This window comes from Mastigoproctus giganteus, chromosome 7 (genome assembly GCF_048544385.1).
Source record: "Mastigoproctus giganteus isolate SK-2022 chromosome 7, ASM4854438v1, whole genome shotgun sequence".
Taxonomy (NCBI): domain Eukaryota; kingdom Metazoa; phylum Arthropoda; class Arachnida; order Uropygi; family Thelyphonidae; genus Mastigoproctus; species Mastigoproctus giganteus.
In genome coordinates, this window is record NC_143581.1 from 232,960,305 (window position 1) to 233,071,635 (window position 111,331).

The 111,331-nt window shown below is 40.1% G+C and overlaps 1 protein-coding gene across 1 annotated transcript; it reads right to left on the reverse strand.

Annotated features, from left to right (window-relative positions):
• Positions 1 to 2,074: 2,074 nt before the first annotated feature.
• Positions 2,075 to 106,968, reverse strand: LOC150083774 (synaptotagmin-15-like). The gene is made up of 8 exons (XM_090378213.1): positions 106,657 to 106,968; positions 33,745 to 33,901; positions 16,816 to 17,055; positions 16,530 to 16,654; positions 12,059 to 12,195; positions 10,284 to 10,445; positions 6,564 to 6,681; positions 2,075 to 5,118 (listed from the first exon to the last, which is right to left on the reverse strand). The coding sequence occupies exons 1-8, from the start codon at positions 106,712 to 106,714 to the stop codon at positions 4,787 to 4,789; spliced, it is 1,329 nt and encodes a 442-aa protein (XP_090234339.1). The 5' UTR covers positions 106,715 to 106,968; the 3' UTR covers positions 2,075 to 4,786.
• Positions 106,969 to 111,331: the final 4,363 nt, after the last annotated feature.

The following is a 111,331-nucleotide window of genomic DNA, read 5'->3' on the forward strand; positions in this document are numbered from 1 at the left end:
CCATGTAAAAAGGACACAAAAATTCCTCGCGTTATTGACCAGATTTGAACTCAGGTCTTTTTCACCCAGTGTGGGGAGAACAGTGATTATACCAACTTTTCTACCCACCAGGATCCTTGGAGAAGTGTCTAAATACTTTTGGTGGGGAAATATATATTTCGCTGCTTTGGCAATTCATTCGAAATCACCCTACGACCGATGTATTGGCCATCTCTACTCTGTTGGGGTTTTACTGAAGTACTCGGCAAATATTGGACTCGTGTAAATATGCGAAAATTCAGGTTTTGTGGGATGTTTGTGAATAGAGCAAAAGAAAAACGTAGACCTCAACAAAACACCGGACAGTCGTTCTAAATAGTTTTATTTGATTTCAGATAAATACACATAATTAGTAGCAATGCTATGAGTCTTTCACATGGCTTGAAGTAATTAATTTTCTTGAAATGCTACAACCGTGTTCACTATGACGCATTCACTCACTGCTACAATTATAATAATAACAACTTATTAATTACCCACCATACATATTGGAAGTGTGAAATATTCGTGGTAGCTACTACCTAAATAAATAACCTACAGTGAAAATTAAATCTAAATTATATAAGTGAAATACAGCTTCCCAATCACCATGGCAATTCCGGGTGCTTTCCAATGCGAATGCTCTAAAAGAGTGTACATTTTACAAACACAAACAGAAATATTTTCAATTCTTTTTTTGGTTTGAAAGATACAAGTCGAAAAACTGTTTTTTATGTTACGTATTTAAACAGGTTCAATATGAATAACTTTGGTAATGATGCAACTTTTTATTAAACAAAGGTAAGTCGTTCTATTGAAAAATTTACCAACCAGCAGGCGCTCTTGATCCATTACACTATTGACAGCCCTGCCAGTGCCCTAGAAGATTACGGCTGAACGGAAATGAAGTGCATTTAAAAATTTTTTTTGGGTAGATAATGAGCATAAAGGATACAGTTGTAATATTTTATCCCGGAATATTGAAAGAAACATGTTTTAAAAAAATCGAAGGCGGGATAACTTGATCTGCATTACAAAGTGGACCAGCTTTGCTATCTATTACCTCCTGAAGTTTAATCACGGTACAGAATTCTTGCCATGCTAAATGAAGCAATTAATCTGTCTGCCCATCAAATGCCATAAATAAATTTAAATGTTTTCTGTATCTGTTACTCCTATCTACATACCAAAAAGAATGAATAAGTGACTGGATCTAATCATTTGGAGGGGGCGCGCGCGCGCGAGAGAGAGAGAGAGAGAGAGAGAGAGAACAGATAAGATAGGCCAAATTCTAGTAACCTATAGCTTATCGACCGACTTTATTAGTACACATGCAAGAGATTGTCAATAGCCCTTAATTACTACAAAATCCTGCAAAGTAACTTGCACGTGAAGAGTACTTTTGTAATAAGGGCACATCAGATTCTCATTCGTACTTTGTCAGAATCTCGAATTCCACTCAAACACTGTGTTGTACATATACTAAGTGGCCACTTCATTAGGTACACTAGCCCTTTACAAGAACTGGAGCAGTCCTTCGCTAACAGCATCGTGTTTACAGCATCAAGTGGGCAGATATGTAGAGATGCTGTATGTGTACTGTTCAGCGCACAAATGGGCAAGACGAAAGTTTAAGCGATTTTGATCATGACATGGTAGTCAGCGCCAAAAGCACCGGTAGTAGAATCTCTGAACTGCAACCCTGCTGGGGTTTTCACATACGTGTGTCTCGAGATTGGTCCAATAACCAAATAACATTTAGCGAAAACAGAGTGAATTGTTCGGAAACACCTCGCTGATGCCAACGGAGAGGTCAGCGGAAGCTGGTGTGCATAACATGGTAACAGAAAGGCTATACTCAATCAGATAATAACCCAGATCAGCAGTGGCAACCAAAGAGGTATTTCAGGATGCTGAACATGAGCATCCTGAGGTATTTCAGGATGCTCATGTTGAAGTATCGCACCGAACAACCGAAACGAGTTCCATTCGTATCAGCAAAAAAAAAAAAAAAAATAGAAAAAAAAAAAGAAAAAAAAAAGAAAAAAAAGGTAGCGTTACAATTTTTGAATTCAATCCTCGTGTTGGAGGATTGGAAGAACTTTGCTTGGCACGAGTCCCAGTTCCTGCTGTTTCCCGCGGATGTAAAGCCTAGAATACAGCAAGGGCAGCATCAGTTCATTAATCTATCCTGACAAGGATGCAGGCTGGTAGGTGGTGGCGGTGTAATCGTGTGGGAAGCTTTTTGTGGTACAAATCATCGAACCTCCATGACAGCAGCGTAGCAACATTTGGGTACCAGAGGTTGTCTGGAAATGGTTTTCGACCAGGCGCATCCTTTCATGGCTGCTGTGTACCCATTTCCGATTAGGTTCTTACTACAGGATAAAGCAGAACAAAATTGTGAATTGTACAAGATTGGTTCCAGGAACGTGAATTCAGCCTATTGCGGTGGCCTCCCTAATAACCACGGTTGCTCATCCAATTGATAAACCGTGAAATGAGTTCTTCGGAGTCGAGATTCGCAGCCAAACAATTCGTAACTTTGGAAAACAATTGAGTCAACGTGAACAAGCATCCTAACAGTACGGACCAGCTTTCGACACCTCTTTGAATCCACGCTGTTCTGGGGACTAAAGGGGACTTACAAGCAATAAAGTGGCATTTTGATCATCGTAAGCATAGTACTTTATTTACATAGCGTGTTTTAATATTCTAGAAATCATTTAAGCTTCCTGTTTTACCTGTGGCATATCTGCCAATATATTTTATCTGCGATAAACTACAAACTCCTACATCTCTAGGGTTCATTTTAATTCATTTGAAAAATAAATTTCAAATTGGCTGGCAGATATATTTATAGCACCTGATTTTGATTTACGTACCCTTAAATTCCATAAGATTTTTGGCGATTGTAGTATACGAAGTATACCTTAAAACTGTTCACGTTTAAAATACGTCTTGCTCTTATCGTGAAAAAAACGAACTTGCAATAGAAGTTTGTGATTAAAAAAGAAACAATTTTAATAGTGTAAACGTCACCGGTATCGAACTTGAAAGCATATGAATAAATAATAAGAGAATACCAATTTGGCTTCTTTAGGCCATTTGGCTTATTCAGGTCATTACTAATTACAGAGAAATTTTTGGTCATTATTCTTTGCCTTTGTACCTTCTGAAGAGAAAATCCAGAAGTTGGGGCCTATATAAAGACTAGTTAATACATGATCTCATGCATTTGACCTAAATGCCTAACTTAATGCATTTATCCGGATTTCTTATTTGCTTGCAACTTTAATTGTGCTCAGTAGAGCGGAAGAGAATAAAAGTTATCGGCTGTACCCAAAGAACTGAATTTCTTCTTTTTTTTATATCCAGTTGTACACAGTTAAGAACATCTTACAAGTCCTATTGTCTGAATGTACACTATTTGTATATTATCTAAAAAGGCAACGACCAAAATCTTAACTTTGTATATCTGTCAACACTGATAAAGATTTTTTAAGACACATTTGGTGAACTTCACCGTGTTATGTTATGCAATTGGTATTTTAGCTCTGCTTTGTTTCTGGTGTGAAATAATCACCACAGCAGATGGCCAAGTCTCAATCGATCATTACTGGCTTAAACTCCTTTATACTGACCGAAGCAATAGGTGGTACCAGAAAGCAATGTAAGGTTTAAGACAGAAATAACGTTATTTCTGATCTAGGTTGCTTCACAATAAATTTAAACAATTTATTTAGCAGCTGTATTATCCATTTAACCAAATATACAACTCAACAGATGGAATGTTCAAAAATGTAGTGGCAGCACGATAGTTAACAAAAAAAAAAGGGGGGGCTTCAATGCAAACTCAACAAAAAACTTTTGTGTTTTGTTACCGCGCAATTTCAGTCTTTCTCAAGAACAGGGTTTTCACCGCAAACATGGCTCAGAGGACACCTGCAGCACGCACTTAATAGTCCTCCACAGTCGTTGTTGTAATAGGGTTTATGAGCATCATCGACTAAGGAGATTTTGCGACGTGTATACTGTCTGTAAATTGCGTGTGTTCTGTGGTCGATTTTCTGCTTGCTGGACGAAAAACCAGAGTTTCCGGGAGAAAAAGCCAGGCTATCCTCACTGACTTTGTGAAAAATGCCCATGAAAATTCCTCACGTCATCGACGGGACTAATCCTCCAAAGAATGAACTCAATATAACTGCCATACACAGTACATTTAAGAAGTAGCGGGATTATAGGAGTATGGTAAAAGAGGACGAATGAAGATATTATATTTCTGTTATAGACTAACATCGAAATGAGATCAGATTCGTTTCTGTGCATTATTATGTCATACATTTATATGATTAGCTTTATTTCAATTTAAAATTAATCTAAAAATGAAATCACTCCTAAAAGTGACTGCATCTGGTGGTGACCTTGAGTTCATTATTGCAGCAGTATGACTATACTTGTCCGTCCAGAGAAAGAACTTTTCCATTCACAACATTCATTAAACTCCACTGTCTTGTCCTCTCCTTTTAAGTCACGTCATCTAATTCCGGCTCAAAAATGCATGCCCACAGCAGTGCTACCACTACATTTTTGAACAGTCCATCTGTTGAGTCATCCCGGTAGATTTAATTAAACATCTTACCATCACTAAAACTATGATAAATCAGAGATTTGAAGCTAATAATCGCCCATTGAGAACCAGCAGTTACGAGATTGCTTTTCAGATATTTAATTACATCTATCCACTACACTATTATTAAAGTATGTCTTAGCTAGACTGTATAGGTTCGAGGCTATGCCATCTGGTCACTAGACTCCTTGGATTCGATAACATTTCTTGCCAGTGGAGGAGTTGGTCGCCTCGGGAGTACATGAAAGGACCGATGACCACACGTCCGTAGGGTTCGTCCTTCACCAGAGGGGTAGGACCTGCTATAATAATCGTGAACATCAAACTGCACGAGTCAAAATATCGTCCTGAAACGGCGAAGTTAAAATTCTCATCGAACACGACATCTGTGGTACTGGAATGCTGATTGCGGGTTCGTTTCGTTTTCATCAATTTCCTTCCGTGGTAAAGCTGCACTTTGGTGTACAGTTCTGGTGGGAACATAGGAAGAAGAAGAGAATTAATATCAATTTGTCTGCAGGCAATAATAAGTAATCAAAATATAAATAAACTCTCTCGCTAATTAACTACTATATTTTTATACTTTTCTATATGATGAATTTCATCGTAGAGTTTAAAATTAAAAAAAAATGGACAATTGTCCTTTCTTCGAAAGGATATTTAGCTAAATGGAAAACTGAATAACATATAAAGAACATAAAAGGAAAAAAAAAACTAAAAAAAAGACGAACCAAGAAATCCTTTCTATACTGATGCCAATCAGTAATATAAATTAATCTGGGACGGTCATGCTCCAGAATACATTTTGAACCGTTCTTGATGTGTTAATATTCGAAATTTCCGAGTGACCCCGGACTTCTCTAAATGATTGGCAAGCGATGATTCCATTACTTTATCATTGAGGAGATTACGTTTGCACAGTTACAGTTTGATAGGTGGCACATGTTGTGCACTAATTAAAGCAATTCTTGGGGTGTGTCACAAACAAACAACCTAGAATTTCATTCACATTTTTAATTGATGCCACCTGGTACAATTTGCAAAAGTAATCCTGAGACATCTCAACGATTACTGCTTCCAGAGGCAGAGTTACCAATGTTCAACCTACTCACAAACTTGGACAACGCGGCCAGATCGTTGTGATGTACCTAGATATTAAGTATGAGTTTGATAGGCTTTCTGTTCACGCACTCGTCCAAATGCTGGAAAATAACTCCCAGATGACTGCTCCATTCCTAGACATCATTAGAGAATTTCTTATAGAGAAATCCATGGGGCTTATGACGGAGCCCCCTGCTTCACTTTAAACAGGTGTACCTCAAGGGGGGGGGGGGGTTTCTGCATTCTTTATGCGATTGCACCAGATAAGGACTTCTCTGTGCAAGTGACCTGAAGACGTTTGTCATCAGAGTATGTTCAAAGTGCATCAACGGCTTGCAAGAATATTTCAATACAGAAGTTAGCCATTTATCTGAAAACCATTCAAGTCCGCATAAATATCATTCACTAAAAAAAAGGCCAATATTAATTATCCTCCTAGTGTCTCTCAGTGGTCCTCTCTACAAATATACCGCATTTGTATACCGCAATGATTTAGACCTCAACAGAGTCCCAAGTATGATTTTTCCTTGGCATGGAACATTGATTCTAGTAAAGCCTTTAACCATTTCGGGAGCATCCTTCACATCTCAAAGAAACACACACTCTAAACAATAAAAAGGGGGGGGGGGTCTCCCAATCCATCTATTAAAGCGAAAGAATCAAAAACAACACAGAAGGTCTACTTTTATTTGTGATCTTTGTACAAAACAGTGAAAGTGCATCAAACTGAATCCCGTTTGAACACATTGAAATTCTGTTTAATGGAATTTCGTAAATTTTTACTACACACTTAACGCAGAAGGTTATTACTCACCAGCCTCTTCACTATCAATCCCTCGGATTCCCCTGGCACTACACACGATGACTTTTATTCGACTGTTGAAGGGGTTACACGAAAGTGAGATTTGCAGATCACCCAGAGCCATTGATTGCTGAAAAAAAGACAAGCCGTAGTTAATCGCTTAAGGTGATATTAAGCATACCACCAAGTGCCAGAAATGGCAAATTTTAATGTTTTCTTCAGCAATACGCTATCATTTATAATAGTAGAACAGAAACGGTGAGGAACTGTTTCATCGACGGGTGGTATTCTTTATTCGTTGGAAATTCAAATTATAAAAACGTTCGGTTGTTTAGAATTTGAGCATAAAGAAACAAAGGCAATGAGGCGTCAGTCGACCGAATCTGTAAATTGTATATTCTGTGGTCATGTGGGACGAAAACTGTTTAATCGTAGCCAGAGAATAATTTGGCCATGAGATGAAAATATCTACAGAAGTTCCTTCCGTTCCCACAGAACTCAAATCAGCCCTAAAACAGCAGTGACACTATCGGTGAGAGCCAATGCACGGGCCCTTCTCTTTGGAATTACGGTGCGGTACAAAAAGAATGTAATAGCCCCGGATTTGATGCACGGCTGGTTGGTACATGCAGAAAAGGCACATTCGTCTTATGCCGAGAGCAGTCCTTATGCACTCTGGCGTGTTGACAGAATGAATTGATCCGTGCTCGGTCTTAATCCCGCATTAATTAAAGCCGTAGGTTGCCCGGAGCAACCATCGTAGAAACTAGCGTTGGATTTCATAACTCGTTTTAACTAGTAAAGAGTGTTTGCAATAAAGATGTGTCTGTCCCAAAGAGGATGACAAGTTGATGGGCGCGAAGGGGTTATTAGAAAGGTGGAGAAGTGTCGGGGGGTGTTCTAATTGTGGTGCATAAATCATACCGCCGTACCAATTAGTTTCGTCATTAATGGAGAAGTGGGTGAGCTCGGCGATCGAAGTGCATCGCCAAACACCTTCGTGCCGTCATTACCTCATTATAAATAGTTCGGACATGGAGTAATTACGAACGAACAGCGATCGACCGTCCCTGCATGAATAATCAAAGTAAATTTGAGCCACGCATGAAGCAATGTCACAACACACTCGATCCTAATAGGTGCGAACAAATCCTGCTTCATTAAACTCTTTGTTCGCCAGATGTTCGGTTTCCTAACAAAGACACAAAATCCCTCGATCGCAGACGCTTGAAACAGCCCCAGAATAAAATCACATTAAAAGCAGTTTTGTTGTTGTTGTAGTAGTAGCAGCCATCTCATGGCTGCTACTAATAGGAACATCAGTGACTAAGGCCATATGCTGTCTGTAAATTGCGTGTGTTCTGAGGTCGATTTTCTGTTTACTGGACAAAAAACTAGACTTTCCGGCAGAAAAAAAACCATGATACCTTCTCCTGAGATCGACTAACTCAGCCATCTCGTGAAAAAGGCCCCATAAAAATTCCTCACTCATCGACGAGACATGAACTCAGGTCTTTTCCACCTGGTGTGGGGAGGCCGCCGATTCTACCAACTGTGCTACGAGGGCGGAGTTTTGTCTCAATGATCATGTGCAGGATGATCATTGAGACAAAACTGCCATTGCGTTGAGATCAATGACCGAGAAGGGAAAGTTAAACTCAAGAAACATCGTGGATTTAAGAACGGTTTCGTTCCTTTTGAATGCAGAGCGTGTATCAGGTATGGATTTCGCAATCTCGGAGAATGGATGGTTCTTTCATTGGAAATCACTCCAGCATTCTCTGATAAGGGTGCAACAACGTCTGATGTCTTAAATGATCTAAATATTGTTGTTTCCAATGGTAATAGCATCTTCCAGCAGAACCAGACAACAAACCAGAAATGTGCAGAGTGATTATCGCAAATTCGACCTTTTACCTTCCTCCTTGGCCTTCCCTTCCAACGGGTTGCTTTCTCGATCAGAAGAAAGGCCGGTGTCCCCTGATGCTTCACAACTAAGCTGGGCATTCGCATGGCTGGATGTTCAGTAAGCCATTTCGCTGATCGAAAATGAACATATTTCTTCAAACTATTTAACTAAATACCAAACTAAGTTTCGTTGATGCCATAACCAATCTTTGTATGGAATCATTTTCATACTTTATTTGGAATATGTTATCATTTTTGTAGAATCCTCTCACACTTCACTTCAAAACTGATCGCAACTGAATTTCCTTTTCCCCTATTCACTGATGGTACTTTATTCATAAATGATGGTACTTAATTGAATAAACTAACTGCCCTTTTACAATTAACGCCTTTTTCTATGCATTGTAAGTAGCCTTGACATTAAACGTAGGATTGCTACTGAATGGACTTATGTGTAAGAAGGATACTATCGTTAACGCGAAAGTTATTTCAGTAAATTCAATCGTTGAATGAACGTCTGACAGACGTGTTTTTTTTTTTTTTTTTTTTTTTGCCAAAGCAACTAACCTTATCAGATATCAATACGTTGTCAGTAAATTGGTTGTAGTTCAAGAAAGTTTATTATCTCTCTATACATTAAAAAAGTTTTCCTCCTAGTGATATTTATTCGAGTCAACGGGAGAAGACGGTGGGGCAATTCATCACTACAAATGCGCAGGTAAATAATTACATTGTTGGTGTCCATTGAAAGACAACTGTCTCCATAATGTTCACTAACCTCCTGCACGTGCTGCACTGTATGATTCATGACCACCCCGGGCATCATTCGATGTTCCATTATAATGTCAGCTGATGAAGGAACCCGATATAGTTTGTATATTTGTAAATATTTGTATAGTTTGTAAAGATTTTAAATATATTAAATACATGTATTTGTATAGTTTGTAAATATTTTGTTGTTGTTGGGAGCATTAGCAACTAAGGCCATATTGCTCCGGGGATATGCGTTGGTCATTCCCTGACCTTTCCACATCCTCCGTATTTGGTGGTCACGGGCTCGAACCCCGGTCTAATCAAGAAGCGTGTGCTGCTCCTGCCCACCTGGCTACGGAGGCGACTTAAATATTTTAGTTAAATATTTTAGTCCTGCTCTTTCGGATGCAACAATATTCCTTATGCATTATGGAACCCGAAGGAAAAGGCGTTGTTTTTAAGTGACCTATGTAAACGCAGGTAAATAATTACACGGTGACATTTATTCGACCTTGAGAATGCCACGTAGTGGGGTGGGGTGGGGTAGCCAATGGGAGAAGGGGGGGTCACGTGGTACAAGTGGGTGGGGCAATTACGCCACTACAAATGCACAGGTATATAATTACGTAGGTAATTTCCTGATTAGATATCGATCAGAGCGTTTCGACAGGCTTTTACGTAGAAAGATTTAACTTACTCCGTCATACCTCTACATTTTACGTAGAAAAGCGTGCGTGGGGTTTGGCAAGCACAGCGAGCAGGAGGCGAAGCCCCCTAGTTATTATTATTATCAATTTATTTTTCCATTGGGCCGACATCCCTGGGACAGCTATTGGCTAGAAGGGTTTATAGTCCATGGGGCGTTTACCCTGAAAGGCTGAATAAAAAATTTTCACATACATGTGTAATTATGATTTTATATCAGATCTTAGGTTGACATTTAGAATAATGAGAAGATGTAGTCCAAAGGAATCAAAATTAAATGTAGTTTACTTTTTAGATTTTTAAGTTCTTAAATTTTAATTTTTAAAGAGTGTGCCCTACAAGGGTGCAGTGACTAGACTTTCTTACCTGTGAAGTGTTCTCTAAATCTCGACATACGACTTCGCCATTGCACACTTCGGTTCGTGCTAACGGGACCATCACGTGACCCAGACAGTGGCGCACTCTGCGTTTGTCCACGTCGTACACGGAGAGGCGGAGGGTTCTTTTCGAAAGCTCTTCGGGCGATATCTGCGGAGAAAACGTTGATTCTCAATTACTCGAATGATGAAGAAGGGAAGCCGTTTGAGAAATCAAAATTGGTCAATCTTTTTAAACGTGCCAATTACTAATCATTTCCGATTAGCTATTTATGTCTATAAATAGCTTAAGGAAAGCAACTTTCTCCAGTGTTGTTATCACTATTACTTGATACCATGTAGCGAGGTTATTCTTTCTTCAAAATTCTATTGTAACCCTGAAAAAATGTGGACAGTTGGAGATTAGTGACGAAGCATCATGAAACAAATTCCACTGGTCTGAAGAACTGTTTCGAGGATTTTGGAGAGGTTCCTTGAATTAAGTAATAGTGAATGGTAGGTTACAGGATTATAATTAAAGCAGTAACGAAGTTAATTCTATGTTGTTCCACCCACTGAATTCTTTGTGCAGATAATGAGTCCTCACAGGAAGCAGAGGTGGTAGTAAAGATTTCAGTTGATGCCTCTGCAACGTCAATAGGACAGGAAAGGTCTTTTCCTTGTTGGGGACGTCTATTACTCAGTGATTAGCATGCGCAGCTACAAATAAGGAGGTTTCGCCCATCGTGAGTGCGGCGCCTAAAATTCGGCTGCCCTTAATAATTCAATATACGTAATCACGACGAATTTCTAAACTTCGCTTATTCTCTGGATAGATTTGTTGGCATTTTCCACTTAGTACGGATCTTTCTCCAGATTGTTCTAGAGCCGGCGTTTTCTTCGGATGGTGAAATTATATCTAATCCAAGCATCCTGTTTCGCATTCCTACGAATTCGTCGAGCTTTGGGTTGGTTACAATTAATAGGATTCACCATTGTGGTAATTTCAGCGTAAAAGGTTTCCATCATCCGTTATATGGTTGCTTGGTAATGTTTGATTTTGGTACTTAATTGGCAGCCCCAAGTATCTGTTCTATTCCAAGCTCAGTGGCATCAAGACATAGTAGCGTCAAGGATTAAGTAATTACATTAGAAAATTGTTCCCATTGGCTTTATGGAAAGTCCAGGTGATTCCGATTGCAATGATATTTACCGCCCTTCTGTATTTGCAAAGTATGGGAAAGTGGTCACTGTTCTGAAGGTCAGTAGCACTGTCCATTCAGTTCTAGGATGAATGGGATGAACATATGGGTGTTTGCGCGTTCAATACTGATTGCTGATAGTTGTCAAGATCAGTTTGATCATCCGCCTGTATGATCTCTGTTCGGAGAGTCACTTTCACATCAGCGACTCTGGACTTGTGCGTTATGTCTGTACGTGTGTGTTCACCTTGTACAGATATAACGCGATTTGGGTGTTATGCGAGCTGAAAAAAAGTGGAACTAATGGGGGAACTCTGCACCATCCACCTGAAATCGGCTAACTGCAGCACCAACTGAAGAGAACTTCAGAAATTCGTCAGTCACAGACGGGAGTCGAATCTAGACTTTGGCCTAAAGGAGTAACAAGCGGCGATACCACTTTACTGTCACGCAGGACCGTTATTTCGTGTTCATATCTCGATGACAGCTAAGTGAATGAGTATAGTAGTTTGTAGAGGTGAGGACAGAGGTGAGAGGCAACAGCACTATAACTTGGCAAGATTTTGTGTGAGCCAACACGTACCTGAGAGAAGACGAAATTTTCCTGGAACTTTGGTGCGAGAGTTCGCTTCCGGACTTTAGACTGCTGGAAATTCTCTTCATCGGGAAGGAGATAAAGTTTTACGAAAGGATCGCGAGGACTGTTGCAGAAGCCACGACCTGCAGAGAAGAAAAGTGGAGAACAATTAAATAAAATTAAATTAAAACATTCTTTGTTTTGTTAAGTTTATCTTTTTATCCAAATGGAATTACATAAGTCGTGTCGCAAGGTTAACAGGAAGGAATGCGTGTCTGAGATCTTTTTGTCTCAATAATTAACAAAAATATTCGGTATGGTGTATATTTCTGAGCATAAGTTGATTTGTGCTTTATCCTGTATTCCTCATATTAATCGACCTCTTCCCAGGTTTTTCGCAATCATTTTTCCCACCTTGCTTAGTAACATATTACAATAAAATCACATTAAGAACCACGGGGAAGTAACGAAAACCAGTGGGGTATATATTCTTGCACCACTGGCTGAAGAGGCCGATCATTTAACACAAACAACACAACCCAATACTAAAGTACATTCACCACGCCACTAATCGCTTTGCTGAGTGCAGTATCTTCACATACATATAGCACGGTTTCCAAAGTTTGGCTTGGGATTGCCTTCACACAAGACAAAGATCCGCATAGAACGAATTGCGATACAATACGGCGCAAAAACCTGAGCCTCATCGCCCTATATAGTCAGCCGAATATTGACAAAATTTTCCCTTAACCCTTCAGAAGTCGCGTGACCTTTCGTGACATTTTTACTCGCATGGATGACCATTGAGTTCCTAGAGTTCAAAATTCATTTTTAACCATGCGGATTTTTTTTTGTCCCTTTGTAATTTCGTAATAGGTGTTCTTATTGATATATTCAGAGACATTATAAACTAGTTTTAAGTTTCTGGAAGAAAAGGATGGCCACAAATAATTATCTAATGTTCAACTTGATAGAATATTTGTATTGAGCATCGATGGTGAGTATTCTATCAATGATGATAGAAATATAGAATATTTGTATTTATTATGATTATATTATGCTTCACTCTCAGCACTAAAATGATCTACTATAATTCTTTTAGAACACATCTTGACAAAATCTGCTTACACACATTTTAACACGATTAATCATGTGGGGTTAATTTGTTTACAAATTCTCAGAAAACCACCGGTTGTCACACAGAAAGAGAACTGCATTACTGAGAGCTGCACAACTACACGTGCATTTACCATTTACTGGCACCAATTTAAAGTTTAATGGATGACTACTGTCATCCACGCAATTATTTAAGGGTTAAGTAGTCAAGCCAAATTCCTTATTAATCCGTGTGACCAATAGCGAATTAAAGAAGGAATGATCAATTGTCAGAATGGATGGATGGATCGACAAAAGGAATTTTGTCCATCCATTAAAGTTCTTTAAGGTAAAATAAAAGAAACAAAATAAATACCCACTGTTTTGAACATTTTTCTAATAATTTTTCCTTCCCAAAAAACTCTCGTGGTCTCTAACTCTCGCGCGATTGCCCAGCTTACCATAGACTCCAACCAATGATCAACACGTCTGATATTAAAGCTCTTTCGTATATTCCACATCATACGGTAATACATTTTTTGACAATATGGAGAATTCAACATTTTCGCCTGGGTGGATTAATGCCCCTGTAGGGTGGGATATTTGCTAAAGGAGGATCATCTAGCTACGACCTCAGAGGCCAGCCAAACTTATCAACTAATCAACTTGATATTGGTGCACTTGATATTAATGGTTCAACTGTTGGGATCCTGCTCAGGTAGCTAACAAACTAAATGAATATTTTGCATCTACATTCACACATGAGGAGTTATTCAGGGAGGGGAATGCCAGAGGTGTATTCAACTCTGGCAGTAAGCTAGATAATCTTGTAATAACAGAGAGTAAAGTGAAGGAGAAATTGTTGAAGATAAACATAAGAAAGGCGCCTGGGGTGGGTGGAATCTCTCCAGTTATATTAAAGGAGGCGTCAAAGGAAGTAAGCAAACCCTTAGCCATAATTATGAGAGCATCCTTGTACTCGGGGGAGGTACCCACGGACTGAAGATATGCAAATGTGACCCCAATCCACAAAGGAGGATCAAAGAGAGGAAATTACAGACCTGTTAGTTTAACTTCTGTTCCAGGAACATTAATGGAGACACTGGTTAAAGAAGCACTGCAGGATCATCTAGACAAGACTTCAGTTATACCTCGGACACAGCATGGGTTTGTTAAGGGTAAGTCTTGCCTGACCAATTTGATTGGATACTATGATGTAGTCACAGAGGAACTGAACGCAAAGAATAACTTTGCTGTTTTGTGAACTCCTCTGATCGTTTGGTCGTCCCGGAGTATAAACAGAAAATTAATTTTTATTTTTTATATTTGGATCTTAGAAAGGCCTTTGATACTGGAAGACTGCTGCACAAATTGGAGCAGTGTGGCACTGGAGGCAAATTGCTGCTATGGATAAAGAAATGGTTGAGTGGGAGAAAACAGAGAGTGGTAATCAATGGACTAATGTTATTAGCGGAGTCCCTCAGGGTTCAGTGTTGGGTCCGTTGTTGTTTTCTGTATTTATAAATGATATTGATGATGGTATATCAGGTTTAATGCTCAAGTTTGCAGATGATACGGAAGTTGGCAGGGTTGCTAAGGACATTACTGACACTATGCTGCTGCAACAGGATCTGGAAAGATTGAGTAGATGGGGTGAGAGGTGGAAAATAAAGTTTAACATTGACAAATGTAAAGTGCTGCATATGGGAAGCAGTGACCCACTGACAGTGGTAGAGAATGAAAAGGACCTGGGGGTAATTGTGCAGGCAGATATGAAGTGGCTCATGGTGTCTTGTCAATGATATACAGGAATGTTTCTAGCAGGGATAAGGAGGTGATTATCCCCTTGTATAAGGCAATGGTCAGGCCAAACCTTGAGTACTGTATACAGGTCTGGAGGCTTCGTTTTAAGAAGTATGTAGAGCTGTTGGAACGAGTACAGAGAAGGGCAAAAAGATTAGTGAATGGAACAAGGGGTCGCTCTTACAAAGAAAGGCTTACGTTTTTCAGATTACAGTGTCTGGAGACAAGCCACCTGGGAGATGATCTGATTGAGGTGTATAAAGCCTTGAATGGTTTGAGCATGCTCAATGCTGATGGTATTCTTCCTCTTGCTCAGAATAATTGCCTAAGAGGGCATAAATTCAAATTGAGGAAAGACGGTTGTAGGATAGATGTGCAGAAGTTTGCCTTTAGCCAGCTGGTGGTTGAATGCTGGGACAAACTTCCATCTGTCGTTGTAGAAGTTGACAGCTTAAATAGATTCAAGGCAGAACTTGACAAACATTTGGCGCGAGTGGATGGGTGAAATAAGGGATTTTTTTGGCTGATGATATATAAGCTTGATTTCTTGCATCATGTGCCTTTGCTAATGCTAACTATTGAAGACCGTCTAGAACTTGGGAGACTCTTCCCAGCAAACTTCAAATGCTCGACAGTATCTCTTGCATGTCTCTCAAAATAGAATTCACTAAATTTTTGATTCCATGAGCTTCCTTTGCATCTAATTCTAATTAAAAGCCAATAAAACTCACAGAATCCAAATATTTCATGGAAGATCCAAATGTGTTCGGCTCGTAATACATCTCGTGGGAAACAGTATTGAATCAACGCACTTGCAGTCCTCCCTTCTGACTGTTATTGAACTGGCTGACGAATTTTTTACAACTTATATCAGCTTAGCAAAAAAAAAAGAAGAAAAGCCAGATAATGAGCTCGCTTATCTTGTCTTTAATATATGGTGGAAATATCTGCTTAGAAGCAAGTCTCGTGTGACAACTGAGATATGCTGGAAACAGCGAGTTGCCTCTTTGTACTTCAGACAAGGGGGTTCATAGCAACGATTTCTTTCCTTGAAGTTCGGTAGGCACGAAAATGTTTATCTTGGCAGACAACGGCCAGAAAACCATTAAAAATTTCGGTTTTCAATTAACCAAAAAATAAGAAATATATATTCGACCAGCAGAACACGAGTAGTCTGAAAAAACAACACAAACGCACATCATTGCCACGATGTACTTCGTGCTGTGATAAACCCGCATGTCATCAGCTATCTAAATTCAAATACACAGAGTGGTTGCTATGACAACGGCATTCATATGGTATCAATAAATTTATGGCGGCAACGGAACCACTTTTACTAGTGTTTTAAGCTCTTCTGTTAGCCTGCATTAGTTTCACCGTGGGAAGATGCCACCCGCGTGTTGTTAGGCGCTTTCTTTAACGTGACGTCAATCCAATGCGATTGGTTCTCCTTGAAGAACATGCAGCTGTTCGCCTCAAGGAATTTCGTGTGTTCCAAGCGAAAGTGTAAAGTTCAATGTGTATTTTTATTATTGTGTGTGTAGGGGGGTGGAGTGGTTAGTTTCATTTCGGTACTTACCTGGCAGGTATTTTGCTTTCACCAGAACCACTTCCAGCTTTTCTTCTTCAGGGTGGTAGAGGACGGAGAACCACAATCTTCCGTTGCTACAAGGCAGGGTAGTAGGTTCCTCGTCGTCTGATCCCCTATTAAAATACACACACGATAATGTAATTTGGCACTGACTTGGAAATTTATTCGAACCTCACAAAAGCACTTCCAGCAGGACATGCAAGTTGGATATACCAACAAGGAGATACAAAGTAATACGCTTATTTATACAGAATTTTGTACTTTCAATTCTTACCGGTAGAGATCCGGCTGGAAGGCTCCTAATGCAGTTGATTGACTACGTGTGGAGCTGATGGTATTCCAACGGCTCAAAGTGGGTCGAGGTTGCACGCATTCCGGGGTAATAGTCACTAATGAAGAGTTGTCCACGGAGGTCGAGTGAAGTAGGGGAGGCTTTGAAGTCCGAGTTTGCAGAAACGGGGGATCGTTTAATTCATCCGATCCGGATCCTGATGATGTATGGCTCGAAGAGGGACTGAAACGATAAAGATTATTACAAAGATGAATTTCGGATTGGCATTATTTTGAACCTACTCTCGTGTAACAAGTAATCTTTCCAATTTTTCAAAACATTTGAGCGATTTCCACTTCACTAGCAATCCTGTTATGCAGGATTGATGTAGAGGCGGAGACACAGCCTCTGATGGATCATATAAAACGGAAATAAAATTTCCCCAGATATATTTTACTATTTATTCGATATAATAGGCGTTTAAATAAGATTTGAATACGATTATAATTTACAATAAAAAAAAACTATTTTTAGGCCACCCGAATAATTAAATTCACCTGCCGTGCATTATGTTCGTAAATTGCGTCTGTTCTATAGTCGATTTGCCTGTTTTGCTGGACGAAAAACCCGAGTTGCTGGAGGGAAACCTTGCTATCTACGCCTGAGACCGATGAACTCAGTCACGGAGTGAAAAAAAAAAAAAACCATTAAAGTTCCTCGCGTCATCGACGAGATTCGAACCCAGACCTTTTCCACCCGGTGGGGGAGGAGGGTGAAGATACCACTGTGCTACCGCGCAGATAATTTACAATCAAATAATATTAGTAAATGATTATGAGAACTACTTTGCATCGCACTGATACCCCTTATATTTGTTGAACTCAGGCAGGGCCGCCGTAGCCGAGTGGTCTGCATGAGGGTGCATAATGTACCTGCTTTGACTGATTGGGTTTCAAACCTATGAAGCCAATTACGGTGCTCTTTCTTGTATTCTCTTTGTCTTGTTGTTATTGTCAGATTTTAGGAGCATCGGCGACTAGGGAACTGTTGCTCCGTGTATACTGTCTGTAAATTGCTTGTGATCTGGGATCAATTTTCCGTTTGCTGGACGGAAAACCAGAGTTTCCGGGGAAAAAATAAAACCATGCTAACCTCACGTGAGACCGAACTAACTCAGCCACGTTGTGAGAAAGGCCCATTAAAATTCCTCCCGTCATCGACGGGACTCAAACTCAGGTCTTTTCCAACCGATGTGGGGAGAACGGCGATCCTACCAACTGTGTTACCCACGAAGGCCTCTCTGTCTTGTGAACGCCTCTGACCGTGTGGTCGTCTCGGAGTATAAACAGAAAATTTATATATTTGCTTCAGAAAACACTACACATAACTCTTATTGTTCATCATGCTCGAGATGAGTGAGTGTATGTTTCTTGTGGCGTAAAAGTGGCTGTTCGTTATTTAGAACGCAAAGTTGACATCAAATTTGCATTCTAATTAATGCAAAATTGATGGTTCCTCGCAAGTAGCACTGTTGGTATAATCACGGTCCTCCCCCACACTGGGTGGAAAAGACTTGACTTCGAATCCTGTCAATGACGCGAGGAAATTTTTATGGATATTTTTCAACCCCTGGCTGTGTTAGTCTCAAGCGAGGGTAGAATGGTTTTACCTTCCGGAAACTCGGGTCCAGAAAACAGCAAATAGATCACAGAACACACTCAGTTTATATACATCTATGTAGTTCAATGTGGCCTAATTTTCTGATGCGCCTAAAACAGTATAACGGCAAAACTGATATCAAATTCTGTGCGAAGTTTAACAAAGCTGATGTGGGGCACGCTTGACATGTAACTGAAAGTTGAGGATGAAGCAAATGAAAAGAAGTTTTTGACTAGCACAAAAGTTGCCGAGTAAAACTTTAGCCTCAAGGAACAGATTGTCTCTATCACATGGAATACCCACTTTGTAAAGTCAGACCCAAACTAACGGTCCCAGAGATTTTAGGTTATTCGTCCCTTTAAACGTTGCTTCAAGCAAAAAACCACCGAGCCCTACACATCTCATCTCAAGGCCTTCTACAATAACATAATAGAAGCCCTACTTACGATCCAGGCAGCGATAAAGCTGAACTAGATGGGATTTTTCTAGACATCAATGCCGCATGTGAGACGCATGTTTTTAGCACATCACAGTCACTTTTCTTCTTCTCGTCACACAGCTCCTTGAAGAGCTGTTGTGGCCACCAACAACTTCCTCCAACTGCATCGGTCGTGTGCGCTACGAGCGGCATCGCGAAGTGTCATGCCCAGAAGTTCACTGATCCCATCCTTCCACCTAGTCAGGTCTTCGTCTGCACCTCTTCCCCTCAATTTTTCCTTCCATTATATTCTTCAACAGAAAGTTTTCCCTTCTTGCTATATGACCAAAAACTAGAGTTTTCTTTTGTTGATGCTATGAAGAAGAATTTTAGGCCTGCCAATTTTATTTAATACCCACTCATTTATTCTTCGATCCAAGTAAGAAATACGCAGTGTTCTCCTGTAACACCACATTTCGAATGCCTCAATTTTCTTCCTGTCAACTCTTTTCAGATTCCATCCTTCACATCCATAAGTGGCAACTAGAAAAATTAACGAATCAATGATTCTCAGTTTCGTCTTTAGGAGCAGATTTTGATCTCTCCATAATTTTGTCAGATCAGTGACCAACGTTTTAGCAATTGCCTGTCGTCTCTTTACATTGTTTGAGCAGTCACTATTTTTATTTATTCTTGACCCTAAGTAATCAAATTCATCAACTTCTTCGATATCTTGCGCATTAACCTTCACTTTACTGAAACCCAGATTATCACCATAATTTTAGTTTTACACACATTCAGAAACAATCCTTTTTTTTCTTACTTGCTTCACATATTCTCCTCAGAGTTTCTTTAAGATTATCCTTAGAATTGCAAATTAGCACAGTATCATCTGCATAATGAAGGTTGTTTTATCTTCAGTCTTCCAATTTTGATGCCAGTCTCTAAATCTTCCAAAGCTTCACGCATGATATCTTCGGCATAAATATTAAAAAGGTGAGGTGACAAAATACATCCCTGCCTGACACCGTTACCTATTGTGAAAAAGTCCGTGCTTCCCATGCTGGTTCTCACAGTTCCTTCCTGTTCCTGGTAAAGTAGCTTAATCAATTGAATTAAGGGAATTGGGAAAACCATATTAGTCATCGTTTCCCATAGTTTCTCATGTTGAACACAGTTGTATTTTATAGATTATGCTTTTGCATAATTTATAAAACACAAAACGACTGGAACATTAAATTCTTTGCATTTTTCAATAATCAGTTGTAGACTTAAGATCTGATCTCTGGTTCCTCTGCCCCTTCTTAAACCTGCTTGCTCTTCTGATATTTCTTCTTCAAGTTTTCTTGACATTCTGTTTAATATGACTTTAAGAAAAATCTTGCTAGCGTGAGAACTTAGGCTAATAGTTCTGTAGTTTGAGCAAATTTTCAGATCTCCGTTTATTGGTAAGGGAATGAAAATTGATTTCTTCCAATCTGATGGCCACCGTCCCGTTTCCCAAATTTTTACAATCATTTATAATGAAAAAACTCTGCGCCCTTCACACCTGTAGCCTTAATCAATTCCGTTGGGATTTCATCAATTCCAGGTGACTTGCCATACGTCAGTTCTCTGATGGCTTTTTCGACTTCTTCCTTAAGTGGAACTGGTTCATGATCACACTCATGAGAAGGGAGTGGCAGATCATTAGTGTCAGCAGGTGCTCGGAAGAGCTGCTCACAGTATTCTTTCCACCTTCCTTTTTGTTCTCCTCTCACTTTTGCATCACAGGAAATATCCTAAAGTTGATTGTTAATATTAGCCATATGGTGCAAGGAAGCCTGAGGCTTATGCAACACTAGCCAAAAAATTTTTCTGAGTTACCCTGAGAGAGAGAGAGAGAGAGAGAGAGAGAGAGAGAGAGAGAGAGAGAGAGAGAGAGAGAGAGAGAGAGAGAGAGAAGGGAATCACCAAGAAAGAAAAGCATATGATATCCAGCTCAGGACCCTGGGTGTGCCAAGCCCATACTCACCAGATGTGAGCCCCTGGAGTGATTGTTGCAACAGGAATCACATTGTTACTTGATGTTTACAAAAAGGTGCATAAAAATGAGTGGTTCTGTCTGCCATCCTATTTAGGGGTGACAGAAAAATTACTATTTGGACAACGTCGTTCGACTTGCTGAAACTGAGGGGCCCAGATCTGTTTGGGATCCTTTTCAATCTATGGCCTGAGTGCGCTGCATTCCTTAAGGGTCGGCCCTCTTCCTGACTTAGGTGGACAACATCCGATCTGACAACCTGGAGCAGAGCTGCCAAATGTCATCTAATGTAACATCACTCAAAACACACTTCCAGTTCGGTTCTCGGCCCCTGAAATCCGCCATAAAAAAGTTTCTAAGTCTTAGAAGGTTAGAGAGGTAAAAAAAAAAAAAAAAAAGAGGATTGGCCTGGTATACTTTAGGGAGAACAGACACGGACATTGCGAACAGAAGAAATTAGAAGATTGGAAAGTTTTGAGGTGTGGGTATGGAGGATGGAAGAGATAAGACAAACGAGGTTTTCAGAAGGTTGGGTGAAATAGATGTGCGGTGGAAATTGAATTGGACGTGTGATGCGAGGTGAGGGACTAATGAAGGATTTGATGGAGGTTAAAAATTGAGGGGAAGAAGCATAAGGGAAAATTAATTGAAACTATGACAGATGGATTGAGAGAGAGGTTGATTGATGGAGAGAGAGAGAGTGGAAGAGGAGGGTCGAGGACAAATAGTTGTTGTAGTAGTGGGGTTTTAGGAGCACCAGCGACTAAGGCCATATTGCTCCTTGTATACTGTCTGTAAATTGCGTGTGTTCTGTGAAAAATTTTTTGTTGGATGAAAATCTGAGTTCTCGAGAGAAAAATCATGCTACCCTCGCCTGAGACCGACTAAATTAGCCACATTGTGAAAAAAAGTCCATAAAAATTCCTTTCGTCATCGGCGGCACTCGAAATCCAGTATTTTACACCTTGTAGGAAGGACAGCAATTCTGCCAACTGTGTGCAGGATAGACAAGACCTAGAGAAGTTAAGTGTATGCTTGAACTTACTTTGGGAAAGCACTGATAATGAATAAGATGCTACAATCAATTTTCACACCCAGCAAAAAGAGAATCTCACTTCACTTCTGCATCAATGGTTTCCTGCAATCTTCGGATCAATAAAAATTTTTCTTCAGAGAACTTGTCGAGATCAAGTGCTGCTTTCCTAACAAATTCGCCATACAGGCGAGTTTGTTAGGAAAGCAGCACTGATCTAGATCGTCCTAGATCAAGCAGGTCTAGACGACCTAGTTCTTGGATGAACTAGGTTGTCTAGCCGGCTTGAACAGGCAGTCGATAGTCAGCTTGGATATATCTTTCCTATCGTTAGTATCCCGACAATATCGGCGATTCTGGGGACATGCGTCCAGTTATGAGTTTTGCTAATGTATGGATGTTCCGAGCTGCAACTTATCTCCAAGGTATCAGTCTAAAGCAGAGTTCTAGAATTGGTGTTTTGTTTGTCAGTTATTCTGTATGGCCATTTAAGGAACTAAAACTGTAAACCAAGGGAATTTGTCGAAGTGGGTTTTGGAAGCTGTAAACCAGATGACAGAGGCATATAACAGTATTGGAAAAAGGCAGTGTTGCATATCGAATAATCATTTGAGAGTCATGTATTCCTGCGAGTTTGTGGTGTACCATCCACATAGCTGCGTAAGTTCACGTGATGTTCAGATGCTGATAGAATGAGTTTTATGCATGACCACTTTCCCTAAACCGCGAAAGAGATTTCTATTCCGTTTTTTGATCTCTTGTTTTTGAAGGTCATTTCGGCTAACTAGAGTGATTAAGTTCTAGACTACTGACGCTAATTATCTTTCCAGTTGTTGTATTTTCTGATTGGCCAGTTGGTTACTTAGAATTTTATGTCATCAACATAAGAGAGAAATTTCCAAAGAAAAGTTCAAGGGCTCCAGCGAAGAACAATTGGAGATAACGCCACCCTGAAGTACTTCTCTGGCGATCAGGCACATGTATTGCAAGTTTTGATGAGTAACCAGCAGATGTATAAGTTTAAAAGTGGCTTTCCTAACTCGTAGTGTATTGCTTGTAATATTAAAATAATTTTCCAAGATACTATATACATTATATTAATGCAGCAATGACATTGTCATAGGCAGTTTGGCTTTGACAGGGAAGAACAGCATGTCCAGTTGCTTTCGATCGCTCAGGACTGTATTTTTCTGTTTGTTAAGCAGGTTGGTACTGGTAGACCTATCTCTAATTACAGTATAGAGGTCTGTGGTTGAAGTAATGTTCTGTTAACACTGGTTCAATAGTCTTCTCAGAAGGTTTCCGGTTTTTTTTTTTTTTTTTTTTTTGAGGTTTATAGAAACGTAAAATAGGGGGAAAGACTGATGGACCTTTCCGTATCTGGAATGTGTACTGAACGAAGGAATAAGTAAGGATAACTAAAGGATTTAAAGCCAGGGAGCGACTTTGTAAAAATTAATGGTAGAGAGTGAGATAGTGAAATGTGTAAGCCCCCTTTGAACTGAAGGCGCTGGTTAGTTAGGGAATAGTAATTCTGAATCATTATTAGAGAAGTTTAGGGACTATGAGAAAGCTATGTCACCCTAGAAATAAACTGTATAAGAATAGTTTATAGAGATGTATAGATTCTAAAGTACCAATCAATAAGTATAAGTGATTGAGAGAGAGACTGGGTCACTTAAATCATAACCTAGAAATTGTAAGGAATTAGGGCCATATATGCATACAAGTGAAATTGATAGTATTCAGAGGTGTAGTGAATTTGATTTGAGAGGCTGTGTTCCAGAACCATAAGTCTGCATAGTAGATCTAAAGGGCCTTATGTATAAGTAATATAAATCACGTGTGCAAGGAAGCTAGATGAAGGATGAACCATCTGTGGCGATAATTTTATTCCAGGACAGGAATGTTGTTGTTATTTGGTTTTTAGGAGCATTAGCAAATAAGGCCATATTGCTACGGAGATATGCGGTGGTCATTCCCTGACCTTTCCGCATCCTCCGTATTTAGTGGTCACGGGCTCGAACCCCGGTCTAATCAAGAAGCGTGTGCTGCTCCTGCCCACCTAGCTACGGAGGAGCCGACAGGAATGTACTCGTGTAGAAGGTATAGAACGAACTGTAAGTAAATTGTATATGTTCAATGTTATAATATAGGAATAATTTTTTGAAATGGAAATTAAATCTTTGTTTTACTTTTAATTACCATGTCTATGAAGTCCTTTTACTCAGAGAGAACAACACAGCCCGAAAACACTCTGCTGATACCACCTTGGCTGAGAAACAAGAAAGTAAAAACTCAGAAACTGGAAACTTCTGATTTAAGTACGTAGTCAGGTTGCTTGCTGACTGATCTTATCTTTGAATTTAAGAGAAAAAAAATTTGGATTAGAAGTAAGTTCCCACAATTGGCGATAGCCAACAAGGATCATCCCCACAATTTGTCCGTTAACTGTATTCAGAATAATTTGATACAGCCTGTTAAGTCAATTCCAGAACAGGAACTCCGCAAAAACGTTTGTAAGAATGCCAGCAACGTTGGAATATAAGATCTATAAGTTCAAGTATGTTTATTTTTAAAAAATATTAGCCTTATTGCTTCCTAGTTACACCTCTAACACATTAATGTAAATTGGATATATTAGATTTATTTTTGGCATTTGATCACCGTCTTCCAAAAGTTATAGAACAGTGAAGTGACTCAGCTGTCTCCACCCACCCATACGAGCTGAACCACTTTTTACAGATGTTCCGCCTTTGAAATGGATGCGCTCCAAGAGATGTATTGGTAACACTCTGGAGACGCAGCGAGATGTGCTGCAGTCTATGGGGGGTTGCGTGCCCAGCATGCACGTGCATCTTTCTCCTTTGAAATCTTTTACTTATAAACTACCGAATAATATTTACAACGAGTTCCACTCGCCACAATTGCGGTTATTTCGAAGGAATGAAATTTGGCTTTTTTTACCAAATTACGGCTTCACGATGAATTTCTTGCTCAGCATCGGCGGATTTTGGTACGTGGGCGGAAACACACAAATGCGTGCTGCAAATACTTTAATAACATTTCGCAGCATGAATTACGGACTGCGGGAATAAACAGTTGGCGTTGCATTTGGCTCCTGTTGCTACGCCACAACAGCGGTAATCATTCGTGTCGCCGGCGATTGGTTGTCGTGGCAACTTATTTGTGAGCACGAATTTTCCCTGTCCCCACGGAATCCATTTCCGCTCGCTCTCTCAGCTTTCTTAGATTAAATTTGCCCGCCCCTTAATGTACTGTTCATTCGGCTAGCGGGAGGATAATCTTTTCCACGACAGGTCGGACGGATGGAAGAAACATCTGCAACACACGGACCATCGAGATGAAGAATGCACGACAACTCCAACGAAACTCATTTGCGTTTCACTGGAACACATTCGAGGCAGGTGTAAAAGTATCTGTCTATTGAGCAACTACAATTATTTCCTCCTTGAAGCCACTTTTTTTTTTCTTCTTCATTTTTAACACGAATTCCAAGCAGTAGGCATGTGTGATTTATCCGTATCCTCGATAAATCTCCATTTAAATTGGCCTTTAAAAATTCCTTCCGTCTCCGACATGATTCAAATCTACACTTCTCCAAACGAGTTTCGAGTTCACTATACCGTCACGTAATATTTCATCAACAGTAGGTGGATAAAATCTTGTAATATCTATCTTATAAATTCCTTTGAATTTCCCATGTTGCCATTCCGGAGATAAACAGAGGTATAACAATATCTGATAAAACAGGCAGACTGGAAAATCGAAACTTATAAATGGGGTTTCATGTTCTAATATGTAACTTCCCCTAAATTTGCTATCAACGTAGAAATTGACGCAAAGATGCTTAAGGCAATTATCATTCTTGTCAAAAGCCTTTAAATCTGACTCATTAATCCTAATTTCACATTAAAATGAAGGAAAGTGTGGCAAAGGCTCTAGGACCACGAGTATTCCTTTGTCCAATAAGGACTTCGTGCCTTGCTAGCCTTTTGCATATGACACAGCCAGGTCGGTCCTAGACTGACTGACTATTGCTACTCGGCGAACCATGAAATCGGCGCCCCCCCCCCAGTGGCAGATGTAGGCTGTGATTTTTTGAAAAGTGAAAAACATTTGCTAGCTAGTAGTAGTAGTGGCATGTGATGCAAGAAAGCTTACAACAGCGCTTGCCCCACACGTACAAATTTAAAACACCAAAATTCATGCCCGATCCATTAGGAAATATTATTACCTCCAGCGCTTATCCCTTATAGCCCCTCTAAGTTGCGTATAATGTACCATCTGTGCCGAAAAGAAAAGAAGAATTATTACTTTAATGTTTTTTTTTTTTTTATTATTATTATTTTATTTTATTTATTTATTTATTTATTTTTTTATTTATTTATTTATTTTTTTTTATTATTATTTTTATTTTATTTTATTTTATTTTATTTTTTAGGTCCTAGCCACTGAAATCTCAGGAAAATAGGTGGTAGGACCTGCCAGAGCAAACTATAAGGGAACACACCTGGCTGGCCTCCACGTGGCGGAGTACGTAAACGACAGGTCCCATCTGGGGCCTGGCGGCTAACAAGCCAGAGGAACAAGGGGCACAACATATTACACAATACATGATCCACACACTTTTAAACCTCTGGCCTTGACAGCGTACTGTCCTCGATACAAAGAACATACGCGGAGATGGGGTAAATCCCTGGTGCCGTTAGACCCAAAAAATACTCTGTACTCTGTACTCTGATGCAAGAAAGCAAGTGTATGAGCTTAAGCAGCATCAACCAAAAAAAAAAAAAAAATCACACCATTCCCTCCAAATGCCTGTCCAGTTCCTCCTTAAATTTATTCAACCTATCAACTTCCACAACGACAGATGGAAGTTTGTTCCAGCAATTAACCACCCGCTGGCTAAAGGCAAATTTCCGCACATCTATTCTACATCTGTCCTTTTTTAATTTGAATTTATGCCCCCTTAGGTTCGTAATCTGAACAAGTGGAAGGGTCCCATCAGAATTCAGTGTGCTCAACCCATTCAAGGCAATCACTCAGATGGCTGCAGCTGAGTGATTGCTTATCAAAGTTACAGAGAACATCATCTTTACCCCAGGTCATGAATTAAAAATAATTTGCTAAATTATTATTTATCTCTGCAATAAATAAAATACTTTATTTACATACATCGTATGCAAAAGTAGAACAGCCACGCCAATGGCAATTAACATACGCTCCATTATCGCACGAGAAACAAGGACTCAGGATAATCTGATTGCTGATCGAACAACGTAGGTAAATTGATTTTACAAAGTAGCCAGTTACGTCCTTCATATTTAACCTTGCATAAAAGGAAGTTTGAGGTTTTAAAAGGTCTTCTTTAAGTGAAAGGAAAAATCGTTTATCCTACATTGGAGTGCTGCACACCGTATGACAAGTCACCATTTACAATCTACCTCTTATCGAGGTTAAAAGCATTTTGATTATTCAATGTTACGTCGACGGACGGCAATCTGAGAGCAGTGCTTTTGTCAGTCCTACACTTCATTCCAGCAAATACTGCCTATTCCAGCGTATTTCATGGCTGTTGTTGTTGTGATAACATAGCCCACAAGGCCGCCCGATTTCTTTCCAGGGCAATGGCAAAGAGAAGCTGGTTTGCTTCTCTTTGCGACTGCCCCAAGAAACTGAACTGCAAACTTCCGTTTTGTAGGGCCCTCGTGGGTAGCAGAGTTGGTAAGATAGCCGTCCTCTCCACACCACGTGGAAAAAACCTGAGTTCGTGTCCCGTTGATGATGTGAGGAATTTTTATGTGTCTTTTTCACGATGTGCTCGAGTTAGTCGAACTCAGGCGAGGATAGCATGGTTTTCTCTCCCAGAAACTCGGGTTTTTCGTACAGCAAAAAAAAATCAACCTTAGAACACATTCAATTTACAGACATTATATACGGAGCAAAAAGGTCTTAGTTGCTAATGCTTCTACAACAAAATAAAACCCGTTTTGTAGGGCAGTTCAAAAGAGTCCGTTCCGTTCTGGCAATTCCGTTTTGTAGGGTAATTTTCTGCCCGTGGGGAAAAAAAAAACATGAAACTGTTTTAGACAAAATACACCGACTGTAGTGATATAATTCAAGCCAATAATGAACTGCTTATTAAATCTATGCTATTTTATTAAATTTATGCTGTTTTAAAACAAAAAACAAAATTATTAAAGTGTAAACTTAATTCTAAAATGGAAAAAAAAAAACTGCACAAAGTAATTTAATATGACGTCGCGTCATTTTCCATCAATACCACTTATAGTTATTAGTCGTTTTTATGTGACATTTTACACCCATTTGGAAAAATAAATTAAAACTATAAAATACAGGGTATATAACCCTGTATACCCTGGGTATAACCATAAAGCCCTTTTTTCACTGTTAAAAAAATTAAACTGGAAAACAATAGAGTGCATCGAAAAAAAGTGTTTTGCGTTGTAATAAATGCAAAATACTGTAATCAGTATGCGGAATTTTTTTTTTTAAATAATAAAAAATATAGTTCAAAATTTTACCACTGGAGGCGAGCAAAGTGACGCGAAGTTAAATTTTTCACCAATCTTCATTGACGATCAAATCTCCACGTGTCCGCCATTATTTTTTAATAAGCAATGAAGACTGGGCTTTGTGTTCGTCAAAATTTCCAAAAATTTCCAATGGAATATTCACGACCTCTTGACTAATTACATCCTTCAAATCTGAAAGAGTCGAAGGGAAATCTCTATATAGACAGTGTTTCAGATATCTCCCACATTCAAAAGTCTGCCAGAGTTAGGTCAGACGATCTTACAGGCCACAGATGTCGAAAATGGTGACTGATAATTCGCTTTTTTGTGAAACGTTTCTCTTAGGAGCTTTGACAATAGTCAATATAGGGCGAAGCACCATTCTGAATAAAAATTAAACTCCCATATAAACCACGTTCATTAATCTTTGAGATAACTTTATCAAGATCAAGATCATCTGGTCCTTGAGGCTGTCACAGACATTCTCTCAGATATGCCAGACAAGCTGTTCTTGCTACCTGTGAGTCTAAAACGCTGATGGAACTGATATTCGGGTGACACTCAAGTCAAAGTGGACCCAATTTCGGCGAAGTCCGGACGGTCTATGACAGCCAAATCCTCTGCTTGCACCTTCACGATGGTGGGACTGTTAGTAATCCTGGGTATAACCTTCATGCACAAGTACATGGTGGGTGACCACCCAGGTGTGAACCAACGTAAGCAGGGGTCGAGGCGTGGCGCCCACACCACATGGAGGAACGCCGCCCCTCTATGTTACCAGGCAGTACTAGGTGGTAGATGACTCTCATCAACCGGTGAAATACCACCACTTTGCTTATTGGAGGCTTGAAGTGGTGGAACCCATGTTTAGTCTCTAGAGCTAAGTTCCGGCCAACCCTTCCCTATCTCTTCCATCATGCAGTATGATTGATGATTTTGGAGGTTATGATGAATGTCGTGGCGAGATCCAATATTCCTTACATTTCGAGGGTACAGCTCTAAAACGGTGTTCGCAGGCCGGCCGCTAGTTATTACACCGGACTGAACCTATTGGTAACTCTCTAGGAAGCTTCCGGATCAGCTAGTGTATAATCTTGCTACCTCTACTCTGCCAGATAGTGACTGGAGGGAGTCCGAGTAGTGTGTATGCGGGGAGCATTGTCGAGGCCTGGGTATATTCTTACCTTTGTCTGGGTATATTCTTACCACATGTACGCCATATCCAAAAATTTCATTACTTCATACAGCATGTCCCACCCACTTTTTCTTACTATTGAATACACCATGAATTGTCAAAATAATAGAGCAAGCTTATCTGCGAAAAGATCTAAACCTCCCAAGGACTTCCTAATTCATTTCACAAATATACGTGGTCTCAATTCTAATCTCAACGATGTCCATCTTGCAGTCTTCCAAACCCCATGTACTTTTTCTGACTGAATCTCAGTTATCAGTTGATTCAACTACTGCTCATCTCAGATGTCCAAATTATTTGCTGTATGATTCCTTTCGCCACAAAGGTGGTACTTGTGCATATGTCCGTTCTGATATTCCCTGTCAGAGACTTGGCAATTTGGAATCTCCTCTCTTTGATCTTCTCTGGCTTAAAATCTCTCTACCTCATTGTGTAAAATTCATCTGTTGTCTCTACCGTTCTCCCAACTCCACTAATCACTTGGAGCTCTTTGACTTCCTCTCTTTGCAACTTGACTTTCTCCAGTCCAACTTTCCTAACAGTGAGGTAATTTTCCTTGGTGATTTTAACGTTCACAACTCCAGCTGGCTTCCGTTTTCTAGTCACACCGACCCAGCAGGTCGAGATGCTGAGGCTTTTGCAATTACTAATGACCTAGCACAGATTGTTCATTTACCTACAAGAATACCGGACAATCCTAATCATACAGCCAATACGCTTGATCCTTTTCTCACAAACAACCCTTCTAAGTACAAGGTTGAAGTGAGAGGTCCTTTAGGCACTTCAGATCACAACTTGGTGATTGCCTCTTCTCCAATGGAACCTTTATCTCATGGCTATTCCCAACCTCGTATTGTTTGGCATTACAAGAATGCAAAATGGGATGACCTGCGAGACTTCTTTTCTTCTTTTCCTTGGTCTGATTACTGTTTCAAAACTTCTGATGTCAACGTTTGCTCAGATCGTGTCAGTGAAATTATTCTTGCAGGAATGGAATCCTTTATCCCACACTCCACTTTAAAATCTCGTCCTTTATCTAAACCTTGGTTTTCCAATAAATGTGCTAAGGCTGTCCAAGAGAAGAACGTTGCATATCGTAATTGGCTTGTTTCTAATTCTTCAGTTTCATTTTCTGCCTACACCAAAGCTCGCAACAATTGTAAAGCAGTTATTAATCAGTCCAAACTAGAGTTTGAACAGGCTAAGAGTAGAAAACTTGCTTCTTGCCCTAATGGTAGCCGAGCATTCTGGTCTCTTGCCAAAGCTATTGGCCGCAACTTTTGCCCATCTCTGCTCCCACCTCTGTCCAAACCAGATGGTTCTGTTGTCACTTCAGCCAAGGATAAAGCTGACCTGCTAGCATCCCATTTTTCTTTGAGCTCATGTATTAATGATCTTGGTAAAACACCTCCCACCATTCCTAACACGCTCCATTCAATGCCTCCTGTGGTCTTCCGTCAAAAGGATATCAGAAGGATTTTGATGAATCTTGATGCTAAGAAAGCTCCAGGTCCTGATGGTATTTCTCCACTTGTTCTCAAAACCTGTGCTCCTGAACTTACTCCTATTCTTTGCCGCCTTTTTTCACTTTCTTATTCCAAAGGTGTTTTTCCTTCTGCTTGGAAATTTGCTCATATCCAGCCAGTTCCTAAAAAGGGTGACAAATCCCTCCCATCCAATTATCGTCCCATTGCAATTACTTCTACTCTTTCTAAAGTAATGGAGAAATCAATTAACCGCCAACTCTTAAACTACCTAGTAACTTTCCGTCTGATCAACGATCGCCAGTATGGATTCCGTCAGTGTCGATCCACTGGTGATATTCTGGCTTATGTTACCCATTTATGGACTAATTCAATGGAAAGGTTCGGTGAAACACAAGTAGTTGCTCTTGACATCTCAAAGGCTTTTGATCGTGTTTGGCATAAAGGTCTTCTAAACAAGCTTCCATCTTATGGTTTGCCAACTGTTTTTAGTAATTGGTTATCCAGTTTTCTCTCTGATCGCTCACTGAGGGTGATGGTAGATGGCTCTCTGTCTTCTAACTTCTCCACTAATGCCGGTGTCCCCCAAGGTTCAGTTCTTTCCCCCACTCTTTTCCTCTTGTATATCAATGACCTTCTTCCATTGACTGGAAATCCTATCCATAGATTTGCCGATGATAGCACATTGCATTCAACTTTCCATTTTGAGAAACCTTGTCCAGCTCAATCAGCTTTAAGTTCTCGAAAATCTGCTGCCAATTCCTTAAATGCCGATCTTCAGGTAATTCTCCAGTGGGGCAAAGACAACTTAGTTGATTTCAACCCTTCTAAAACTCAATCTTGTCTTATATCTCGCAAAAAGGATTCTTCTGCTCCTATGCTTTTCTTTAGTGACACTCCGATTTCTAGGCAAAATGATATATCTCTTTTGGGGATTACCCTGACTTCTAATCTCTCTTGGCACAAGCACATTACAAATATTGCTTCCTCTGCATCTAAAAAACTTGGTTTTCTCTTTCGCTCTCGGCGTTACTTTTCTCCCAAACAGCTGCTCACTCTGTATAAATCGCAAATCCGCCCTGCCATGGAATATTGTTCCCACATCTGGGGTGGTGCCCCCAAAACCTCTCTCAGGCTTCTTGATTCCATTCAGAAGAGGGCAGTTCGGTTAATTAATGATTCATCTCTAACAGAGTCTCTCCACTCGCTGTCTCATAGACGCACTGTTTCTGCTGCATGCCTCTTCTACAGATACTTCCATGGGCACTGTTCTTCTGAATTGGCTTCTATAATTCCCGCTCTCTCTTTCAAAACAGTCCGAACACGTGCCGCCACCAGCCAACATCCATTTACTGTCCAACTTCAAACCCACAGAACCAACTTTTCATCTTCCTCATTTATTCATTCAACTGCCGTTTTCTGGAACAACCTTCCTTCATACGTATTTCCTGAAAATTACAATCTACAGAAGTTCAAGTCCAATATCAACAAATATCTTCTTTCGTCTTCTCAACCTCCAACCCAAGCACGGTACTAAGTACTATAGGTTTAATACCTCTCGTGTTTGGGGTTCTCATAAAAAAAAAAAAAAAAAAAGATATCATATATTTAATTGTGCCTATTCAAAATGTTCTCCATTATTAATGATTTCAAATAAAAAGGGACTAATATTAAATAGCTGTGGCATAAATTCAGACAGTATTTTAACAGTTAATGAACGATTCCTTAGCAAGCATATGTGGGGGTTTTTGTAGCCTAAATTGTACAATTTTTGCCTTTCTGATTTCTGAAGGTGAAAATGCTTCATCCGTCTCCAGGATGTTAAATAACCATTCTGATCCTACACGACCTTACATTTTCCACTGGGCGCAATCATTAGTCTCCAGTTAATAATTTTTAAAAAAAGTAAGAAAGGATTTCATAACCATCCTGTATATAGAATTACTACAATCGTTGATTTTAAAGATTTTAAAGATTTGTTTCTACATTTATTTATACCATGAACAGGCCGCCCGGTCAAACGGGAGTGAACATTTGAATTTGGGTTTACAAGGGTTTCAGTGCGCCGTGGTTCACGCCTTCTAATACAACGACATTCTTGTATTCTCAATATCTTGTGCACTGCTTTGACTCTATGTGGAAGTCCCGGAATATAAATGGACAATTCTTTATTTATTACTCAGCGGTTACGTCCGCAAATAAAATTTTCGCTGGAACTTTTTTTATGATTTTCATATCAACAAATCTGTAGTCCGCACAAGAGTTCCACTCCAGGCAGCCACCTGTCTGACTCACTCCACGCCACGGCCCTACTGCTGTGTCTTTAATAAATCCTAACTGTTTCACTCACTGAAATCCCCGCGAATAAAAGAAAAGCAAACCCTTCTCGCATCGGAGCGAGCTGGATCGATTTATTTTCTGACAACGCATTTCAACGGACTCTAACCACATTTGGAAAACTCTCCGGCGAAATGAGTTTATTTTAAAATCTTTTAATGTCTGCCCGATTTACTACGCGCGCGCAGCAACAACCCGCCAGCTCATCTTCTCCAGGACTTACATTTGGTACTGACAGACATCTGGTGCAGACAGGTAGCTCGAGGAGGTTTCTTTCACACGCTTCTTCCGACGCCGGAGGTAAATAAGGAATGCTATGAGAGCAATAAATCCGACAGCGCCACCTACAGTACAGCCCACGATGGTCCAAAATATTTCTCCTGAAAAGAAAGAAAAGAAGATTAATAGAAAGCAGTAATGGCACAAAGAAAGAAGAATAAATTAAAGTCAACATGTTAGTCAGATTAAAGAAAGCATCTAAAGAGTGTGTGGATTCGAATCCATTTCTGCAATGTAGTTGGTAAGTGTTCTATTCTGAAGAAAGTCTGAAAACAATCTCACTTCTAAACGAAGAGCTTTTTAAGTTGGACAGGATTGGGAATGTTTTGATGTCTGATGAAAATATCCATTTCGACATAATTTATATATTTATTGCTCCTGATGAAAGTAGCTCTGTTCCAAAACAAAATAAGATTTTAAAAAAATAATAATAACAGTTAATAAAATACACTTCGAGTTTAAGTTAATTTATCTATTTTCATTGTTAAAATATTTTAACTGATGTAAACGAAACTTAAAATACTCACCGCGTCTGTGTTGCATTCTGACAGAACCAGAAATGGCTTGGATAATCGTCGTTTTGGGTATTCCAAATTGGGATAAGTGACAAATGAGAACCCGTGAAAATGAGAATAAATTCGAGTAAAAGAGTGCTACAGACTGAAATTTCCACGTTATATAATCCACGTTAGTCACGGTGATTTAAACAACGCAAGGGAATGTCACACGGCATTTTGCATGAAGCGATCAGGATAATAAAACTTTCTATATGAAGTGTACGTTATGCAGCAACTTCTACCACCAGAATGTGGTAAACGAATCCATTACTGTGGATGGTTACTAGAAAAAGTGGATGAAAACCCTCAGACGTTAGCTGGACTTTCTTCTCCAATGAGTCCCATTTTCATCAAACTGGGCATGCAAACTCTCGGAATAGTAGTCGAAGCTGTACGGAAAATCTCCATACAATACAGTACAGTACAGTACATGGCTTTGCCACACCCCATGAAAATACGTGCAATGACGTGAAGCAAGATTGTTGGGCCAAACTTTTTTACAGACCACTTTTAGCAGTATATTGATATAGTCCATGAATTGCTGGAGGTAACTGTTAAAGCATGGGGTTTCAGCAAGACATCGCGCCGTCACACTTTACGTGTAACTATGACAGAACTGTTTCTCTTGTCTGGAGATCGCATAATTTTTAAAGGAAGACGGCCATCATGGCAGATTTTTCAATTTCTTTTATTATACTTCTTTTTGTGGAGCAATGTCAAAGGAATGCCTCAATGCACTATGAACTTCATTTGGACTTCATTTAAAAAAAATTGTGAAATATTAGGTAACATCAGAGAATAAAAAAAAATGTTACTTATAAATTTCATGTTTCTAGCACTCTTTTGCTCGAAGTGTTGCGCATTTTGCTGGTTTCTTATTTAAAATGATCACTCTCTATTTTTATTGAAATCTTTAAAAAAAAAAAAAAAAAAAAAGATGGCTGTCACTCAAATGATGACTTCCACCCAATCTCTTATTTCCACGATTCAAGCAAAACTTATTATTATTAAAATCAATTTCTTCATATTAATAAAAGAGGCCACGAAGCGCCCTCAAGACTGGAGGGTACAATGGTTACATTCTACATTGATTTACATTAACTGAAATACTGTTATTTACGTTAATTATTGTGGTACGTCGCGATTCCAAGATATTATTCGAAATATTTTTACAGAAACAAGTCGTAAACAAATCACAGGAACGCGAAAAAAAGAATCTTCAAATCCGAACGAATAGCGCATCATTAAATTACAAAGGAAAAGAAGCGAAGGTGGGTGGGTGGTATTGCCGCATGCAGCATACAACTTCTTAAGAAGATTACTCAGTACGTCTGATTACCACGCGTGATTCAATTACAAGTTTTTATTTTTGAGCGCAAACTAAACCCACGGTTTTTCAGGAACACTTTATAACGAAGTGATTTGAAGCTGAACGTGAACCTTTTTTTCCTCCTTGGGGATTCAATTTTTATTGCTTAAAGGTTTGAAATCACTCAATTTGAAATGGCTAGGAGGAAGGAGAGGGCCTCGTTAAATTCATTCTGGCGTGGATCTTTTGACCTCGAGGCGTACTAGATGGCACTGTTAGCAGCTGGAAAAATGTTGCGCGTGGTATGTGAGATGTCTGGAGACTTGAAGCGCCCAACTGAAAGTTAAAAACTGAATTCGTTCATGTCCTAAAAGTCGAGAGGAGAGGCCAAAAGATGCTTTATCAGTACGGAAAGGTCACGGTCAATGGCAATCTAGCAGGGACAGAAATCGGTGTTTGCTATCGCAGACAGAAAATCAAATCAACTCCTGAGCAGCGGAAGAAGAGCTCCTTCTCACACCGAAATGATTCGCGCACGGCCAAATACAATTATGGAAACAGCCACCAGGCGACACCACAAGTTTCTGCTGAAACCAACACAAAAGGGCCGAACGCAATTACACTGAGATAATCTTGGCAGAATTGAAGCAGAAATCGAAGTGGAAAACAGAAAAAGGGAAGGGGGGAATCTGCAGTGCCGTGTAACCGCCTCTTCGATTTTAACGGTCCAGAAACAACAAAAACACACTTACACTATTGTTCACTGCGTCTGACATTTCTTTCAGCAGATGATTCGCACTGCAAGAGCACGCATTTCTTAAGACGCTACACAGTGGAAAAGGAAAAACAAGCTGGAAAGAAAAAAAGAGTTGAGGAGAGGTAGAAGTGCAAGTAAGCTGCTTGTGTAAGCTTAATTTGAAACCAGTGAGCTTGCACAAGTTTACTAGTTCCAAAGATTGATAGAGTTGTGATTTACATCCCACATGAAATATCAGAGTGAAAGTACTCGACACCATTTTTTCCAGATGTACAGGGCATGAATAATTTCAGCTGTCCGGCGTTAACAACCCTTACAAGTCAAGTTCAACCATATTCTGGAGAGTGTCCTTCGAAACAAAGTTGTGAATACAGAGAAATCACCGCTCTCTGAGATCATCAGCGATGCAGAAATCGGCTAAAACGTATCGCATTCCCAAATCTTGTGTAGAGCAGAGCGGGGATCATCTTCGACGGCAAGCGGTCCTCTTTAAAATCTGCGAACCACTGATTCGAAACAAAAAGTTTGATGTAAATTCGCTGCTCAGAAAAACCACTCATTTTAAAATGCGACTACATTAAACACCTTCTAGTCAACAAGAATTAATAAGAGTGCAGATAAACGGGTGATTCGTGCACTTGTCAAGCTGAGTCGCCGAACAAGCAGCGAGAACTCACTCGACGACGATGCAATTTCAGGATACAAAGTCAGTTCGAAATTATTAACCTTGACTCTGTAGGTCAATGCTAATTATACTAAGTTATTGCGGAGTACCTTCCTTCGGATCTATTTGTCATTATCGTGGCCTCTGCTGTCGACATAAAAACAAATATCTTCAGACTTACTTGGTATCCAGCTAAATTTAAATGAAGATCCTAAAAAGAGTAATCCAGATGCTTTAACGAGCTAATTAGCATCTGGCAGACCAGATGGGACACCACCCCACTTGGAGGTGCGACAAGAAAATTCCTACTTGACTTTCTTGCTCTCTAAATCGGTTAAAACCTGGTGCTCCTTAACTATGGAAACTTCGTTTCTGGTAATTGGACATGGCTCTCTCCCAATCAAAAACTTTATCAGTTTGGCTAGCATAACACAGATGTAATCTACAACAATCTTAGGGTGAAGTCTCTCTCTCTCTCTCTCTCTCTCTCTCTCTCTCTCTCTCTTTCTCTCTCTCTCTCTCTCTCTCTTTCTCTCTCTCTCTCTCTCTCTCTCTCTCTCTCAGGGCGGGAGGAGGTCCTTCTGCAGAATAAGAACCATCTTTCAGCTCTTCCGAACTTTGCCTCCGAGGTATTTGCTCGCAGAAAGATAATCAAGGCGGAGTAGCGAACCAAATACACCTGTGTGAGTGGGAAAACAGTTTGCTTCTCTGCTATCCTGGATAACAAAACATGTACAGTACTTTCAGAGATTTCTGCGCAGTGCTGGACACCAAAATTAATATATATATATATTTTTTAATATGTTTTTATTTTATTTTCCCTTCTAACCAACACTACTGGCTTTTATTTTTTTCTCTTATTTTACTATATTTTATTCTTTTCTTTCATAACCAGCACCACTGGTTGGTTTTCTCTCTCTCTCTCTCTCTCTCTCTCTCTCTCTCTCTCTCTCTCTCTCTCTCTCTCTCTCTCTTTTCGTCTGCTTTCTTTTCTTCTGGAATGGGCCCCAGAGGATCCTGGCCCACCTTTTGGCAACACTAGGTGGGTCAGAGTCTCTTTTGAGACAGTACGTGCTGTACTAGAATTGGCCCACCTTCTCGTGCTGTTGACGAGTACCCAGAATCATCTGTCCAGGTGACTGATGATTCTGGACAGGCAAGAGCAGTGGTGTATTCGGGCCGGAACGCACCAGAACAACGTTCCGGTACTTTTTTCTAAATGTCATAATAGAAAATCATTAAATTTATACACCTAATATTATGGAACAATGGCATAATCAAAGGGAAGGGAGAAATATGTATATTTCACCCATTGCTACAAAAAATATATATTAATAGTAATCTTTAAAATTAATAGATTTCTTTAAAAATTTATTTAAAAACAAAAATATAAATTTCGAAAGTGAAAGTGTATTCATGTCTAACGGCACCAGGGGTTTCCCCCATCTCTGCGTTGCTTTCATTGTGGGTGTACCAGTTCACTGGGAAATGCCAGAGATTTAAAAGTGTGTGGGGTTTGTATCTGTGCGATGTTGTGTACCGTTGTTCATATCTCTCTCTCATTTTTTATTTTATGTTTTTTATTTTTTTATTTATTTATTTATTATTTTTTTTTTTTTCGGCTTCTTTCTTCTGTTTCCTGCCATCCGTTCTTTTACTCCCCCCCCCCCTATTTTTCTCTTACAGAATGATTTTTTTTTTTTTTTTTTTTTTTGTGGGGTGGTGGTTTTCGTCCACCCGCCACCCCACTCCTCTCTCTGGTGAGGCACTGGGCATGCCACACTGTCATCAGGGGCCATCTTCCCTTTTGGCCCCTTTCTTCTGTTTCCTACCCTCCAGTCTTCTGCCTTCCTCCCTTACTTTTCTCTTGCACAACGTTTTTTTTTTTTTTTTTTTTATTTAGTTTATATATATATATATATGTGTGCGTGTGTGTGTATATACATATATTTATATATACACACACACACGCATTCCCCACAGGTCTAAATCTAAAAACATCAAAATTACTGCCCGACCTATTTGGCCCTAGAACAAGTTATCAGCGAACAACCCTACGCTCTGTTAAAATTACAACCGTTGCTCAAGAAACAGCGATCATCTCATTCTCAAATCTGGTCCTAGCCACTGAAATCCCAGGAAAGTAGGTGGCAGGACCCGCCAGAGTACTCTAGCTACAGTGGCACACCCGGTCAGCCTCCCCGTGGCATGGTGTGGTAACGTCGGGTCCCACTAGGGGCTCGGCGGCTAATAGACCGGAACAAAGGGCACAACACAATATACAGCACATGACCCTCACACACTTCAAATCTCTGGCCCCGATACAATGTACACCCGCGGAGATGGGAGAAATCCCAGGAGCCGTTAGACACTAACATATCTTATACCTTATACCTTATACTGTTGTTCATCTGGTCGTTTACCCCGCTGGACCCCTGCTGAGGCCCAACGTTTCCCCACTTTCGCCCCGTGGAGGCAGACCAGGAACCCAGTAGACTCATTTACTCTGGCAGGTCCTGCCGCGTAATTTCCTGAGATTTCGGCGGCAAGGACCTAAAAAAAAAAAAAAAATTTAATTAATCGATTGCACAAGGGTGGTGTCGATTGAATTTGAAAAAGCCAAAATATGGGCGAAAGGTAATTTTGATATGCTTGAATTTAGGTGTGTGGGGTTTTCGCTAGCGTACAGATGGAGAGGGAAGGGAGACTGAAAACTGGACGGGAGAAAGGCAGAAGTATGGGGCCAATAGAGAAGGTGGCCGCTTCCCTATTGGCCCTATACTTTTGCTAATATAAATTTCGAAATGAAACTTGAACGTTTCCTTACTAAAGTACAATGAGTTAGATAAAGAGATCCAACGAATGAGATATACTGTGATCGTGCGAACGCTGCATTTTGATTCGCCATGAGCTGAACGCTAGAACTGGTTGAATGCTAGAATCTGACTTCAAACCGTGAGTTTGAAGCGTGATTTAGTTACTGTACAGTCGATGTGGCCTTATCATATAGTATTCTGGAGAAGAGCGTTCTCCAGAATACTATAACCTACTATAAACCTACACCAACATATTTTTGGCCCTTTTGCAGTTGACTCTGTTCTTCACAGAGGCACGAGGTGGAGTTTAACAGACGTTCTGGGTGCCGCCCTATACATATACACGTGTCCACATACTAAGTGCGGATTGCTCTGAGAGGCATCAGTAAAATGAATGAGGACAAAATTTTCAAGATTATAAATGATGCTAGAACTAGGGGACATAAATTCAAGTTACAGGGGAAATGTTTAGATTGGACTGCAGGAAGTTTTATTTTAGCCAGCGAGTTATAAATTACTGGAATAAGTTGCCGTCATGAGTGGTAGAGGCCGACAGTTTGGGGAAATTCAAAGGTCATCTGGATAGTACTTTCGGGTAAGGGAAGCGCATAGTATGATAGGTTTAATTTCCATTTTTTATTTTTTATTTTTTTATTTATTAATTATTATTATTTAGTTTTTATTTATTTATTTTTATTTATTTTTTATTTATTTATTTATTTATTTTTATTTATTTATTTATTTATTTATTTATTATTATTATTATTTTATTTATTTATTTATTTATTTTTTATTTATTTATTTATTTATTATTATTATTATTTTATTTATTTATTTATTTTTGGCTGGTGCAGCATAAGCCATAGGCTTTCTTGCACAATGCGGCCGTTACTAATACTAATACTAAGTTGTTGATGCCTTTAAGACCTAACAACAACACAACAACAATACTCAGAGAACTTATTCTGACCGTATCGTAACACCCAAGTCCCTTTCCTCCACTATCGGCTTCAACTATGACAATGGGTGGATATGGTGCCTTCTTTCTACCAGCTGTAATATTTTTCCTAGAATTTAAATTAAATTTAAAATCTAGTTTTGCACACGCCACTACGAATGTTTTCGCCTACTCTTTTACAAAATTTTTCCATTGCGAATTAATTCCAAGTTGGTATTACTTTGGTGCTTCTTAATCTTTCTCCGCTAATTAATTAATTCATTATTTATTTATCATTGCTATACAACAAGTGTTTAGGCTGAAATTCCCAGGCCCGCCTGTGAATTTCAGCCTAAACACTTGTTGAAAAATATTTTTCAGGAAAGCCAAATAATACCAAGAAGCACAGTTTTCTGCATCTGCCACAATAAAAGGTAAAACAAAACAGAATAATCATATTATTCCCGTTCCCATAAAGAACCATTCAATCCCGCTTAGAACTTAGCTAGGCTCACTGCCTCTGCCACATTGGGAGCCCATTTATTCCACACATTTGACAATTCGCTGCCTTAAGTGCTTTCATGAGAAATTAAAAATGAACATTCGCAGGCTTAATTAACTGAATTAACCACGAAATGAACAAACTGCCTGTAACTGAGTATCACATCACATTAGTTTCTCAGGTCATGTGATAATTGGATCCAACGACAAGAGCAGCTGGTCTTTGTTCCTTTCTTGCTTCTCTCTCTGGTGGTGCCATCTTTCGGTATGTTGTAGTAACCACTTCATATTAGAGTATCTTTAGCCCAGTGAACGCGAAGGCACTGAATATACTTGCCAACAGAAATTTCGTTTATATGGTGGGGTGGCAAAAGTGCCTTATACCAGGGCCAATAAATAAATTTATAACTTAGCCCTGGTCATCACTTAGGATTCTTAATTTTCTTCATCTGTAACTTAAATTATGAGTGCATTTTTCCGTGTTTGATATTGTTCGGATAATCGAGGCTGGACTTTACATTTTCTTCGTACACTAATAAATTCGGCACGGAAAGTTATAAATATAACAGTAAAATTAAAGATTGGTAGGAGAGGGAAGGCTACACTTTAATATTCGTCACTCATTCACTATTAATAAATTTCGAGTTCTCTCTCTTTCGGAAATGAGAACTCGAAGAACCGAAAAAAAAGAGCCGCTACTCAGAGAAATTCGGAGTACTTTATCTTTATTACAAACACTAAGCAGTAGAGCGCGACCCCAGAAAGATAGAAGGGGGATGCGCGCGTGTTGTGTAAGAAATATCAGCATCTGCCACTTGGAAGAACAAATAAGACAAAACTGGGGCAAGGAATGCACGAAGAGCATCCTTCAGATGTTCGAGCGAACTTACCTCGAGTTGCTAGGCAACTCTAATTCGCTACCGGATTGGTCCGACACTCCCCATTAAAGTGGGGATCGCACCACGGTGTGAGGCGAGCAGGTAATACAACTCTTCATCCATCTCGCCTAGCCCGTAAATGGCAGGGGTGAGCCCAGAGAGGCCTGGTTTAAAATTAATCGCTTTAAGGTTTTGTTTCGAAAGCGAGCAAGCGCTGATGATGAATTCCGCTGGCGTATTCGGTGGTATTTGGGGAAATTAGCGTCGATGACAATTCTCGCCGACTTAAATGAACACGAAATTTCCGACACATCGGCGGCAGCCGCTTATATTTGTCGGTTGGCGAACTGATGTGCTATTAAAGCGGTTGCCTGTACCAAAGTTCGTTTTTCATCGGATATCGGTCCTCGGCACCTTACTGAGTTATAAGGAAAAGGAAAGTCTACTTCTTGAAAGAAAGGTTAATTCATAAATTAAACATTCTCCGAAACATTATTGCACGTAGTTATGAGCAAACCTTTTTGTTAAGAAATATTTCGATCTCATATTGAGAAGCACGAGTTGCCTCCGCACTGCATTAGCACGTCAAAGAGAAAGAACTGTTCTCAAAGGAGTAACATTATTATTTTATTATTTAATATAAAAATCCCAAACACGAAAAGTATTAGAACGCAGTACCGTGCACGGATTGAAGCTTAAGAAGGCAGAAAATAGTTCTTAACATTAAACTTGAGTTTCTGCAGATTATATGAAGATTAAAGGATAAATGAAGAAGAAAAGTTGGTTATGGTTCTATGAGTTTGGAGTGGATGATGGCCGGTTATGGCACGTGTTCGGACTTGTTTGGGGGAGGGGAGAATTATAGCAACCAGTTCAGAAGAACAGTGCCCACGGAAGCATCTATACAAAAGGCATGCGGCAGAAACAGAACGTCTATGAGACAGAGTGGAAAGACTTTGTAAAAGACGGGTCCATAAATTAACATACCTGCTCTCTTTTTAATGGCGTCTAGAATCCTGCGAGAAGTTATGGGAGCGCTGCCACAGATGTGGGACATTACTTGGTAGTAAGGGCGGATTTGAGATTTCTGAGTGACTTTAGAGAGAGCTGTTTAGAAGAGAAGTAACGTCGAGAGCGAAAGAGAAAAAGCCAATTTTTTTAAGTAGAGGAAGCAATATTTATGAAGCTTTTGGCCAAGCACTTCACACAAAGAGAGAGAGAGAGAGAGAGATTAAAGGTCTCAATGGAAATTCCTAATAGAGACACATGGGATCTTGCCTTAGATTACTAGTGTTACCGATGATGAGCACAGGAAAAAAAATGGCCATTTTGCAAGTATAAGATAGGACTGAGTTTTAGAAGGATTCAAATCAACTAAATTATCTTTTCCCCCACTGGAGAATTACCTGGAGATCAGCATTTAAGTAGTGGTAGTGCATATTTGAGAAGTGGAAGCAGTTTGTGCATGGCAAGGTTTCTGAAATTGAAAGGTGAGAAGTAATGAGCTATCGTGAGCAAAGAACCATGGACAGGATGTACGGTCAAAGATGGCCATTAAAATACAAGAGGAAAAGAGTAGGAGAAAGAACTGAATCTTGGGGAACCTGAAATAGTGGAGAAGTTAGAAGACAGAAAGCTGTCTACCATCACTTTCAGTGAGCAGCCAGAGAGAAAACTGGATACCCAATTACAAAAAACAGTTGCCAAATCACAAGATGGAAACTTATTTAGAAAATCAGGCTATAAAGACGATCAAAAGCCCTTGAAATATCCGCCAAACGTTTCCATTGAATTTGTCCATAGAGGGCTAATGTAAGCTAATATATTACCAGTGGATCGACATTGACGATCACTGATCAGATGGACCGTTTCTAGATAGTTTAGGAGTTGGCGGTTAATGGTTTTCTCCATTACTTTAGATAGTACATTGGGTAAAGAACCCTGCCTAACACAATGAATTGGGTAGGGATTGTAATCACTCGGTTAGGGATAATAAATGCCCTGAGTATCTTAAAGCTATTTAATTGACAGACCGAAGAACCAGACATGAATAATACAACGGTAATTTATTCAACAAGTGTTAACCTGCAATACGGCGAAATAAAAATTCTTCAAATTAATGGGCAGAGATCTCGTGCCGCGGCGGACGAGATTAAGAAAGCTGCTGATGATCTGGGGTTTGATATTGTATGCTTGCAGGGTTCAGATTATAAAGTTATAGGGTATCCAATTTCGGCAAGGATTATTGCCTCAAGTGACGATCGACCCAAGGCCGCCCATAATTATCTTTAACAGTGAACTAGTAATAACAACTGTCCCAAGTGAATCTTCTGCTACCACAGTTTGTATCCTGGTTTCCTCCAGGGGACCAGTCGTTTTATCTGGTTTCCCATTATTTTATTCCCTCGGAAGATATTCAGCCAGCCTTACACAGATTTGACAGGGTATGTAGCAGACTGTCAGCTAACAACTTACTAATTACAGCTGATTTCAACGCTGTCTACACTTTGGAACAGCGGTTTTTCTGATGCTCGAGGCGAGCAGTTTCAAGTGCTGTTGATCTGATCTTGGATCATAATCTCTGTGATCATACGATGTTTCTGGTTTACAGTGCGAGTTGATCTTCCGCTCCTGGATACCCAAATGCAGGCTTGCATTTGTGGATGGACTATAAGAGGAGATAATGTTAATCTAAGTGTTAAATGTTAATGTTAATCTAAGTGTTAAATGTTAATCTAAGTGTTAATGTTTTCTAAGTGTTATTGTTAATGTTAATGTTTTCTAAGTGTTATTGTTAATGTTAATGTTTTCTAAGTGTTATTGTTAATGTTAATGTTTTCTAAGTGTTATTGTTAATGTTAATGTCATTCAAAGTGTATGTATGTATGTATTTACTATTTACATCTAAATAATTGTATAATGTTGCTTTTGTTTCAACAAGTATACATTGTTCCTAGGTGGAATTTTTTTATTATTATTATTTATTTATTTATTTATTTACTTTTTTATTTTTTATTTTCTTTTATTATTATTTTTTTTTTTTTTTCGCTGGCCTCCAAGTTTGGGCAGCCTTGCGGGCGGGATTGTTGGCACCTACCAGTATAGCACTACTTTCAGTAGGTGTTGGCTTTGTGCATTACAGCACACACACACACCGAGAATGGTTGATCCAGGTGTTGGTTAGTCCCTGGTGGCGAAATGGCCTGACATAACTCTTTTTTCAGGCCTGTTTTGCAGGGGTTCTGAGCTTTTACAGGAGTAACAGGTGGGGATGGGCTTATGTCAAGGAGCCACCCTTCATATCAGGACACACACACACACACACACACACACACACACACACACACACACACACACACACACACACACACACACACACACACACACACACACACACACACAAGCAAATGTACAGAAAGACTACAGCATATATAAGAGTATGTTTATAAAATCTGTATATAAAACTTGTATATAAATTGATTGATATGTATCTTGAGAATGTATATACAGTTGTGTGTTAATAAATAAAAAAAATGACCCATTCGTCTGGCCATTACAATTTGGCTTTTGTCAAACTCGCTTAAGTCCACTGCCTTTCCAATCTGAAGAATAAGAGTAACACTGGTTAACAGAGCTCAGTATCAGGTGTTTTTTATACCGTGTTCCGACCCGCGCACGCGCTGTAGTTCACCTGAAGTGCTTCGATTTGAATAACGACTCGCTGGTCATAATGTTTTGGCTCATCGGTGTAATTAAAACGACGCCAATTCGTAACTACTTAAGTAGTTAGCTACGTACAGAAATGATTCTATTGCTAACTTGTACATAAGTTAACAACTTTCGTAACCTGAGGCTCTAGCCCTATATTACGTTGTAATGATATTAGAAGATTTTAAAAAGTAATCCAACCAAGGAAAACAAGAATAGAAATCTTCAAGTTTATCAATTTCATATTCTTTTAACGGCAAATAACACGAGGTTTAGAATGACCACGAGAGAAAGGCTCCATTGGAGAAAAATGTATGGTTTTAGGCACATCAGCAACATAGGACATATTGCACCGTATATAACATGTCTGAAAACTGGATGTGCTCTAGAGTTGGTTTGCTGTTTCTTGACAAAAAAACACGAGTTTCACTGACAAAAAAACATGCTACCCTCGCCCGAAACTGACTAACTCAGCTACGTTGTGAAAAAGACCCAGAAAAATTCCTCATATCACTGACGGGTCTTTTCCGCCTGTTGCAACAGGACGGTGATTATACCAACCTGCACTACTCACGAGGTTGCTAGAGAAGAGATCATCACCAAGACTGTGTATTAGGAAGGGTTGTTCGTGAGAAAAAGATAGTGTTGGATATGTGGTTAGGATTGTCTTTTATTCTGGTAGGCAAATGAACAATGTGTGTGTGTGAGGTAATTAGTAATTCCAAAAGCTTCAGCATCTTGATCATCTCGGTCCACCTGAATAGAAGACTGAAGCCAGCTGGAACTGTGAACGTTAAAATCGCAGGAGAAGTATCGCTATTTTATTTGAAATGTGTGTTCTTCTTGGTATATATACACCCATAAAACTCTTCTTGGTATCGAACCTGTCAGAATTTGTTCTGCAGTTATATTATGAATATTCGCTCTAAATTATTGGACTTATTTCCTAAATATTCACTGGACTTGTAGCGTAGGAACTATCTAGAACACAAGGTGAGTTGTTTATCGACTCCTCCATGCCAATCTGAAAGGTGCTCCTAACAACGAGGACCATTACGCTTCGGTTACTATCAGTTGCGAAGAGAACTAGAACAGGCCAAGGAGTAACCACCGTGCTGGCTATCTTTTTTTTTTTTTTTTTTTTTTTAATTAATAAAAAAAGGCTGATGTCTGTCCACCCACAGGGATTAGCGCATGTAATAGTCAATCCTCCCCAACCCCTCGACACCACTGGTTCCTATATCTCATACTGATCATTGAAAAGACAAAAATCTTCGAGGGATTCGGTTAATTTGTGTAACAGATGAGACCTCTTCAGAAGGTGTTGAGTGTTCCACTAAAAATAAAGTGGGCAAAGCCAGTCCTTTGAGGGAACATAAGAATGCTAACAGGATCGTTCTTTCTGAACAGCCGAGAAGCGAAGTATCTTCTTGCCTATTGGTAAGGATTCCCTCACCATCCTATACTAGCTTCAAGGCAAAGACAGCACTTTTAGGATTAGACCTCTAATCCCAAGTGCACTCGGATCGCGAACCAAGTCACGATTAAAGGAGTCCAATACTTTCGCCGTGTCTGAGTAGTTGACGTCAGTTTGTTGAGACTTACACAATGCGAGTTTGCGCCTTCATAAAACTACCGCTAGAGGAATTCGATAGAAACTTCGTGTCGACAGTAAGTTAAAATATTCAAATAATGGAGTTGGAACCAAGAGCGTGGGGAAAAAAATATTCTGCAGTGGGTGTTTCACCCACTCAGAGGTTGTTTGTGGAAGGATGACAGAGGGTTGCAAAAACGGCAAGAACCAAGTGCTTGGAGGGGAGATAGAGAGAGAGGCTTACTCCTACGTGCCAAACAGCTCTTGAAGACAGCAAGAGAGGTTTACACTTCTTTGGGCGAGTATTTGTTGAAGAAACGTCTTCGCTAGTTATGCTTTAACATTTCGCCAGTGGCGGCTGTCAAGTTCCATTTTCATGAACTCTCTTTCATGCCCTTTAAAAGCGGCCCAAATACTTCGCCGTCATCTCCGCAATGCGAACCTTCTTTTCACTGTCAGCCAGGTTTTAGTCCATGTTACTGGATACTCGCCATCAGCGCCGTTCGAGGGCAGAATGTATCCCCCGCACATTGAGGATTTGGACGAGCAGAGAGCAGCAGTATTTAAAGCTTAATCCAAACTGGAGAACTCAAAAAAAAAAAAAATATTTTTATGCTTTGCGTACATCGAGATCCTTGCGTGTTGACGTAAAAAAACACAATGAAGCATATTTAATGAATTACACGTATTTCTGATAAATTTTTGAAATGTTTTTAAATCTATTCCACAAACATGGGTGCAACACATTTAGAAACAGAAGACAATTTTAAACCGAAAGCTATAGCGAAAGAGATTGATAAGAAGGTTTCTGTCTGAAAGGTGCAAGGAAGGCATACCTGTATCAACAAGGAATTCGAGGAAGCCATACCTGTATCAACAAGGAATTCGAGGAAGCCATACCTGTATCAACAAGACTAACTCAGCCACGTTGTGAAAATGGCCCATAAAAATTCTTCACATCATCGACAGGACTCCAATCAGGTCTTTTCCACCCGATACGCGGAGGAAAGCGATTCTATCAACTGTGCTGCCTAGTGATCCGCCAGGCGGTGCATCCCTTATTCAGGCCACCGAACAGAATTGTCACGTGCATATTGCTTTTTGTGCATATTGCTTTTTGTACATATTCACGTGCATATTGCATACTGCGATAGTTACGTATATCAACGGATAAATATTAGAGCCATTTTAGCAATCAAAAACTATCAGTGCCATGCTGAACAAATCACGTTTTTCCTATGTAATCTTCGAAGATAAACAAAAAATAAGATACTGTCACCATTCATGTTACAGAAATTTAAGTCCTATGAGAATAATGCTACTTGTGCCTTTGTATGTAAAAGAACGTAAAACGTGAAAGTTGTATATTCAATAGCATACTGCCCAGCCATTAACAACAGGACACCCCTCCATGGATGGGAAAACAGGTCCTATGCATGCAACACGTCACAGAACTTGCTATAAATATGCACACTGGGCTTCGAACAGACAATACAAAAGTGGGAATGGAAGATGACACGTTCAACAGAATTAACTCAACAGTTCAACAGAATTGATCACCTCAACAAATGATAGACGCCGATTAACATGGTGTAAGGAGCGCGAATCCTGGACTGTAGATCAGTGGAAAACAGTCATATGGATAGAAGAGTCGAGGTTCGCACTCTACCAGACTGAATATCCTGTTAACCATTAGAAAGACACAATATGGCCCTGGCAGCCTATGTGTCGTTAAATCCCAACACAACAACAAATATCAGTCTAATGGCCAGGCCGTTCCTGGGCGTAGCGAATCCAGGGAAACAGTTCCTTCCTGATTGTATCCTACCAACAGTTTGGTGGAGGCAGTGCCATGGCATGGGGCTCCTTTCATGGTTTGGCTTTGGCGCATTAGTTATTATCGACAAAACAGTGAATGCTGTGCAATAGCAGGACATCCTGGACAATTATGCAATTCCAACATTATGGCAATACTTCGAGGAAGGCCATACCTGTATCAACAAGACAAATTTACAAATTCGTCGTAACAGAGTGGCTTGAGGACATGGGTGTGGAAAAGTTGGATTGGCCAGCCCAGAATACTGATCTGAACACTATCGAGCATCTTTGGGATGTATTGGATCGTTAAGTACGTGCTCGTCGAGATTGCCCAAAGAACAAGTCGGAACTGGTGGCTGCGTTAAAGGCCGAGTGGAGGAACATATCACCTGACATTTATAAAAAGCTGGTTGAGAGTATGCCACGAAGATTGAAGGCCGTCATAAAAGCAAAAGGTTTCAGCAGAAAATATTAAAATGAAACAATAAAATCTTTTTTTTGTCTGAAGGCAAGTGTCCGTATATTAATGGTAGGGCAGTATATATGAGGTAAAAAAAAAAAACAAACTATTACATTAGGGTCACCAGGTAATTTCTTACATATACCCATGTGCATCGTGTCTGTAAATTGCGTGTGTTCTCTAGTCGAATTTCCTGTTTTGCTGGACGAAAAAAAAACACAATTTCTGGGTAAAAAAAACCCTTGCTATCTACGCCTGAGACCGACAACTAACTCAGCCACAGTGTGAAAAAAGCCCATTAAAGTTCCTGTCGTCATCGACGGGATTCGAACCCGGGCCTTTTCCACCCAGTGTGAGGAGGACGGTGATGATACCAACCATAGTACTACCAGTGTAGACAGTATGCGAGGTCAGAGAGTTTTGGCCAATGTTAATTTTATAGGACTGAAGTGTTCAGAATTATTGGACTGAAGTGCACTTCTGCACACTTCAGTCAAATAGTGTCCTTTCACACAGTGGCCAAGTTAGTTGTTGTGGAAGGTGGGGGGCTTTGCATGGTTTGAACTCCTGATACCTGGATGAAAAACACGAGAAAGACTGGATTTTCACCCAGAAAAATTAGAATAAAAAACGTAAAAACAATATCTACACTGAAGTTGCAAGCCTTTCTTGACGATTTTAGGGCAAAAACCAACAACAGGAGCTAGAGCAGCTGAAGGTGTTCATCACCCGAAAGCTAGGAGAAGGGGCTGTTCCATCTGTTGGTTATGGTAACAGTAAGCAATTTATTAAGGTTCTTCGTGTTATCAAAGGTAGTATTTATGTGGGTATAACCAGGAGGTTAGCTGGGTTTTCCTTCACACTAACGTTTAAAAGTCCGCGGCGTCATCAACTCGCTTATTAACTTTGGGGGGGGGGGATCACATGGGCTATCTTTATTTCCAGAAAGAAGCAGTGCGGGACAGCGTTAAAGATCAGAGCAGAAATGAAGCTTGATAGCATTTTTTGTAGATAGCTCTCGGAAGCATGTCCTTGTCTGGAGATTTTATGGACACTGAGGCATGCCCTGACGTTGCTAAAGCCCTCACTGGAGTCTTTCCACAGTTCTTCGCAAGCAGTCACAGGCGGGCTAATACACCGAACAGTTTCCACCGCTCAGCTGATCACACGAGCGCCTGAAGAAAATGTAAACAACTTGTTGCTCCCTCGAGTAAACAGCGACGATTCTTTCTGTCAACTCGGGATTGTGTTCCTCTTCAGAGGGAATTAACCGCTCCTCAATCACCACAGAATACTGCTTTGTTCAGTCCAACGGAAGTCCGCTACTTCGGTGTCAGGTACTGTACAGGGTCGCTAGAGTGAAAGCGATTGCATAGCCCTTGCTGGAGCAGGAAATCGTTGTCTGAGGGGCGGCGAAAGTCAAGCATCCGTGATATCAGCTGTCGGCAGTTCGCGAACATGCCTCCCACATCCGATGCTTTGAGGATTGTTTTGAATCGCCACTCAAAAGTTACAAGTGTGTCACGTAGCATCCAAATAATACAACTAACAGAGCTGCGTTCCATCAAAATCTACGATGCACGTGGCATGACGCAAACGGCCTTTTCTGTGACGTCCGCACTTCTTTTAACCAGGTCGTGGGAATCTGAACCGTTTCAGGGAAGAGGCAGCTAATTCCGTTGCTATGGTAACTGAAGTAGCATTTAGCGACGCCCACTCGAGAACACGTTCCTCCGAGAGCGTGAGCCTCCTCGTGGAAGACAAACTCCCAAGAATTCGGGCACCGGAAGATTTTTTCCCGTCTGCTTCTTGCTTCACGTCAACACAAACTACACTGGAACGTAAACCGTAATTCGTGTCGAAGTTGTCGATCACTATTTGTCTATCTGTTTATTTGCCCGAAATAAAATGGGCGTTTGCAAAAACGCTAGCGACATAGCGATTTCCTGAATGGCGATTTTAAGTACAAATCGTGTGAGAACAGAACCATCAGCTGGAGTCATTAAAAGTGGAATCTTGTAAACTGTAAAATGTTCCCAATGTAAAGACTACACTCTTTACATTAGGAACAAAATTACAACCTTGGGGCATTGTCAGATGAAACTCTCTCATTAAAGAAACATGTGGATGTCCTGCAGACAATGACGGTTAGGTACTAATCAGAAACTGAGGTTATTGTAGGGTTTTAGGAGCATCAGCGACTAAGGCCATATTGTTCCGTATAAGTCTGTAAATTACGTGTTCTCTGATCGATTTTCTGTTTTGCTGTACAAAAAACCGGAGTTTCCGGGAACAAAAACCAGCTCCCCTCTTCTGAGACCGACTAACTCAGCCACGTTGTGAAAAACGGCCCATAAAAATTCTTCACATCATCGACGGGACTCGAACTCAGGTCTTTTCCACCCGATATGGGGAGGACGGCGATTCTATCAACTGTGCTACTTAGTGATCCGCCAGGCGGTGCATTCCTTATTCGGGCCTCCGAACAGAACAGTCACGTGCATATTGCTTTTTTTTTTTTTTTTATTTATTATTATTTTTTTTCTCTTTTGGTGGCCGCAAAAGCTTGGAGCTTCCTTGAACCAAACAGCCAATACTAATAATTAATCATAAAAGTGATACCGCTCAGCCTTTAGGTAATGCTCATATTCGTCTCTTTTTTTTTTTTTTTTTTGCCTACAAAAATTTAGCACTAGCCCTGTGTACAGGGCCAGTACTAAATTTCAGAATACCCGGATACAGAATTAATGTTAGGAAAGAGGTAACAAGAAAGAATTCTCCTTGCCTTGTTTCAGGGGACGCATTCTGTTCCTGAATTCTGTGCCCTTTCCGGATCCGGGACGAAGTGCATTATACGAACTTCACTCCCGTAAGGACCGACCCTGAGCATATACTTCTACGGTGGGAGACAAAAAAAAAACTGCATCATCTTAAGAAATGTAACATTTGTAGTGAAACGTATAAGATATTTGATTACAGTCATTTTGTTTGTCGCAAAACAACAGTATTGCGTCAGATAACGCTTCTATTGCATCACACAATAACTGCAAGGTATTAACATCAGCCGTTTCTATAAATACGGCGTTGGAATACACGCTCATTAGTATCCTGTTTTCGGAGGTGTAAGCATGGCTCCATATGTTCAGTTGACACCAAGAAAAAAAAAGTGTAGCTGTTGCTCTGTCCCAGGAAGGGTTTTCTACGCGTGCTAATCACTGATAAAAATAGGCTGCCACCAGTCAACAGTATCCCGGGTGCTGAAATTAAAGCATGAAACCGGTGAAGTGAAAAGAAGACCTGGATCAGGCCGTAAGAGAGTCACTACGCCTTCCCAAGATCGATATTTGAAAAGGTTATGTCTTCATAATCGCCATGCTAGTGCTCCTGATCTAAAACTGGACTTTGAGATGGCCTTTGGTGTCGAAACAAGTGCACGAATTATCCAAAGATGGCTTTCGGAATGTGGTCTGCATACCTATCGGCCCAAGAAGAAGCATTTGTTGACCCAACAAATGAGAAAAAAAAACGACTGTCTTGGGCTAAAACGCATGTTTCATGGACAAAAGAGCAATGGGACACCGTCATCTTTTCTGACGAATCAAAATTCGACCTGCATAGCTCGGATGGGAAGCGATGGCTCATACCATCCTGACTGCATAACACCGACTGTAAAGTTCTCCGCCGGTCAGATGGTCTGGGGATGCAAAACAAGCAAAGGGGTGGTGCGAATTAAGTTTATTAACGGAACGGTGAATGCAGAAACTTACACTGCTAACTTGGAGGAGGGCCTGAAACTTGTTATTATGGATAGCCACACAGCAAAATTGGTTAAGTTTTTTGCAATTCAGATTTAATGATGAGTTTTCCTCTTGTCTCACAAGGCTTAAAACATACTTGCACCAATGTGTTCCCTCTTTTTTCTCCCTTAAGGTGCAGTTATACCTCAGAAATGCTGACATTAGTGTTGGACTGGCCCAACAAATACTGTAATGCAGCCACCAGTGCAGATTTAAACCCTATTGAAAATTGCTGGTACATAATGTCGTCTAAAATTGCTCAGAAGAAGCCAAGAAGTAAGATTCAGCTGCAGGAGAGCATTGTAAAGGCGTGGTACCACCAAATTGGGCAACCGTATATCCAGAAATTGATCAACTCTGTGCCAGATCGCTGCAAGGCTGTAACTGCAGCTCGAGGAGGGACAACAAAATATTGAGGACTTATTTTGCTGATTTACAGTACATAATACTATTACGTTAACTTTTCATTTCAGTTAGTATACGTAAATGCAATAAAATGTATGTTTGGTTGTCATCATTGCCATTTGCATGATTTCTCATATTTCCATTAATTACGCATTTTACCCTTTGGGAAGATATTTATGGCCATTAGGTATATCAGGTGGAGTCTTTTTATTGGATTTCATTCACAGACACTGAGTGATCACTGAATTATGACCACCTACCTAATACTTCGTAGGTCCTCTTGCCCTCAAGTACAGCAGCTATCCGACGTGGCAGTGATTCAACAAGATGTCGGAAGTGTTCGGGTGGTAGGCCAACCAAGATGTGTGTAATGCGGCTAGCAATGGAGGTGACTGGTGTATCCAGATACCTGATATGCCTTTCCATAGTGTCCCACAAGTGCTCTATGGGATTGATATCGGGGGAGTTCCGAGGCCAATCGATATGCTGGAAGTCAGAACTCTGTTCCTCAAACCATTCCTGCACAAATGCCAATGGCTCTTGTCAGCGCATTGTCATCTTGGAAGACACCATCGCCATTCGGGAAAAAAGTGTAACGTAAAGGGGTGTACACAGTCAGCAAGCAGTTGACGATAGCGGAGACCATTGATACGTTGTTCCACATGCACCAGGGGTTCAAGTTCTTGCCAGTGAAACATGCCCCACACCATACAACCGCCTCCAGCGGTCTGCACTTTTGACACTATGTATGATGGATCAATAGCCTCATGTTGTTGACGCCAATCCGTACACGACCATCCACGGTGTGGAGTAAATAACGTGACTCATCCGACCAGCACACCTTCTTCAGTCTAACGTCCAACTTGCATGCTCTTTGTACCAGGCGTCTTTTACGCCGATGAACCTTGGTTAGGAGGGATGCCGAAGGGGTCATCTGCTGGTATAGCCCATACGTGCGAGCGTGCGACGCATGGTCATGCCAGATATTGTTCTGGGTTGGCCCATGTTGTATTGGGTTGTCAACTCTTCAACAGTGCTGCGCCTGGTCGCGTCGTCGGACCCGGCGCTTACCTCTGACCTTTGCAGTTCTGCCGTCGGGTCGTTATTTGACCATTTTGACGCTAGTCCTGCTACACTTTAACTACGGCGGCTCTCGAACACTCCACCAATTCAGCAGATTGGAAAATCGAGGCACCAGCTCGTCGAGCACCCACAATCTGTCCTTTATAAAAGTTCGATAAATCCTTCCTTTTATCCATCACGCTCGGAATTTTACTACCTACTGAACCATTAACACCTTATCTATGCTACGTAGGTCGACTAACTCCGCACTCTCGTACCTCACGTGGTAAACAGGTCGCATTCAGTTTTCATAGGGGTGGTCATAATTCAGTGATCACTCAGTGTATATATGCCATCAAACAAATGCATTTCGAACATTTCTGCAATCCACAATGCAGCGCCAAATACATTTGCAAAATTCAAAAGTGATGTACACGCTCAGCATTGGTCGTTCAATTAAAATTCAAATTATTATATTAGGCCACCCGTAATTTCTTACATCTACCCATATATTTGTCTGTAAATTGCGTGATTCTCTAGTCGATTTGCCTGTTTTCTGGACGAAAAAAACTTTGCTATCTACGCTTGAGACCGACTAACTGAGCCACGGAGTGAAAAAAACCCATTGAAGTTACTCGCGTTATCATCGACGGGATTCGAACCCGGGACTTTAGGGTGTGGGGAGAACGGTGATGATACCACTGTGTTACCCGCGCAAACAGGGTTAGTCGTCCTAAAAATAATAATTTTTGTATCTTTATAAACTGATTTACAACAATCTTTTATTTCGCTTTATGTACAGCAAACGCGGCGAAGAAGGAACTTTGTTGACGTTGCCCACCCAAGTTAGGACCGGTGAAGGCTTTCCATCTCCCCAACCGAAGTGAAATGCTGAAAATTGAATGACTGCACAGCATCAGAGTTTATTTACGAAACCAAAATAGACAGGTGAAGGACGGCAAGCTGCAATTATTGGTCGGAAAAGCGCGCCAGAAAATCATAAAGCAAGCGCTATTTAAGGGGTAGTCGGTAAAGGAGCTCAGCTGGGCAGCACTAATAGGAAGAGGGAACCAGAAAATTCGGTTTGTGAAGCAGGTCAAGCGAATCAATTTGTAGGCCCAATTTTAGCATAAAATGCACGCGCTGATCGAAAGGAAAGCCCCAAGAGAGAAATGAGGAAGTTTGTCGTTGACACGCCATTTGGTTCCTCAAGCACACGAAGATAACGTACATTTGTACTCGTTTTGTGGTTCATCTTTTTTAATTTTTTAAACTGAAACAGCAAAAAATAAATAAAATAAGAAACCCATACACCGCAAAGACCATAAGAGTACGAGTCCACTGTACACTACACGCAACAGAAATACAATACAAAAATCGCTTGGATTGGAAAAGGGGAGTGGGGCCTTCTTCGCCAGTGATCGAGTCCCTGTGGTACGCAAACTGTCGTACACGTCAGCGGCAGTTGACAGCTGGCGTAATAATTTTCCGACCTTTTCAGAGGGGAAAGCGCAGGTCTCGCTAAATGAGACGAAGCCGAAGAGGCTTTGCACATCAGGGAAGAGGGAGCTCCGTAGGGAATCGTGCAACAAACGATCGAGGCCTTCTGTGGTCGCTGTCAGCTATCTTTGAAAGAGTGCGGTTTGCTGGGAGTGTTCGAAGGTAATTTTTCATTTGTATGTCACGAGAATCCTGATGTTTCCTCCTTTCCCTGTTCCCCAGCGTCGGCTCTGTACATGTCACAACGATGATCGATCTGTCAGACTCCACGAATGGTTGTAATTAACTCGCGGAACGATGTCTTTTTCTCCCAAACGGGTCGTAGTTTGCTACTGTGTCGCCGCGTAGTTTAGGGTAAAGGTCATCATGTTGTTCACTGCGACGATGAATTAATTTCAGAAAACATACACCCGCACACAGCAGTTTCGGTCGACATCCGCACACCTGTGGGAAACTGGGTGTCCTCTTCCACCTTTCATGGATGATGTGAAAGTGCATAACGATGTGCCCTTGCCAGGACCGTGCAGGGGGGTGTGAATTTCCATCAATGATGATAAGAGCAAACGGAAAGAGGATGGGGGGTGATAGGATTGTAGGATTTTTTTGACTGGCGCCTTAGGTCATATTGCATCTCTCTCTATTACGTTTGTATATTTCGTTGTTGTTATTCGGTTTTTAGGAGCATTAGCAACTAAGGCCATATTGCTCCGGGATATGCGGTGGTCATTCCCTGACCTTTCTGCATCCTCCGTATTTGGTGGTGACGGGCTCGAACCCCGGTCTAATCAAGAAGCGTGTGCTACGCACTGCTGCTCCTTCCCACCTGGCTACGGAGGCGCCCGTATATTTCGTGTGTTGTGGGGTCGATTTGCTGTTTGCTGGACGAAAAACCCGAGCTTCCGGGAGAAAAAACCGCGCACACCTCTCCTGAGTCAAACTTAGTCAGCCAGGTTGTAAAAAAGGCCAATAAAAATTCCACGTGGCATCGGGGGGGGGGGGATTCCAACTGAGGTCGTTTCCACCAGGTGTGGGAGGATGGCGATTCTACCAACTGTGCGACTTACGAGGGCAGCAAACAATAATTTCATAATTTCAATGGAAAATTGGAATTGAGTAATTTGATTACTCAATGGAAATCGAAATAGTTTCATTACTCCATGGAAATGACAGGCCTTTCACCAAGTTTTAATGGGAATTAATTAGAAACATGTAGCGCTTCCGTATTCGATCGATTAACGTATCTCTCAAAAGAACTTCTACTCAGATAAAGGCGGCCTGTCGTGGCATTGCGATTACCACTGTAACGAAACACGCTGATCTTGGCATTACATTTGATTCCAAATTAAATAACATGAGTAGTTTTCGAGCACGACCATCCCATCCCGAGGGGTACAAGTGAGTGAGCATATTCCTAAAGATAATGATAATCCCTAATAAAATGCACGACATTAGCCTTACTCTGACAATTAATGTTTTCTGGATCATCTTTGGCCTCAGTAACTGAGAAAGGTGCCTGGAGGATAACCCCATCATCATCACCACCACCTCAATTCCTCTGATCTAAAACATCCAGATCAATCCCAAACCGATTGGAAAAGACCTGAGTTCCAATCCCCGTAAATGAAGCAAGGAATTTTTACGTGTCCAATCTCCAAATAAAAGCTAATGCTGCTGTTTCCAAAATCAAAATATTTTCACAAACACCACTACAGATAGAGAAAACGGGAGATGAGGGAGACAGGGCTGACAGAATTCATAGTATTAGTTTTTTTTTTTTTTTTTTTAATTATTCTTTCTCCTGTGATTATTCAAATCCGCTATCTTTGGAATCAAGCCTTTGCTGGTCCAAAATATTTGGACAACAGCGTGACCTTCCATTTGCAGAGAAAGGCAAAAACAATAACACACTTTCAAATAATCACCCGATTTCTGGGTGATAAAGATTTTGTATCCAGCCAAGGTACAATTATTGTGCTAATGCTGTTATATATTTTCAATTTCTTCTTGTGATTCTTCGTCCCACACAACTTGATATCAAAAAAATGTCATTTAAAGAGTTGCCAAAAAAACAATCTCACCCATCCATGTACAGGGTTATTAAAATTAAAGTATCCCTATGTAGAGGGCACTGGAGCGAGTTCTAAAGCTCGTACTGAAGAGAATTTTGGACAACAGGTACAAAAAAGAATGCGCTCGTCATTTATTGGGAAAAAAAATTAGTTACAAATTTGTCACCGTATGGCGCGGAACAATCTTAGTTACGATTATGCAAATAACGTAAGTTATTTGCATAATCCAAATTATGCAAATAACGTAAGTTATTTTCAAATAACGCAAATAACGCGATTATGCAAATAACGTAAGTTATTTGCATAATCCAAAGTTATTGCCACAGAGCTATTACTCAGCTCTACTGTACTGTATAAAAGTAAAGCAGTCTCTTCAAAATCATACAGTAGATGTTTGCCTGCACTACAGCAGCAATACCAACAACGTTGCAGGAAAAGGCGCTATTAGTGAAGCTGTAACATCAGAACAGCAACAATGCAGCTGCGGCTATCAGAGAATTCAGGCGTCAGAAGCGCATAAGGCCCAAGTGGACCTATGACCGTTTGTGCTGTCCGCAAAATGATTGCGAAATTTGAAGCGTCAGGACATCTTGGTGTTCAACCAGGTAGAGGTCGAAAACGAGCGGACTCCTCTCGTGTTGAAGATGTGGCTATGGCTGTCATGGATTTACCAAGTCAATCTACATGTGGTAGCGCGTTTCTAGAGAAGTGGACATACCGTATTCCACTGTAAGGCTAGTAATGCGTCAGGTGTTGCGGTACTATCCTTACAAGATGCACATGCTACAGCAGCTATGCTGTAGAATGTGAAGTGCGCATTTTTTTTTAACATGCGCAATTCACTTTCTGGCGCGAATGCAGTGGATATAACATGGACCATCACTCCAAAGGATGTTCCATGGAACATCCTTTGGAGTGATGAAGCCCACTTCTGCCTAACTAGACAAATAAATATGCACAACTGTCAAATTTAGGCAACAGAAAACCCTCGAGTTATCCAAGAGTCCGTTGCATTCTCCAAAAGTGACAGTGTGGTGTGGATTTACGGCCACATTCATGATTGGGCCACATTGTTTTGAACAGTTAACACCGACTGGACCCCGCACCTGTTCCGTTACTGGACAGCGATATTATGAAATGTTGGCAAAGTTCGCAATACCAGAGCTGTAACAACGTGTGTGCCTTCAGGATACCATATTCATGCAAGATGGTGCGCCACTCCACATACACCATTGTGTCCAAAGATTGCTAAGGCAACACTTTACAGACGAACGGGTCATCAGCCGTTGTTTCCAGACATCTTGGCCACCCTGATCACCGGACCTCACCCCATGCGACTTCTGGTTGTGGGGTTTTTTGAAGAACCTGGTGTATCGGGAAGGATGTCAAACTCTGGCAGATCTGAAGGACAGCATTAGACATTGTGCTGCGCCTCCGTAGCCAGGTGGGAAGGAGCAGCAGTGCGTAGCACACGCTTCTTGATTAGACCGGGGTTCGAGCCCGTCACCCAATACGGAGAATGCGGAAAGGTCAGGGAATGACCACCGCATATCCCGGAGCAATATGGCCTTAGTTGCTAATGTTCCTAAAAATCAAATAACAAATAAACATTATGTGCTGGCTATTCCAGTTAACTTGTTACTTTCTGCTGTAGAAAATGCTGTTCTTCAAATGGACTGTTGTTAACCAAAATGGAGGACACATTGAATAACTGTAGCGCTATTCAAGTGATTTGTATTGGCACAGCGCCATATGTTGACAAATTTTGTAACTATTTTTTTTTTTTTCAATAAATGCGTCCCGCTTTATTTATTGTACCTGTTGTCCAAAGTTCTCTTCAATACGAGCCTTAGAACTCGCTCCAGAGCACTCTACATAAGGATACTTTAATTTTAACAACCCTGTATATTATGGTCATAAATTGTGTGTTTTCTCTAGTCGGTTTGCCTATTTTGTTGGATGAAAAACTCTTGTTCTGCGAGAAAAACCTTGCTGTCCTCGTTAACCGACTAACTCAGCCAAGGAATTAGAAAAACCAATAAACGTTCTTCGAGTTATTGAAGGGATTAGAACCCGGGTCTTTTCCACTCGGTGTAGAGTGGACGGTGATTATAAGTACTGTACTACCGCGCGATGACCTACAACATGGTACTGGGGGAAAAACGGGGCAGAATGTAGAACTTAAGCTTGATAAAATAAAGAAGTCAAAAATTCTGAAATAATTTATGCTGGCATAATTAATGATCTTTTTCACACAAACAACCCTTCTAAGTACACGGTCGAAGTGAGGTCCTTTAGGCACTTCAGATCACAACTTGGTGATTGCCTCTTCTCCAATGGAGCCTTTATCTTATGGCTATTCACAACCTCGTGTTGTTTGGCATTACAAGAATGCAAAATGGGATGACCTGCGAGACTTCTTTTCCTTGGTCGGATTACTGTTTCAAACCTTCTGATGTCAACCTTTCCTCAGATCGTGTCATTGAAATTATTCTTGCAGGAATGGAATCCTTTATCCCACACTCCACTTTAAAATCTCGTCTTTTATCTAAACCTTGTTTCTCCAATAAATGTGTTAAGGCTGTTCAAGAGAATAATGTTGCATATCGTAATTGGCTTGTTTCTAATTTTTCTGTTTCATTTTCTGCCTACAAGCCCTACACCAAAACTCGCAACAATTGTAAAGCAGTTGTTCAAGCATGTTCAAACTCTAGTTCAAACTAGAGTTTGAACATGCTAAGAGTAGAAAACTTGCTTCTTGCCCTAATGGTAGCCGAACATTCTGGTCCCTTGCCAAAGCTATTGGCTGCAACTTTTGCCCATCTCTGCTCCCACCTCTGTCCAAACCAGATGGTTCGGTTGTCACTTCAGCCAAGGATAAAGCCGACCTGCTAGCATCCCATTTTTCTTCCAACTCATGTATTAATGATCTTGGTAAAACACCTCCCACCATTCCCAACACGCTCCATTCAATGCCTCCTGTGGTCTTCCGCCAAAAGGATGTCAGAAGGATTTTTGACGAATCTTGATAAGAAAGCTCCCGGTCCCGATGGTATTTCTCCACTTGTTCTCAAAACCTGTGCTGCTGAACGTACTCCTATTCTTTGCCGCCTTTTTTCACTTTCTTATTCCAAAAGGTGTTTTTCCTTCTGCTTGGAAATTTGCTCATATCCAGCCAGTTCCTAAAAAGGGTGACAAATCCCTCCATCCAATTATCGTCCCATTGCAATTACTTCTACTCTTTCTAAAGTAATGGAGAAATCAATTAACCGCCAACTCTTAAACTACCTAGAAATCTTCCGTCTGATCAACGATCGCCAGTATGGATTCCGTCAGTGTCGATCCACAGGTGATATTCTGGCTTATATTACCCGTTTATGGACTAATTCAATGGAAAGGTACGGTGAAACACAAGTAGTTGCTCTTGACATCTCAAAGGCTTTCGATCGTGTTTGGCATAAAGGTCTTCTAAACAAGAGTCTTCCATCTTATGGTTTGCGAACTGTTTTTAGTAATTGGTTATCCAGTTTTCTCTCTAATCGCTCACAGAGGGTGATGGTAGATAGCTCTCTGTCTAACTTCTCCACTAATGCCGGTGTCCCCCAAGGTTCAGTTCTTTCCCCCACTCCTTTCCTCTTGTATATTAATGACCTTCTTCCATTGACTGGAAATCCTATCCATAGTTTTGCCAATGATAGTACATTGCATTCTACTTTCCATTTTGAGAAACCTTGCCCTGCTCAATCAGCTTCAACTTCTCGAAAATCTGCTACCAACCCTTGATTTCAACCTTTCTACAACTCAGTCTTGTCTTATATCTCGCAAAAAGGATTATTCTGCTACTATGCTTATCTTTAGTGACACTCCGATTTCTAGGCAAAATGATATCTCTTTTGGGGATTACCTTGACTTCTAATCTCTCTTGGCACAAGCACATTACAAATATTGCTTCCTCTGCATCTAAAACACTTGGTTTTCTCTTTCGCTCTCGGCGTTACGTTTCTTCCAAACAGCTGCTCACTCTGTATAAATCGCAAATCCGCCTTGCCATGGAATATTGTTCCCACATCTCGGGTGGTGCCCACAAACCTCTCTCAGGCTTCTTTATTCCATTCAGAAGAGGGCAGTTAGGTTAATTAATGACTCATCTCTAACAGAGTCTCTCCACTCGCTGTCTCATAGACGTATTGTTTCTGCTGCATGCCTCTTCTACAGATACATCCATGGGCACTGTTCTTCTGAATTGGCTTCTATAATTCCTGCTCTCTCTTTCAAAACAGTCCGAACACGTGCCGCCACTAGCCAACATCCATTTACTGTCCAACTTCAAACTCACAGAACCAACTTTTCATCTTCCTCGTTTATTCATTCAACTGCCGTTTTCTGGAACAACCTTTCCTTCATACGTGTTTCCTGAAAATTACAGTCTACAGAAGTTCAAGTCCAATGTCAACAAATATCTTCTTTCGTGTTCTCAACTTCCAACCCAAGCACGGTACTAAGTACTACAGGTTCTGATACCTATCGTGTTTGGCATTTACATAAAAAACAAAACAAAAACTTCTTCCTATTGTCTGTGCGGCACCGTCACCGTCACCGTCCTTCCCACACTTGGTGGAAAAGGCCCGGATTCGAATCGCGTCAATGACGCGACGACCTTTTATGGGCTTTTTTCACTCCGTGGCTGAGTTATTTGGTCTCAAACGTAGGTAGCAAGCTTTTCTCCTCCTGAAACTCTGCTTTTTCGTCCAGCAAAACAGGCAAATCGTCCAGAGAACACTCACAATTCACTTGCATAATACACTTGGTTAGTTCAATTACTATTCCTGGTGATACAGTACTTGTTAAATTTAATTTTTCCTACTAACAACCCACACTAATCAAATATCGGCCTGTTGTACTGTACCTGTTGTCCAAATTTCTGTTCAGTACGAGCCTTAGAACTCGCTCCGGAGCCCTCTACATTGGGATTTTTTAATTTTACCAACCCTGTATATTATGTTCATAAATTGTGTGTTTGTTGTCTCTGGTCGTGGTGCTGTGGTGCCGTTCTTCACAGAGTCACGAGGAGGATTTGAACATAGTGACATAGTGACATAGTGTTTTTTGACAAGCGGCACCGGTGCTTTCGCACAACTCCGCATTTGAATCTCTTGTGAAGTAAGACAGTACAGTACTGTCAAGGCCAGATATCATATGTTAGTGTATGTTCATGTTTGCTTAGTGCGGGTTATGTTGTTCATCTGGCCGCTTAGCCTAGGGTCTGTGGAACACCACAGACTGCTAGTTACCGTCACTGGCACTGGGAGCCGGACCAGGTATGTGGAAAGAGAATTCTGGCTGGCCGACCCTGGGGTTAGCCTGAGCTTCCCAGGGAGGGCCGAGAAAAAAAATAATAATAATAAAATAAAATAAAAAGAATAATAATAAAATAAAATAAAAAGAATAATAATAAAATAAAATAAAAAGAATAATAATAAAATAAAATAAAAATAAAAATAATAAATAATAAATAATATAAAAAAATAAAAATAATAATAATAATAATAAAAAATTAATAAAAAAAAAAAATAATAATTAAAAAATATATATATAATAATAAAAAAAATAAAAAATAAAAAAAATATATAAATAAAATAAAATAAATAAATAAAATAAAATAAATAAAAATAAAAAAAATAAATAAAAAAATAATTTTTTTTTTTTTTTTTTTTTGAAATAGGAGAAGGGGTGAGAGATTGAGGAGAAGAAAGAAGGTAAGCAGAAGAGAGAGGGTGAGGTAGGGTGGGCTCCCCCCCTGGGGGGAGCCCACCACATTTCTTCTAGGGGCTAGCCGCCTTTTACATATAACACATGCCCAAATTTTCCTACTAGGTGGAGCTGAACTAACATTTAGGTGTCGCCGTAATAAGACAACATATGTCCATACAATTCTTCCTACTACTATAATAGCTGCACTGGGAAATACCTGAAAGTTGCGTTTCCTCGTCATCAATCGACCACGTCCTCAGGAGTGGTAGCAATAAGGCAATGAATGAGAGACAAAAAATGGCAAACTGCAATATTTACAGACGTGTAGTCAAGTGGGAAATCAAATAAAAGGGATAAATGAAGATTAATCTTTTATTTGCCATCCTAATTTCTCTCATTTATTACTTGGAGAGAGAAAAACGTGTGTGAGACACGAGAACTGCGAGCTACGGACGCCAGAATTTATTTTTTAAACTTCCTAAATTTCTTTTTAGAAGCGAGAGCGGATAATGTATGTAGATGATACGGGATTACAAGCATGCAACGGCGAAATCAATCCGACACTGAACAAATAAAGAGTTCCATCTCATATTTATTCAAGCAGTTCATTTTGAGTAGACCACCGATACATCTTCACCGAGGGCTGAAATTATGCGTCGTTCAGAATAACAGAAAATGCGGCTGTCTGTAGTCGCTTGTTTGTTTTTGCCGTGCATCGAGGCCAACCAACTAACAAAAAATCAGCAGGCCCACGAGTACTGGCGATACTGATCAAGAGAAAAGGAGAATGTTTACATTGACTTGATGTTACAGTACGGAACAATAATTACAATAAAATAAGATGAAATTTTGCTCGTTTCGACTGTACCTTCACAGTTATTATTCATTAATTTTTCCTAGGCTAGGTTCATGGGAAGCTTATATAAACGGAAAATTTAGATAATCGGAAATTCTTATTCCCTGTGCTGGATAACAAAACTCTTAATGTACTTCGCTTGTATTTTGGAGAGTGTTTCGTCAAACACTTTTATTTCATATTTCTGTTCATTTAATAGATAAAAAAAAAAAAAAAAAAAAAAAAATCCTGTCATATTAAAATCACCCGGGAATTATCTCATCCATCTACGAGTATTATGTCCATAAATTTCGTGTATCCTCTGGTCAGTTTGCCTGTTCTGCTTGACGAAGAACCAGAGTTTCCAGGAGAAAACCTGCTGTCAAAGACCCTGCTGTCAAAGCCTGACACCGAATAATCCAGGTAATTCTCCACTGGGGCAAAGACAACTTAGTTGATTTCAATCCTAAAACTCAGTCTTGTCTTATATCTCGCAAAAAGGGTTATTCTGCTCCTATGCTTATCTTTGGTGACACTCCGATTTCTGGGCAAAATGACATCTCTTTTGGGGATTACCCTGACTCCTAATCTCTCTTCGCACAAGCACATTACAAATATTGCTTCCTCCGCATCTAAAAAACTTGGTTTTCTCTTTCGCTCTCGGCATTACTTTTCTTCCAAACAGCTGTTCACTCTGTACAAATCGCAAATCCGCCCTACAATGGAATATTGTTCCCACATCTGGGGTGGTGCCCCCAAAACCTCTCTCAGGCTTCTAGATCCCATTCAGAAGAGGGCAGTTAGGTTAATTAATGACTCATCTCTAACGAGTCTCTCCACTCGCTGTCTCATAGACGTACTGTTTCTGCTGCATGCCTCTTCTACAGATACTTCCACAGGCACTGTTCTTCTGAATTGGCTTCTATATTTCCCGCTCTCTCTTTTTCAAAACAGTCCGAACACGTACCGCCACCAGCCAACATCCATTTACTGTCCAACTTCAAACTCACAGAACTAACTTTTCATCTTCCTCGTTTATTCATTCAACTGCCGTTTTCTGGAACAACCTTCCTTCATACGTATTTCTTGAAAATTACAGACTACAGAAGTCCAATGTCAACAAATATCTTCTTTCGTCTTCTCAACCTCCAACCCAAGCACGGTACTAAGTACACTAGGTTCTAATACCTCTCGTGTTTGGGGTTTTCATAAAAAAAAAATCCAGCCATAGCGAAAAAAAAAAAAAGGAAAAAAAAAGAAAACTATAAACGTTCCTCGTGTTGACGGGTTTTCAAACCGAACGTTTTCCATCTGGTGTGGGGAGGACAACGATTATACCAACTGTGCTTCTCGGGAAGACGTTTAGTAGGGTAAATACTATTTTGTTTCTGTGTATCACTGAGCAACGGCGTATACTATTGGTTCGGTACCACTTACTTTAGGTTACATGACTTAGCAGCGTTACTCATACGTACTGTTTATAGTTGAACGCGGCACACTTTAACCGGCCAGAAAATTCTAGTATACTCATTTTAGAAAAATGAAATAAATGTCGTGGCCTAAACGCATAGCGCAAAATTGAGGTTCAATACAATGCCGATAATATTTTCATATGCTATATGCAATGTCGATTGCTAATGCAGACAAATGCTTGTAAATTAATTTATGGATTGTCACCACCGAAATAGTCCCCTTGAAACTATTTCAAGGGGTCTACTTGAAAAAATATCCAGAGATCCCAATTCCCTGTATCTTTGAAATACTGTATAACGTTTCTAGAATCTCGGAGAAAATGTTGCTGTAGGCCAGCAACTGACGCACATTCATGCTGGAGTGAGGAAATGCATTCGAAATTCAAAAGAAAGTTGTTTGTTGATCGTATTTTTTAACATCGATGGGACTGAGCGTTGAGAGCTTTCCCCCAGGAGCCAAACTGTCAATCAGCATTCCTATGAAGTGACCCGGAAAATGGGTTGCAAAAATATCTGAAAAACAGAAAAACAAAAATTATTCAACTGACTCAGTGGTTTTCAACGGGGTGCCGCGGCACACTGGTTGCCGCAACAACATTCTTGGGGTGCCATGTAATTTGGGTTTAAGTTACTTAAAGTTATAATTATTATTATTTTTTTAAATTTATATAATTATTTCATTATAAAAAGGGTACGGTACAATATCCATTGTACCGCGTCTTTTTAATTTTGTGGTGATCTATAATTGATCTTTATTTAAATAAATTTTCTGTTTATACTTCGGCACGAGAACCAAGTCAGTAGAGTTTACAATAAATCATTAATACAAATATTTATCGTATTTAGTAGTCACGGGCTTGAACCTCTATATAAAGAAAAAAATTATTATATAGGTATATATTAAAAGGTCGAAAACCACTGTGTTATGTATTTCTTTTGGCCTAAGGGTGCCGTGAAAAAAATTCACTAAGGGCGCCGTGAACTGAGAAAGTTTGGGAACCTCTGAACTGATTCATCACTTGATTTAAGTTTTTTGGAACCACTCTTATCCGTTGCACTATATCTTCTCCGACAATGATGAGAACTTTTATGAGCTTTTTTTCGTGGTCTCAGGCGTAGACAGCAAGGTTTTTTTCTTCCCCAAGCTCTGTTTTATCGTTTACTAAAACAGGGAACACATGCAATTTATGAACATAATATACATGAGCATAAAGTTACTTCTTGACAGTTTTTTTTTTTTTTTTTTGTATCTTCTCTGAAGTCTTCGCAGTAGCACAGTGGTATAATCATTGCCTTCCCCACAACGGGTATAAAAAGTTTGGGTTAGAATCCCATGAATGAAACGAGGAACTGATGGGCTTTTTTCACTTCGTGGCTGAGTTATTCGATCCCAGGCGATGAATGCAAGGTTTTAATCATCGGAAACTCGGGGGTAAAAACCCGATATATTCTATATATCGTTATTTGAGAGTGATGATCTGGGCAATATACAGAGTGTGTGTGTGTGTGTATATATATATATATAAAGTTTACCTAACTAAGCGTACCGCCAGAAAAAAATTTAAAGTGCTGTTTTGCATATGGATTTTTTCAGAAGGAAACTAAACTTATAGAGTACTAACTTCTAACATTTACTAGCACACTTCTCAAATATTTATTTATTTATTATCATAAAACAGAGGAATTAAATTTTAATCCTTGTTTTTTATGATAAGTAAAACTTCGGTTATGCTTAAAATTCAAATAACATCAATTGAAAATATATTATTACCAAATAAAAGATACCAGTAATTACTGTTAACCAATAAAAGGATAAAATACTTCGGGAAAAAAAAAAAAAAAAAAAAAAGGAATTAACAGTACCTGTATGTACGATTCTTGAATTTTACACAGTACCTATATGTATAATTCTTGAAGTATTATTAGCAGTATCATTCGCTAGAATGCGCTGCTTTAAAAAACATCTTCATGGATAAAAAAAACACTTTCAGTATAGATTCCTCCTTAATGGAGGTTTCAGTTATAAAAGGCAAAAATAAAGTCCCAATTTAACGTTCAGTGATTACTTATTTAATCAGAAAATTCTCATACAAATAAAGCTTTTTTTTATTTATATATATATATATATATATATATATATATATATATATATATATATATATATATATATATATATATATATATATATAAACTGCCTATGTCTGATCACATATAACCGAAGTAATAAAAGCATCCATAAATCTTTTGTCCAGTAAATTACTGTCAGCGTGCCATTTGCGCAAACGCATAATTTAATTTCATATTTAAAATTTAACTCCTAAATTAAATAATTTACCTTTGTAGATAAGAAAGGCTCGTAGGGTGGATGGGATCTATCCAGTTATATTAAAGGAGGCGGCAAAGGAACTAAGCAAATCCTAACTCCTAATTATGAGAGCTTCCTTGGACTCAGGGGAAGTCCCCACGGGCTGGAGATGAGCAAATATATGGAAGATCTCGCTACTGTGACTAATTAAGAAGCAGCAGAAAAACACTACTGACCCGCGCTCTCACCGTCTAATTGCGCTACTTGCAAACGTTGGCAAAATACTGGAGTGGCTTATGGCGCTCAGGACCACAGCTCTCTTTCAAGCACAGAATCTCCTCTCCCCCTGCCAGTATGGTTTCACTCCAGGACGATCCTGTGAGGAGGCTCTCTTCGATCTAGTTCTGCACATAGAAAACTCGGAAGCAAAATTTGAACTTGCCATCTTCACTGACTTCGAGAGCGCGTTTGACACTGTCTGGTGGGGCAGTGCTCTGGCACGCCTCCGGACAGCCTCCTGTTCCAGTCATCTCTATAAACTTTTTCAAAGCTACTTTTCAGATAAAACAGTAATTCTAAAGTCAAAATACCATTATCTCTCCAGGCTAATCACCCGGGGGTGGGTGCCCTCAGGGTTCAGTCCTGGGACTCTCGTGTGGAACATGATCCTACAAGACTGGCTTTCCCGCTCCTTTGCCAATACCAAAATTGTTGCTTTTGCGGACGATCTCACGATAGCAGTGTCCGGCCGCTCTCGCAAAGCCATAGAAGACAATGCTAATCGGGTCCTTGACGACCTCTCTTCCTGGGCTGCACTAAATAAACTACGGATAAATCCAAGCAAGACTAAAATGATGCTCTTTAAAAATAAGCTGAACCTCAGACGGCCTCCGCAAGTTAGTCTCTGGGGTACAACTTCCCATTGTCACACAGACAACTGTGCTAGGCGTGGTTCTAGATCATAAATTAAGCTTTCACCCCCACCTCATCCATCTCAGCTCCAAGGTGAAAAAATTTTCAGGCTCAATCATCAGAATCACCATGAACGAATGTGGCCTATCCAAGCGGTCGCTTCAGCTGTACTATAAAGCCGTCTTCCTTCCGATCGTGACGTATGCTGCAGGTGTTTGGTTCCACCGAGCTAGATTGGTAAATATGATAGGCAAATTAGGCTCTATACAACGGACAATGCTTCTGGCTCCCCATAGGGTATGCAAGACAATATCCACTGCTGCTATCCAGGTCTTAGCTGGGACCCTTCCACTGGACCTGTACGTAACCTTCCGTGGCCTGACCTTTAGAATCAACAAGAAAATTCCAAACAAGATCTTGGTTATTGAGCTAAACCTGAACACTGACCCTAAGGCAGACAAAACACGCTGTTATAATGAGATGATAAACATCTGGCAGACAAGATGGGACACTTCCACCAAGGGAGCAGTTACAAGGAGATTCCTGCCGGATGTGACTTTCCCCTCCTCTAAGTCAGCACAGAAGTGGCTCTCTCTAATTCTTGAGACATCATTCTTAGTCACTGCGCATGGCTCATTGAACGAGAAGCTCTTCCAACTAGGCCTAATACAGATAGACGTTTGCTACTGCGGGGCCAAGAATTGGTTCTACCTTCTCTTCGAGTGAGCTCTCTACGAGGACCTGAGGCAAGACCTAGCAAATACCATCCTTCTCACGGAAAACCAACTGGACATTCTGTTACAGACACCACAGAACCTTGCTGTCTTCCAGAACTTCTGGACGCAAGTATTCAAGCGCAGGAAAGCGTCCTACAGACGTCCTAAGCGTCCTAATCTAAAATTTTAATTATCTATATTTGTTTTTATTTTATTAATTATTTTATTTATTTAAATTTTATTTTTAATTTATTTAATTTATTATTTTTTCTCATTTTCTCTTTGCGCTCTGCCCTAGCGTACTTTTTTTTTACCTCGTTCCTCCCCCCACTCTCCACTAGTGTAGCTTCTCTCTCTCTTTTTTTTTTTTTTATTACACCACGGGATTTTTCCCCCTCTCTTCCTCTGGAATGGGCCCCCAGAGGAACCTGGCCCACCTTTTGACAACATCAGGTGAGTCAGAGTCTCTTTTGAGACGGTACGTGTTTTACTGGGAGTGGCCCACCTTCCCGTGGTGTGGAAGAGTACCCAGAATCATCTGTCCAGGTGACTGATGCTCTGGGTAGCCAAGAGGCCAGAACAGAACAACAGAACATACACATAATACACACAAACTTACGTCGCACACACATATATGGCCCATTTTTAGTGATACTGTCCTTCACAGAGATACGAGGCTGAGTTGAACCGTCTCGTATCTCGTTCTAGGAGCCGCCCTTTACAAAAACACATGTCCACACAAATGTATCCCCAATTCACAAAGGGGGATCTAAGAGTGACACGAGTAGTTACAGACCAGTTAGTTTAACTTCTGTTCCGGGTAAAATAATGGAGTCACTGGTTAAGGAAGTGATGCAGGATCATCTAGACAAGACTGCAGCAATAATTCAGACACAGCATGGGTTTATTAAGGGGAAGTCTCGTCTGACAAATTTTATTGGATACTATGATGTGTATCCAATAAAATTTTATTGGATACAAAGGAACTGGATGCAAAAAATAATTTTGATATCATACACTTGGATTTCAGGAAAGCTTTTGACACTGTTGAGCATAGAAGACTACTGTACAAATTTGAGCAGAATGGTATTAACGGTAAGTTGCTACAATGGATAAAATGGTGGTTGAGTGGGAGAAGACAGAGTGGTAATCAATAGACGCCGCTCTACTTGGACTAATGTTATTTGTGGAGTCCCACGGGGTTCGGTGTTGGGCCCACTGTTGTTTTATATATTTATCAATGATATTGATGAAGGTATATCAGGCTTAGTGTCGAAGTTTTCAGATAACACAAAGGTTGACAGAGTTGTTAATGACAGTAATGGCAGTGTGCTACTGCAGCAGGATCTAGAAAATTTGGGCAGATGGGCTGAGAACTGGCAACTGAAGTTTAACATTGACGAATGCAATGAACTGCATATGGGTAGAAGTAACCCCAGAGGAACGTACCAACTGTGTGGTACTACACTTAGGGTGATAGAAAATGAAAAAGACCAGGGAGTAATTGTGCAGTGAGATATGAAGTTTTCTGAGAAGTGCAGACAGCCTGCCAGAGCAGATAATGGGGTCTTGTCAACAATATAAGAAATTTTGCTAGCAGGGAAAAGGATGTGATTATCCCCTTGTATAAGGCAATGGTCAGGCACGCCTTGAGTACTGCATACTGGTCTGGAGGCCACATTTTAAGAAGGATGTAGAGTTGCTAGAACGAGTACAAAGAAGTGCAACAAGATTGGGGAGGGGAATGAAGGGGTCCTCTTACATGAGAGGCTTAAGTTCTGCAAATTTCAGCGGCTGGAGAGGTGTATGATGCCTTGAATGGGTTGAGCACGCTGAATTCTGATGGGATTTTTCCTTTTGCTCAGATTACGAACCTAAGGGAGCATAAATTCAAATTGAGGAACCAATTTGAATTTATGCTGTAGAACAGATGTGTGGAAATTTGTCTTTAGCCAGAGGGTGGTTAATTGCTGGAACAAACTTTCATCTGTCGTTGTGGAAGTTGATAGCTTAAATAAATTCATGGAGGAACTGGACAAACTATTAGAGGGAATGGTTGTGTGAATTTTTTTTTTTTTTTTTGGCTGATGCTACATAAGCTCATACACTTGCTTTCGTGCATCACATGCCTCTATTACTATTACTAGATGCAAACCAAGAAGAAATCTCGTGAATAATATATTCAAGAACGGTTTTGATAATGTGTGATAGATATTTTTAGCTACTTTTTGAGAGATTGTTCTAGAATACTAGATGAGATTGTAAACAGGACGTTTCGGAAGTTTCGAAAGAAGCCAACAACATGCTGAAACGTACCCACAGCTAATTTTAGAGTTGTTTTAGGGCGGTGCTCTTTATCAAACAAGCTAAATACTGTATATTAACTGTCACCCTAATAATATGCAAACGACCAAAATATTAGTGGATATGCGCCCTTAAAGGGGGATCTTAATGGCATTAGATTAGTCTGCAAATATGTGCAATAAACAAGATACAGGACACGGCTGGACTTGTAATATGGTCAGATTGTTTTCGGCCAGCGTGAACTAACGAAAACGTCTGCACTTTCGACAGTATATCGGAACACCTAACTAACCCCTTAAAGACGTGCGTTCAGGGGTATGTTCACTGAAATTTTCGCTCCTTTTGACAATCATTATACTGTAGGTCCGTAAACCTCAGTACCTCACTAAGAAATACCAAGCACGTGTGACGAAACTATATATATGGGTTGATGAGGGAAAACAACTTGGATTGCTCCTCTCGTCCACTCATCAATACGTTGCAAACTCCAGAAAGGATAAGAGAGGAGGTGGTGTTGCCATCTTCTACAAGACCTCTTTCACCCATATACATGTCTACAGCAGTAAAACATCAAACTATCAAAAGGATCCAAATCTGCCTTGTGTATCTCCTACCAGGACACACAACATCAACCAAAGAGGATCTTATCTCATGGATATCTGCTCATCTATGCTTCAATATCCAAACAACCATTTTAGGAGATTTCAACCTGCCTCCGCCAAGGTACAAGGATGCAAGGCAAGAAATGGAAGATACCATGCGGACCTGGGGCTCATCCCACTGAATACACCACCGACCAGAGGAAATCAAATTCTGGACAGCGTCTACCACAATTTTGAACAAATACAAATCATACGCTATAACTCCAGATTCGTGTCGGACCACCTACCAATAGTGTTTGAAATTGCACAGGCACCTGCAACCTCAGTAGCTGCGACCAAACCAGCAGACCCGGTACATACAGTAACTACGTTTTCAACCAACCTAGTCAAGCCAAATGTTATCCTCACTGAACTCAAAGCATTTGATTGGAATAATCTCTGCTTCAAACCAGTGGAAGGGGCAATTAATGCCATTTCTAATGAATTGAGACACATTGCTCTCATTGGTGCGTCGAATACAATTAAAATCTCCTCAAACACTAAGTGGGGTTCAACTCCGAAACGAAAGAGGCTTTTAATCTAAAACAAAAAGCCTACAGAACCTGGAAAAAGTCTGACTCCATGCTAGACCACATCGCTTACAACAAACAAAGAGCGAATTTCCTGCTCGTTCGGAAAAAGGAAAATCGTATATATATCCAGAGAAGACTTAAGCATTCCAAGCGTATCGTGTCCACACGTGGTCGTCAGGTGGAAATGGATGAAGAAACGATAAAACTGTGGATACAGTCAACCTTCCACTCTGACCTGGAAAAACATCTGCCCCTCTTTGTAGCAACCATCACAAATAATGCCAGGACCGAGCTTGGCACGTTAAGGTATAAAGGGAAATAATTGTGAAAGCAATAAACAGCCTTTCCAATAAATCTACAGTTGGTCCTGACGGATTTCCACTCTTTATTCTAAAAATATGCAGTTTCTATGTGATTGACCTGCTACATCACCTCTTCAACCGCATCCTCGAGACTGGTATCACACCAACAATATGGAATGTCTACCAGGCTTTACCAGTTCCAAAAACTAATAAACCAAAAGATCTCAGAGACTATAGAGCAATATCTATTTCCTGTGGACTACTAAAAGTGTTTGAAAAAGCGATACAGTCCACCTTAGTCGATCACTGCTTCAGTGATCACTGCTCATCTCCCTGTTTAGCTCCTCAGATGGCTAAACAGGGAGATTGGCTACCCTCTCACCATCTCTAGGAGTGTGCTCTATACAAACCTGGACATGAAACCCTGGAAAACCATAGTCAAAGAGAGGAATCTACACACACCTTGGCACGCCAGCTGGTGACAAGACTACAACATTCACCCAAGGATCAGGAGCAATTCATTCTGGACGATAAAGGACCATACATGGCATTCACCGAATTTGCACAGAAACTGTTTAACAGACGCCGAGCCGCACTAGCCCAACAAGCAAATAACAACACAACTGGAAACTAAATGGGACAAGCTACTATTCCCACAACAAATTCCATACCTCCAATGAGAATAAAAGGACATGGCCTACAACTCTGCGACTGACTGAACCCTGAATCTGCAAAAGCCCACATGGAACTGAACCATGCAGCTTCACTGCCATCAAGACATGTTGGGGACCAGAATCGAGCACCTGACTCGATTCCTTTCCAAACCTACCACGGCGGGGCGGAGACTCCTTGTGTCCCCTCGCCGAATCCCTCCCCCCTTTCCTCTCTGGTGAGGCATGGGCATGCCTCACTGACCAACTGGGGGCATCTTCTCTATCGCTCCCATATTTCTATCTTTACCGCCCAGTCTTCTGTCTCCCCTCCTACTCTATCTATATACAATGCGAACGCCCCACACACTAAATTTAGCAACACTCAAAATAATCTTCGCCCAGTCTCGGCCTATCCATCTATGTAATATCAAACCCCCCAGCGGTGTGTATAGGCATACAACATATGGTGTATGCAGACAAGTGAAATGAGTATATACATGTGTATATACATACATATTATGATTTTTTTTTTTTTTTTTTTTTTTAAAGGTCCTAGCCGCCGAAATCTCAGGAAACTAAGCGGCAGGACCTGCCAGAGTAACTAAGTCTACTGGGTTCCTGGTCTGCCTCCACGGGGCGAAGGTGGGGCAACGTTGGGCTCCAACAGGGGCACAGCGGCTAAATGACCAGATGAACAACGGTACACGACATTACACATGTACAATACCCACACACTTTTAAATCTCTGGCATTCCCAGCAAACTGGTACACCCACAATGAAAGCAACGCGGAGATGGGGGAAACCCCTGGTGCCGCATGACATCAATATACCTTACACCTTACACCTTACACCTTGGCACAATTTCTATGCGGCCAAATGGATTTTCCTGATATCTGGGATGTTTCTGCAAACCCTCGGATCTCACAAAGAACCCGGTGCAGTTCAACACTGTCTACAATCTTGGCTGCAAAATGTGCAATACCTTAGGTGAGTGTTCAAGGCAAATACGTTTGGAATGGATAACTCTCTGGGAATTGATGCCTCATCTTTCTGCAGCTCGAAGTGCTATTAGACAGGACATAGTGAAAGAACTCTATAAACATGAACAATAAACATTATGTGAAAAGAATTCCCTGATAAGGCTTCCCTGGATCCACCGTTGTGTTTTTTATTGTTTGTTATTTATTTATTTTATTGTTTATTATTATATGTATTGATTTTTACCTTGTTATGTATTTGCAATCTGATTTTATCTCTTGCAATTCCAATGAATGCATTCAACTGGAATTTCCGTAATGTACACCCCTCTAGCCGAACCAGGCTGTCCCAGGGGTGCCCACTGATGCGGAAATAAAATTATATTAATAATAATAATATATACGAGGGATGATCATTTATTCGCAGACTGGTGCAAGATTTTGTTTACCGCGCGAACTTTCCATAACTGCCCCTAGAGGCGCTCGCCCCGATCGCTACTGAGCAGACCCTATGTGCGCATAACAGCATTGGTCGAGCAAGTGTTGCGTGAAGCGAGTTTTTTTACAGACGATCATTTTGAAACAAGTATCATATCGGACATACAGATTGAACAGCAATATGTGATTCGATATTGTGTCAGACGGGGCTTAAATGCATCGGAAACAGCTAAAGAGATGAATGAAGCGTATGGTAATGAGTGTCTTGGTAGGACGGCCATATTCCGGTGTGAAGTGGTCTCTCCATCAAGACAATGCCAGGCCCCATACGGCTAATATTGTGCAAGCAGTGATCACTGCCATAGGTTCCGAGTTTCTGCCATATCCCCTTTATTCACCAAACTGAGCCCCGTGTGATTCCTTCCTGTTTCCACGTCTGAAGAAAGCTCTGAAAAGGCAACCGTTTCGCGTCCAACACAACGATGCTCGCAGAGCAACAACGGAAGCACTCCGCAGTCTTTCGAAAAATTGCTTGCAGGAAGCATTTAATGTGGGTACGACAGTGGCGAAAGTGTGCAAAGTTCAAGGGACAGTACTGTATTTCGAGAAGGAGAAATCCACATAAGATTCAGATGATGACAATTAAGATAAGATCTTGCATCAGACCGCGGAACTGCGGGGTAGCACAGTGGTATCATCACCGTCCTTCCCACACCGGGTAAAAGCCCTGGGTTAGAATTCCATCGATGACGCGAGGAACTTTAATGGGCTTTTTTTTTCACTCCGTGACTGAGTTAGTCGGTCTCAGATAAAAATAGCAAGATTTCCCCCCAGAAACTCGGGTTTTTTCGTGCAGCAAAACAGGCAAATCGACCAGAGAACACACGCAATTTACAAATACGGGTAACACTCATATATATATATATATATATTTTTTTTTTTTTTTTTTTTTTTTGCACCAGTCCGCGAAATAAATTATCACTCCTCATACCTTGACTTTCGTTCTTGGTTTTCAGAAGTGGAAAGAAAATTGCTAATTCAAAACAGGCACAATACCTAGTGTGAAATTAAAACCTTAATTTAAACTTCTAAACTTATTCAACAGATGCCTTCAGGAAGAAAATTTTCCAGAAATTTGGAAGGTCGCTCCCGTTAAGTTGATCAGAAAGCCAGATAAGCCTTCTGGAGCGGCTAGATCGTACAGGCCGATCGCTCTGCTAGCTAATTTGGGTAAATTGCTAGAGCAACTAATGGCCATTAATTAATAACCTACTGGTAGAACAGGGTCTGCTTTCAAGGGGTCAATATGGGTTCTGCCCCGGACGTTCCTGAGAGGATGCTCTTGTGGACTGTCTCTTCAGTTCAAAACTCGGTTCATAAATATACCCTGGCTGTTTTCATCGACTTTGAGGGCGCCTTCGACTCCCTCTGGTGGGAGAGCGTCCGCGATCGGCTAGGTGCCCCAACCACCTTCACTTTTTAATCTGTAATTACTTTGCCAATAGAACCATAATAGTCAAGGCTAAACATAGCCAAGTATCAAGATCAGTATCTAGGGGGTGCCCACAAGGCTCTATATTGGGTCCTTTTACATGAACATAGTGCTGCAGCAGTGGATCTCCCGACTTTTCGGTAACGTCAAAATAATAGCGTACGCGGACGATCTGACCATCTTGGTCAGTGGCAACTCTAGAGCCGCTCTTGAAACTACCGCAAATTTTGTTCTCCGGGATCTCTATGATTGGACTGTTACCAATAAGCTTAAAATCAGCTTGTCAAAAACAAAGATGATGATTCTTGGCTCAAAGTTGGATCTTTCGTCCTCCGTTGGTCAAGGTCGACAATATTCGTCTCTCCATAGTTAAAGAGAACCAGGTTCTAGGAGTGGTAATTGATTTCAGTCTCAATTTTATTGCTCACTTGACAAACTTATCATCTAAAATACGTAGATTCGCTGGTGCAATTGTTAGGGTGGCCCGTGTTGAATGGGGTCTCTCTAGAAAAACTTTAAGGTTCTATTACAATGCAGTTTTTCCTCCCTCTCGTCAAGTATGCTGCCGGTGCGTGGTTCCACAGGGCAAGCTCAATCACTTCAAATTTAGACTCGCCTCCTCGCAGAGAACTATCTTGCGATGTACTGTATAGTTAAGTTCTTATCCGAGGTAGTGCAATACATGGCAACTCGTTGTGGAGAAGCGCAATATGAGATACAGATAAAATGATGCCCTTTTACACTACAAACAGTTTTTTCGTTTAAGAGTAATCTATGGTGTATTCACACCAATATTATACAAAGGGTACTAGGAAAGTTTTGCAATATACTACGCAACAATGAATCACAGGAAGCTGCTTGTTGCTGCATGTTGAGACATGTTCATACGTGCATAGTATCCGCCGCGCCAAGTCGATGGGCTCAGTTATTCATTAGTAGTGAGAGTGTAAAGTGCTTGCGATGGCATCGTGGTCACGAAATGAGATAAGGACAGTTTTGCGGTATAATTTCGTGCGTGGTTTAACCATAGACCAGTGCTTAGAAGAAATGACTCTTGCACTAGATGATGATTGTCCACATCGTACAACGATATTCAGGTGGTATAGAGAATTCCAAAGGGGAAATTTCACTCTGGAGGATTCTGAGAGGCCGGGAAGGCCACGAACGTCAGTTACGGAGGAAAACGTTACTGCTGTGAGGAAAATGCTTGACGAAAACAGGCGAGTGACCTACCAACAGATAGAGGATACTTTGGGCCTAAATGCACCAGCAATTCGTTCGATTCTGCAAGATCATTTGCACGTGAAGAAACTTTGTTCTCTCTGGGTGCCGCATCAACTGACTGAAGAGCAGATGACACGACGTGTGACTTGGTGCCGGGAGATGTTAAAAAAGTTTGATAAGGGACAATCTCGGTATGTGAACAACATCGTGACAGGTGATGAGACTTGGCTGTACTATTACGATCTGCCGACCAAGGCTCAAAACAAAGTTTGGGTCTTTGATGATGACGACACACCCGTAATTGTCAGAAAATCCCGATCTGTAAAGAAGAAAATGATAGCTGTATTTTTCAAATCGAGTGGAATTGTGGAACGTGTCGTTTTGGACACGCAGAAGACAGTCACAGCTAAGTGGTATACTGAACAATGCCTGCCTAAAGTCCTAAAGCCTACCTAAAATTGGATCTATGAAGAACCTGCGGCCAAAGTCAAGAATGGATACCTGGTACCTCCATCACGAAAATGCTCCAGCTCACCGCGCCAAAGCCTGCACCGAATATTTGACCACGACAGGACTGAAACTTCTCGAGCACCCTCCCTACAGTCCAGACCTTGCTCCCTGCGACTTTGCACTGTTCCCGCATGTGAAAATGAAGCTAAAAGGGAGGCGGTTTTCCAGTGATGAGGACCTTCTACGGGCTTGGGACAACGAGTGTGCTTTACTCCCTAGTGAAACTTGGCAGAACTGGTTTAAAGATTGGTTTCGGAGGATGGAGAGGTGTATTGAATGTAGAGGAAATTACTTTGAAAAAATTAAATAAACAAAGCTGTATTGCAAAACTTTCCTAGTACCCTTTGTATGTATAGTTAAGGCGTTCAGGACAGTCTCGACTCAAGCTCTGCGGGTACTGGCAGGAACATTACCTTTAGACTTGCAGGTTACTTATACAGACTGAAAAAACAGATTGAGACTGAATTTCTGGGAATTACCATCGCCCTTCAAGATGATACTAAAAGAGAAAGAAGGAGACTGTGGAACGAGTTAGTTAATAACTGGCAGTCGAACGGGATACAGCTACAGTTCGTGCAACAACGAGAAAATTTATACCACAAGTTTCATTTGTCCTGGATAAACGTGTTCGATTTTGGTTCTGAATGGATATATTCACGTCTTACCTATTGACAGAACATGGATCGATGAACCAGAGCCTTTTTAAGTTCAATTTATCACAAATGGACCTCTGTTCGTGCAGGTCACCAGAAAGTTGGGATCACATCTTGTTTCATTGCTCCCTGTATAATTATCTCAGACTTCCTATTCATGCACTTACTAATTTTCAACCAGGACAGGAGCTGTCCCTGCTTCAAAGCTCGGAGTCATATCCGATTCATCAGGCTTTCGCTCAAGGCGTATTTCTGCGAAGGCGTTCAGTGTCGACAGATCTCAACAGGATACAGCACAATGGCCCTGTTTAACTGGTTAGACTCCTTTAATAATTGTTGAATATGTAAACTCAAATCCTCAAGAAGTGTGATTTTTCCTCTGGATTAGGCCTGCTGCAGACAAAATTAAGTGGTTTTTTTTTTGTATCAGCGTCACCGGCTTCTTTTTTTTTTTTTAGCGGCACCACTACTTTCTTTTCATTTATTTATTTTATTTTTTATCTTATTTTTATTACACTTATTTTATTTTTTATCTTATTTTTATTACACTTATTTTATTTTCTTCTACTTCATTTATTATTTCATTTCTTTTCCATATCCAGCACCATAGGTGGTTCCTCCTTCCCGCTCTGGAATGGGCCCCCAGAGCAGCCTGATCTACCTTCTAGCAACACCAGGTGGGTCAGAGTCTCTTTTGAGACAGTACGTGCTTTACGTGGACTGGCCACCTTCCCGTGGTGTGGACGAGTACCCAGAATATCTCTCCAGGTGACTGATGCTTCTGGGTAGCCAAGCGGCCAGAACACACACATAATACACACACAAACCTACACCAATCACATTTCTGGCTCTTTTATAGTGGTACTATTCTTCACAGAGATAAGAGGTGGAGTTGAACTGACGTTCTAGGAGCCGCCCTTTTACATATACGCATATCCACATACCTATCAGATACTGTGCCTGTACAACAGCGAGTTCACGGACTGATTTCCATATTATAAAGATGTAAAAAGCCCAGAAAACTGATGGGGAAACCAGAATGAGCGAATTTTGAAATACTCGTCCATCTGGGTTACAGCCTTCACAAATCTATTTACCTTAAAAATGTATTTTCTTCATTCCAGAGCTATAATTTTTGTTGACTAGCTAACAAATGTTTTCAATTACAACGCTAGCTTAGAAAATAAAAGAGCGGTATGAATAATTTTTTTGTTAATCTTTCTATACATTAAAATAATTTTCTTCCTAGTGATATTTATTCAGCCAATGGGAAACGAGAGATGCGGGTTACGTGGTAATACGTAACAAATACAAAAATACGTAACAGAAGCTTGTTTTACTGTGGTAAAACAATCTTCTGTTTAAGCGTGGTCGCGCGCTATGTTTGTCTAGCATGACCACGCGGTACCATTCTTGATTTTCATATGTAACATATTTATGTATTCATAGCCGAAGAAGAGACACACACAGTGCCGAAAGCTTCCGTAAGTATATTATTTTATCAAAAGAAGCGAGCGCAGCGAATAGGGGGGAAGCCTCCAGTAACTATTAAAATAACTTAAGCTTTGTAATAACTAATTGTAATTATTCAAGTAAATTTAACAAATAATCTGGTAATAAATGTTTAAGAAAAGTCGATTGTATTCACAGTTACAGTATTTGATTGGTTGGCTGGCTATTGTAGGCTTTTAGCCGCATTAAACTGTTTAAAAAATAAGAGCAGTTTTAAAATACGGGACAGCGATACTCTTATTAAATTTAAGATTGTGCACCCTAAGAAGCATTATACCATTAAGAACAAAAAACACAAAGCTGTGAAATATGTTTTCCAAATTACTCCGGTAAGTTTTAAAGTAGTACCTTCTGGTGAGTTAATCAGAGTTAATCTTTTCTTAAATAATAAATGTTTAAGCAAAGTCGATTGTATTCACAGTTACAGTATTTGATTGGTTGGTTGGCTGGCTATTGTAGGCTTTTAGCCACATCAGCAACTTGGGCCATATTGCGCCGTATATAATATTTATTTAAGAACTTCTGACCCACAGGACACGCAGACCCTAGATAATGGTGAGAACGCTTACAATTACAGAGAATAACTAAGAAGTAGTATTAAAATATTGAAAAAAAAAATTGGATAAGGGAACAGAGGACTTCCAAATAAGTGTTGAGCACGAGGGACAGGCAGTGAGAAATTAGTTTTATAGCCAGAATTCAAGCGTGGTATAGCGAAAGGTATTTGTTCAAGAACAGATGGAGAATCGATAATAGAGTTTGATAATCGATAATCAAGTCTGTGAAGACGAATGATTCTGAAGCGACGAAAAACAGCTCCATAGTTTGGACGGTGAAAGGCAAGGCGATTTCGAAAGTATAAGAATTTAATGAATTTAATTTGAATTCTCTCAAGTCTGTGAGAAAGATATTCCTTGTCGTGGGGACCAAATAATATCACAATAATCAAAAATGGGCAGCTGCTTGTAGAGAAGAATTATTACTTTGTCACTCTTGAAAACCAAGGAAGACTTAATTAAACACTTAATTAAACCAAGAAGTTTGGAAGTCTGAGATATTACCTGATGAACATGGGAAGAGGGATTAAGTGACACCTAAGTCCTTAAAGGTATCAATAATTGCAATTAGAGAGCTTCCAATGTAAAAAATCAGTAAAGACGGAGGGTATAACTAATTACACGATACGTCTGCAAACTGTATTTTGTGGTCATTCGATTTTGGTTAATATTAATTAAAAAATAAGTCATTCAATTCAATTTATTAAATAAAATTAATGAAGTTGTTTGATTTTGATTAATATCATAAACCCGACTCCACGTTGAGACTTAATAGCAATAGTAAGAGCCATTCAGTTCAAGAAAGCCAAGGGCTTTTGCTGCACTGGCCGAAAAAAAAAAAGAGTAGATAAAAAAAAAATTATTTGCTTTCCCCCCAAACAGGTGATCTTTTCAAAGATCAACCACCCAGTTGATCTTTGAATTTATTTAAACTGTCAGCCTCGAATACCCGTGGAGGCAATCTATTCCAGCAATCAACGACTCGTTTGCTGAAAGAAAACTTCCTACAATCTAGTCTAAACTTCTTCACCTGTGATTTGAATTTATGCCCACGAGTTCTGAAATTTTCTAAAAGAGCGAAAATTCCGTATTCGTTCATTTTACTAACCCCTCTCAGACCCCTTATAAACCTCAATCAGGTCACCTTTGAGGTGCCTGGTTTCCACGCTCTGTAACCCACATAATCAGAATGTTCCCTCGTATGGTCGTCCTTCTGCCATCTCACCATGCGAGTTGACCGTCTTTGGGCCCTTTCAAGAAGCTCGATGTCTTTTTTCAGATGAGGTCTCCATACTTAAACGCAGTGTTCCAAATGTAGTCTTACAATTGCGTTATACAGTGGGACTACGACCACCATATCTGCCCTCGTGGGTAGCACAGTTGGTAGGATCGCTGTCCTCCCCACACCGGGTGGAAAAGACCCGAGTTCAAATCCCGTCGATGATGGGAGGAATTTTTATGGGTCTTTTTCACAACATGGCTGAGTTAGTCTCAGGCGAGGATAGCATGGTTTTTCCCTTCCGGAAACTCTGGTTTTTCGTCCAGAAAACCGACCTTGGAACACACGCAATTTACAGACAATATACACAGAGCAACATGGCCCTAGTCGCCGATGCTCCTAAAACCCAATAACAACAAACCAATGAACCGCCATATCGCTACAGGATAATGTTCGATAAATCATCGATAGAATACCATGGGCTTTCCTGGCTGCCTGTTTACAATGCTCAGAAAACTTCATATCTGCTGTATTAACAACTCTCAGATCCTTTTCTTCCTCTACTTGCATTTTGCTGCATAAAATTTTTCGAATGACATATGATTTATCTTCGAATGATATATGATTTATCTTTGTAGATGCAAAACTTGAAGTGTGGATGCATTGTGAACAAACACATTCAAGACGGTTTTGATCATGTATGATAGACTGTTTCCAAATAATAATTGCATCTTGAAATATAATTCGTATTTAAATCTTTTACCACAAAATAACATGGGCGTTTTTTTTTCTCATGTGTTGCGCAAAAAAGGAGAGAACGACAAACACTGACAACGTAAGATTAATTTATGATAATTGCAATGTATGACTCTCTTCAGGGGAACAAATTCCATATTTTGTTCCCCCGAATTGACATCAGTGCACAATATCTGTCCGCTGTGTCAATTCTCTGAGTCACTTTCAGAAAGTAATTGCCATCTCGAGGTATTCTTTCCGCACTGTCAACCAGAAACAAGTCAGTGAAGCAGATGGAGCTTATTAGGGACAACGAATCACGTGTTCAATGCACAATGTTTTCCTTTTGACAGATGTTTCGGAAACGCGCTCGAAAGGTATTCGTGACATGTTCTGACCCAAATTCTATTTGCTTCCAACTCATTTCATCATGAAATAGGTGTGGAAATGGAGTAGGCAAACGATTCATGGACTTCTTTGAAACACACAAATTTGAGGAAAAACAAAAGCTAGCAGAACTGTGCCACAAACGTGCATTGTGTAACTTCAGCGATAAGAGTTTTCTTGAAGTCCTGGATCTTGATTTGTTCTTTCTGCTGAAACAAATATTGCCTCAGACAAAGGTAGAATATGAAAGGATGGGCACTGGTGTATTTTAATATAGATGCCTCGAGATCTGAACTGCGAAGCCAGCAAATGCTATTCTTCTTAAACTCCAATAAATGGCTTCAATGGATAGATAAAATCGATAGACATTCTCAATATCACCCAGCGGGAAAAAAAGGATACTCAAAAATACTTTAAAAATTAAAATTAATAATAAAAGTTGTAGCAGGGGCCGGAGGAAACAAAGAGTACTATATTTAGTTCAGTTAAATTAAGGAAAAGCAGGTAAAAACAAAAGGGAAGTACAATTCGGAAACCGAGTTTCAGGAAGAATTTCAGCAAGTTCCCCGATTGCAGTACAGAAAATAACGGACAGATCGGAAATAAAATCCATAGTAAAACTATGCTACTAGGAAGATAAAAAAAAAATTAGTACGGAGAGTTTCGCAAGTGAACTAAACATGATGGTAGACAGCAGAAGGAAGAAACAGTGAAACACGGTGAACCATTTGTATTAAGTATTTAATCACAATTAGTGTCTGTAAAGCCTGTAAAAGTGGCCTTAATTTCAGGACTAATGAATTAGCTTCGATTACTCAACATGAGTTAGAGCACTTCCCGAGTCGAGCTGGAAATGCATACGATACTCTGACACAGTGGATGAGTTGAGCGTTGCGAAGTTGAAAGAAACCTATTGGAATTCCTATTGGAATTAAATTTTTGTGAGTTCGAATAATCAAAATTTCTGGTAACCCTATAACATTTCGAGTAGTCCAACTCACCAAGACCCTCGATCTGCTTTTGTCGTCGTCAATAAAGATCTTGAAGTTGTGAAGATCCTGTGAATTGACTATGCAACACGCCACTTGTATTCATCTGTCTGGCTCCATGGGTTCTAACTTTTTAGTGTCGCTATACTGACACAGCTACGCACCTGCACTACCTTGAACAAGTAGTTTCTACTGTTGGATCTGAAAAAAATACTTGTCCTATCTGATATTAATGTTACGCTTCTGGTCCCAAAGAACAACTGACTGAGGACTTTCTTCTTGCCCACAAACTTGACATATTGAACAAACAACCTCTCCTACACTTTCAGCTGAAAGTAATACAGACATTACTGTGGTCTCACACCCAATTTCATCTAATGTTTTTGATTCGACCGTTAATACAGGACTTTGCTGTAGTGACCATAGGGCGATTACTTTTACTGTCCAACCTGACTTTACTCCTCAAGTTCTCCACTGCAAGATCTTCGACGATTTCAAGCAGGCGTATTAAATGGAACTTATTTGAACGAGTCATTAGATCATCTTTTATCGCATCTGTAATTACAACATCCACTTTTCCTAGCATCCGCTATCTTTACCTTCACCTTTTCTTCAAGCTCAAACGATCAGCCTCGTGCTCTTTTTCCAATAAAAACTTCCAATTTTACACACACACACACACACAATGAGCCCTCCCAGGTCAGCTTAGGGGACATCCAGGGTTCGCTGCTACCCGAGACCTTTCACTCCCTACTGCTCGGCCTACCTCCCTGTGGTGCTGGACGGAAACCAAGGAACTGTGGTGTTCCATGAGCCCCTAGGCTAAGTAGCCGGAGGAACAACACACCAACATAACCTAACACTACATGACGCAGACTACACAATACACACTCTCTGGCCTTTACAGAGTTTGTATTGCGTAAATGTTTACGAACGCGGAGTTGGAAGAGATCCCCCTCCTCCCCAGTGCTTCTTAACAAGAAACTGTACACTAGTGCTATAACATCACAGCGTACCACCGCGGAGCTGAATTAACGTTCTGGTGCCGCCTTACATAAACTACTATACATGTCTATCCCTGTTGAAGACATACTTTCCGGACGTTTCACCACAGATCCTCAGACCAGCACTGTGTGCTCTGCCATTTGGCCTAGTAGCTGACAATCCAGTTGTAGAGTGGACGAATAGTTGCCTCTGCCAATTCAACGACAGAAAGTTGCGATTAACTGAGTCAAAGGCCCGTAAGAAATGCGTGCGGATGGCATCAAATTGCTCTGTTACATCAAGCTTGTCAGTAACAGAGTCGCACAGTGTACTAAGATTAGTTTAGTTGTTGTGGTCTGCCTTGGAGGAAGGCATGCTACTGGATCACACCTTCAAAAAGCTTAGCTTAACTTCCGAAGACAGCAACAGGCCTGCAATTCGTAGCAATTCTTGGGTCTCTGGGAAGATGTGCCATTCTTCAGTGATTTTCATCCAGTGTTAGTAGATAACATGTCCTTTCCTCCGGTTCCACCGTTTGTTTAGTTTCTCCTATGGTGTTGGTGTAATTAATCATCGGATTATCAGTCCAGGTAATTAAAGGTGTTTAGCCATCTGGAACAGCTAACCTAATTAGATTCATTTCAGCTTTTAACAGTCCCACTCAGATCACTGGTAAATTGGCTATAATGAGAATCGTTACGTGTTTTCTGAACTCTAATTACAGTCGATTTGTTCGCAAATGCAGCTTTCATTCGAAATCATTTTGATGTTTTCATCCTTGCCTAATCCCTGATAGTTTCTTTCTACAAAAGCATCCGTTTAAATGAAATTTTAAAAAAAAATGTAGCTAAGGAATAAACTGATTTTAAAGCAATTTCGAAATTCACGATTACAGAAAGAGAATTTGCCTTTCAAAATATAAACTTTCTTATATATTTTTTTAATTTCATTCGGCAACAAAGGATAAATCAGCCATAAATCTGCAGTCCTTTGGACACTACTTAAGTTGACATGGACGGTGTAAATTTGTCGAAATAGCATACAGCTATAAATGTTCTTCATGTTCGCTATTTTTCATTTTCTGCTAGCAACTCCAAGTACGAGTGGACCACGAGTTTCGTCATTCTATGTTAAGAAACTGGAATCATCTTTCGTAGAAAAGATGGATTATATGAAAGAGTATCCTGAAATTTGTGTTATCAAATCGAGACCTTCGATGTGAACATCTTATTTCGTCTTTAAAAATATCGCAGATCAAATTACGCAATTTCGTTTTCTTTTTTATTCTCAACTTCGTAAGAACTTGTAAAGCTAGCCGAGTTTGGCGCACGCTAGTGTTACTGATTATTTTCTCTTCCCTATGTGGTTGCCCTAGTGTATAAACAGGATGTTTATTTAGAAAAAAATTCGCCAATGAAAACAGGCCTGTTACAATGCTTCAATGAACTGATAGCTTGTCTAAAAGTTCCAGATTGGCAATTAATCGGATTTTGATAATCCGAGTGACTATCCCCGATAAATTAGGATAGATGCGTGTTAAGTACCAAAGATAAAGATACTAATGCCATGAGGTTTCAGTATGTTGTGTCTATAACTGCGAATTTTTTTTTTTTTTTTTTTGGTCGGTTTGATGAAAGAAAAATCCGAGTATCTAGAGGGGAGGAAGAATACAACCATCGCCTGAGACCGACTAACTCAGCCACACTATTAAAACAACCTTCTGGAACAACCTCCCTTCATACGTATTTCCTGAAAATTACAATCTACAGAAGTTCAAGTCCAATGTCAACAAATATCTTCTTTCGTCTTCTCAACCTCCAACCCAAGCACGGTACTAACTACTATAGGTTCTAATACCTCTCGTGTTTGGGGTTCACATAAAAAAAAAAAAAAAATTCTCACCTCATTTACTGGATTGGAACCCAAGCTTTTTCACTTGCTGTGGGTGATTATTAAATACCATTAAATATATATAAATGGTTATCTAAGATAAGTTTCTAGAGCTGAAAAACCAATTTAAATGAAATAGCATCAAAATGAAACAAACATCTGTATTCATCTCAACATTTAATATGATTTTCCCAAGAAATCGGAAGAAAAGATAATCATCTTAAATCCTTGAACAGAGAACGCCCTGTTTCTCACACTCCCCTTACGGTTTACGACACAGGAAGCACGCGGTGTCTTTTTACATCTGTAACCAGGCGTGGGCATCCGTTTCCACAGGGCACACTTCTTTCCTCCTTCCTCGTTTCTTCTTCCTTACCACCTTCCGCCAGTGTAGATGACTGCCACTCGTTGACCTAATCGTGGACTCGATTATCTGAAGTGCACGACAAGGTCATGTGAGTCAGAGCAACGGATTTCGGAGGAGGCTCGTGATATTAGGATAAAGAGATTAAAAGGTCAGAGAAGAGCGCAGATGATTGAGGATAAAACTCGGTTTTGACAGCGTTGATCCAAAGGTGTTATTTTTCCCCCAAGTATTTTGGATTTTTGAAGAAACTTCATCAACAAGTATGGAAAAACTCAAGCATTTGCTGTTAACGTTTCAAAGCTACCGGATGCGAAAGTCTTCTAAGCAAACTCCCATGCAACAGTCCATCTTGTCTTTTGGGCATCTCGTTTCCTAACAATCTGCTCACTTTGGTTTTTCAATTTGACCATTACTGCAAAACGCAAAAAAAAAAAAAAAAAATCGAAATATCTATCACGAGTTCCTTAAATGCTATGATAAAGAGAATTTCGATAAGCGAGTCGAGGTCCTTTACTAACTATTTCGGGACGCACTCCATACTACAATCTTAAAAAACGCACTGCTTATGTAAGCAATTGGTACCACGAATTATGTTGGTGAATAACATACGAAATGAGAGTGAGAGAAAGAAAGAGAAGAGGATAGCTAACGCATGACCTTCAACCGCATACAAGAATTTCTCTCAGCTATAATCTGCAGTGAAGACGCAAAAACTCGACAGAATAATCCTCCTATTTTCTTACACACAAAAAAAAAAAAAAAATCTGCTACTAGCATTATGTTCTTCATTGACACACATTTCTACACAAGAACACACCACACAAACCCCTACTAGTAGAAAAGAAAAGCATATTATTAGATAATTTTTCTAATTTGTAACCTATATTTGCATAATTTGTATTTTAACATTTAGTTTATAAACTCCCCCATTCACTTCCTTTCAACTTGATTTATAACGTCTCCAGCAAAGTAGGTATTAATTCAGTCAAACCTGCTCTACTGTAAGGAATAGTTACAAATCAACGTGTTCGGAGGATCTATTTTATTGAGCGTGTATCAATACTGGCCTAACACGGAATGGTCTGCTCATGAGGTGCTTGAGAAACATGGCCATCGATTAAGAAGGAAAACGGGTGTAATAAAGAGCTATAAAAGCAGTCAGCTACTTCTTTTAAATTAACTGATTTCTCGAGTGGATTAAATGTGCAAAGAGCGTGAAGTGGTGCTTCGATTTCGACAGCAATCTGGTTCTGCGCAGAACAAAAAGTCATGTTGCAACGGAAAGCACGAGACCAAGTATGGCTGAAGGACTCGTTATTTCGTATTTCAGGAAACCGATGTTTGTGGAATGCAGTGAAATGGAAATATTTCGGATTCCGAAAGAGGTGTTTGGCCAACGACTTCGAAACACAATTATTAACGAAATGTCTCAACAGGAAACGCCAGTGGAGCTGAAATCCTTATTCAAATGCAATTACGTGATGTCGGGTCAAAGAGGTTAAAACAAACCTTTATACGTGCAGGACTGATGATCAATAAAGACGGCTCCGTACACGTAGAGAGGGAGATCGCATTGATGATAATCCCTCAGTCGATGAGATGATATACTGTGATTAAGTGATTTTAAGATTAAGTGATCTCTTCGTCAAAAAAAAAAAAATAAATAAATAAAATATATGAAGTTGACGCAACTATATCAAATCTTTTGGCGAAAAATATTATTATTATGACCTTTTTCTTCTTATGGGATTCCCCCCCCCCCCATCATCATCCCAGGCCGGGTACTGATAACGAGTGCATGGGGTGGGTGGGTGGTTGTGTCCAGTTAGCATCATTACTGTTATTCAAAGACCTCTCTTACTAACCTACAAGTGTTCAGGATTGCGACTTTCTAGAGTTCCTTGTAGGTGTTCTCTGGAAGGCCTATTGCTGTTAGGTTCTTATGGAGGCTCTTTGACACCAAGCCAGTGGTTGACACTGTGATTACTATGGTCGTTACTTGTTCCATATGCCACATTTCTTTGACTTCCTGTCTTAGGTATGAATACGTCCTGATCTTTTCCTCGTATTTTTTCTAGAGGTTGCTGGTGTTGGGCACCGCAATGTCGATCAGATAGGTAGCCATTTCCATCTTGCCGATAAGGGTTATGTCTGGTTTCTATGCGGGATCGTATTGTCATTATTATGGTACGGTTCTAGTAGAATTTGTGAATAAGAGTCTCTAATACGTCCCGTGGTTCGTACTTGTAATACGCTACACATTCTTTGATTAAATGGTATTTCCTCGCTAGCTTCTGACGTATTATGCTGGTCACTTGGTCGTGTCTCTGAGTGTACTCCGTCTAGGTGATCACCCTGCATCCTGAGATGGTGTGCTGGATTGTTTCTGTGGGCAGATGACATGTGTCATACGCCACCTGCCCAAAGGACATAGTCACTCTGGGGTTCTTGGCGATGTCTTTCCTATAGTCCTTGTGTTGATTATAGGTTTTTGGAGGGAGAGCATAAATCCTTCGGTTTTAGGGAAGAGGCGTCCCGCTCATGAGCCATATGTTCGAAGCCTCCTTATCTATGTGCTCTTGATGCTAATTTTTTTATTACATTTTATTATTTTTTTTATGTGGGCTCCCAGGTTGAGTATCCTGGGGGCGGGACTGCTGGCATCCACCGGTATAACACTTCCTCCTGTGGGTGCGTGCGGGATTTTGTGCTTTAGCACAGCAAGATAAGATACACTTTCAGGTAGTTTCTTTTTTCTTTTTCTGGAGGTTTTATCCAAATACAGTATATACAGGTAGAGTTAGGCAAGAGCCCGGAAACTACCCATGACGCGGACGCATACATACCTAGTGTCATAAGCAAGGCAAGGCAAGACTCATGAGCCATATGTTGGAAGCCTCCTTATCTATGTGCTGTTGATGGAGGTCATTATAGTGCCTACCATGGAGTGTCTTCTTTGCCCATCTTTCTAGCGCCGACCGGGCTAGCCAGGTGGGTAAAGTGCCTGCCTGGCAATCCAAAGGTCGCGGGTTCGAATCCCGCCTCGGGCTTGGATCAAAGTACGGCAAAAACCTTGGGAGGTGCATTATGGCCACAGAAGCCGATGCGCCAACAACTACCAAAAAAAAAAAAAAAAAAATCTTTCTAGCTTCGTTTGGTTCGTCTGGGCGACAGGGGACTCGTCGCTTAGGTTGAGTTGAGTATGCCGCTTGTCTGTCTTCCTTATAGCCTGGTAAAGTGCTGCTGTATTTTTCTGGAAGTAATCCTTCAGGTTAGCTATCGCTGTCTTCTGTTGTTCGATAAGGTCCATCAAGCCCCTTCCTTTCTGCAATATGAGTCTCTCCACCGCCGACTTGGGGTGGTGTTGGCAGCTCTTAGTCATCATTGTTCTAGTCTTTCTCATGATTACCTACATCTCGATGTTGATCCATTCCATAATCCAGAAGGAATACGTTTGTACTGGGTACGTTAAGCAGGCTTCTGAGTCTCTGACGGTATTTTTTTTGGTAAGGCAGGCCTTGATCTCCCTGTGCTTTAACTGCTAGGCATGCATTATCCCCAGGTATTTGTAGGTCTCTTCCCCTGCCATGGCTTCCATCACTTTACTAGTCTGAAGCTGGTAATTTCGGCTGACTGGTTTTCCCTGATGCAGTCCGTGTGTCTTGCATTTGTCTAGTCCAAATTCCAGCCTGATGTCATTGCTGAATTCTTCGGTGATCCGAAGTAGCTGTTGGAGTTGCTCAGTTGCCGCGTAGAGCTTGATGTCATCCATGTACGTCACGTGGGAAAGAGTGTAAAGGTTATTCCAAGCATAATGAAAAACAAAAGAAATATAAAACGCTTCCCCGTAGCAGGAATTAAAAAAAAAATTCGCTTTAGTCTGAGCGATGCGGGCTATCAAAATTGCTGTAAAAAAATCAACTGCTCTTTCATCAATTCAAATTATCCACTTTATAAAACACTGTCTGCCAATAAATTTTTTACTGAACTGCACCACAGAAATCACTACTACGAACCACGAACTTTTGCACATAAGGGTAGTAAAAAATGTGTCGGTTATTAATTTACATCAGTTGATTGAAAAAAAGAAAAATGGCCTAATTTTTTCTTCAGAGGGAGGGTAAAGAAGACTAATCTCAATAGCCCATATGCAACCCACCCAAAAAAAAAAAAAAGAAATAATAAAATAAAATAAATAAATAAATAAAAATAACACTCATCCATTCCAGGGCTGTTCAACCACTGTGGACAGTTCAGTTGGACTGGAGGGCTCACCGTTCACACCAATTGAATAGCAATGGTTTGGCGATGGAGGAGTTAGGTTTTTAAGTAAAAATTGGCGTCAAAACAATTTTCTGTTGTCATTATTTTAAATTTTAATTCCAGACCCGCTCTGTAGGGATGCGCCTCCGTAGCCAGGTGAAGGAGCAGCAGTGCATAGCACACGCTTCTTGATTAGACCGGGATTCGAGCCCGTCACCACCAAATACGGAGGATGCGGAAAGGTCAGGGAATGATCACCGCATATTCCCGGAGCAATATGGCCTTAGTTGCTAATGCTCCTAAAAACCAAATAACAACAACAGCTCTGTAGGGGGCTCCTGTACAGATAGTTTTCCAGGTTCGTCCAAATATTTATGAATGCTTCGAAACTCCTCTCTTTACTGCTGCTGCTGCTGCTGCTGATGGAATAACCTTGAAATTACCATCACTGAGGCTCCTGACATGGCCGAAGCTTGCATCTCCCTTACCATCGAGCCAACAGTCGCCCACAGCTGCGAATCTTACAAATGTCTATGTTGTAAAGATTCGCAGCTGCGACTGACTCGTATTCTGCAGAAAAATATAAAAACTAATCAGATGCATTCTCCAGCATTAGATTAGCTGTTGTGGTTCGCACTCATAGCTTACCTGATTTACACGTTCCGGAACTTGAAATATTCTAATGTTCATATTCGGATTTATCATTTTAAAGGACACAAAAATGTCATTTTAAATGAAACGTTTATTAATAACTGGTGAGACCAGTGTTCCCACCCCATCCATTTCACAATTAAAAATAGATTCTGCCTTCGTGCTTATGACGATGCAGTTCCACCGTGTAATAAATTATTCAAATTTTATTTTTATTGCAATTATTAGAATTATATCAATTCCAACTACTGTGAATGTAATGATATTGTTGCTTTTTTTAAAAATGATTATACTTGTCCATAAATTATAGTACAGTAAGTAAATATTGAATTTAACACTGAAGCAATCTGTCTTTCCTCAGCTGGTAGTTGTAAAGGGGTATTCTGAGAAATACCTCTTTACAATCTATCCAGCTAAGAATCGTATTTATGATTTCTATAATCATAACTACGATTATGATTATAATAATCTTAAATACGATTCTATCGGCTCAATGAATGAAGAGTATTTGAATTCTACATTCTTTAAATCACATCTCCCCCACCCTGATCCTGTTCAGCTTGGTCCTGTATCCATGAGCAAAATTTCAGGAGGGGGATTTCGCGGGGATCTATCGGTTAGCCCACATCATCGAAGTGCACTTATGTAAGTGTTACGGGGGAAAACGGCAGCTGTTTCAACATCTGCCAGAGCACGTGATAAGCCTGCAATAGTTTCAAGGCTACTCCACGTGCATGAACACCACACGGCCGACGTATAACACGCCACGCAAGAGAGCGATGCAAACTGCGAGAAATAAAACCAGTCACGTTTCCAGGGAGAAATTTTACTACTCCCTAACGCTGCGCTTTCAAGTGTTGGTTCTCTCACAATACACTGAATGGGCAATTTATTAGGAATCCTGTTGACGCACATCGCTCGGAATGGGAGAGGGGGAAAAAGTAAAATCACTAGGCACTGACTTCCCAAGATGTCTCAGAATTTTTCGCTTAATAGGGACATCGAGAAGACCACTCCCCTTCTCTAATCCTATTCTGCAGGAAAAAGACAACCCTTTAGACCTCAAAGCCAAAACTATATTTAAATTATATTTACACCTTTTGCAGACGTTCTCCGGCGAACGTTTTTATTTTTTGTATGCTGACGTGTACTTGTTATACAAATAATTGAATATTCTGGTTCTCCTAGAACGTCCTTTTTCGTGTATTTTAGGTGAAGCAACTAGCAAGATGAAGTTAATCTCTAAAAACACAGTAACAGGCAAAGACGGTATCCCGTAAGATTTACATGATCAGGTCATCCCATTTGCTCCTCAGGGTGCTTTCAGCAAGGAGAGTCTCGCCTGACCAGAACACGCTGTCGGAGGGCAGAAAGGCACCACGGAGGTGTTCTTTTTTAATTACCGCGCAAATTTCGAAACGTGCATCAGCTGATGTCTCGCTTTGGGTTTTGAATGGCAATTTTGGCACTTCGCCCGCAACTTACGTACCGCGACTAATGATGCAATGGAAAGCACTGCCACGTAGCGTTCATCTGACGGCAGGGAAAGCACACAAACTGCACATCTGTTGAAATTGAACAAAGTGGACGTTGAAGAGGATGTAGCTGAGACAAGTCCGCAAGCTCCGCCATAAATGGACCGATTCTGGAAGAAGAAACACGTCTTTATGCAGCAACAATTTGAGGTCGCGCTTGGGTCTTTCAGCCGCATGTACTCAGTTCGTACCGGCTTCTCCAATCGTATTCTGCTCAAGGTGGAAAGGGCTCTAAGTGAAGTCCTGTACTTGTCATTTTCCTCCGCTGGTGCGGGAAATGACAAGGACAGGACGACTTAGAGCCTTGAGGGTGGCAGAGTGTACCACTGTTCTCCAACACGGGTGTAAAATACCGGGCTTCAAATAACGTTAATGACGGAGGAATTTCTGTGGGCTTTTTTCACAACGTGACTCAGTTAGTCAGTCTCAAGCGAGAGCTGCACGGTTTTCACTGCCGAAACCCGCGTTTTTCGCCCAGCAAACACCGAACCGACCAAGTATACACTCAATTTACAGACACTTCATAGTTTTTGTTGCTTTGTACCGCAACATACATTTGTACATTCCCGCATAAAAGTTTGGAATTAGTGTATAACAAGAGGTTTGGGGTTTTTTTTTTTTTTTTGGAAATTAGCTATAGCAATACAAGGTTTAATATAAAAAGCAACACACTAGAAAGTATTTTAAGGTTTTTTATTAAGCATTGTAAAATTTATAGCATACTAACAACTACACTAATTTTTCATCAAAATGTCCTCCAGATTTTATCTTTGCTTTACATAGACGTGGCATTCTGGGGATTAATTTTATGTAGTGTCTTGACTAACATTACTCAAAGCGATCTTCAAATTACGTGAATAAATTTTCATTCATAAAGTTTATGAAAATTTTTTTCTTCGTAAATTTTATGAAGATGGACAGATGTCACGAACTTGACAGTCTAGATGATTCCATAAAAGCAGTATTGAGTTTAAGTAAGGCGAACGGGGTTTCCACACCATAATCTTCAATACCCCTCCTGTTGTTTAGTTGGTACAAAGTCCCTGCACAGTTTAGAGCTACGCTTCAGTCACTGTCTTGTTGTAACACAAAATTTCTTCTATAAAGTCGAAATCCAGAAGATATTACATTATGTTTAAGAATGTTTTTACAGCCTTCCTTTCTTAAAATTTCTTCAATTCTGCCGATGTCACCCACTCCAAAAAACAGAATCATGATGGGATTGCTTCTGTTTCTGCACACTAAATGTGCTTTTTTTTAGTTGATTGTCTCACATAACTTCTAAACTGCGATCCAAAAATTTCAAATTTGAATTCATCCATCCACAGTACATTTTTCCACTCTTCAATTGTCCAATGATGATGGCTTTTAACCCAAGCCAACCGTTTCTTTCGATTTTCCGATTTTAATAAGGGTTTTCGGACAGCTACACGATCAGGAAATCCTGGTTGTTTAAGATGAAGTTTTACAGTGGAAGCAGACACGGAGTTTCTCTGTTCCTATTGAACTGAGCTAGGATTTCAGGAACAGTAAGTCGTCGATTGCGTTTAGAAATCTATGTTATGGTCTTATCTTGTGCGGTCGTCCTAATCGTGACTTGTCCTTTAAACTGCCAGTCTCCTTAAATCGTCAAATGGTAGTTAGGCCTGACGTAGCCCAGTGGTCAGGAGCGAGAGTGCATAGCACGCGTTCCTTGAGTGGACCGGGGTTCAAGCCCGTGACTACTAAATACGATAAATATTTGTATTGAGGATTTATTGTAAACTCTACTGACTTGGTTGTCGTGCCGGAGTATAAACAGAAAATTTATTTTGTCCTCCTTTTAATGAAACACCTATTTTTTTTTTTTTTTTTTTTTTTTTGCCAATACTTCTCATGGAATAACTTTCTTTATACAGAGTTGTAATAGCGCCTCTTGTTTCAATACTTAGCTCCTTATTTCTTGCCATGTTTATCACAAAACACACAAAACTTACACCAAACTCTCTTTCTAAATGATGTGTGTTCGATTTTATACGTTACAGCTCTTACTCAATTTATATTATTTTCAAAGCACTCTAGAATCATCTATAACTTCTATAATATTGAAACAATACTCTCACTTTCTAAAATCATCAACAATGTTTTACAATGTTCTACCACATTCACGAACCTCCTGCACCTTTCTAAAATATTTCAAATATTCTAGAAATTTCTTAAATATTATCTAAATTTGTTGAATTTTATACATACAGAAAATATTTTAATAAAAATTGGTAAACAGGTTGGTCCTATTTTAATAAAAACTGAAAATTAAGAAAAATGAAACGCTATTCCAAAGTTTTAGGTGGTAGTGTACACACTTAACCAATATTTTAAGAAGTCTTCACTTAGAAAGAGCAGGTCTTTACTTAGAAAGAACTGTTCCCAAGAAGTGCATGGCGAAGCAGTAAACCAGATGTTAATGTTTCCACACTTGTAATGAGGAGGAGGAGCCATATTCCAGGGAGTAATCCTCTGTACACACCGCGACAGGAATGCAGAGGTCAACAGACGACGGCGATTAAAATGGCGAGCGACTCAAGTACAGATACAGATAAAATGCGCGTGGAGATTAACTGACAGAGAACCAGGGTCAGATGATAGCGGTGCGCAGGTGTGCAAAGGGTTCTCGTGGAATATAACGCCGACTTAATGATCATCACAGAGAGGTCCTTTAACCTCCCGGAAAAAAAGACGACAGTACGATATAGCAGAAATGCTCATCGGAAAGGTGCGAGGAAACCCGTAGACGATATACTGCCGAGGGGGGAGTTAAACCTTTTTCTGGGATAAGTTCAACCACGGCAGCGATGCTCCAACACTAGCGGAAGTGGTTGCTGCACCTGGTAATTCCAACTATGGTCGTGTCTCTGAAACTGCTTATTTCGGAAGAAATTGCTGAGACCGGGAAAATCACTGAACACTCAGAGCATGATTTACATAATGTATTATAGCGGTAAGCATCTAGATTCTGGAACACACACACGATTATTGGGTAGGCAGCTGCCCCGGGCGGTTCTCAATATGGACTCTCAATTAGTCCATAGCGCCTAAAAATAAAGGTCGTCTTCTATAATCTTCAATATTCCAGAAGTCCTCATTTCAGGGTTCCCTCAAGCAGCCTTAAGGGAAACATCATCTGCTTGACGAAAACTGAATAAAGATCTACCGACATTCTTGTAGAAAGAAGTTCTACTTAAATATCGATAAATTGTGACCCCTACACATAACTATGATTCCAAACAGAGGAATGTTCACTGTTATCCCAGCGAGGGATGATCCCGAGACGGGGGACATTCTACGCACCCTGTCGTTTTTGCTGGACGTAAAACTCTGTTCTTTCATTCAGCAAAAATATGTGATGCAACGAAGAATGGATGTGATTTACAGATTCGATAAGACACCTAGTAGCCTTTGTTTCGTCGGGAAGAATAGTAAACAGTTAACTGTGACAGTGGAGGTGCAATGCTCCTTTGCAGACGTCACTTAATTAGGCTGAGCAGTAAAAGAGTCTTCGACCTGCGAGCATAGCCCATCTCATTTCTTCTTATAGCTAGCAACAAAAATCGTAGACGCAACGTGTGCGGATATTGTTCTCGCGCAAGATACCAACTCTTACAGTATGTCAAAAATACGATAACGATATCTGGTCACTAGAAAAAAAAACTGTGCATTAAAAAAAAAGGCATTTTTGTGCAGCGAGGCCTTATTCTTTGCTCAAAGATTACGAGGGTACGACTATTAACAAGGGCTGTGTAACTGCCAAGGCAAAAATCTACCTTCGATCGTAGGCGGTTTTCACGAATGTTACCGTTTCGATTTTATCGACGTATATAAATACGTCGATAAAATAGAAACAACGGTAGAATTCTCAGAGAATGAGATCGAGCATTTTTAGTAAGCAAATATCTCGGGCATCGATCTTGCAGAAAACGAGTCAACTTTGCTCTCAATTTACTCGTTATTTTACGTATTTCAACGATAAAGTAGATCCCTTGTTAAGATTTCGGGCTCTTTCGAGGAAATAAATTAATATTTAATTGATAAAATGGCTTAGTTTAAGTATTAAGCTTCTTCAGCGCTGTTAATCGATCGCCTACTTACAATAAATAGATGCAAGAAAATGGAATGATCAAGAGGAAATTAATTAAATTAATAACGGCGGACAATTTCTTAGTTCTCTCATTAGAGTTCATCACATTATTTTTACCCTGCCCGTTGTTGCTGTTTCATTAATAAAGTCTTTCATTGGCTAAAAATCAGCCAATGAAAGAATCTGTCTGTTACCAACTATTTCAGACAGCTATTATTTTAAATTTCGTTTTTCATTTATTGTGTACGATATTTCGAAATTATTTCAATTATATCGGCACTGCTTATACACTGCCCTACCACTAATATTCAGATGTCTGCATATCTACAATCTTTATTTATAGGAAACTTTAGCCTTTCTAATAAAGCCTCTAGTCTCCATAGAACACTCTCCACCAGTTTTTGTAAATGTCCCCGGACATTTTTCGCCATTCGACCTTCAAAGTGGCGACCAGTTCAGCTCTGTATTTTTGGACAGTCACTCCTCACACGCATCCGACGTATCCAATTCATCACAGACGTTTTCTCTAGGAATGAGGTTAGAACTCTGGGCTGGTCAGTCCGACTTTTCGACGCTCATGTCCTCAAACCAGTCAGTCACAACGCGAGAAGTATGCTGTGGAGTGTTGTCCTGCTGATACAGGTAGGGGTTTTCGTCGACTTGCTGCTGCAACGTAAGTAACGTATTATCCAGGATGTCCAAAGAGAGAGAGAGAGCGAGCTTAGCATTTATGGGTTTGTTCAAAACAACCAACGATCTATCCGAAGCCATCACGCTACCTCCAACAAACTTCATTTTCGAGATGATACTGACCGGCAGATAGCTTTCTCCGGGCATCTGCCACACCAAGGAAAGACCGACTGACTAGTGAACTATGTACCGTAACTTGTCACCACAAAGCATAGCTTTCCATTGGTCTATGGTCGCCCCACCAAGCTCTACAACTCCACCATTAATTGGGGTTTAGCGGCTTGTGGATGGCTGCATGACCATGGTAATCCATATCATCCAGTGTTCTGAGTACTGTACTGGTGATGGCACGTGCCCAAATCGCCTAACGAAAACAAGTGTTGCGAGCATAATATTGTAGTGCTCTCTTATGTTCTGTTAGCTGCGGAGGTTTCCTATCGTTTCGTGACGGTTTCAGCACTACACCCATTCCATTTGCAGATCAGGTCACATAGTAGTCATAGTATATTAATGTATGTATGGTGGCACCTAGACTTAAAGTCCATCTCCACCGTATGATCAGTATCAAGTAGAACATCTACCAATTAAAAAAAAAGAGCCACTCTGCCACCGGGGAGCAAACGCCAAATTTGCGATAGCTTCCTGCTGCCCATCCCTAGAGCTGGGCCTGGGTCAACTTTTCCTGTCTGTGCACAATGCACGAACTCCACACCCATCGAATGAAGTGCAATACCGATAGGTGTCACCTTCTCCGCATCCTGGCTGCCCACACAGGGAAGCACAAAAAAAAAAAAAAAAAAAAAAAAAAACGTATGCAAGCAGTCAGGAGTAAATCTCGCATCATCAATTAATGAAGAATTCAGATCAATTAAAATCAGGTCACATCACTCGTCGACCTAGGGATCTTCACTGCCTTTGAAATTTCATGTACAGACCGATTCCATATGTGGCACCCTCTTATCATTTCGAGGAGAAAGTCTGTTAACTCCGTGCGTCGCGGCATCTTTGCATTCACAATCATATTTCCGTTTCCTCGAAGGCCTACCAGCATATTTATAATTGTATCTCACACGTAGTTCTTGGATAGGGCGTGAACTGTCAACGGAGGGGTGTCCAGATACTAATGGTAGGGCAGTATAGTTCCTTTATTTATTGAGAACAGATTCAGTAATGCACCACAGGCCCTCTTCCTCGGCATTATTTGACTGCAACAATCTAATTACGGTCTCTCAAGGACTGCTTCTACATTTGGTTACTAAATCCGACTAATAATCCAGAAAACAGTGATGGCTGCCAATCCTGGAACAGCCATTCACGGCGATTACTGAACTCGATAAAGCATTAATCAACTGAGGATGAAATCTTCAAAGTTCGGATATGCAAAAGTATTCTCTTAAAAGAAAACTGAAAAGCGAGTTTAATTTCATGTTAATCCACGGGCCTTTTGTCTGTAGGGGTCCTTCGCTAACCAAAGATGAACTCTCTAAAGAAGCTTAGAAACCCATAATCTACGAAATCTCCCTTTCGCAAGCTTCTGGTGTCAACTTTATCAGCTTTACTGCAGCCACAGCTGCTGTAGCCCTCGTGGTAGAATTGCCGACCTCACAACAGCGATGGAAAAGACGTGAGTTCGAATCCCGTCGATGATGGGAGGAATTTTTATCAGTCTTTTTCACAACGTGGCCGAGTTAGTTGGTCTGAGGCGCAGGTAGCGTGGTTTTTCCTCTCGGAAACTCGGATTTTTCGCTCAGCAAACAGAAAATTGACCAGAGAAAACGCACAATTTACAGACAATATACACGGAGCAACATGGCCTTAGCTGCCGATGCTCCTGAAACCCGATAACAACAACAACTGCTGTAAAAAGCATAGGCGACACCCGTACAAAAGAATTTTTTCAGAATTTATTCTAGCTTCGGAAGTGTTGCAAAAGGATTCCTCGATAACGAACTGTGCGCCTTAGCTGGCCAAGAAAACTCCTTTGCTAGCTATACAAACCATTCTCCCCTCGCTGATCACAGCATATAAATACACCGGAAACACTTCCCCTCCTCCCTTGCGCCCCTACCTTAGTATCGAATCTTTTCTCATCTCCAGTGTATTGTCACCCCGTGTGTCAGAGAAGCCTTCTTTAATCTCATCGCATCAACCTTTTTTTCCCTCTCTTTTTTGTTGGAAACTGCTGATTCAGGGACCACGTTTCTTACGCTGCGTGAACGAAAGTTTAAGAAATAAGCGCCTCCAGGTAAGGGATAGTCTTCAGTCCCCCTGAGAAATGGAAACCTTAATTTGTTCGGGATTTTGCAGTTTTAATTTTGTAACAAACGCTCCCGAGACTCCTGGCCGTCCGTGTCACCAGTACACATATTGATTTCATGCCGAAAAGAGGATGCTTACGGAAGGGTGAGGCAATTCACTTCCTCCGCTATTTTCCACAAAGAAAAAGTATATTTTCTAAACCTTTTCTTCGCCGCACTAGCGAAAACGAAGAATAAACTATTTTCTTTTGTAACGGCCAGCTGTTATGTAATTTTGAAGAAAATCGCTGAATGGCAATTTTCTTCAAATTGCATTTTTAATTACTTGAATTAAAATTTCTATTTTTTGTGTTGCTTCATGAGCAAAACAGAAAATGAAACAGGAAAGGCGTCGAGTGTTAAATAATTACTTTCCATGTCCTTTCGCATATAAATATTTACACTGAGTGGCTGCTTTATTAGGCGCACCTACCTAATAGCCAGGTTGGTCTGAGGGCTTTAGGCCTCAGAACAACGTGGATTCGACATGACACTAACCCAAATGAAACCGTATCACATAGATTCCGGTCTATGTTGGTTCAACTGCTTCTTACAATTGTTAGAAATTGAAGTCTGTAGATCTCTGAAGTATTCGTTCTACCTCATCCCACAGGTTCTCAAGTAGATTGGGTGGGATCTTGTGACTGAGCAGAGCACTGCCGTACGTTACGCTGGGCCTCCAAAGTCTGCTAATGAAGAGCAAAGTTTCCGCTGTTGCAGACAAGATGTCTTCATCGATTTCCACTCTTAACCCTTGATGGACTGTAGATAACAACCAACTCTGAACAGCGATTCGACAATACACGCCATTCAAACTTTCCTGATGGCAATCCAATACAGTATTGTATTAATTATATGAGATGTAGCATTCGTAAATTATTCGACTAAAATTCCTGGTGGTTGAAGAACTGAGATGAAGACGCTGAAAATGACGTAGCCGAAACGTTCTTCGCTTTTACATTGCGTGCACTAAGGTTACATAAAACTGGGTTCTTATGGGCATACACCACTTGAAACTATATATTAGGTGCATACCATTGCAAATATAAATGTACGTTTAATGCATTAAGAAATATCAATTTAAAACTTGTTTCTTTTGTGAACAAACTGTATAATACCAACTCGACAGTCCTGATCAGATATCGAATAGACGATGATTCGAGTCCGCCTAACAGCTAAATACATCTGATAGGTTGTAGGCGCATCAGCAACTTGGGCTATAATGCCCCGTATATATTACGTCTGTAAATTGCATGTGTCGTGTGGTCGATTTGCTGTTTGCTGGACGAAAAACTCGAGCTTCCGGGAGAGAAACCCGTGCTATCCTCGCATGAGACCGACTAACTCAGCCACTTTGTGAAAAAAACCCATAAAAATTCCTCGCGCGTAACTGACAGAACTCGAACAACTAAATACACAATGTTCTTGTGTCCTTGTAAACTTCTCTGACAATATGTAGCCGTTCCCTAATAAACAGAAATATTTATTTATTTTTTATATATAGAAAACTATGGAGGGCCGTGGCCCTAATAAAACCGCACCCTATTTTTGAACTCATATTGCTTTGAAATTACTTTTATTTCTTAATCGTGTTAAATTTAACAGAATTCTTCGATATACACGTACGCCATAGTAATAACAGCCGGCAATATTAAATGTAAAGTTTTTAAATGATTTTTTAAAGTTTTTTAAATAATTATTTTTCCGATCGCTAGAAAAATTTATATTTGGCAATTTTTTTCTTTTTTTTTTAATATGTAATATCTTTAATATTCAGATCAACTCTGGATATTAAAGTATTTGATATCGATGTCATACTTGTATACACTTTTAATCGCAAGTTTTGTCTTCATATTCAAAACACGTTCGGTTGATTTATTAAAACACATTTCGTATAGAAATATACGTTAAAAGCTCCTCCTGAATTAAATGGATATTAATAGCACTGTTCATTTTAAAACATTAAAAACGTAAAACTGAAAAGTGCAGTCAAACTACAAATTCTGAGCTCCCCCCCGCCACGTCCCATAATTTGCCTTTTGTTTTTAACTGGGTCAAAATTTCTGTATATTCTAAGATTTTGTGGCAAGCATATGTTAATGTCAATTGACCGAAAGCAATCGTAATGTATAAATAAAAAGTAAAATTATCTGTAATGCACTTCAACTCTACACTTCGTACTTCAGTTGGAAAATGCCAATTTAAACTCGATAAGTTTCCGTTCTATGATTTTTTTTTTTTTTTTTTTTTCGTGAGCCGTGATAAGATCCTTTAGGAGAAGGGAAATACAGCGCGCATGTACCGGTTGCACACTTCAGCTGCTCAAATGAAATAATATTGGAAACTATTACTTTTTGATAAACAACATATCATTCGATTTTCGCAATTCATATGTACTTTGGTCACTTTACAAAACAGGGAGCAGATTCGATCTCCGAATTTGATTTCCCCTCCTTATTTGCGGGCATGTAACAAGTAATGACACTTGTCCTGCTTGATATCAACGTCAATAGTGCGCCAACATTAGGCCATATGTAAAACGGGGGCCCGCGCACACTACATATATCTGAAAAAAATTGAGCCTCACAGCGAAAAGAAAATGCGCTTTATTTTGTTTACTAATAAAACTTTTATATTTCCGTTGTGTTTTATAATATTAAATAATATAAATTATATTTATATTTTCGAATTCAGATAACAATTACTATGAAAAATTTTTAAATCGTAAGTGTGCGCGCGCACACACACCTGGAACAGGTTTTACAAACCCACTATATACAAATAATAAAAAAACATGATACATACAAATAAAAATTTATATGAATGTCAACATACAAATATAACATAAATGTAGATAAAAACAGTATAATAAATATAAATAAAATATGCTGTATAAAATATAAACACAAGAAAATGAATATACATTGCGCCTAGAGCTGCAAAAGCAGAAGATAGTAACGTTTAAGTTATACAGAGTATATTTATAGATGTAGTATATTAAAAATTACGAAAATTAGCAATTATTAATTACGTTCCATTTGAATAATAAAACTTAACTCACTTTAAATTTAAGTTCACTTTTACAGCTTCTATTTCTATCCACTTTTCTGTTAACCTTCAAAATAAGTGGTCACTAATAACACAAAACTTCCGCACACAGATCAGAAAGGTTATTTGTTTACCACTAGAGTGCGCTGTGATGATCGGTAAATTGAACATCACCTTTCCAGTGACAAAAAAATAATAATTAAATAATAAATAAATAATAAAATTTATTATTAAACAAAAACTCAGTGTAAAAGCTTCCTAACTACAAATCCTCTATCTATACCCGCGTAAAATTTAATGTTGCAATTTTAAAATAAATTAAAGAGATTTAAATATTTGTGTATTCGTATTTACAAAACTACGTGATATCGCAATATAACTGAAGCTTAACTTGCGTGCGAAGATTGAAAACTATCGAAAGATCATCGAAAGCTCCGTGCCTTCGCATCCATCTTTGTGTATTTTACGTAGCGTCATTAATTTCAAAACAGAACCTTTATACTGTTTAATATTCTACAATCGCCCTTGAAGATTATTATTTCCCGTTTGCACAGGAAATACAAGTTGGAAGGCAAGCATTACATCCGACAACTATGTTACCTATTAGCGATGCTGATACAAAAAAACAAGGACAGAGAAATAACTGTTGTATTATTTATTTTATTTTATTATTAAAAGATACTTAAAAAAATCCTACCATCACTTTAACCGGAGACGGTCCTTTTTTTAAAGTTTCCAATAAAAAATGAATTTGTTGGGTAGAGCCAAGGGAGGGAAAAGAATAAAAAAAAAAAAACAGATTTCTAGGAACAACGCAAACTCCTAAAGGACAAAAACTTAGGTGGAAGGCGGGAAGTAATTAAGGACTGCTAAACTACGTTTGTCAATGGTTCTCTATGTTAGGCAAGCCATCGCTTTGAACGTATTCCATGAAAAGGGGAAAATTATATTAATTGGGTGTAAATCAGACTACTTTGATGGTAAAAACTATTGTAAAGGTACGGTGTAGGGTACAGAAGCTCGTGCGTGTGCTCTAACCTTACTTGACAGAAGGTAAACACACTTACCATAGCTGTCGTTTTCGGTAACCTTGAAACTGGACACGACCGGTACCGACGAGGTCATTGCAGAGCGTCGTCTTTAGGTCACCAGCACGGAATCGGCAAGCGTCCAACACACCTGTTGCAGGAAGGCGAAGGCTGCCAGCATCTTTCACGCACACTCAGTGCTACTGATGCGGAGGTACGATATTGTTCGGGTGAGCGAGTCCAGGCTGATCTCCAGGTGCAACCGCGTTCTCGGCCTTGTTAGGTCGTGAAAGACGGAGAGAAACTCAGCAGCAGCCCACGCTGGTCGGTAGCATCGCAAAGCATCACGGCCTGCGATAAGGCGATGCACGTGGGATGTCGGAGCTGCATGTGTGGATAGCAGTTTGTTCAGCGACACAGCTGGAGGAAGCGGAATGGATTGGCTAATCGGGGAAGCACAACAGAACTGTTACAGCGCAGGGGTATTGGTGAATGTTAGAGAGTGCTGAAAATCCTCGTAATAATACAGATGTGTGTGTGTACTGAGAACTCCAAATGATAATTTAAAAAATAATAATAACGGCGTCAAATGCACAGCCGCGCTCGAACTGACGCTGACAGCTCACCTGTTTCAAAAAAGTAAACTCTACGTTCCGTTACCGAATTCCAGCCAGAGCATTCTGGTGTTCAGCTGACTAGTTACCCTAGCACAACACCAGTACCTGAAGTAGTGTGGCAGCCTTCGAAGATGTCGCCCAGCAGCCGGTCCAAACAGAAGGTTCCTCTTACTGTACGTGTTGTTAGATTGTGAAAATACTCTGCTGGAGCTGCATAGAAATATGAAAACACTGGAAACGTGCATTTACTCGCTGTGTTGTACATTCGCTGCTAACAGCTGGTTTAAGATTTCAGAATCTCTTATTCCACCACACCAATACGATAGATCCATCCTCACCTGTCCCTCAACTGCTTCAACTTGATAATTCTCAGTTGAAGAAATTATCGAAAATTAATACGAAATACCCTAACTATTTTATTATGTCTAATCACAATCCGCGAGTTATCGGTAATTTTGTATCATCCGTACTACTTTCTTCTAGATAAATTATAATTAAATAATTTTATTAATTTATTTATTTTTATTCATTTCCTTTTCTTTTTTTTTTTATTCTTTCCCCCTAGCACATTTAGATCAGTTGGAGTCTTCAGACGCTCTGGAATTTCAGTCCCTACTGCTACAATTATTATTATTATTTTTTTTTTTTTTCGTTTTTGGATGTATAATCTCAACTTTTTTGGAGGAGGCCCCAAATATTGGAGGACCTTAGTCCCACTACTATGCGTCGGGGGCGTATTGACGGATGCGCAGAGGGCAGAGGGAAATATGAGTTTTTCTATTAAAAGAAGTATACGATTAAATTATTAAAGTCGTCCAAATGCATGTGATCAATAAAAACTTTCACGCTGTTTTGTGTAAGGAATCATGATTTCTATTGTTATCATAACCAAAAACTTCACAGTACATTCAAATGAGAACTAATTATAGATCTTCAAATCTGAATACACATACACACTTATTTTTTACTGTATAGAGTGACCATACATCCCTGTTTATCCAGTACAGTCCCGGATTTCAGACCGTTGTCCCAGCAAGTTCAGTACTGTATCCCAATTAAAAATTTTAATTTCAACTGTAATTTTTTAGTACAGTACTCTATTTTTCTATTCCATAGAGATTAATTAAGACTAACTTCCTAAGCAATTTATATCTTCCGAGTTACTTAATAATAGAATTATTCTCAAATGTAGAATCTTACGCAAACAGTAAATATGGAATAAATAAATTATCATGCTACACTAAATCTCAAACACAGCAGTGCTATCTATTACACAACCAGAGAGTGAACCAGCTAAACCATACGGCTAAACCTGAGGGCGCCAGGCAGGCTGCGAACTTTTCTCTAGCTACCCTCAGAGCAAATATTTTTCATTAAAAGAATCTATTATTTAAAAATTCACTAGAGAAGGCTTAACTTAACTACAATAATTAATAAAATAATTTTTATTTTCAGCCACGTCAACGAAAATGAACTTCACTTTTAATGAACAGCTAAGTGCAGAATTTCCATTTCTCAAGTCGATATCTCCTGATTGTTTCCTGCACATAATGTTTGTCTACGTTTCAATATCCCATGGGGGTTGTAGTGATATCACTGATCATATAAAAACGAAGAAACACAAATCTGTGCTGGAGACTGCTTGCTTCTTGTTCGAAGCTTACCAGTTATTTTCAGAAGACTGACCTCGAAAATGATGCATTTGCTTGTGCAGCTGCAGAAAGCGCTTTCCCGTATGAAACACGATTTTTAGTTTAGAACTTGTGTTTGCTCATCTAACTTAAGCTCGCTGATATTTAACTCCAAAAATTTTCCTCCGCACGTATGAAGACCTTTTTTTTTTTTTTTTTTTTTGTTAGCGCATCGATTTCTGTGGCCATAATGCACCTCCCAAAATTTTTGCATTTATTCTGATCCAAGCCCGAGGCGGGATTCGAACCCACGACCTTTGGGTTGCCAGGCAGGCACTTTATCCACCCGGCGTACGAAGAGTGAAGCAATTGCTATGTCTTGTCTCCTTTAGTGGAGGAAGAGCTATGGAGTTAAATGGTATTAGTTCCGTTACCATATCATCCAACGCTTCAAATTGAAAAGCAGTTAAATTAATTCGAACAATGATTCGTTATTTTAATCCAAGAAATGGAGTTAATGTAAAATTACTAGAGGTTTATTCTGTTAAAGGTGAAATGTCAAATATTATTGTAGATTCCATTGTAAAATCAATGGAAAATTGGTATTGTCGATAAAGTTACATGTTTTTGTGTGGAAACACTTTGGTAGTGTACAGCGTCATGGTACGCACAATACTGTGAATAAGTTAAGAAACTTCCTGAACAGAGACCTGCTAGGAATTGGTTGCACTGTTCATATTATTCATAATTGTGTAGAAACAAGTAGTAGTAGTAGTAGTAGTAGTAGTAGTGGCATGTGATGCAAGAAAGCAAGTGTATGAGCTTATGCAGCATCAACCAAAAAAAAAATAATAATAAATAAATAAATAAAATCACACCATTCCCTTCAAATGCCTGTCCAGTTCCTTCTTAAATTTATTTAACCTATCAACTTCCACAACGGCAGATGGAAGTTTGTTCCTGCAATTAACCATCCGCTGGCTAAAGGAAAATTTCCGCACATCTATTCTACATCTGTCTTTTCTTAATTTGAATTTATGCCCCCTTCAGCGCGCTCAATCCATTCAAGGCCTTATAAACCTCAATCAGATCACCGCGCAGGTGTCTAGACTCCAGCCACTGCAATTTGCAGAATTTAAGCTTCTCTTAGTAAGAGGATCCCTTCATTCCCCTCACCAATCTTGTTGCCCTTCTCTGTACACGCTCAAGCAAATCTACATCCTTCCTAAAATGAGGCCTCCAGACCTGCACACAGTACTCAAGGCGTGGCCTGACCATTGCCTTGTACAGAGGGACAATCACCTCCTTTTTCCTGTTAGCAAAATTCCTATATATCATTGACAAAACCCCATGACCTGGCCTAGCAGCCTGTCTGCATTGCTCACAAAACTTCATATCTGACTGCACAAATACTCCCAGGTCTTTTTCGTTTTCTACCACCTTAAGTGCAGTACCACACAGTTAAAACGTTTCTCTGGGGTTACTTCTACCCATATGCAGTACTTTGCATTTGTCAAGGTTAAACTTCAGTTGCCATTTCTTAGCCTATCTGCCCAAATTATCTAAATCCTGTTGCAGTAGCACACTACCATTACTGTCATTAACAACCCTGCCAACCTTTGTATCATCTGCAAACTTCGACACTAAGCCTGATATACCTCCATCAATATCATTGATAAATATACAAAACAAGAGTGGACCCAACACCGAACCCTGTAGGACTCCACTAATAATATTAGTCCATGGAGAGCAGCACCCATTGAGTACCACCCTCTGTCTTCTCCCACTCAACCATCCTTTTATCCATTGTAGCAACTTACCCTTAATACCATTCTGCTCCAATTTGTACAGTAGTCTTCCATGTGCAACAGTGTCAAAATCTTTCCTGAAATCCAAATATAAGATATCAAAATTATTTTTTTGCATCCAGTTCCTTTGTAACCACATCATAATATTCTATCAAATTTGTCAGACAGGACTTTCCCTTAATAAACCCATGAAGTTAAAGTAACTGGTCTGTAATTACTCGTGTCACCTTTCGATCCCCCCCCCCTTTGTGAATTGGGGATACATTTGCACATCTCCAGTCCGTGGGAACCACCCCTGATCCAAGGATGCTCTCGTAATTATGGCTAAGGGTTTGCTTAGTTGCTTTGCTGCCTCCTTTAATATAACTGGATAGAACCCATCCACCCCAGGTGCTTTTCTTATGTTTAACCTCAACAATTTCTCCTCCACTTTGCTTTCAGTTATTACAAAATCATTAAGTCTCCTGCTACAATTTGATAACCTCCTGCCATTTTCAAACCTTAATAACTCCTCATGTGTGAATGTAGATGCAAAATACTCATTCAGTTTGTTTGCTATCTGAGCAGGATCATCAACAGTTGAACCATCGATGTCAAGTGGACCAATCAGATCCATTCCCTTTCTTTTAGAGTTTATATAAGTAAAGAAATCCTTGCT

Bases quoted from the DNA above. Each gene is read 5' to 3' on its own strand.
- LOC150083774 (XM_090378213.1), bottom strand. From the start codon at position 106,714: ATGACCTCGTCGGTACCGGTCGTGTCCAGTTTCAAGGTTACCGAAAAC. The intron at 12,196-16,529 runs GTAAGTACCGAA...TCTTCTCTGCAG, and splicing joins GAAAGCAAAATACCTGCCAG to GTCGTGGCTTCTGCAACAGT. The intron at 6,682-10,283 runs GTAAGAAAGTCT...TCTTTTTTTCAG, and splicing joins ATTTAGAGAACACTTCACAG to CAATCAATGGCTCTGGGTGA.